Below are 137,194 nucleotides of genomic sequence, written 5' to 3'. Positions count from 1 at the left end.
AGAGCCCCCCGAGCCCCACCAGGAGTGATCCCTGAGTGCAGGGCCAGGAGGAAGCTCGGAAGCAAAGAGAACCCCACTGTGCTGACCTCATGCCTCAGAGTCAACCCCATAGAGGGGGGCCAGGGCCAGGCCAGCTGGGCGGGCGGGGCTGAGACCCCCACGCCTGACACCCATGACTCAAGCCCCAGCTGCAGAAGAAGGGCCCCCCAGCACCAGGCTCCCCCCTCCCCCCGTCTCCGCCCCCCGAGGGTCCCTGTCAGCCCCGGGGTTATGAGGGGCTGGCCCCGGGGAGTCCCCTCCCTGCCTCTGTCAGGCTCGGGGCGGGGGTTCCGGGGGGAGGAGCGGGGGGCCCCCAGTGCCCGGGCTCGCGGGCTAAATTTAGGAGCTGGGCTCGGGAGGGAAGGAGGGTAATTAGGGGTGCCATGTGCTTCCAGCTGCCTCTCACTCACTTCCCCTGTGTCACACGCCACACAGGGAGGCGGGGAGGGGGGAGGCGGGGAGGGCGGCTCGGACGGCGGAGGGGGAGGAGTGGATGGATGGACGGTTGGGGCTGGAGGGGATGGGGAGCCCACGGCTGACACCCCAGACTCGCCCCTGCGGTCCTGGGCCCCTGCGGGCGGGGTTCGGAGGTTCCCGGCTCCCCCCAGCACCGTGCGGCCGGGAAAGGTGGGCCCCGGAACCGTCCCCTGGTCCCCAAGGCACCACCGCGGACACCCACCAATCGCTCAGGCGCTCCGAAACTAAACTGAACCAAAACCCAAAGTCCGGTGCTGTCCTCTCGGGTTGGAGGGCCCGCGGGTCCTTCCTACAACTCACCCCTGCAGGCGGGTCCAGCCCCGTCCAACGGGAGGGGACGCGCAGAGGCCAGCTGAGGCCTGGGGACTCTGAGGACAGGTAGACTGAGGCCGGCACCGCTGACCTGGCACTGCCCAGGTGCTGGGTTGGATGGAGGTGATGGTGTGTGCCGGGAACTGAGCCGCCAGGGTCAGAGGTGAGCCCGCCCGCCCCTCCTGGCGCGTGCCAGCTGCTGGGGGTTGCTGCGTCCCCCTCAGGATGAGAACCGAACCTGGGTCACCCGTTAAAAAGTGGACGAGATGGGGCTGGAGCGATAGCACAGCGGGTAGGGCGTTTGCCTTGCACGCGGCCGACCCGGGTTCGATTCCCAGCATCCCATATGGTCCCCTGAGCACCGCCAGGGGTAATTCCTGAGTGCAGAGCCAGGATGCACAGACCACTGTGCATCGCCAGGTGTGACCCAAAAACCAAAAAAAAAAAAAAAAAAAGTGGACGAGAGGAGATTTTCGTCCTAGAATGGCGGGGAGGGTGCTGGCCTTGCTTGCAGCCGACCCGGGTTCGATCCCCGTGTCCCATAGGGGATAAGCCCTGCCAGGAGGAAGCCCCGAGCATCGCCCACCCCCCCCCCGTGTGGCCCCTCCTCCAAGACGTGCGTGAGAGATCTTCCCTTCAAGCACAAAGTCATCAACCCGCAGAGCCCCGTGCCCGTCCCGGGGCTGGGTGGGTGTCTGGGATACGGGGCAGGCCAGGGTCCCTCCAGAGATGAGCGGGCCAGGGCGTCGAGGGTAGAGACCCAGACACAGGGGAGCGAGACGGAGCTGCCAGGGAAGGTGAGACCGTGCCAGTCCCGTGGGTGGAGCTGGAGGGGACGGTGTGAAGAGGAACGAGCCGGGCGGGGGAGTCTCGGGCCGTCACTGTCACCTGTGGAGTCGACACAGCGCACGAGGGACCAGGCAGCGCTTTGTACACGCCCGAAACTCTAGACGCTGATTTACAGGTTGTTCATGAGGGGGCTGGACGATAGCACAGCGGGGAGGGCGCTTGCCTTGCACCGGGCAGACCAGGGTTCAATCCCCAGCATCCCACAGGGTCCCCCGAGCACCGCCAGGAGTAATTCCTGAGTGCAGAGCCAGGAGGAACCCCTGTGCATCGCTCAGTGTGACCCAAAAAGCAAAGCAAAACAAACAAACAAACAAAACCAAAAAAATAAGGGACCGGAGCAATAGCACAGCAGGTAGGGCATTTGCCTTGCACGCAGCCGACCTGGGTTCGATCCCTGGCATCCCATATGGTCCCCCAAGCACCGCCAGGAGTGATTCCTGAGTGCAAAACCAGGACTAACCCCTGAGCATCGCTGGGTGTGACCCAAAAAGCAAAAAAAAAAAAAAAAAAAACCCCAAAAAAACACCAAAAAAATAAGGGGCCGGAGTGATAGCACAGCGGGTAGGGCATTTGCCTTGCAAGTGGCAGACCCGGGTTCGATTCCCAGCATCCCATAGGGTCCCCTGAGCCCCACCAGGAGCAATTCCTGAGTGCAGAGCCAGGAGTAACCCCTGAGCATCGCCGGTGTGTGACCTAAACAACACCAACGCCACCACTACCAATAATAGTAATAATAAACAAAGTTGTTCATAAGACAGTCGTGACAGGCAGTCAGTGTTTCAACATTGATGTCACCACAGAGTGACCTTCCGTCCACCCACCTCCCCAGTGACCGCAGCCTCGCAGCCTGGCCCCTGAGCAGGGACAACATCATTCCTTAGATATTGCTTATGACGGCGTCGGTCTCTGGGCGTCACCAGCGCATTCTCGGGGCTCTGGGCTGTTTGGGGGCTGGCTGGGATCTCTGCTGGGGTCTCGCCCTGGAGGCTGGCGGGGGTCTCTGCCCCTGCTGGGCTCTCGGGCCGTGGGACATGGAGGAATCACGTGGCCAGGAGCTGTGGAACTGGGGAGGCTTAGCAGGGGGTGGCTCAGGCATGGAGCGAGGCCTGCCGGGCCTTTAAGCAAGGCAGGCACTCGGCCTCACCCCTCCCCAAGAAGGTTCTGGAGGACTGGCCCTGAGACCCGGTCCCCCGCAGGACTAGAGAGTTTTTTGTTTTTTTTTTTTTCTTTTTGGGTCACACCCGGCAATGCACAAGGGTTATTCCTGGCTCATGCACTCAGGAATTACCCCTGGTGGTGCTCAGGGGACCATATGGGATGCTGGGATTCGAACCCGGGTCGGCCGCGTGCAAGGCAAACGCCCTACTCGCTGTGCTATCACTCAGCCCCAGGAGTAGAGAGTATTGAACAATGATGAGCCCTTGGCCTTACGTTACAAAACTGATTAACAAGTGAGGCGCGGACGAGGGCAGAAATGAAGGTGGACATGGGGCTGGGCGGGGTCACGGACACTTTGGTGGTGGGCGAGGCACTTAGCGCATCAGCACCATAAACGTTAACAGTCTCAGAACCGCAGCACTGTCGTCCCGTTGTTCATCGATTTGCTTGAGCGGGCACCAGTCACGTCTCCATGGTGAGACTTGTTGTTACTGGTTTTAGCATATCAAATACGCCACGGGGAGCTTGCCAGGCTCTGCCGTGCAGCCGGGATACTCTCAGTAGCTTGCCGGGCTCTCCGAGAGGGGCGGAGGAGTCGAACCCAGGTCGTCCACGTGCAAGGCAAACGCCCTACCCGCTGTGCTATAACTACATTACATAAACCTCTACCTGGTTCATATCGCAGACGCGTGCACAGAGCACCTGACTGAAGCACAGAGGGGGCCAAGGCTCGGAAGAGGAATTTCTCCAGATATCCGCAGCTGGCCATCAGGCCTGACTTTATTTTTTTATTTAAAAAAATATATATATATTTTGCTTTTTGGGTCACACCCGGCGATGCACAGGGGTTACTCCTGGCTCTGTGCTCAGGAATTACTCCTCGTGGAGCTCGGGGGACCCTATGGAATGCTGGGAATCAAACCCAGGTTGGCTGCGTGCAAGACAAACGCCCTCCCCGCTGTGCTATCACTCCACCTCCCAGGCCTGACTTTAGTCTCAGGGAATGACAGGCAGGCCAGTTAGTGTCAGGCCTGACTTTAGTGTCTGAGCCCTCTGGGAGACGGACAATCCTGGGCGTTGGCAGGGGCGGGAGGTCTGAGGCCTCTGGCAGTGCCGGTGGGGACCTGAGCTGGGCAGCCCCCATGGCTCACGGGAGCGAGGTTCCTCCCCAGGCTGACACGGGGTCACCCTGCGGCCCGGCTGTTCTACATCCACAGCCGTGGGACTTGAAAACAGGTCCCCCAGTTACCTGTCAGAGACAGGGGGAGGGCGGGCAAGGGGGGGAGATCTTGGGGACACAGGTGGTGGGGAATGTGCCCTCGTGCAGGGGTGGGTGTTCGGTCATGGTCTGACTGAAACTCAAACATGAAAGGTTTTATAACTGCATCTCACAGTGATTCAATTTTTTAAAATGGGGGGAAAAACAGTTCCCCCAAATAAATGCACACAAATGTTCCAGGTCAGGGAAGGGTGAGGAGCATATATTTTGATTGATTGATTGATCGATTGATTGACTGGTCGACTGATGTCTGGGCCACACCCAGCAATGCTCAGGGCTTGCTCTTAGCTCTCGGCTCAAGGATTACTACTGGGGGGGGCTCGGGGGACCCTACGGCACACCAGGGACTGAACTAGTGGTGACCCAGCACCTTCCCACGAAGCCCCCCCGAACTCCACCGGAGCTAAGCACCACTCAGTGACCAGCCCGGGCTGGAGGGAGATGGTACGGCAGGGAGAGCGCTTGCCTTTCAAAGTGTCAACCCAGGTTCGAGCCCTGCTACCCCCTGGGGTCTCTCGAGCCCGCCAGGAGTGAGCCCTGAGCACTGCTGGGTGTGGCCCCCAAATAAACCAAAAAAAAAAGACCAGCCCAAGAAGTGGATATTATGGGCTGGAGTGATAGCACAGTGGGTAGGGCGTTTGCCTTGCACGCGGCCGACCCAGGTTCGATTCCCAGCATCCCTGAGTGCAGAGCCAGGAGTAACCCCTGTGCATCGCCGGGTGTGACCCAAAAAAGCAAAAAAAAAAAAAAAAGAAGTGGATGTTGCGTCCCAGTTTGTGGAGGCTGGCTGGCAGCTGTGACCACGCCCCCGCCTCCCCATCACATCCCCCCAAAAATGAGCATCGAGCTATGAAGTTCGGAGCTGGCTGGGTGACACATCCCCGGAAGAGGAACGTAAGCGACAGGAAGTGGATTTGTGACTTTCAGGGGCTGTGAGAACGTGTGGGTGGACACGATCCCCCATGGTGTTCTGGTGAGGGGTGGGGGACAAGGGCGTGAATGTCGGGGGTCCCAGCACCATCTGATGAATGAACAGGGAGTGGCCGAATTGCCCGCTTTTGAGAGGCTGAGCTCGGGGCCGCAGATTATATATATCAATAAAACTGCTATTAAAGCAACCGACCAGCCTCTAATATTTGCAAGAGTATAAATGGAGACCCACATACCATATGCCTAAATATTTAAAAATCAAGCAAACAAGCTGTTAAATAAAATATGTTCTCTTCTCTTACCTTGACAAATAGACTGTCCATAGAGGCGAGAAGGAAAGAGTATATATACAGCAGCGGGGTTGGCGGCTGGAGAGCGGCGTGTTTGGGTATTCTGTTGATGGACCGGCTGTGTTTGGACAAGTGATAAAATAAAGACATACATAATTCATAAATTATTATAGTTTTATTCCATAAAAATGTTCCAACGCTGCCTGTCTCCCAAACTCTTAATTTGTGTTCTAGTAACAGACACGATCTAAAAGACCAAAGGAATCAAATGAATTCTCGTCAAAAAAAAAAAAATGATAGTTGGTGCGAAGATGGAAAAAAAAAATGAGGGGGCAGGTTAATTATCAAGAAGACTCCCGTTGGGGCTGGAGCGATAGCGTAGCGGGTAAGGCGTTTGCCTTGCACGAGGCCGACCCGGGTTCGATTCCCAGCATCCCATGTGGTCCCCTGAGCACCGCCAGGGGTAATTCCTGAGTGCAGAGCCAGGAGTAACCCCTGGCATTGCCGGGTGTGACCCAAAAAGCAAAAAAAAAAAAAAAGACTCCCGTTGGTTTTGGGGCAGGAGGGAGTGCTCCTCAGAGCTTGCTCCTGGCTCTGTGCTCAGGGCTGTGTCCTGGCGGGCTCAGGCGGGCCATGCTTGGTGCTGGGGACTGGGTCTGAGTCAGACACTTCCAAGGCGGGCTCCTTACCCCCTGCACTACCTCTCCAGCCCCCAATTGGTCATTGTTGCTGCTGAGGAAAGGCAAAAAGGCAAACAAGAATGAATCTGGAAAAGGCACATCCTGATTTTCTTCCCTTTTGCCCACTTGAACCACCTGGAGTGAGAGAGGCGGTCCTTGAAGCACAGCCTCCTGGAAGCCCCCCCCGGATTCCTCCCCTCCTCCTGGGGCTGGCCCGGCGTGGCTGCTGGTACCTTCTGTGGTTGGAGATTGATCTATACAAACGCGAGAGTGCTGCGGGCTATTCAAACATCTGAGTGGAACGTCTCGGCCCCGCCGAGGGCGTCTCTGTGGATATTGCATTCATCCCCGGGCCCTCTGGAACCAAGAGTAAGTTCATGAAAAACAAAATAATAAAGGGGCTGGAGTGATAGTACAGCGGGTAGGGCGTTTGCCTTGCACTCGGCCAACCCGGGTTTGATTCCCAGCATCCCATATGGTCCCCTGAGCACTGCCAGGGGTAATTCCTGAGTGAAGAGCCAGGAGTAACCCCTGTGCATCGCCGGGTGTGACCCAAAAAGCAAAAAAATAAAAAAAATTTTAAAAATATATAAATAGGGGCTGGAGCGATTGCACAGTGGGTAGGGCGTTTGCCTTGCACGCGGCCGACCCGGGTTCGATCCCCGGCATCCCATATGGTCCCCCAAGCACCGCCAGGAGTAATTCCTGAGTGCAAAGCCAGGAGTAACCCCTGAGCATCGCTGGGTGTGACCCAAAAAGAATAAATAAATAAATAAATAAATAAATAAATAAATAAATAAATAAATAAATAAAGAGCCAGAAAAATAAAGAGCCGTTCCCCACCTCTTGCTGACATCAGGGTGGCCTCGAGTGGCAGCTGCTCCCCTGCAAGAGGGGGTCGGGGAGAGGGGGGGCTTCATTCCCAGGGACGAGTGCGAGGAGTTTCCGTTCATTTCACAGAGCGCGTTTTGCTTGCTGGCTTGTTCGTTTGGGGGCCACACCAGCGATGCTCAGGGCTAACTCCTGGCCCCGTGCTCAGGGGTCGCTCTTGGCGGTGCTCCAGAAACCCTACGCAGTGCTGGGGATTGAACCCTGGTCTGCCGTGTGCAAGGCAAGGCTCTTCCCTGCTGCCAGTGCCCCCTGACCCCGGCTTGTTGCTTCTGTAGGGGTGCGGGGGGGGGGGGGGGAGGATGGGGCCACACCTGGAGACACTCAGGGCTTCCTCCCTGCTCTGCACTCAGGGGTCACTCAGGGGTCACTCCTGGGAGGGCTCAGGGGACCCGGAAACCCAGAGAGGCCGGTTGGCCCAGTGCACGCCCCCCCACCCCACTGCCGGCTCCCTCTGGTCTCACCGGCTGTTCGCTCCTCCCCAAGCCCCCCTCACCTCCAGGGAGCAGGAAGTGGCAACACGGGTCCCCGTGTTCCACGGTCCTTGTGCAATCCCCCTCCCCACCCCTTCCCCAAACCGTCCGCCCTGTTCTCTGCGTGGCCCTCATGCCCCCCGCCCACCTCCCCTGGGTGAGGGGCCTCCCAGGGCTCCCCTGGCTGGGAGACAGCCGCGCTGCCTTGCTCCCTCCTCGTGACGTCTCTGGGGTGCCAGCAAGTTTTTCCTGGAGAACAGTCAGGCACCATGGGGTTCCCGACACCAACAGCCGAGGACCAGGGCGGCGGGGGGGGGGGGGGGCGGACAGTGCACTTGCCCTTCGTTATTCACCCAGCCTGCGGCAGCCAGTGGGGCTGCAAAGACCGTCGTGGTCTGGGCCCCACCTTCTAGGGGCCACTGTATGTGAGTTCGGTGGCCGGCCACAGGAAACCCAGAAATGGTGGTTTCGGGGCTCCTTCCCACACAAGCAGGCGTGTGGAGGCTCGAGGCCCCTTCGCCGTGTCTCGCCTCCTGGTGCCAGCGTGGCTGCCACAGCTCCAGGCATCACAGCTAGGCTCCTGGGAAGGGAAGGGGAGGCGGGAGGCCCAAGGAACCCCAGCAGCTCCGTCTACCCCTGTCTTAAAACAGCCAAAAGACTCTCCCGAAATCTCCCCCATCATCATCATCAGCTTCTGCGTCTGGTCTCTTTGGTCAGCCGAAGACTCAGGAAGGGCCCGGAAACTAGGGCGCACAATTCGCGCAGGTGACTCCCCACTCTATCCACCAGGCTGGGGGGCAGGGAGCCCCCCAAGTAAACAAAATGGGACTGTGGTTAGGAAGGACGGGCAGTCATGCGTGTTTGCTCACCCCGTTCGGGGGGCTGGGAGGCGGAAGGGGGGGCATCTGTTCTCCTCTTTGTATGCCGGAGTACAGAGAGGGTAAGTGACTTGTCAATGTCACACAGCAAAGCAGGGAGTACTGGAATCCGAGTCTTCTAAGGACACAGGCCCGATTCTTTCCATCTGTCTTCTAGGTTCACAGGGGTCCCTTTAGAGGTCTCAGAGTCCGGGGACCCCCCTCCCAAAGGCTCCAGCCCCTTGATTCCTTGACCAGAGGAGACACTAGAGAGGAGACACAGGTCAGAGGGCGTGTGAAGGGCGCCTTCCGGACAGCCCCCACCCCAGGGCTCAGCTGGCCCCGGGCGACTGGCGGGCAGCTAATTACCCTCCTCGCCCAGGCCTGGGAGAGACAGCTGTGTAATCTGCCTGTCAGCCGGGCAGAGGGCAGGGTGCCCTCCACCCTGGTGAGCTGACATTCGGGGAGGGGCCCCCCCGCAGGGCAGTGGGGGAAGGGAGGCACTGGCCAGGAGGAAGCTGGACCAGGGCCAGAGCAGGGGCACGGGGGCCGCAGCACTGTTGGGTGGGTAAACTGAGGCCAGGCAGGGGTCAGAGGCCTGTGGCAGAGATGGGGGCTCCGGCAGACAACTTTTGTGGGTGTGGGTATCCAGGATCCCTGGGGCCCTCTGAGGGGGGACCCTCGATGGTGACCCAGGGCAGGGCAGGGCAGGGGGCTTCAGCATAGCGTCCATGAAGGAGGGTCGGAAATGGCAGAATCTCCTGCCCCCCGCGCCAGCCAGGCTGTCTTCACTGGGCCCCCTCGGAGGGGGGCAGGTTGAGTTTCCCTCCCAGCCCAGAATTTTTTTTTTTCTTTTTGGGTCACACCTGGCGATGCACAGGGGTTACTCCTGGCTCATGCACTCAGGAATCACCCCTGGCGGTGCTCAGAGGACCATATGGGATGCTGGGATTCGAACCTGGGTCGGCCGCGTGCAAGGCAAATGCCCTACCCGCTGTGCTATCGCTCCAGCTCCCCTCCCCGCCCAGAGCAGAGCCCCGGCAGCGGAAAACTTCCGGAACCCAGCCACAGCCATGCTCAAGGCCCCTCTCCACACGGTCGGACGAGCCTCACGCGTGAAGGAATCCGCAGAGGAACCCAGGTGTGCGGGACCCGGGGCTGAGACCTCCAAGCCTGCTTGGATGGGGACTGGGCCTCCTCCACCCATATCCCCCGTTTTCCAGCAGCTAGGCGGTCACACCCAGAAACTGCCCCCTGCACCGTGTAACCCCGTCAACAGCCAAGATCCAGAGACTATAAAACCAAGCTCCCGAAGAGAGCGACGCAGTATTTCCTGGAGTGGCTGCGCGACCTCTTCTACTCCAGCCCACTGATGTACCCAAAGCAGCACACGTGTGTTTGGTTTCAACATACTTGCTTGTATTCTCTTATATACGAGCTTAAATAGAGAGAGCACAGCAGGGCGTCTTGCACGACCCGGGTTCAATCCTGGTATCCCGCGAGGTCCCCCGAGCACCGCTGGGAGTGATCCCCGAGCACCACCAGGAGTGATCCCTGAGCACCACCAGGAGTGATCCCTGAGTACTGCCGGGAGTGATCCCTGAGCACCACCAGAAATGATCTCCGAGCACCACCGGGAGTGATCCCTGAGCATCATCAGGAGTGATCCCAGGAGTGATCCCCGAGCACCGCCGGGAGTGATCCCTGAGCACTGCCAGGAGCGGCCCAAAGCCTCCTCTCCCCAAACTGAAGACTCGGTCTCCCTGGGACGTGTGAGCCCCTCCCCTCCCCCATCCCCTGGTTCCTGGGACGAGAGTGGGGCTTGCTCTCCTGGGGGGGGTTGCTCAGGGCTGGATTCTAATTTTATTTGTTTGCTTTTGCCTCTGTGCCACACCCTGCGGTGCTCAGGGGTCACTCCTGGCAGGGCTTAGGGGACCTGATGGAGTGCCAGGCAGGGTTCGAACCCGGGTTGGCCGCATGCAAGGCCAGCGCCGTTCCCCGCCCCGCTCTCTCTAGCCTCTGGCTCTTCGTCCTGGAGGCCTTCCGGGGAGTCGCCGCGGCCAGCGGCAGACCCAGCCACCCGTGACAGGACTCCCCGGGGTGGGGGGGCGGGAGGCTGACAGCCTGGCGCAGAGGCGCCACCAGCCCGCTCCTGAGCTGCCAATCAGCGCCACTGGGGCAATCCCGGGAGACGGGGCGGGGGCGGGGGCGGCACGGCTGCTCCGGGCCCCTGAGTCAGGCGGTGACTTGCCGTGGGGGGGTGGGAGGAGGGGATCCTGCTTGACGGGGGGAGGGAGCCATTGGCGCTGAGTCAGGGGAGCCTGGCGGGGCGGGCGGGCCTGGGCCCAGCCCCCTTCCTGCTGCTGTCCAGCCGTGCCGGGCGCTGTAAAGAGCAGCAGCCCCGGGGGAGCAGGGCCAGGGAAGATGCAAATGTGGAATTTACACTCGCGCGTGCCCGCTGGCCGGCCTGCCAGCCGGGAGGCAGCGCCCGGAGCTCAGAGACCTCCCGGCACAGCCGGGGTTGGGGGGGTCTCCGCTGCACCCCGAGTGTGGCCGGGGACTCCCACCTCGGCTCTTGGACCCGGACGGGAGAGACGCAGCTGGCCCCGCGCTGACCGGACTGCCCGCCTGGCTCCTGGGTGGGGGGTGGGGGGAGCCTGGGGGCGGGGGCTCCTCCCAGGTCCTCCCCCCCACCCGCGGTTTTCTCCTGCGGCCCAGAAGAGGAAGCAGAGGCTCCAGGAAGACCCCGCAAGCCTCAGAGCACAGGCCGGCGGGGTTTCCTCATGCACAGAGCAGGCCACTGAGCTACACTGCCTGCACAGCGGGCGGGGGGCTGTGGCTGAGCGCACACACACACACACACACACACACACACACACAGCACAGCACTGTCCTGTTCCCTGGTGAGGTGGAGCACTGGGCTGGGAGTCCACTCTCAGGACCCTGCACACACTAGGTCAGAGGCCTGGGGCACCGATCCAGGTGGCCCCTGCCCGCTCCCCGCTCCCCCCTGCCCCCCCACCCCCACCTCTGCTCTTCCAGCTCCCAAGTGGCCTCCAGCACCCGGCGCTGACACTCCATGGGTGACACTCCAGCGGCTCATCCCTGCCTGAGTGACAGACCTGCCATTCCCAGACCCTGGGGACACGTCCCGGCCGCCTCGCAGGCGCCCAGACCTCCATCTTCATTTGCCAACTTCCTCCCTCACTCCCCGCCCCTCCCTGCCACAGACTCACAAGCACACGGCCACACACTCACACTCATGCGCTCACACACAGGGACACACATGCACACACACACAGACACTCATGTTCACACATACATACACTCACACACACATTCGCACACACTCATATGCAGATACTCAAACACACTCATATACACAGAAACTCATACACACACTCATAAACACAGACATTCACACATACACACTCATACACACAGGCACTCACATGCAAATACACATATACACAATCATACACATATACAAATACACTCATACACACACTCGCACATATACACAATCACAAACATACACACGCTCATATGTACACGTATTCACATTCACATGCACACTAACATAATCATATACACAGTCACATTCAGATGCACACACATATGCACAACACTCATATACACGGACACTCACATTCATATACACACCATCACACTCACTCTCACATACACACATACACTCACCCCACTCTCCCCACATGTACACTCACACCTGCAACTCACTCACACATACTCATACACACACTCACCCATAGATGCCCACTTGCATACTCGCATATATACACATACATATTCACACACATAGACACAGACACACCCAGTCACAAACATTCACACACTCACACAGACTCACACTCAGCCACACTCACGCCCTCTCTCACATACACATTCACAAACACACTCACACCCTCTCTCACACACACACTCACACTCACACCCTTTCTCTCTCACACACACACTCACACCCTCTCACACACACCCTCTCTCACATACTCACACACACTCACACCCTCTCTCACACACACTCACACCCTTTCTCTCTCACACACACACTCACACTCACACCCTTTCTCTCTCACACACACACTCACACCCTCTCACACACACCCTCTCTCACACACTCACACACACTCACACACACACTCACACTCACACCCTTTCTCTCTCACACACACTCACACCCTCTCACACACACCCTCTCTCACACACACTCACATACACTCACACCCTTTCTCTCTCACACACACTCACACCCTCTCACACACACCCTCTCTCACACACATTCACACACACTCACAGACACTCACACACACACTCTCTCACACACACTCACATACACTCACACCCTCTCTCTTACACACTCACACCCTCTCACACACACCCTCTCTCTCACACACTCATAAACACTCACACCCTCTCTCTCACACACTCACATACACTCACACCCTCTCTCTCACACACTCACATACACTCACACTCTCTCTCACACACACTCACACCCTCTCTCACACACACACTCACACACTTTCACACACACACTCACATACACTCACACCCTCTCTCCTCTCTCTTTCTCATACACACATTCACACTCTCTCACACACACACTCACATCCTCTCACACACACAAACACTCTCTTTCTCACACACAGGCACACTCACATACACTCACGCACTCTCTCCTCTCTCTGTCTCTGTCTCTGTCTCTCTCTCTCTCTCTCTCTCACACACACACACACACACACACACACACACACTCCCTGGCTCGCTGCCCCAGGAAGCCGGTCCGCAGCCCAGGGCCCGCCGTGGCCACCGGGGCCTTTCCCCTGTTGACATTCTGCTGAGGAGCTAATGCCACTGTTGACAGAGGCTCCCGCCCCGCCTGCGGACAGGCCGGGTCAGAGTTCAGAGCTGCCGTGGGGGGGCGGCGTGGGGAGGGGATCAGACGGGCGCCACCAGGGCCGGAGGGTCTCGCAGAGGGGCCCGTTGGAGCCCCTCCTCGTCGCTGGCCCCTGGGGCCTTCCTGGGGGCTGCGGGCAGGGAGATGCCCGCCCCTGACTGGGCTGAAGGCCGGGACATAGCAAGTCTGTGTCGGGGTAGCCGGGGTCCCCGAGGGTCCCCTCCCGGGCCCAAACACACCAGCGTCGTGGGGAGAGGGGACCAGAGACCCCGGGCCCCAGCTGGAGCTGAGGGGCCGGCTGGGAGGGGCCTCGGGTCCACTTCCTCGGTCCCTCCTTCCCGTGGCAGCTTCCACAGGTGGCCAGAGCTGGGCGGGGCGTGGGGGGCGCCAGGGGGAGCTGGCCCGTGCCCGAGCCAGGGGCTCCAGTTCCAGGTGGACCGGGGCGGGGGGTCCCCCCTCCCCCGCTCCTTGCCTGGCCTCCGCGGGGCCGTGGGGCGGGCCGGCCCGGCTCCATCTGCCTCCCGGGCGTGTCGCGGGCGAGCGGGAACCTCGCGTCACGTGGGGCGCGAGCTTGGCACGGTTCCTTCCTGCTCAGGCAACAGCCACAGATATAATTGCTGTTTTAAACTTTCCAACCACAGGGACACGCCATTATTCAAATATCAGATTGGCAAGGCTCCCCCGGCCGGCCGGCTCACACGGCGGCACCGCGGGGCCACGGGGCGGGAGAGTTAGTACAGCGGGGCGGCTGCCGTGCACGTGGCCGGCCCGGGGCGGGGTCCCCACCCAGCGGCCCACAGGGTTCCCCCCCCCAAACCAACCCACCCGGGCCCTGCGCCAGGAGTGATTCCTGAGCATCACTGGGTGTGGCCCCGACACAGGAAAAAGTACCCCCCAAATGTGGGGAGAACAGAAGAAGGAGCGGCCTGAGAGGCCAGAGGCAGGGCGGGGGGGGGGGCCCCGTTGGAGCTGAGGGGCCGGCTGGGAGGGGCGGCCCGTCCAGCCAGCCAGGACGCTCACTCGGGGGACTTTCTCCGACGGCCCGTGAGGAACGACAAGGCTCGGGGTTATTTTTTTAATTTTTATTGTTTTTCTTTTTGGGTCACACCTGGCGATGCACAGGGGTAACTCCTGGCTCTGCACTCAGGAATTACTCCTGGCGGTGCTCAGGGGACCATATGGGGGGCTGGGAATCGAACCCGGGTCGGCCACGTGCAAGGCAAACGCCCTACCCACTGTGCTATTGCTCCAGCCCCCAAGGCTCGGGGTTATTTATTGCACCGTTTGTCACGACTGCCAGCGGCCAGGAGCCGGGGCAGCGAGCACCAGTTGGGGGTCCGTTTCCCAATCCTCGGTCCCCGCACACGGCGAGTGATGGACAGTCCTAAAATGCCTTTGAGGACCTGCTTTTCAACTGACACCAAACAATAACGGAGACAGATTTTTCTTCAGGGACGAAGACCAGGTCCAAACCGGATGCGTTTGCACTTCCAGCAGGGTGACAAGCCAGAGGGGTGACAAGCCAGAGGGGGGTGAAGGTCATGCCCCCCCCACCTCCATCGTGGGAAGGTCAAGGAAGGACTCACACCGTGGGTCACGGCGCTTCTCTGGGGCATGGGGGGGGGTCTGGGCCACTGGACAGAGAGGGGGGTGGGGGTGGGGGGAGGGGGAACGCGCTGTTCCCAGGGACCCTTCTGGAGTTTGGCCCTGGGGAAGGAGGCCTTGGCTCCCACGTGACAGGAGGACAGGGAGTGACGCGTGAGTTGACATCTGGAAAGGTTTCCCAACTGGCCATTTCTCATTCGACCGTCTTGGTGGAGATGTGGGGGTTGGGGAAGGGACTGGCCGTGAGGACATTTCAAGATCCCTGGGGTCTGGGCAGTGAGTGTGTGTGTGTGTGTGCGGGGAGGGGGGGGTTAGGGACATCCAAGAGCAGGGGTGGCCCGTCTGGGACCCAGAGCGCGCCCCAAAGTCCAGGAAAGTACGAGCCTGAGCAGGCCCATTACCACCGGCCCCACTGGACACTCCCAGAGGCTGGCCAGCCCTCGGTTCGTTCCGATGGTGAGGCTGGCTGAGTGGGTGGTCCAGAAGGTGGGGGCCAGGCCGGTGTCAGCTCTGCCGCCCCCAGCGGGGAATCCATCCAACGTTCTACACACACACACACACACACACACACACACACACACACACACACACACACACGCCTCCTACTGGCCACGTCCACTGCCCACGCTGGCCCCGGGGGATTGCAGTCCTGCTGGCCCCCACAGGGCTCCGAGGGCCACCGGGGGCAGGGACCCCTTCCTGAGGACCTGCCCCTGCTCGCCGGGGCCCTGTCCCACCTGCCCACACCCCCTAGGAGGTGGGCCACATGGGCACCTAGGGCTGACCTGCCTCTTGCCGCCCAGACCACGGCACCCCCCTTCCCACCCCCCGCCCCCGCCACCTCCCTGCCCTACCCAGGGCTGAGTCAGGCCCGGCCTGACAAGGGCAGTCACTCAGACACGGGGGCGGGCGGCCAGCAGGCTCGGGGCTGCCAGGTGACAGTCTCCCAGGAGGCGGTGACGGGTGGGAGGAGCCCACCCCCTCGCAGAGTGGGGACCGGGGCCGATGGGCCCCCCTCCAGAACTAGGCGTGGACGGACACAGCTCCCTGGAGCCCAGAGCCTGTGCACGGCTGAGACGGCCCCCAAAGGACAATGGCTCGTCGGCACTGGAGGAGGCTTGACCACAGAGGCGGGGGTTCCCCGACAGCCCGAGCCCTGGGCCCAGCCTCAGAGAAACTGCTGGCCTGGCCACCTCCACTTGACTCCAACTGTCCGGCGGACCCCCGGCCACGTGATACTGGAGCCACATAGGACTCTCAGGGGTCCCTTTTGGCACGTGGACAAGAAGGGAGACAAACAAGTGAAAAAAAGTCAAAATTTGGGGGCAGAGAGATAGGACAGGGCTAAGGCCGACCTCTGGCACTGCTCAGGGTCCCCTGAGCGGAGAGCCGGGGACGGGCCACCGGGCACTGCGGGGTGTCACTCTGAATCTCCCATCAAATTAACACGACATGTTGCTTTCACTCATTTCTTGGGGGGGGGGGGTGGGGAGGCCACACCCAGGGATGCTCGGGGGTTACTCCTGTCTCTGCTCTCAGGAATCACTCCTGGTGGGCTCGGGGGACCCTAGGGGATGCCGGGGACCAAACCCAGGCTGGCTGCATGAAAGCTGAACGCCCTCCCCACTGGACGGTTGCTCCAGTCCCTAAAACTAAGTTTTTTTTGGTTTTTTTTTTTGGTTTTTGGGTCACACCTGGCGATGCACAGGGGTTACTCCTGGCCCTGCACTCAGGAATTACTCCTGGCGGTGCTCAGGGGACCATATGGGATGCTGGGATTTGAACCCGGGTCGGCCGCGTGCAAGGCAAACGCCCTACCCGCTGTGCTATCGCTCCAGCCCCCTAAAACTACGTTTAAAATAAAACCGGTTCGATGTCCAGTGTCCCATCTGACCCCCGAGGCCACTAGGAGTAGTTCCTCAGCGCAGAGCCAGCAGTGAGCCCTGAGCACAGCCGGGTGCGCCCTCACCGCTAATAATAATAAAATAAAATAAACTGGGGGTGACGCTAACACAGCCCCCAGGGGTCCGGGAGCACTGCCCCACCTCTGATCCGGGGGGCATCGGTGAGGTCGGACAGGGTCACCCACAGTCACCACTGCCTGGGGCTCAGCCCCAGCCTGTAGCCTGGGGCCAGAAGGCTGGACTCCGAGGGGGCCGTGGCCAGGGGCCGGCAGAAAAGGGTCTTCCACGGCCCCAGGTGCAGACCACTGCAAGCTGGCGCTGGCACCCGGCTTCCTGGCCTGCCCGGGGGCTCCGGGGGTGCGGGAGGGTTTTACCTGGGGGGCTGGGGCGGGCCAGGAGCTGGGCAGCTGGGCTGTGGGCACACCCAGGAGGATGTAATGAGGCGTGAAGGACACAGCAGGGCGGGCGCCCGGTGGGAGGGCAGGGCCCGGGCTGCCTGGCGGTTGCTCGGGAGAGTGGGCGGGCGCGTGGCGAGTGGCCTGGGGCACGCTAATCCGCTCATTACCCCGGTGGGGCTGCCGGTGACTCAGGCCCCGGCCCGCAACCACCACCACCACCGCGCCTCCTGCTCACAGCTGTGCAACAGCTGGGCGGGCGACCATCTGTCGCCGCCGCCACCGCCGGTGTGCGTGTGTGGGTGTGCCCAGACCGGGGGGGGGGGGGGGGGCAGAGCCTGGGCACACCCGGAGTTTCGGGTCCATCCAGGTGTGTGTGTAGGGGGCACTCAGGGGTCTCTCCCCGCCTCCTACCTGCGCTCCAGGCTCTGCCCTGTGCCACGGGCGGCACCTGCAGGCACGCCTGAGGCTATGGGGTGCAGCAGTGGGGGGTTCCCCAGTGATTTATTTGGGGGAGACAGGAGGGGTGCGGCGGCGGGGATACTCCTTAGGAGCGTCTACACCCACCGGACAGTTTGGGGTCCTCGGCCCCTGTCTGGATGACGGGGACCCAGATTCTCAACGACCCTGATGGCGGGATGCAGGAGCTCCCCCCCTGCCACGAGTGACCCCGTGGGTGGCCCTGGGGGTGTCCCAGACCCGAAGGCACGGTCTCAGCTGGGACACTGCTCTGGAATGGGTTTGTGGGGGGGGGTTGTGGTGCAGGGGAGAGGCTGTCCCCGTGTTGTCCCGCCCAGCCCAGCCCTGTCAGACCCTCCCCAGCTGTCGTGGGGAGCCCAGGATAAGCAGCGGGAGCAGCCTGGGGGTCCCTGGGGAGCTACCCCCGTGCTCCGTCCCTTCTCTGGCCCCTTTCAGAGCGTGGACCTGACGCCAAGGGGCGGAGCCCCAGCTCCCCCCCCCCCAGGGACGGGGTACAGGGCTGCCCCAGAGCACAGAGCCGTGAGCAGCGCCCCTCCAGCCGGCCCGGCCCGGTCCGCTGCTGAGCTCTGGGGTGCAGGCTGGGGGCTGGGGATGCTCGGGGCGGGGCGGGGCTGGGGGGACACCTCCTCCCCCCACTGCTGACACACCCGACCCCGACTGCCGGCTCCTTCCCTGGGCAAACACCGGGCAGCGCCCTCATTGGCGGGCGCCGCTCCTTCCCTAAACACTGTCCTGGGCCCAGCCCACACCCTGCCCAGCCCTGGCCCCGCAGGCAGCCGGGCTGGGGGGGCCTCTGCGATCTCCTAAGTGCAGCTGCCCACCCACCCTCCGTGTCCCCTGAGCTCAGCCGGACCCTCCACCTTCCCAGACGCACCACGCCGGGGGGGGGGGGGCAGGCCAAGGGTCACAGGCTGTAGCTGGGCAGTGTCAGCTGCCTCCGTGTCCTTTTCTTTCCCTTTTTGGGCCACCCCCGGGGATGCTCAGGGGTGGCTCCCGGCTCTGCACTCAGGAATTACTCCTGGCGGTGCTTTGCGGGGGGGGGGGGGGGAGGCCCTAGGGGATGCCGGGGATTGAACCCGGGTCAGCTGCGTGTAAGGCAAGTGTGCGCTACCCGCTGTGCTATCCCTCCAGCCTCTCAGCCTCTCTTCCGGGCCAGAAAAAAACCCCCGCATCTCCCTGCCTCCCCCGCCGGGGCCCAGAGCCCTCCCGCTCCCTTCTCTAGCCCTGACAGACGGACGCTGAGTCCTGGCGGCCTGGGGGCTCCCCGAGCACCCTGCTCGGGCACCCCGACTGCGACTGCAGCAGGAATGAACCCAAGGCCTGAGCCCAGGCGAGGTCTCCGGGCCACCAGCTTCCTCCCCCAGCCCGTGCTGGTGGCCCTGGGCCCGGCCGGGTGGACCCGGGAGGCCTCCCAGAGCGCGTGGCCATCCCTCTGCCACCCCCCCTGCGGCCGAGGTCTGGGGCCCCAGGGGGCCGTGGAGACCACCCCTGTCCCCCGAGCTGGGCTGGGCAGAGCCTCCCCGGGCTGCGGGGGGTGAGTCACGGGCAGGCAGCGCCAGTAAACAGTTCTCCGGAGCACTGGTTGTACCACCGAGGCCCTGGCGCGGGTCCGAGCCGTGCCCGGGGAGCTAAAAGCAGCCGCAGCTCCCACGCGACCGGGAAGGCGAGCAGGAGGCGCGGAGCGGGCGGCTTCCACATTTGCACCTCGCACGCACGTGTGCCTGGCTCGGCGGGGGGCGGGGGGGTGGTCTGCAAGACGGGCCCGCCTGGGGGCGGCTCAGGGGGCGGGCTGGGGGAGGGGAAGGGGCTTAAAAAGCACCCGTGGGCTGGAGCGGTAGCACAGCGGGTCGGGAGTTGGCCTGTGGTCAAGCTGGGTTCCAGTCCCGGCATCCCAGAGGGTCCCCCGAGCAGCGGCGGCGCCAGGAGTCATTCCTGAGTGCAGAGCCAGGAGTCACCCCTGTGCATCGCTGAATGTGACCCCAAAAAGCATCCTTGTTTGGGGCTTGCTACCCCCCAGCACTGGATAATCTCCAGAGCACTGAGCTGGGAGTAGCCCCTGAGCACTGGGGAGTGTGACTCCAGAAGAACGCAGAGCCAGCCGTATTGATCGAGCATGTCCTGAGTACGGGGACAGGAGGGGACAGGGTGTGTGTGTGGGGGGGGCGGTGCGTAGGGGGCCCGGGGCCCGGCCTTGGTTCTCCTGTGCAGGATATCGTCGAAGGAAGAATATTCGCAGAATATTCCAGGTGCCCCCCAGCTAGGAAACAGCCCCCGAGAGGCCCCTGATTGCGCGGGACAGAGATCAGCCCCCGGGCCCCGTGTGTGTGTGTGTGTGTGTGTGTATGTGTGTGTGTGTGTGTGTGTGTGGTGGGGGAGCTCAGAGGTGAAGGGGACCCTCACCAGGACCCCGTTCATGGGGGACTCAGTGGACAGAGCCCTGCGGGCCAGCCTCCTCCACTCCCCCTCGGAAAGGGTGTGTCCCGGTCCCCAAATGGCTGCTCTGGTCCCCTGGGGGCCACAGCTGGCCGGGGGTGGGAGTGGGGGGGCAGGGGGGCGGCCTCTGCAGGCTCTCCCTGCCGTCCTGCTCCGCCACGGCCCGGGCCTGAGCTCCAGGAGCTCGGTCGGCTGCGTGTCCCCCCTCACACACACACACACACACACACACACACACACACACCGTGCACGCGGCAGGGTCGGGCCGTGGGCGCTGACATTTGCCACGCTCCTGCTCTGCTAAGTGAACATTAGACGCAGATTACTCAGCCGCCGAGGGCCGCAGCTGCCTCCAGCCTGCTCCTGATAAGTTTTTACAGCCGCCTCCCTCTGGGGGAGGCCGAGGGCCCGGGGCCGAGCACTCAGCGGGAGCCTGGAGGCCTTGGGGTGGTGCCAAGGCCCGGACGGAACCCCGCCGTGCAGTGCATGTGTGTGTGTGATCCTGAGAAACACACCTGACCTCTCTGGTCGTACCTGCAGAGGACTCCGTCCCAGGACCCCCCTGCCCTGTCCAGTCCTGGTGCAGCTGCTCCTGAGTGGGGGGCTGGGAGCCCCGTGCCCGGCCCGGGGACACACTGGGTGCCTCACAGTCACCTGCTCACTCTGCAGACAGCTCTGGGAGCAAACTCTGTGCCCGGGCCCAGGCTGGGCAACGGGGAGGTGGAAGCCAGCAGGGCACAGCCTTGGCCCCCAGAACGTCCCCATCTGGCAGACAGACACACGAGCACTCGGCAGGGAAGACCCAGGAGCAGCGGCGGCTCAACTCTGGGCTCCCCTGAGCAGGGGGAGGGCAGGGGAGGGCGGGAACCAGGGAAGGCTTCTCGGAGGAGGCAGCAGCTGGACTTTGACTTGAAGGAGTCCCAGGCCTTGGCCAGGGGGAACCAGAGAGTGCCAGGAAGAGACGGGAGCCCAGACAGAGGTGAGGCGAGGCAAGGAAGCAGCACCCCAGGGTGCTCGGCTGAGGGGCTGGCCTCTTGCCCCACAATTTCATTTCTTGTTATTGTTGTCTTGGAGCCACACCCGGCAATGCTCAGGCCTGACTCCTGGCTCTGTGCTCAAGGATCAGTCCTGGTGTCCTGGGGGGCCCTGGGGGATGCCGGGGATGGAACCTGGGTCGGCCGTGTGCAAGACAGGCGCCCACCCCCGTGGGACTGCCGCTTGGGGGGCCCCCCACCACCCCTGCTTCTGTCTCAGCCCTCGGAAAGCTCAGGGGAATGGCCAACCCCCATCCCTGCCTAGGAACTGCACAGAGGGGAGGCTGCACTGGCCCCAGGGCCCAGCATTGCGCCCCTTCTTCTCCACCCTGGGTCTCTTGAGTGGGGGGCAGATACCCCGGGGTCCCTGTCCTGAGCGGGAGGGAAGGGCGAGCCCAGCCCTGCGGATACAGCCTGGACAAGACTCAGGCACAGCAGTGGGTGGGGGCCCCCCCGGGGGCTCAGGCTGACAGCGGGAGGCCCCGCCTCAGGGCCCCTCCCTCCCAGCCACTCTGGAAGGGGCTACACCTCCCCACAGCCCTCCCCGTTCCACCCTCCCAGCTACTCACACCTCGGTGCTCTCAGCCCCCAGACTTCGGGGGATGGGGTGCCGGTGCAGGCGTCCTCCCTGTGGGGTGAGGGGACGGGTTCCCGCCCGAGAGGGGCGTGCGGGGTGGGGCCTGGGCCTCTGGACGCCGTGGGCCTGTCGTCAGCGAGTGGGGTCTGCCGGGCCGGGCCGAGACGGGGCCTGCAGCACTCAGAGAGGACAGACAGGCTGCTCTGAGGGAGGGAGGGAGGGAGGGAGGGAGGGAGGGAGGGAGGGAGGGAGGGTCTGTCCCCTGCATGAAGCAGACACAGTGAGCGACACCAGCCAGCCGGTGCCAGGGCGGGACCCCAGAGCCTGACAACCCCCCCTCCTCGCCCCAGGCTGCAGGGTCGGCCCCCTGCTGGGGTGATGAGCAGGTTGCAGGGGGGAGGGGGGCAGAGCCTGACCTCTAGGTGCCTGTCTGCCGGAAGGAAGCGTCTCGACCCCCAGGGGGAGCCCAGACTGGGGGAGCCCCACCCCTGGGGAGGGGCCCCTGTGGCTCTCCCGTGTCCCCCAGGGAACTGAGGCTTGGCTGGAGGAGTTCCCCCTCCCGCCTGGTTTCGGGGGCACGCCCTCGAGCCTCTGTGCTCCCCTCTGCAGAGCGGGGCAGGGACGGCGTCGGGGGCTGGGGGGTCCCTCCTTCCATTCCAGAGTCCCCCCCCCACGCAAGGCAGTTCCATCCCAGGAACTGTGCTGTGCAGTGCCAGGGAGGAGGCACAGCCTCTCTGTTTCTGGTCCCCGCCCCCTCCCACCCAGGGCACAGGCCTCTGCTCCTGCACTTGGGACCGCCCCGATATTCAGAGCCTTGTGGGGGGTCTCGATACAGGAGGGAGGGTTGCTGGCTCTGGGGCTGGCCTCGGCTTCCCTGGGGCTGGGCTGTGCCTTTCACCCCTCCCCCTCCACACCCCCCAAGTGCGGCCTGACCCCACCTGGCACTTAGCGGCGCTGGCCGGCCCCAGCAGCCCTCACTAGCGCGGTTCCTCCCATTAAATCCGGCTCCTTGGGCCCCCAGGGACCCCTTGGAGCTGCCTCCAGCTGGGGGGGCGGGGGAGAGTGAAGTGCCGGCGGGAGGGAGTGCCCGGCTGGGCATCCAGGCCAGGACGAGCCCCTCCCAGAGGTGCCAGCCGCCTCCCCTCGGTGTCTCCCTGCGGGGGCCGGCCAGGAGGACCACCGACACCGACCCCGACCCCGACCCTGACCCCGACCCCGTGCTCCCTCATGGCTCCTCCTGGGCTGGGGAAGGGAAGGCAGGGCCGGCCTGGAGGAAATGGCCCGGAAAGCCCAGCGCCACGGGGAGGGAGACAGGAAGGGCCAGGCGGGAGGAGGGGACGGGCCTGGGGGAGGGGACAGGGCAGCTCCACACCCCACCCCTCCCCTGCCCCGGGCTGGGGGTGAGGGGTGCTGGACGGAGGCCCTGGAGAGGGTCCCAGCCTCGCTGAGTGTGGGCGTGTGGGGGTGTCGCCCACCCTGGGCTGACACTGCCCCTCTGATTGCTAAGGCCGGGAGACAGGGGGGAGGGGGCAAGCCCCTCCCGCCTGAAGTTCGGCCCTTAGCGGCCTTCTGCGCCCCTGCACGGACTCTCAGACAGGACCTGGAAGGACGGGCCTGAGGCTCAGAGAATCCTCCAGAAGCTTTGCTGCGGGCAGAGGCCAAGGGGACGGAGGGAGGGAGGGAGGGTCTGTCCCCTGCATGAAGCAGACATGCGGGGGAGGCAGGGAGCCCCGAGGAGGAGCAGAGACCCCGGGACACCCTGCCCGGCCCCTTCTGAACCGCCCCCCTTGCCACGCCCCTGCTGGGCCTTTGGTCTGTCCCCCCACAGACACCCCAACGTGTCAGAGGGCCCCCAGACCCGCAGGAGCACCGCGCCCACGCCAGCACCAGCCCCAGCACCCCGCCCCCTGGGGCTGGCTCAGGAACAGTGCTCAGTGCTCAGTGCTCAGTGCTCGGCAAGTAGTGTGCTCGCTCCCCCACCTCCCACCCCTCCTCCACACTCTCCCTCCTCCCGCCCCTCCCCTGCGCAGCTCCTCCCGCTCCCTGCGGCCCTATCTCTACCCGGCTATCTAGCTGTCCATCCTGGCCGCCTGGTCCTCCGCCCGCCCCCGCCCGTCTGTAAACAGACACGCTGTTCCTCCTGCAGGGCACACTCGAGCCTGTCAGCACCCGCGTCCCCTGGGGCATCCACCCATTTCCCCGGCCCTCCTCGGCCCCCGCCTCATCTGCTCCTGCACCCTGCTGTCCCGGTGCCCCGGGTGGGGCCCCACTGACCGCTCACTGACCACTGACCCCAGCAGGAGCCCCCGCGTCCGCCCTGGGCTCAGCGCCCACAGGCAACCCACAGGCAAATCCTGCCCACTGCCCCGCCCGCCTCGCCACCCCCCTCCCCCGCCGCCGTGAGCCGCCCTGGGCCCCTCCTGGATGGTCACGGCAGCAGGTCCCCACCGGCTTCCCGCCCAGCCTGGGGGCACAGGGGGCCCCGTGGGTGGCCTTTTGGGATGATCTGTTTCACCTCTGCCCAGAACACTCGGAAGCGGCCCTTAACCCCATATCTTTTTGTTGCTGCTTTTATTTTGTTTGGGGGCCACACTTGGCGGTGCTCAGGGCTTACTCCTAACTCTGTGCTCACGAATCACTCCCAGTGGGGCTCAGGGGACCACATGGAGTACCGGGAACCAAACCAGGGCCAGCGTGTGCAAGACAAGCGCCCGGTCCCCTGTGCCATCTCTCTGTCCCCCTAAAGCTCTGACCAGCAGCTCCGAGGCCTCCTCTCCCCTGCTTCTCCCCACCCCTGTTCCCGCCCCTCCCCTCCCCCGCCCTGACCCCAGGGTCCTTAGCCCAGACCCTCCGTCCCCACTCGGTTACCTAGACCACAGGGCTGCGCCCCTCTCCCGCCTCACACAGCTGCCTGATCTCCAGGTCTTTTCTTTTTTTGTTTTTGTTTTTGTTTTGTGTGTTTGCTTTTTGCTCACACCCAGCGATGCACAGGGGTCACTCCTGGCTCTGCACTCAGGAATTACTCCTGACGGTGCTCAGGGGACGATATGGGATGCCGGGGATTGATCCCCGGTCAGCTGCGTGCAAGACAAACGCCCTCCCCGCTGTGCTGTCGTTCCAGCCCCATCCAGGTCTTTTCTTATTTTTATTTATTGTTTTGGTTTTAGGGGGATCACACCCAAAATCAGGGTGCCCCGGGCCCACTCCTAAGCTCAGAGCTGGGGCTAAACCCATACCAAGCATTTTGGAAACCCCCACATCTCCCTATCTTTTATCATTATTATTATTATTATTATTCGTCAAAACCCTGAATGAACAGTTTGAGGCTCTTCCTGTCCCTGGAGCGAGCAGATATCACTGGGCTACACTAGCACGCGTCAGGGACACATGGAGACGTTACTAGAGCCCGCTCGAGCAAGTCAAAGATCAATGGGATGACAAGTGATATAAGTGATCATTATTATTATTATTATTATATTGGTCTTTGGGCCACACCCAGCTGTGCTCAGGGATCCGCCCTGGCGGGACCCAGGGGACCACATGCATTGCGGGGGCTGGAACCAGGGGCTGCCTCGGGCCGGGCCTTAGCCCCCGCGCTCTCTCCCCTACGTTTTCTCCTTCCGCATCACCCAGACCTGCAGCCGACAGTGTGTGTCTTCAGCCGTGACACCCGTCCCTCCTTGCCTTGCTCATTGCCTCTGGCTAGGCAGCTGGGCCCCTCCATGTCCCCAGCAGGTGGGACACCCGCTCCCTGTCCCATCAGCTGCCCGCCCGCACCCCTGCCCTCTCCCGCCTGTGCACCGCTGCTCCCCGGCTCCAACTACGCCCCCTGCACCGGCCTGTAACAGCCGGGACCCAGGAGGGAGCAGCTGCAAGCTCCCCGCCAAGCCCTGACACCGCCGGGGACTGGGGGGGGGGGGCATGCAGAGGGACAACCCGAGCCGGGTCTGGGCTCTCCGGGGGCCTGGGGCAGGGGGATGCCAAGAGGCCTGCAGAGCTGGGAGGGACCCGGCCAGCACTGTCAGCGCCAACGGAGTGGGCCAGGGCGGCAGCACGGAGGGCTGGAACCAGGATGTGGCAGGCGGGGGCCAAGGGCCAGGGCACGCGGCCTGAACATGCTCCTCCGTCCGGAAACTTCTTCGTCCCCTGCCACAGGTTCCTTTTCCGGGGGAGGAGGGGGGAATGTCTGATGTACCTCCCCCCTGCTGACCACAGGGGAGAAGACGCAGGGGCTGGAGGGATGGGGCGGGAGGTGGGGCCCTCCCAGGGGAGCCTGGGTCGGGGCTCTGGGGCCTACCGGAGGACCAGGCTCTCGGCCCCCCCCCCCCCACCGTCTGCAGGGGCCCTGACTCAGCGCGCCACCCGCCGCCTGGTCTGCGAGGCCTTGTTTGACCAGAAAGACAAACAGGACACAGGCGTGTTCTTTGTGACGTCCCGGGAGCACCAGGGAGCGAGGCCCCGGGTGTGGTGGCCGGGACAGGACAGGACAGGGCGGCTCCTGGGACGGGGCCAGTTCCAGCTGCCCCAGCACGCAGCTGCCTGATGGCACCGTGTCCTCCCCCGGGGCCGGGAGGGAAACTGAGCCCCCACCCCCGCCCAACCCACAGCAGAGCAGAGTGTTGTCATAGCGGCCATCAGATTCCCTCGGGGGGCGGGGCGGGGGGACGGGGCCTCCCGGGGAGAAGGGCTAAGGGGCCTGGAGGGGATAGACTAAGAATACCGCCACGGTTATATATAGCGAGACGCGCTCTGCTTGGCTTCCCTGGTTCAGAGCGCGGCCCCAGCCGCTCCTCCCCAGGGCTCCCCTGGGTCACGGGTGCAGATGCGTGCAGCCGAGCAGCCTGGGCAGCCCCCCCTGCCTCCCCGCCCGCCTCCCCTTTCTTCTTCCGTCTCCATAAGGGCTCCTTTCTTCTCCCACCCTATTTAACTCGCAGCGGCCGGAGGCGCCCAGCCGGTGCACAGGACCAGGCTATTATTGCAAAGGCGTCTGGACTCCCGAGGCGGGAGGTGGCGTCAGTCATGCCGTCCCTCGGTCTCCGAGCGCTGCGGTGCCCACCTGCGGGCACCGGGCCTGGCTGCTTTCACTCGACACCCCCTCGGGCTGAGTCGAGCTGGCATGCCCTGTGGGCACGCGCACACACACACACACACAGGGTGGGCTGAGCACCCCTTTGTGAAGTAGCCTGTCCACTGTGTGCCCACTGCCCACTGCCCGGCGGAAGAGCCCCGAGTGGGAACTCAGCGCCCCGTGGATGGTGGGCACTTGGTACTGCGGATGGACAGGGGGAAGAGGTGGCGGGAGAAGGGCCGGAGGGAGAGTGCAGGGGTTAGGGCTGCTGCTTGCTTTCCCTGCCACCCGGCTCGACCCCGGGCACCACCCGGGAGTCTCCTGGGCTGAACCAGGCTCGATCCCCGGCTTCCCTACAGTACCCCAAGCACCTCCAGGGGTGATTCCTGAGCACAGCGCCAGGAATGAGCCCCCATCACCAGGTGCACCCCCCACCAAAAACAAGAAGATGTAGGGCATTGAGCAGACCAGGAATTCCCCTCTGTGTGGGTGTGGGTCCCCCTCTGGAGAGGTCCTCGTTTCAGACAAAGGCTGTGAGTGACAGGCAGGCTGTGTGTGTGTGTGTGTGCCTTTGTGTGCACATGTGTGTGCCTGTATGTGCTTGTGTAAGTTCATCTGTGTGTGCCTGTGTCTGTGTGTGTGCATGTGTGAGTACTTGTGTGCATGCATATGTGTGCATATGTGCATGCTTGTGTGCTTGCATGTGTGTGCTTGTGTGCATGCATGTGAGTGCCTGTGCGTCTGTGTGCCTGCATGTGTGCGTGCTTGTGTGCATGCATGTGCGTGCATGTGTGTGCTTGTGTGTGAGCTTGTGTGTATGCATGAGTATGTGCCTGTGTCTGTGTGCGTGCATGTGTGTGTGTGCTTGTGTGCATGCTTATGTGCATGCATGTGTGTGCATCTGTGTGTGCCTATGTGCGTGCACGTGTGTGACTGTGTGTGCATGTGTGCCTGTATGTGCCTGTGTGTCTGTGTGCGTGCATGTTTGTGCATGTATGTGTGCACTTGTGTGTGCATCTGTTTGTGCCTCTGTGTATGCATGTGTAGGTGCATGTGTGTGTGTGCATGTGTGTGAGCCTATGTGCGTGCATGTATGTGTGTGTGCTTAGATCAGGCAGCTGGACAATCAGGTCTTGTCTCAGAACCCCCAGCAAGGGAAGACAGTGGGTCCGAGTGGCAGAGACCGTGAAGGGTGAACTCAGGGCGGCAGGTCCAAGCCTGGGGGCGGGGGTGATGTCAGGGCCCCCTGCCACTCAGCTGGGAGCTGGACAGAAGCAAAAATGTGGGCGAGAGGGGCCGAGGTTAAGCGGGAGAGGTGTGGGGCAGAGGGAGGCAGCAAGACAGAGCCTGGCGTGGGGGCGGGAGCAGGAAGGGGCTTCCAGGAGGAGGGAGAACGTCAGCCCCGTCCACCCCGCCCACCCCTCGTCCACTGCGGCCTCACCTCTCACCTCTCCTCTCCCTGTGAGCTGGGCCCACCCAGCCGAAGGCCCCCCACCCCCACCCTCAAAGATGCCCCCGCTTGGGGTCTCCCACAGGTGGGAGCTGGGCGGGGCTCGGAGCTCAGAGAGGCACCAGCCACGCCTCCTCTCGGTGTGCAGGGCACCGCCCCCCTGGGACCACGCCGCAGCTGGGACTGGTGCCCCGGACGCTCAGTGGGTGGCTGGCTAAGGGACCCCACCCCAGACCCCCAGGGGCCGGATCCAGGGAGGCGCCTTCGGGATCTGGACTCACCCCTCGGGCAGAGTCTGTGCCCCGCCACCCCATCCCCCTGCCAAGAGTAAGACAGGTGTCCTGGACAGGGGGCAACTGACTGGGAAATGGGACGCCCCCCCAACCGCCACCGTGCTCTTCCAACTCCAGCAGACAGGGGGCTGGGGTCTCGGTCCCCGGGTGCCCAGAACTCCTTGGCTCCTGGGGCCGGAGTGACAGGACAGCGGGGAGGGCGCCTCCCGGGCAGGCGGTAGACCCAGGGTCGGTCCCCGGCACCCCCTAGGATGCCCCCCGCACCGCCAGGAGGGATTCCTGAGCACAGAGCCAGGAGGAACCCCTGAGCATCGCCAGGCGCGCCCCCCACGCAAACCAAGAAAAGTCTTTAGCTCTCCCCCGGCCCGGTTCCAGCCGCTCTCTCTCCCCACGTGCGCCCACCCTGGTCTGCGAAACTCGCTGGGGGTGGGAGGGTCCCTGTTCGAGGGCGCTGGGCTCGCGAGGACCCTCTGCGCACGCGCATTCCCGCCCCATCGGGGCCACGCCCCGCTCCGAGCTGCAGGTGGGAGGTGGGGTGGGCTGAGCCCTAAGCCCCCCCCTCCTGCTGGCACGGAGACGGGCACGCTGTGGGTGTCAGTTCCTGTCCCCCCACAGCCCAGGGTTGGTTCCCCCGGCTCATGCATTGGACCCCCTCCCCCTCCCCCCACCAATGGTCCTCTGGGTCCTGTGCCCATCTCTGCAGTTCAGCTGGAGCAGGACCCTCTCTGGGACCCTTAGACTCCGGTCCCGGAGCCCCCCCAGTGAGCAGCGGGCTGGACGGCGCCTGTCTGGGGCCGCACCCTCCAGGCGGGAACTGACCAGCCCAGTAACTAGGCCACGGGCTCGGGCTGGGCCGTGGTGGCCGGAGCTGACCGGCTGGGAGGAGGTGGCCGCGCGGGGCCAGAGCTTTGAACAAATCCCAGCAGATCTCTTCAATATCAAAAGAGCTCTTAGGCCCCGATACGGGAGGGCGGGGGGCCGGCGGCAGAGCGCACAGGCTCGCTCCCCCGTCAGCCGAGGATCAAAAAGCATTTGGTCAAAGAACCTTTAAATACCTTGAAAGGCAGGTGAAGCCTGTTCAATAGCTCCACCAGCGACTGGAAACAGAGGCTCCAGCCGCAGGCTGAGCTGGCGACGGGCCACCGAGGCTGGAGAGAGGCCGCAGGAATAGATTCCCTCCCCCCCCCCCACTCCCCCATGGCAAGCGGCGCTGTGGGCAGGGCAAGACGACGGGGCTCAGATGGTCAGAGCTGAAGGCCACCTTCCCGCCGGCCTCTGGCGGGGGGGGGGCGGAGGGGGTGCTACGCCCAGCGGTGCTAGGGAGCTATTCCTGGCTCTGCCCGAGGACGGAGCCATGTCTAGAAGCAGACTTGGGGCTCCTGTGTGCCCGAAGCCCCTGAGTCCGCCCTCAAGGCCCTGGGCAGGGATTTTTATCACTTCCGGCCGGTGTGTGATCAGGGTTGAATGTGTGTTTCTTTTCTTTCTTTCTTTTTAAATTTTTTTTAGTGTTTTTATTATTTCTTTTTAATTCAATTAAATTTGCTTCTTGGGGGAGGGGGATCATACCCGGTGATGCTCAGGAGTTCCTCCTGGCTCTGCACTCAGGAATTATTCCTGGCAGTGCCCAGGGGACTGTATGGGATGCCAAGGATCGAACCTGGGTTGGCTGCGCGCAAGGCCAACGTCCTACCTGCAGTATTATCTATCGTTCTGGCCCTGAGTATGTGTTTCTGAGCAGAAGACAAGTCCCCTGAGATCCTTGGCTCTGGAAGGAGTCCAAGGCCAAATCAAGATTCAAGACTGAGGGGCCGGAGCGATAGCACAGCGGGTAGGGCGTTTGCCTTGCATGCGGCTGACCCGGGTTCGATCCCCGGCATCCCATATGGTCCCCCAAGCACCGCCAGGAGTAATTCCTGAGTGCAAAGCCAGGAGTAACCCCTGAGCATCGCTGGGTTGTGACCCAAAAAGCAAAAAAAAAAAATTAAATTAAAAAAAAATAAAGATTCAAATCTGACATCCTGGTGGTACAGACAGATAAACTGAGGCTCAGAAAGATGGAGTGATAGGGGCTGGAGCGACAGCACAGTGGGGAGGGCGTTTGCCTTGCACGCGGCTGACCCGGGTTCAATTCCCAGCATCCATATGGTCCCCTGAGCACCGCCAGGAGTAATTCCTGAGTGCAGAGCCAGGAGTAACCCCTGTGCATTGCCGGGTGTGACCCAAAAAGAAAAAAGATGAAAGGAAAGATCGCGTGATAGGCCACAAGTCACCCTGTCTGTAACCTGAAAGCCGAGGTAATGCCACGGGACAGACTGATATGGGGGAGGTTGTCTCTCAGTCAATCTCAGGGTCCCCAAGATGCCACAGGCAAGAGAGAAAAGGGTGCTCTTAGACTAGAGACTGGGTCCAGAATTGGACGCAGGGCTTGGAGAAACTGCAGAGCAGTAGGGCACTGGTCTTGCGTGCAGCTGGCCCGGGTCGCTCCCTGAGCACAGACAGAGCCAGGAGTAAGCCCTGGGCACCACCATCTGTGCAACCCCCAAACCACATATGAACAAAAAAAAGAATTTGGCTTCAGGGACTGGAGTGATAGCACAGCGGGGAGGGCGTTTGCCTTGCTCGCGACCAACCCACGTTCGATTCCCAGCATCCCATACGGTCCCCCAAGCACTGCCAGGAGTAATTCCTGAGTGCATGAGCCAGGAGAAACCCCTGAGCATCGCCGGGTGTGGCCCAAAAAGGAAAAAGAAAAGAATGTGGCTGCAGCTAGGGCCGTCCTAGGCAGAGACCCGCCAACAGGGAGGGGCGTCCTGCTTCCATCTCAGGGGCTTCGGAAACTAGACCAAGGGCAAGCAGGAGGGGGGTCAAGGCGCCAAGATGACCAACGAACGAGAGAGAGAAAAGCTCAGGATTGAACCTGGATTATGGCGAGAGGGTGGGGGTCAAGGGGCTGGACTAACCGTATTTGCCTTGCATGCCGCCTACCCTGGCTGACCACCATGGGGTGTAGCCCTGATTCCCACCTCCCCCCCCCCGAAAAATACCTGGGGCTTGGGGAGAGGGCGAGGGAGGGGTTTCTGGCTGGAGGGTGCGTCTGGCCCTGCAGCCTGGTCTTTGGACTGCCCCGGGGACACAATGATGAAGAGGCAGCTGGGGGCTGGGTCCTTGGTGTCAGGGGCCCACGCCAGTCCCTGCCGTCTCCCTCACGCTTCCTCCCAGTCCGTGTGGTGCCCTGATTGGCCCCGTGTCCCTGTGTCCCAGAGGCAGCAGTGACCATGGTCACACGGTCAGAGAGAGTGAGAGAGTGAGCAAGACCAGATTCTTCCTTTTTTTTTTTTTTGCTTTTGGGGTCACACCCGGCAATTACTCCTGGCTCTACACTCAGGAATTACTCCCGGGGGTGCTCAGGGGACCCTATGGGATGCCAGGGATAGAACCCGGGTCGGCCGCGTACAAGGCAAACGCCCTCCCCGCTGTGCTATCGCTCCAGCCCCCGGACCAGGTTCTTCCTTGGCTGCTACCGGCCAGGCCTGATGTCTTGGTGCCTGGACCACCCCGCACACACACCCAGGGCGCAGCCACGGGGCTCAGCAGACACATATACACACGGTGGGTCTCCATGGACCCCCGATTTCTCTCCCCAGCCAGTGGCAGGTGGGCCGAGGCGGTGACCACAGCTGCCTGCGTGGCCGGGGCTTCTGCCTCTGCTTCCCCTTCCCCGAGCTCAGGGCCTCTGCAGGGGAGGGAGGGGAAGGGCCATGGGCGAGGGCTGGCACGTGAAACCCTGCCTTCCGCTGTGCGTGCCAGCCGGCCCGCCGTTGCCCTGCACAGCAGCAGCCCAGAGGCAGATGGGTTGGTGAGTGCCCGCCTGCGTCCCCCTGCATACGGACGGTGGCGGGGAGAGGGGTGTGTCCATTCTGCCTCCAGAGCACGATCGGCTTTCTCAGCATTTTTATTAATAATTCAGCCCCTGGCCCAGGGAGAGCGGGAGTGTGTGTTTGTGTGTGCAGACAGCGGGCCAGGTAGGGGCCGGGGAGCGCCTCGCCTTCCGCCGTGACCTAGCAACGGAGCCCGGAGGCCTCAGGGGCCCTGTTGAGGAGCGCGCAGGCCACTGAGGGACGGGAGCATCCCTCCCGCTCGCGGCCAGCCGGCCCAGGGCACCAGATCGGAAACAGGCCTGAGGGGTCCGCCGCAGGCCCCGGGGCGGTCCGAGGGGAACCGGGTGCTGCCAGCAGTTCCTGCCACCTCATGGAACCTGCCACCTCATGGAACCTGCCACCTCATGGAACCCGGGACGCGAACCTGCCACGTCATGGAAGATCACGCATGCGCGCACACACACAAGCGCGTGCACACATGGGGCACACATGTGCATGCACACGCACACAGACGCGCACACACGTGCATGCACACACACACACACACACACGGGGCGGGGCACACACCTCCCCCACCCTGGTCTTCCTCCAGGGACCCACCTGCTCATCCATAGATTTCATCTGCACACCAGGCGCTGCAGCCTGCAGGAGAGGGGAACCAGGTGTGGCCGAGATGTCTCTGAGCGGCCAGCGGGATGGTTCCCAGTGAGACGTCTGGGAGAACCAGGGAGCGTGTGCCCTCTCTGCTGAGCACAAACAAAGAACCGCAGAGGCACCCCGGGCCCATCCAGACCAAGTTCCCTGCTCCCAGCACCATTTTCCACGCTTCCACCCTCTCCACTCATTAAACCTTTATGACCCAGAGGTCCAGCTGTGAGCAGTCCCTGCCGGAGCGGAGAGGAAGCGGAGGCCAGAGCGGGCAAGGAAAACACGGCTTTGGACCGGCCACACAGCTCCATCCGGGCCTGCGTTTTCCGCCGGGGACTGCACCCCGACAAAGTGACGGAGGCCCAGAGGGGACCTCACAGCTTTCTGGGGGAAATCAAAGATGCAGCGAGAACTCGGTGAGGGTGAGGCGAGAGGGGAGAGTCGGCAGTGCCGAGGGGCTCCTCCTGGTCCTGGGCCCACCCCCGGCAGCTGACGGGACTCCATACGTGGTACTGGGGGTGCCAGCCAGCCTGTGGGGGGGGCTCAGGCAAGCGCCTTCAGCCAGGTCCCCCCTCTCTGGCGCCCCGGCGAGGAAGCGCTGGAGACCACTTGCGAATCCTGACGCCACGGGGCTCTCGGTGTCCAAACTTCATCCCTGGGGTTCAGCTAGGGTGTCCGAGGGCCTGTGGACTCTCCCCGGCTGCCCTCGCTCAGGTCACTGGGCCCCTGCCCTCTGCTCTGGAGGCCTGGCCTCCACCATCTGTCACCCGAGGGGTGGCCTGGTCCCCACCTGGAGTCCCCACTCTGAAACGCGCTGACGCAGCCCTGCGGAGTTGCAGAGATGAGCCCGTGGTCGGCCCCTCTGTCCTCTCAGGGGCCGGGCAGGGAGCTTGCTGACCTGGGACCCTTTCCGGGGGGGTCCATGGACGGGATGATAGGGCCTGGGTCGCCCCCCTCCCCGAGGGTCACCATGATGAGCAGGACAGATTGGGAGGGATACATCATTTGCTTTGGAAAGGGAACGGCCGGGGGGGTTGGGGTGGGCTCCCGGCCTGCTGACTTGGTTTGGGGGGGAGGCCGCTGAGAGGGGGAGTAGGGGTCATGCCTGGGCCTCAGTCCTGTGGCGGTGAGGGTGGCTGCCGGGCAGGGGGACGGAACCAAGACCTGAATGGGAGCATGAGGGCTGAGATTCCCCACCCGCCGAGGAATCGGCGCCTGAAACTACAGCTGCTTCTTTCCCTTCCATTTTTAATTAGAACATTCAATCCAAGGAAATCTGTTCTTCCCAGAACGGTATTCATGGCGCTTTGCTTAGGGGAATTTCTTTATCTGTTTCTCCACCGGAAAGGCTGTGGGTGGAGGTGTGTGTGTGTGTGTGTGTGTGTGTGTGTGTGTGTAAAAGAGGCTTCGTGTCAGTTCAAGGGGACGTGGGGAGGGGGGTGTTTCGTGTGTGCATGTGCATGTGTATGCGCTGGGGGACACCTGAGACAGATATTTGTCCCTATGGGCGCTGCCCCCCTCCCCCACTGCACCGTGACCAGGTGAGCGAGTGGCTGCGGCCAGCTGCCCTGTATAAAGTCAGGTGAGTGGGGTTTGGTTGGCTGGGTGCGTCCTTAGCTCTGGGACCCCAGCTTCTCTCCCCATCACAGTCAGGAAGGGGGAAGAGCAGGGTGCTGGCAGCGTGGATGCAGGGTGTGAGTGTGTGTGTGTGTGTGTGGGGGGCTGGTCTTGCCTCCTGCCTACCCACTCAGGACAGGACAAGGGCAGGGCAGGTGGGGGCTGTGGAGTTGTGTTTGAGTCTGTGGGTGTGTCGGTGGGGTGCAGCTGAATAGGTCTGCGGGGGGAGAAGGACCCCAGGAGCAAACTGGGCAGGAAAGGGAGAAGGGACTCTGGCAGGGGCCCCAGATTTGGACTAGGCAGAGCTCAGAGCAGACCCCTCACGCGAGCTCGCTCGGAGGGTCCCCCCAGGAGGATCTCCGTCCAAGCCCCCGAAGCTCAGACACCGGAAAAGGGGCGGGCGCGGTGCCGGCGCCGACGCCCAGCGCTTTTCTGCTCTTTCGTGGGGGAGGGAGCGTGGCGGGGCCCGTCTCCCGGGCGCGGGTGGAGCTCGCGCCGGGCTCCGCGCCGCTCGTCGAATCCGCTCCTGGCTTTCGCGCGCACCGGCCCGTCCCCCTCTCCCCCGCCCCCCTCCGCCCCTGGCCCGCGCTGCCCGGCCGAGCCCCGAACCGACGCCCCGGAGCCTCGGCGGCGCGCAAAACCCGGCGCGGAGCCGCGCGGGCGCGGGCGCGGGGCGGCGGGCCCGGCGGGGCGTCCCGGGCCGGGGCGGCGCGCAGTGCGGCGGGGCCCCGCGGGGCGGCTCCGGGCTGCAGTGCGGCGCGCGGCCGGCAGCGGGCAGCAGCGCGGCGGGCACGGGCGCGGGCGCGGGCGGGGGCCGCGGCGCTCGGCGGCGGCGGCGGCGGCGGCAGCGGGCGGCGCCGGCGGTGCCCCGGGCGCGCTCACACACGCGCTCACACACGCACACACGCGGCCTCGTACACACACACGCACGCACGCACACACACACACACACACACGGGCGCGCGCGCACACTCGCGCGCACACACACACTCACGCGCACACACACACTCACGCGCACACTCGCGCGCGCGCACACGGGCCGCGCAGGCCGGAGGGAGGCGGCTCGGCGCTGGCGGGCGGCCCCCGCTCCCCGCAGCCCGGCTCGGTGCCCTCGGACCCGCCCCCGGGGGTCGCCCGGCCCCATGCCCTGCGGCGGCGGCGGAGCGGCGCGCCGCGGGCGGCTCTGAGCAGCCCGGAGCCGGCCGGCGACCAGGGGGACCATGTACCGGGACCCGGAGGCGGCCAGCCCAGGTAAGCGCGGCCCGCGCCGGGGGGCTGCTGGCCGCTGCCCCCCGCCCGCCCGCCCCGGGTCGGACCCCGCCGGAGCGGCCGCGGCTCGGACCCGGCGCCGGCTTCGCAGTGTCCCCTCCGGGGCCTCACCCCCCACACACACACCCCGCCGCCCCCCGCAGCCCAAGGACAACGTGTGTGGCGGAGCGCGGAGCCGCGGGCCCCCGCGGGAGCGGGGCAGTGCCCCGAGGGGCGCCCCGCGGGGTCCGCAGCGCCAGTGTCGCCGGGGCTCCGGCGCTGGGGGGACCCCCAGGACCAGAACACGGGCAGCCCCGGGGCCAAGGTTGTGGGCACCAGGGAGCGGAGTGGCGGCGGCGGTGCCAACTGTGAATTCAGAGGGTGCCAGGGGGCAAGTGCGAATCCGGGGCGGGGGGCGGGAGGGGGGGCTGCGGGGCGCGGCCGGGGGGGCGCCGCAGGAGCTGGAGGGGGGGATGGAAGCAGGGGTACCTGAAGAGAAAGGGGGCAGGGATGAGGGGTGAGGGGGCGAGAGGAGTGCCAGGAGGACCTCCTCCAGGCTTGGGGAGGGGGGATGCGTAGAACCCCAAACTCACTCCAGCCCCGTCGGGGAGGGGGGAGGGGTCGCGCTCCTAGCAGCGATGCCCCCTGCACTCCCCCCTGGGAGTGGCCCGCGCCTGGGCGGCTCTGCCGGGTCCTGGCAGCCAAGCCTCCAAGTGTTTCCTCCTTCCTGGGGAAATGGCTCTGCCATTTCCTCCCCGGCACCGCCGCCGCCTCCCCACGCAGTGCCCACCTGTAGGCTGGTCCCCTGCAGCTGCTGCCCAGGCTGTCTCTGCGCCCACCCGGGACCCCCGCCCGCTGCCAGCCTCTCCTACCCCCCCATCCACTCTCTGCCAGTTCTGGCTCGGGAGGGGGGGGGCGGCCCCTCTTGGGGCTTTCTCTCTTTGCCCAGGAAGCCCAGCTCCCGCCTCCTGGCTGAGCCCCCTGCTCCCTGCCACCTCCTTCCTGGGGCTGGGGGTGCTGGGGGGACACTCTAAGACCCCCGAGAAGTGCAGTCAGCCTCTTTCCTTGCAGTGCCAGGGATCCCGGGCACGGCCCCCTCCTAGCTTTGGGCTTAAGGGGCAAAGAGCTTGTCTTGGAGCCTTGCGCCCGTCCATGGCCCTGCAGGGGATGGCTGCTTTGGGGGGCCCCTTCATCTCTGATCCCAGCCCTGCCCGCTCCCAGCCCTCGGACCCGCTCCTCCTCCCAGCCATCACTTGCTGAGCCCACACCCCACATCTGGGGGACAGCGGGCCCCCTCTGGCTCGCAGCCACCACCCCCCGCCCCCAGTCAGACCACAGCCAGGCCCCTTGACGTCCCTCCCCAAGGCACCTGGCCCCTCTCCCCAGGTGCCAGCCCCACCCATAGGGCACAGGGCCAGGAAGCAGCACCCCCAGACCATCCCTCGCCCTCCTGGCTGGGGCGGGGGTCGGGGGGAGCAGTGTCCCGAGTAGGCACCCCTCCAACTCCCAGCTGGGCCGTCTGGAAACTTCTCCCTGAGTGGGCCGGGGGGCTGGGTCAGAAGCCTGCCGCAGAGCGGAGTGTGGCTGAGACCCTGCACCCCTGGGGCTTCTGAGGGGCCCGGGACACCCCCGCCCCCACCCCCCGCCCCGTGCTCTCTCCTCCTGTTAGCTAGACTCGCCTCCCCGAGCCCAGCTCACTGCCTGGGCCGGCCCTCAGGCGCCCTGGACTCCCGTTTCTCTGTGCCCGTTTCCCCGCCGGCTGGCAGCGGTGGGAGTTAGGGGCGCCCCCGGGGCCCGATCTCTTCCCTCGGGACCCTCTCGCCCCCCTCGGGGGAACACCTGTGGCCCCATCCCTGGTGGCGACTGTCATCTCCTGTCCTCGCAGCCTGGTCCCCGTGCCCGGGCTGGTTCCCTAGGGCCCCTGGAGCGCCCCCTGCCTGCTGGTTCCTTGCTGGTCACATCACTGCTTCCACACCGGGGGCCCCGGCCCCCCCACCCCGCTCTCTCCTCTCCCTGGTCCTTGTCAGCTGGGGCCAGTGGGGAAAAGGCCAGCCCCTTCCCACACTAGCCCACGGGCTTTGGCTCCAAACTCTAGCCAGCACCCCCCCCCTCGTCCCTCCGCCTGCGCCCCTCCCCCCAGGCTTGTAGTGACCCCAGCTCCTGCCCTGCAGGCTGGGCTAGACGGGGCACCCCCCCACCCCCGGGCACCCGGCCTTCAGCCTGCCCTGGGCCCCGGGCCTGGCCAGGCCTCCTGGTGTCCCGCCAGCCTGTGCCCAGGCGGGCAGGGCCTCAGCAGGCCTGCAGGGGTCAGCGTTGCAGTGGGCAGGCGGTGGCGGCAGCAGGCGGCTGGGAGGGAGAGGTGACCTTGTGGGGAGCGCCGAGCTAGGCCGGACTCCCGAGTCCCGAGTCCCGGGGCAGCGACTCTGGGGGCGCTCCGGACCCGCCAGCCCTCCCAGCAGCTCCGTCCCTGTCCCCCCCCACCCAGGGGCAGTGCGGGCAGCCTCCGGGGCTGCGTGTCCTGTCAGGGGGCCGTCCTGGGGAGCATCCCTGGGGACCGTGTGCAGGAAGGGGGGTCTCCCCTGCCTGGGCCCCCAAAAGACCCGACACCTCCTGCGGGTCTCGTGTTCCGGGCAAAGGCCCCGGGGCCATCTGTGATGCAGGGATTGGGGGGGACAGTGGAGTGGACAGGCAAGGGGGGGGTGCTAGGAGGGCCCACAGGCTTAGGGGTCAGGACGAGGTGGGGAGGTCTCACCGTGACCATTTCAGCCACAGCCTCGCCCGCCCTGGCCGGCAGCCCAGGGGTTTGGGAGGGGTCTAGACAGAGCACCCTGCCCAGGAGAGGCTGGGCCCGGGTGGGGGGCTGGCCCGCGGCCCCCTCCCCCAGCCCAGGGAGGTGTTACGCGGGTGGCAGGACCCCCCCGTGCTGTGAGCACTCAGCCTTGCCACGCACGTCTGACCCGAGTGCGCCAGCAGGTGACACCGGAGGGACAGTGAACAGGTGGGGGTCAAGTGAGCACGGACAGACCCCCGGGCTCCTGCCAGGGGCCCACCAGGCTGTTCTGTCTCCCTAATCCGGCCCCCCTGCCCCCCTCCCTCGCAGCCCTGCTGGGCCAGGAGATCTGGAGGAAAATGGGGCTGAGCTGGGGGAGGGGAGTGGTGGGAGTTTCCCCTCCCCTCCGCCCCCTCCTCCCCCCCACCCCTGCTCTCCTGGGGACTCTGAATCCTTATTGAATCCGATGGACCGTTTTCAATAACTGCTTACCCAGGGGGCTGGGGTCCGGAGGAGCCGGGGAGAGGAGCGGGAAGGGGGGCTGGGGGTGGGCACAGCTGGGGACCAGCTCAGGTGGGGGCTCCTGGCTGCAAGGGGCACCCCCTGGCCGGACAGACCCCATCAGAGGCACCGGGTCACTCCAGGTGGGCCAAGCAGCCCGGCCCGGAGCCGAGTGCCCGGCTGTGGGGGCATGGCCGGCAGCTGACCCATGCGGCTGGCCGGGTCACCCCCATCTGCTGGGACGGTCACTGGTCTGGTGCCTGGGCCACCTCACGCCAGCCCCGGCCCCGGTGCCCGCCGGCCTTGCCAGGGAAGCCGGCCAGCGGTGCCAAGGGGACGGTGCCAGTTCCCTAGGCATGGGTGTCCCTGACCCTCCGGGCGGCCGGTCAGCCCGGCTAGGCCCCGTCCAGCTCGCGTCCGTGGGGCCAGAGCCTCTCACCCAGCAGAATTCCCCAAGGCTGGCGGAGTTGGCAGCCGGCGTGAGACCTGTGGATGGGGCTGGATGGCGCCCAGAGTGCGCCCGGGCGTCTGGGAGGGGTGGGCTGGCACACGGGGTCGGCCGGCCAGCTGCCCCCCGGGGGGAGCCGGGCAGCGGGAGGGGCTGGGGCCAGAGCCAGCTTAGCTGGTGGGGGGCTGGGGGGACTGAGACATCTGCGCCTTCGAGTGTGCGTGCGTGCGTGTGCGCGTGTGTGTGTGTGTGCTTGTGTGTGTGTGCGTGCGTGTGCTTGTGTGTGTGTGTGTGTGTGGCAGGGGTGGGATGGGAGGGCCGCGAGCGGGCTGGCCAGTCCTGTGCGTGCGCCGGGCAGCTGGCCGGCCGGCCGGTCTCGCTGGCTCCTGCGCGCGCCGGGCCACGGTAAACAGCGGCTAATGAGTGTGTTTGTAGTGAGGTGCCTCGAGGTGCCCCGGGAGCCACCGTGCTGCGGAAAGCACTGGGGGAGGGGCGGTCCCTGGGGCCCCCAAGCCTCCCGGCCCCCCCCCCCCCCCGCCTGGCCCTGCCACACCCTCCCACCTGCCGCTGGCCGCCTCCCTGCGCCCTGCCGCTCTGCTGTCTCAGCGAGTGGGGGCGGCGCGGTGGGGGCTGGCGGGCGCGAGTGTGCGTGTGCTTGCCTGTGTGTGTGTGTGTGCGCGCGCGCGCGCGTGCGTCTTGGCGGGCCCCTGCCCTTCCTCCCCCACCCCGCCCAGATCCCTGACAGGGTGCCCCCTCCCCCCGCCCCCTCCCGGGCTGGTCTTGGGAGCAGCCTGTTCTCTTTGGCTGCTGGAGCTGGCGTTGGGGGGTCCCGCGGGCAGGGTGGTCCCTCCGCCCGGCACGGGACCCGGCACGGGAAGGGCGGGTCTGTGCCCCGGTCGCGGGGCTCCCCCCACCATGAGGCAGAGGGGAGAGGAGGCCAGGGGTCTCTGGGAGGACAGGAGGGCCTCGGAGGGGGGTGGGGGCGGGGTGCAGGAGGGGGGCAGGGTGCAGGAGGGGGGCGGGGGGTGCGGAGGGGCGCGGGAGCCGGGCGGGCCGGGGCCTGAGCGGGAGCCCTGGCCGGCGTTGCCGAGGAGAGAGCGGTGTGGCTAATGTGTCCAATTAAATTACTTCAGCCCGGCCGCAGCGGCAGCTCCCGGCGGGGCCCTGGGTACAAATTGGATCCGTCTCATTACCACATGGTGGTGGCCGCGGGGGCCAGGGAGCAGCGGCCAGCCCCGCCCGCGGCCCCCGCTGGCCTCTCCCGCCCAGGCCCAGCCCGGGGTCTCCTCCCTCCCGCCCGCCCGCCCGCCCGCATCCCCGGCCACCCCGGGTGCCCTGTGTGCCCTCCCTGCCGGCCCCACGGGCAAGGGGTGCTCCTGCTTTAGAGAGGCCCCCGCCCAGACCAGGACACCCTCCCCCTCCCCCCACAGCATCTTGCCTCCTCGCCTCCTTCGCCACCCCGGTCAAGGCTCTGAAGGTTTGCTGAGTGCTTGGTGGGGACTGAGCATTTGGTGGTGCTGAGTGCTTGGTGGATGCTGAGCATTTGATAGGTGCTGAGTGCTTGGTGGATGCTGAGCATTTGGTAGGTGCTGAGTGCTTGGTGGATGCTGAGGGTTTGATAGGTGCTGAGTGCTTGGTGGGTGCTGAGGGCTTGATAGGTGCTGAGTGGTGGGTGCTGAGTACTTGGTGGATGCTGAGGGTTTGGTAGGTGCTGAGTGCTTGGTGGGTGCTGAGTGCTTGGTGGATGCTGAGCATTTGGTAGGTGCTGAGTGCTTGGTGGATGCTGAGTGTTTGATAGGTGCTGAGTGCTTGGTGGATGCTGAGGTTTTGATAGGTGCTGAGTGTTTGGTGGGTGCTGAGGGTTTGATAGGTGCTGAGTGGTGGGTGCTGAGTGCTTGGTGGGTGCTGAGCGTTTGATGGGTGCTGAGTGCTTGGTGGATGCCGAGGGTTTGGTAGGTGCTGAGTGCTTGGTGGTTGCTGAGTGCTTGATGGTTGCTGAGTGCTTGGTGGATGATGAGCGTGTCCTAGGCTGCCCGCCATGAGCTCCAGCCACCAACTGACTCCTGGCAGCCTGGTCCCTACTGCCAGGATGCAGGTGTGGGTCCCTCCAGCCTCGGCCTCTGCCTCTGTGAAATGGGTACGTGGAGCGTGCCTCCCTCCCGGGGGGCCGGAGGACAAGGCGTGCCGCGAGGGGAAACGCCTCCAGCAGCCGCCCGGCACGTAGTAAACACTCAGCAATGGCAGCTGTTCTCAACGTTGCGGGCCCTGAGTGATTGATGTGTGGGATGAGGGTTCCGGAAGCTCTGAGGACATGCCTGTTTCAGCCCTGCTGGAGGAGGAGCCAGGAGGGCCTCCCTGAGGTGGTGTCCACGCTCCCTTGCCCACGGGAGGGATGTCTTCTGTGCTCTGGGCATCCCCGCCAGTGTGCCTTGGCTGACCCATGCTCAGCCCCCCACCCCCGCGGCCCCGGAAGGGGAAGTGTGTCCTTACGAGTCAGTTTGGGATTCTAGCCACGCTCCAGACCCAGAGCGCGAGTGTGGGGCCAGAGCCTAGGGCTTTGGAGGATGAATAAGAGTTTGGGGTGAGTAGTGTTAGGGACTGCGAGGTGTGCTCGGCCGGTCGAGGCATCGGCGGGGCTGGGCCATGGTGGAAGGGGCCTGTGGGGACAGTCGCAGGGGCGAGGAAAGGGAGGCTGGACGGACCCTGAAGTGGGAAAACTGGTTTGTTTGGGCGTTTCGCACGTTTGTGTGTTTGTTTTACTCTCTGGGCGAGTCACATCCGCCAGTGCTCGGGACTCTTCCGGTCATGTCAGGGGATCGTGATTGGGGCCAAGGGTCAATCAAACCAGGGTCCACTGCGTGCAAGGCAAGTGCCCTGACCTTGGACTCAGTCTCCAGACCCTGGTTTGCCTGTTCTCAGAGGTGCCCCCTCACAGTGCTCACGGCCCCGGCACAGGGCCCTGTTCCTAGCAGGGACTGGGCATCTCCTCCCACTTGTGTGGGCAGTAGGGGCTGGGGGTCATGTCCCGGCAGATGCCCTCGCACCCGGACACCGGCAGCTCACGTGCACGTGTGTCTGAGTGTCTCTGGGTCTGTGTGTCTCTGGGTCTGTGTGTCTCTGGGTCCGTGGGTCTGTGGGCCCGTGGGGCTGTGGGTCCGTGGGTCTGTGGGTCCGTGGGTCCTTGTGTGAGCAGGGAGCCAGGAGGTGGGGTGGGCCTTGTAGCCCCCAGACCTTCGCTAGGGTCATGCCATCCTGGGGCAGAGGGTCAAGCGGGCAGCCTGGTCTGGAGGCACAAGCACGGGACGGGGCGGTCAGCAGCCTGCAGGGGGAGGGCAGGGGTGAGGAAAAACTCCCGGCTGCACCTGCGGGGGTCCACAGACCCCCCCTGACTCCTGACAGCTGCCCTGCATTTCCGCTTCGCCGAGGCAGCATTCCGGGGAAACCGAGGCCCAAGCACTGGCCCCTGGCCGGCTCCCTCGGCACGGCAGGGCTGAGATCTCCAGCGCAACGCGAGCCCGGGCCTGGGTGCCAACCGCCGGCGAGGCGAGCGGCACTGCCCGGCACCGCCCTCAGCCCACTGGGCGCCCAGCCAGCCCGTCTCTCGGCCCATCTCGCGGGAGGAGGCCCTGGCGGGCGGGCGGCGGCGGCGCTGGCCTCCGAGGGGTCCCCCCAGCTCCCTGTCCTCGAGCTCCGGAGCACGGCAGCGCCTCTCCCCCACCGCGCTGTCCCCTTGGGAGGAGGCTCCCGGGCGGGCGCAGGGACCCCCGCACTCCCGCGTGGCCCCTCTCTCGTCCCGGAGGAGCCCGGTGAATTGGCTGTGTGTGCCCCCGCCCCCCTCCCTCCCTCCCGGCCCCCGCCTGGTTGGGGAGGTGTGAAGAGAGTGATTTCACAGCCTGTCAGCTGAGGCCTAAAAATACCCAGAACTCAGAGTCGCTTGGGCAGGGGGAGGAGAGAGCAGGGACCAGGGACGGGCAGGGGGGCGGGGGGCGGCACCACTGTTCTGCCCGGAAGTCGCCGGCAGACCCCCTGCCCGGACCCGCGGGGTGTGGGGGGGGGAATCTGCAGGGGGACAGGCCGCAGCAGATCGCCCACCTCTGGACGCACACCCCAGGGGCGGGCCCGCCCGAGCCTGGACCCCAGCGCCCCGGAACCCCTCTCCGCCGCCGCCCCCGCGCCTGGCTGGCGTCTCTGGGCCCCGGGCCCGCGGTGGATGGGGCCCCGGCAGGTGTGAGCGGTGACGTCAGGGGGGCCAGGAGAAGGGGTGTGGTGGCACACGTCACGGCCACGTGGCCGGGTGCTGGAGCGCCGAGCACCCGCCCACGAGCCCGCCGGCTCCCCTGGGGGGGCTGTGTGTGCGCGCGCCCCTGCGGATCTGCCGGCGCCCGCCGGCCGCTCCCCGACTCCTGCCGGTGCGCGCGCACCTGGGCACAGGTTGGCCCACGTGGGGCCGGGTGGAGGCGCGGTGCCCCGGGACCCATTCAGACAGGCCCAGGACACTCCGTGGGTGCCTTCACCTCTGGGTTCCTCATCCGCTGCCCCTGCTCCAGGCTGCGGGGGGCCCCGACGTGTGACTGCGGGTCGGCTGCTCATAACCGTGCCCACCCCAGAGTTAGCACCGGTGGGTCGCAGATGGGCCCTGAGGCTCTGAGCATGATGCCACAGGCCAGAGAGGGCGGCCCACCTGCCCAGAGACACACACAGTGCGTGGCTGGCAGGGCCAGGGCCACAGCCCCTGCTCCAGGGGCAGAAACTCTTGAACACGCCCACAGCGCCCCCTCTCGGTGGCGGGAGCCCCCCAGCACACACAGGGCTGTAGTCAAGGTCCAGAATCTTGTGTGGTTGTGGGCAGTGGGGGAACTTGTGTCAGGAAGCTGTGGGTCTGAGTACCGCCTGTGCAGACCGGGGCTGTGGCCAGCCGTGGCCAGCCTCCCGACACCCCAGCCACGCGTGCCCAGCTGTGGCCAGCCTCCTGAGACCCCAGCCACGCGTGCCCAGCCGTGGCCAGACTCCCGAGACCTCAGCCACGCGTGCCCAGCCGTGTCCTGCCTCCTGAGACCCCAGCCACGTGTGACCAGCCGTGGCCCCCTCCCGAGACTTCAGCCACGCGTGCCCAGCCGTGGCCAGCCTCCCGACACCCCAGCCACGCGTGCCCAGCCGTGGCCAGCCTCCCGACACCCCAGCCACGCGTGCCCAGCCGTGTCCTGCCTCCTGAGACCCCAGCCACGTGTGACCAGCCGTGGCCCCCTCCCGAGACTTCAGCCACTCGTGGCCAGCCATGGCCAGACTCCCGAGACTTCAGCCATGTGTGGCCAGCCGTGGCCCGCCTCCTGAGACCCAGCAACACATGCAGCCGATTGTCAAGGCTCCCTGTGGGGGCTTGACTCCTTCTCTCTCCACACGTGCTTTCCAGGGCCGTCACGGGGCGGGGGTCCCCCAGGGCCAGTCCTCATGCCTAGTAAATGCTCTTCAGGGTTTTGGCTCTACAGGCCCCCGAGTGCTTGCCCGTGTGCGCCCTCCCTCGCCGTCACCCCACCCCACCCCGTAGGGCCTGGGCTGCTCGTCCCGTGGCCCCTGGTTCCTGAAGCCCCGGGGGACCCCCCTCAGCGGTCACTGCTGTATGACCTTGGCCAGGCGACCCCTGCCGGGGCCGGGAGCGTCCCTCAGCATCCAGTGCTGCCCGCCTGGCACCGTGGGCCGAGCTGCTGTGCCCCCCCAGGGCTGGCGGGCGGGGGGGCGCCCGGGGAGGGTGGGGGCCGGGCTGCCTGGAGGCTCGGTGCCCGCCGCCCGCACCTGTAGCTGCGTAGGAGGGCATGCCGCCGGGCACTGACATTGGGGGAGGCTCAAGGACAGTGACGTGGAGAGAACCCTTCTCCGGGCCCGGGAGCTGCCGCTCCAGCCGTCCCCCCCTCCCCGGGGCTCCCTCCTTCCTGCCACCCCCCCACCCCTGCTGGCTTCCTTGCTCCTTCCCCTTCCTGGAGCCTCCTGCATTCTCCGGGGTGCGTCCTGCCCCCTCCATCCGCAGAGAGGGGATCTCTGCCCCCTCTTCCCTCTCCTGCTTCCCGACCTTCCTCCTCCCTTTCCCTGCCTTCTGTGGCGTTTCTCGGCAACTTCCTGTTCCCGAGGCTGCTCCCCCCACCCCCCCGGGGCCGGTCCCTCTCCCATCCTGGGGGCCTGCCCGGCCCGGGCTCCTGCTGGGGTCCCAGGGCCTGCCTCCCACACCCCACATCCCACCTTCTTTATTTGTTTTTTAAATTCCGTTTTGGTTTTGGATTTTTTTGGGGGGGCACACCCGGCGGTGCTCGGGCCGACTCCTGGCTCCGTTGCTCACGGATCATTCCTGGCAGGGCTCGGGGTGCCGGGGATGGGAACCAGGCTGGCCGCGGGCACAGCGTGGCCCCGTGACCCCGGTGCTGTTTCTCGGACCCAGACAACTCCCTGCCGGCTCCCCACCTCCAGATTTCCTCCCCCACACCCAGAAGGCACCTCAGACCCCAGATCTCAGCACACTGCCCCTCCCCGTGCTGACCCCTGCGGGCTGGGAAAGGGGGTCAGCCCAGGGCCCTGGGACCAGCAGTCGGGCCTCCTAATTAGCAGGAGGTAATTGCCTGGGAAAAGAATTTCATTCCCACCGAGGCCCCGGGGCTCTGGCTTAGCTCTTAGCCGCCTTCGGCAGCCCGAGGAGGCGGAGAAGGAACGCCATGGGGGGGGGGAGAGTCCCCGGACCTCTCCTTCCATGAGGAACAGGGGGGCCGGCTGTGTATCAGGAGACCCCCACCTTCTCCCGAGCGCTGGCTCTGCTTCTCGGACTTTCCCTAGCCCCGGCATCTTCTCTGCCCTGCGGGGAGACGGGGCCGCGCTGACCCTCTCACCCCTCTGCCTGCTGGGTCCCTCTGGGTGGGGGGCTGCGCGTCACGTGACTGTGTCCCGTTGCGGGTGGGCGGCTGAGCCTGGGGGGGCTCCGGGCCCCCTCTCAGGGCGGGAAGACTGAGGTCAGGTGACTGGATTCCCAGCACCAGGGAACCTCGCACCCGGGTGTTTTCAGTCCCAACGTTGGTTTAAAACCTTTTCCGGGAGCCTCGCCTCGGGGCTGCACCCCGGTATTTCTGCGCCCCAAACTTGGCTTAAGATCTGCAAAGGTCCTGTGGTGAAGTGCGGTCAGGGTAGATGAAGCTGGTTTCCACGATGCTCCAGACCTGCTGCTGGCCTCTCCTCTCTGAACCTCACTTTCCCCATCTTTTCTTTTTTTTTTTGGTACCGGGGGTGGGGGCGACACCTGGCAGTGCTCAGGGATCACTCCCGGCAGGGCTGCAGTGCTCAGGGGACCCTAGGGGGTGCCGGGGATCGAACCCAGGTCGGCCGTGTGAAAGGCCAGTGCCCGACCTGCCGTGCTGTGGCTCTGGCCCCCCTTTCCCCATCTTCAGGGTGCTGACTTGCCTTTCCTCCGAGTGGGGGGTCTGGGGGGCTGGCGGGCCACAGGAGATCGTGTTTGCAGAGCTCTTAGCGGAGGGCTCGGCCTGAGCAGATGCTGTTCGCGCCGGTTACTACCAGGGAAACCTTTCCCCGCTCCCCGTCAGGGCTCAGAGACGCTGCGACTAGGGCTTGGCTTTATGAGGTGTTTCGGTCTGTGTGTTTGGGGCTTGGGGGCCACGCTTGACAGTGCTCAGAGGCCACTCCTGGCTCGGTGCTTCAGGGTCACTCCTGACAGTGCTCTGGGGACCGGATGTGGTTCCAGGGTCAGTGGTGAGCAGGGCAAGTGCCTTCACCCCTGTACTGTCTCTCCAGCCTGCTTTTACATGGTCTCACAATTTGTTTTTGGGTCTATTTCCCCTCCTTGGGACCCAGGATCAAACCCAGGGCCTCTCACACAAGGCATGCCCTCCGCCTCCGAGTCACATCCTTGATGATGATGATGATGATGATGATTATTATTATTATTACTATTATTATTTGCTTTTTGGGTCACACCCAAAAAGGGGTTACTCCTGGCTCTGCACTCAGGAATCACTCCTGGCGGTGCTCAGGGAACCATATGGGATGCCGAGGATCGGAGGATCCGGGTCGGCCACATGCAAGGCAAACGCTTCCCCGCTGTGCTATTGCTCCAGCCCCCACATCCTTGATCTTGTTACTGGTTTGTGATCAGTTTCCGGTCTTGTCTTTGCTGTTTGGGTCACACTCAGCGATGCTGCTCAGTAGTTACCCCTGGCTCTGCACTCAGGAATCACTCCCGGCGGTGCTCAGGGGACCCTATGGGATACCGGGGATTGCACCCGGGCCAGCTGCTTGCAAGGCAGGCAGGCACCCTCCCGGGGGTGCCATCGCTCCCACCCAACTCCTGGTTATTGGAAGGAAGGGAATGTCCGTGCTGGGCAACGTGACGATCAAGCAGTCCCCGGAAACACCCAGAAGAGGTGCTCCTCCAGGAGCACTCTCTGCCGGCTGAGGGTCCTGAGGGCCAGTGGCTCAAGCTGTTGCTTTTCCCGCCGGGACCGGCTGGGGTCAAAGTTTGTGTGTGTGCGCGCGCGCGTGCGCATGTGCCTCTGCAGCCAGGGAGCGGAGGTGCGCTACACAGACGCAAGTCCATCTGGGCAGGACTGGGTGGCGCTGGTGTGAACACAGTGCCACCCCCTTGGGGGAGGGGCAGGACACTTCCCTGTGCCCCCCCCCCAGGCCCCTGGGTTTCGTCCTCGGGGCGAAGCAGGCGGCAGAGCACAGCCTGGAGGGAGCGATGCCGGCCGCCTCACACGCCCGGAGCTGTCGGCAGATTGTCCTGGGAGGGCTGAGGGGGCGGCGGGGGCCGGGCCGTCTGGCGCGCACAGAGCCGTCCTGGGCCTTCTGTGTTCCTGCCCCCGGGCCAGCCGCCAGGAGGCACTGTGCCCGCCGCTGGGGTGGGGGTGGGGGCAGGGGGGACTTTTACACTAACTGGGAGACTTTAATTTTTTTTTTTTGATTTTTGGGTCACACCTGGCGATGCACAGGGGTTCCTCCTGGCTCTGCACTCAGGAATCACTCCTGGCAGTGCTCGGGGGAACCTATGGGATGCTGGGAATTGAACCCGGGTTGGCCACGTGCACGGCAAACGCCCTACCCGCTGTGCTATCGCTCCAGCCCCTATTTTCTCTCTCTCTCTCTCTCTCTCTCCCTCTCTCTCCCTCTCTCTCCCCCCTCCCTCCTGAGTGTGGTGGCCCCTGAGCATCTGAGGACCTCACCTAGAGAAAGAAGTTCCTTTCCCAAAACAAATTCCGTGGGGCAACTGGAGAGAGAGTAAGGTGGGAAAAGCACTTGCCTTGCATGTGACCGACCCAGGTTCGATCCCCAGCACCCCATATGCTCCCCTGAGTTTTCCAGGGAGTAACCCCTGCGCACAGAGCCAGGAGTAACTCCTGGTGTGACCCAAAAAACAGAACCAAAAATTATTATTTCGGACTGATGAGATAGTAGAGTGGGGAGAGTGTTTGCCTTGCGCATAGCCAACTCGGGTTTGATCCCCGGCATCCCGAGTGGTCCCACAAGCCCCACCAGGAGTAATCCCTGAGCACAGAGCTCAGGAGTAACCCCTGAGCATGGCTGAGTGTAGCCCCAAACCCAAAGAATGTTTGGTTTTTTCCCCCCATTATTTTCCTGCTGTGAGTCTTTATTTCACAGGAGTCTCAACGGCGGTGCTGGGGGCTGGGGAGATCCCGGCCAGCAGAGCAGGCCTGCCCGTCCACTGCTGGCACCCTGCCTGGGGGCCACCAGCGTTCCCGGGGTCACGCACCCAGAATGGTGGGGGGGGCTCTGCACCAAGGCGCATCTCCGCAGCCCTGGAAAGGGGGTTCTCAGGTCGTCAGCTCAGGCACAACCAGGGGGACAAAACGTGGGACCATGTGCCGGAGCCATAGCACAGCGGGGAGGGCGTTTGCCTTGCACGCGGCCGACCCAGATTCAATTCCCAGCATCCCATAGGGTCCCCCGAGCACCTCCAGGAGTGATTCCTGAGTGCAGAGTCAGGGGTCACCCCTGAGCATTGCCGGGTGTGACCCAAAATGCAAAAAAAAAAAAGTGGGACCAGCTCACCAGTGACTGCAGGAAGGAGGGCACGGCACCCAGGGCCGGTTTGCTTCAGCACCACGGACAGGGCCAGCCGCTCTTGCTCCAGCACCCTGGACAGGGCACTGTGGGTCTGTCCTGTTAGTGGTGGCACCAAGGAGACCCGAGGAAAGAGCATTTGAAAGGGCCTCGCAGGGAACGCTGTGACCGTCCACGCCAGTCAGAGGCCTCGGGAGCTGAGGCCTGAGCCGGCCACGGCCCTGCAACTGCAGAAACGGGTTCAGTGGTTTCTCTTTTTTGTTTGTTTGCTTTTGGGGTCACACCCGGCGATGCACATGGGTTCCTCCTGGCTCTGCACTCAGGAATCACTCTTGGCAGTGCTCGGGGGACCCTATGGGATGTTGGGAATTGAACCCGGGTCGGCCGCATGCAAGGCAAACTCTCTACCCGCCATGCTGTCTCTCGATCCCGCTTCTCCCGCTGGCTCGCTCGTCTCCCTTCCCCTCTGCACCTCTGGGTGGAAGCTTGAATGGGGGTGGGGGGGAAGGGGGGCCTACTCGGCTCCCACCGGAAGCTCGGGGGAGTCGCTGGGAACATCAGGATGGAAGATTCTGGACCTTGGCGGTGGCTTTCAAGCCTCCCAGTCTCAGGTGGGAGGGTCGCTCGGGGCCGGCCGGGGGAGTCGGCGTTGAGTCGTGGGCGGGAGGAGTGCTCCGGGTTCCAGCAGCGGCCCTGGGCAGCCGTGTATTATTAATAACAATAAGATGCTGATTTAGGCCAAGGCACAACAATGCATTATTCATAGGAGGAATGGTGGTCAGGACCCACACTTAATCATCACACGTCCCCGATCCACACTCCTGGCGGAGAGCGTGGCCAGCCCCCCCCAGCCCCTCCTTTCCTGGGGCCCCCACCCCCACCCCCTGCTCTGTAGGATGAATGAACCTTTGGGGTGCTGTGACGGCTCCTCCACCTGGGGGCTGAGCGGGTGGGGAGAGCCTCAGCCTCAGGGTCCCGCTAACTCCCCACTGGACAGCCAGCAGCCTGGCCGCGCTGATGGTTCCCGGGACTCTGGGGTCTGCAGATGACCTGCCCTCCCCCCACCCCCTGCTTTGGAGACAGAAGGTCGGAACCAAACGTACCAGGCTCCCAGGGAACCGGGGCCCCGGGGTCGGCCAGATCTAGGGGCGCGGGCGCCGGGCAGAAGGCGCGCCCCCCGCCCTCCCACCGAGAGACGGGGCTCCGCTCCAGCGCGCCCCGGGCGCGCGCGGCGGGAGGCCGGGCGGGAGCCAGCTCTCCGTGCCCTGCCGCCCCGGGACGGGCCGCGGGGCTGGTGGCTGCTGCCACGTCCCCGTCCAGCTTCTTGCTGGAATGGCGCCTGGCCCGTCCGGATAATCCTTCATTCGCTGCTCACTCACTTGGCATCTCCCCTGAATTCTAAAGCGTCTGCATGCGGCCGGCCGCCGCGGGCCCTGGCGGCGCGCGCCCCGCGCACTCTCGCAGGATCTGTTTCTATTACAGTCAAGGTCGAGGCGCCGGCTCGCGCGAAGCCCCTGGTTCCCGCGACTTGCGACCTTCCGGAAGCGGTCTCTCCCGTTCCCCGACCCCCCTCAGTCTCTCCTTTTGCTAGCCTAGTTGCTTACCCCCCGGGGGGAGGCCTGCAAGGGGTCTGGACACTCACTGGGCTGTCCAGAAGGCATGGGGGCGGGGCCCCGCTCCCCAGGAAATGGGTGCTGCCGCCCTTCCCCTCCGCCTCTCTCTCCCTCCTCATTTGCCTTCTCCTGGGACAAGGAACGAGCCACCCCACGTCCCCCAGGGTGGGTGGCCCGGAGTGAGAGTTTCTGAGTGAAGTGGGGTGGGGGGGGGGTCAAGAATTCAGCACCCGGGGCTGGAGCCATAGTACAGCGGAGAGGGTGTTTGCCTTGCATGTGGCTGACCCGGGTTCCATCCCCAGCATTCCAAGGGGTCTCCCAAACACCGCCAGGAGTAATTCCTGAGTGCAGACCAGGAGTAACCCCTGAGCATCGCCAGTGTGGCCCCCCTCCCCACCCCCCAAAATAAAAGAATTCAACACCCCACCATGCTATTTTTGAGCTCAGAGAGCTTTTTTAGTGATTGGGTCATACCCAGCAGTGCTCAGGAACTACTCCTGGCTCCGTGCTCAGGAGTAGTCAGGCTCCGGGGTACCAGGGATCAAATCCGGATTGGCTCGCAGCTGCTGTGCGACCTCTCCAGCCACGCCCTCCCCACCCCAGAATCATTTTCTGTTGCTTCCCGCCCCCCCCCCCACGACTCTGCCCCTCCTCTCTGCCTTTCTGTGGGCGTTAGGTCGGGAGGCGGCAAGCCGGTGGGGCTGGCACCCCCGATGCTCGGATCACACCAGGCCTGGTAGGCGCCACACTTGTAAGCGCGCTGCCTCTCCACCCCCCCCTGCCCCGCCCCACCCCCCGTTTCCATCTGCTCTGCAGCACAAGGAGCTTCCTGTGGAACCCCGCGCGTCCAGCTTTCCCCCTGCACCTTGTACGTCATCCCGAAGCCACAGAAGGGGTGGGGGCCGCGGGGAGCAGAACCCGGTGGGAGGAGGCAGCCCGGTCCCCGGGCGGGCGCAGCCGCCAGAGGTAGCCCCAGCCGCCCCCCCCGCCCCCACCCCCTGCCGCCCTCCACTCAGGCTCCTGAGTCAGCAGCAGGTGGGGTGGGGGGGCTCAGACCACCCCCTCCTCCTCCTCCTCCTCCTCCTCGTCCTCGTCCTCCTCCTCCTCCTCGCCCCCTCCCCGCCCCACCCCAGCCTGGGCCTCTTTCCGGAGGGTCCCCCTGGCCTCAGGAGAGTGTGTGTGATTGGGGGAGGGGCCCGTGTGGCTCCGGGTTCTTCCCTCCAGCCTCCTCCTCCCGGGGACTTGTTCCTGAGCCCTGCGGCGGGGTCGCTCCTCTCAGGCTCTGGTTCCGGGGCGAGGAGGGCACCACTCTGCGCCCGTGTTCCTGATGTGCATTTCCCCGTGTGCTTACGTGAGGGGGTGCCCGGGCAGGGTGCCGGGGCCGTTCAAGACCCCTGACGGGGCTTGGGACACCCACCGGGGACCGGAAGTGCCTCAACGCCTGGACCCTCTTCCGGCCCCTCCGTTTCCTTCTTTGTAAGACGGAGCATCCTGGACCTCAGGAGCCACTGGGTGACTCCGTGAAAGGCCCCCAGCACATCAGGAGATGGCGAGACACTTGGACCCACCAGGTGTGCGGGGTGTGGCCGTCCGACCGTGACGTCGGTGGGTTCTGTGGGCAGAGCACCTGCCTGATCACAATTTCCCGGCTTCCCCCCGCCCCCGCCGCGGGCTTCTCTGCGTGGCTTCTGGGGCTAGAGGCTTCGGGGTACCCCGAGCAGTGGGGGACAGGGTCCTCCACCATTGGAAGTGACTTCCCACTCACATCAGGGGGGGCTTCCTGGAGGTGGTGGGCTTCCCAGAGCCCTAGACTACTTTCCATCGCTCTCCAGCCCTTACTGATGTACTTGGCCTTGGGCGGCAGAGGCAGGATTTGGAGGTCTCAACCTCCACCACGCTCCCAGTCAGGGGCAGATACAAAAAGTGCTCATGAATCGCCCCGGTAGCTACACAGGGCCTAGCTACAGGGCAGATCGGACGCTGGGTGGTGCAGAGGAGGCGGGGAGCATTTCCGCCTGCCCGGACTCTGGAAGGATCTGGAAGGATCTGGAAGGCAGAGAATAGAGGAAGGGGCATGGCCTTGGGTCTGAAGGGGCTGGCCCTGCAGGAGGAGGAGGGGGTGGGCCTAGGCGTGCCGGCCTCGCCCTCACACAGGGGGGTGGGGCAGACCCGGGCCTGGTGTGGGGAGTGGCGTGTCCTGAAGCCCCCTCCGGCAGGAACCGGTGTTGGCGCGGGACGACCCCGGTGTGGACCATGGCACTCTCCTCGCTCGGAAGCGCTGAGGTTTATTATTCTTTTAATTAAACCTGTTTGTAGAAAGACGTGCGGGGAGGGGGCGGTGCTGGCGCCAGAAGGCCTCTGCAGAGCGTGAGGATGAGCAGGGACACCAGGGAGCCAGCCGGCAGGGGTCTCCGCAGGCCCCGGGTCACCGCTGAGCCCGGGTCCCCCAGGTCTGCCCCCCACCAGGCCCTGCCTCAGAGCAGCAGGAGCCGCCTGCAGGCCAGCCCCGAGCAAGGGCACGGACACCGGGCGGGCGCTGAACCGGGCCTGACCTGAGTGTCTGAGTGGGAACCTGGGCTCCAGGCACGGGGCAGTCTCTGTGGCTCATATGTGTGCGCGTGTTGTGCTCATGCCGGGGACACGTGTGCCCATGTCTGGGGGACATGTGTGCACATGCCCAAGGGGGTGTATGGCACATGCCAGACGATGTGTATATGCTGGGTGGGTAGCACATGTGTGCATATGCAGGGAAGACACATGTGCATTGATGAAGTGTGTATACATGTGCTAGAGAATATGTGTGTATAGGTGCATGCTGGGGGACGTGTGTATGTGCTGGTGACATATGTGTGTACTGGGGCTGGAGCAATAGCACAGCGGGTAGGGCGTTTGCTTTGCACGCGGCCGACCCGGGTTCAAATCCCAGCATCCCATATGGTCCCCCGAGCATCGCCAGGGTTAATTCCTTAGTGCAGAACCAGGAGTAACCCCTGTGCATCGCTGGGTGTGACCCAAAAAGAAAAAGAAAAACAAAAACAACATATGTGTGTACTAAGGACATGTGCACATCCTGGGAACACGTGTGTATGTTCTGGGTGACACATGTGTACTGGGGACATACATATGTGTGCTGGAGAAATATGTATATTCTGGGGAACAGCACATATACATGCTGGGGAACACGTGTGTATGTGTTGGAGGACATATATGTTCTGGGGACATGTATGTATGTGGTAAGGACACGTGTGTGTGCAGGAGGAGGCCACCTATATGTGTTGGGGAACACATGTGTATATACTAGAGGACATGTATGTGTTGGGGAACGTGTCAGCTGGGGGACATGGGTGCATGTGCTGGGGACACATGCATGTGCTGGAGGACACATGCATGTGCTGGGGGACACGTGTGCACATTCAGGGGACACGTGTTTGCACTGCTGGGGGCGTGTGCATGTTGTGCGTGCGGGGCGGGCTGGCGCCTGGGTGTCTGTGCCAGGACAGAGCTTCTGTGCCCTGCGTCTGTGCCAGCTCCCCCCGCGGCCCCCCTGCTGGTGCGCTCTCCTCAGAAGTCCCTTCCTTGCCCGACGGCTCCCCGGGGCGCCCAAGCCGCCCGCGGCCCTGTTTGATTCTGCTCATCCATAAATCATGGCATGCCGGGGAGGCCGGGGCAGGGTCGGATCTGCTGCCCCCTCACACACAACCCCCCCGGCTTCCTGCTGTGCCGCCTGAACCCTGCCCACCCCCCGCCTGGGGCAGTCCTGAGGCCGCGGGCCAGGCCAGGGTGCGGGGCACGGGGGCAGGCCCCGGGGTCTCCACAGCCCTGAGGGAAGCTGGCGTGCAGGAAGGGCTCATCTCCCACGCCGCCGGCGAGTACCCGCTCATCTCTGAGAGGCGCCACGGGGTGAAGGCCCTGTCCACACCGAGGTCAGCCCGCCCCAGGTAGTCCTCGGTGGCCAGTGCTCGTACTAGCCCCATTTATAGACGAGAAGCCGAGGCAGGTAGAGATCACGTCATGTGGCCTGAGAGGAGGCAGAGCCCCGGCACCAGGACAGGCCTGAACCCTTAAAGGGCACAGGCCGAAGAAATCCCTTCCCACCAGGGGAATGTATGGAAGGCTTCCCGGAGGAGGATTTTTCTGGACCCAGAAAAATCAGGTGTTTTTCAGGCATATGCAGGAAGAATGGAAGACACCCTGGAGTGTGTGTGTGTGTGTGTGTTAGTGTGTGTGTGTGTGTGTGTGTGAGAGAGAGAGAGAGAGAGAGAGAGAGAGAGAGAGAGAGGAGAAAGACATGAGACTCAAGCTCCATTGCTATGTCTCTCAGCCCCGTTTGAATGGCAAGAAGAGAACTCTGAACATTCACCCGATGTTTGCTGCCACAGACAGCACCAGACTGAGTCAGAATGAGCCCAGCGGGCCCCTGTGCTCTGGAACACAGTAGGTGCTTAGTAAACAGGGACTTCTGGAGGGCTGAGGTGCCGTCTCTTTCATCTCTCTTCTCTCAGGTTGTTTCTGTTTGGGGGCAACAGCCAGCGATGCTCAGGGGTTCCTCCTGGCTCTGCATTCAGGAATATCGCTCCTGGCTCTGCGCTCAGGGGACCCTATGGGATGCCGGGGCTCAAACCCAGGTCAGCTGCGTGCAAGGCAAGCGCCCTCCCCGCCGTGCTGTTGCTCCAGCCCCCCGACTCTTCCTCTTCCAGCCAGCGTGTCTGAGCGGCTGCTGTTCAGGGCTTTGGCGCTGCTGCCGGGAGGCCAGTACTGGGCAGGGACACGAGCCGAGCCTTCCGGGGGCCTGCCTGGGCATCCGGGCTGCCCCCGGGAGCACACACACTCCCCCCTCACCCCCCGCTCCCTGACCCCCCGGGACTGGACCAGGAGCCCTGCCCCCCACCCCCCTCACGGCCGGCCTGCCCCGGCTCCTGATGTCATCCGTCTGCCCTTGTCTGTGTCTTCCCCCTGGGGACCCAGGACGTCTCTTCTGCCCAAGGACAGGCCATGGGCAGAAACTTTCTCCGGCTGCCATCTTTCCTCTCCCCCTCCCCCTCCCCTTCCCCCTCCCTGCTTCCCCCCCTCCCCCCGCCAATGTGCTGACGCTCGGAGGACTTGAAACCATGCCTGTCACTGGACGCAGCAGCGTGGCCAGGCCGCGTGGCCCTGCCTGGGGAAGCCTGGGAGGGACTGGAGTGCTGTTGCCGGAGATTTGGAGGCCTGTCACGCGGCAGAGGGAGCCGGCGTGTCCCCGCGGCCCCCAGAGGGCACGCTGAGGATGGAGTGGGGAGTTCTAAGGAGACAGGCCGAGCTTGGCGGAGGGCACGGCCGCCCTTCCCTGCAGCTGGCCCGCCTGTCTGTCTGTCTGTCTGTTTGTGCTTGTGGCTTCCCGTCCCCGAGCCAGCCCCCCCACCCCCGACCTGCCCTCCCGCCCGCGCCCCGGGGAATGGTTCTGCTCCTGCCCCGCGCCACGGTCCGGGACGTGTGTGTTTTGTGTTTGCAACAGCGATGGTGCCGCTTGCCGCGATTTCTGGGACGGGGACGTGAGGGTCTGCCGTGGGCAGGTGGGGTGGCACCCAGAAGGCCGCCCGGAAGACAGATCGCTCACCCAGGGGTCTCCGCTTTCCCTCCTTGGCCCTTTCTGCAAGCGGGGTTCCTGCAGAAGGCCGCGTGGTGAGACGTGGAGACGGGGGACGAGGGAGACAGCCTGGGGCCAAGGGTGCGGGCACCTCGGGGTGCAGCCCCGGCCGTGGCCCCAAGCAGCGGCAGATCAACCCTTTGACCTGATTGGCCAAGTCTCAGCTGGGGTGATGCTCCCCACCCCGGTTGGAGGCCCTCCCCTCACACCCTCCAAAAAAGAGCCAGAGAGAACCAAGGTTGACGGAAGAGGGTTTGAGGCCCCACAGCCTCATGGACCCAGCGTCCACTGCTGATCCCCAGAGAAATTCCTGGAAATCCTGTGGATTCTCAAACACACGCTTTGCAAGCCACCTCCGCCCAGTGCACGCCTGTCCCTTCGAGGCAAACGTCCGGGCAGAGGTGCGGCCTCAAAACTCCAGTGCCTTGATTTGAACCCCAAGGCCCTATAGCAGCTAAATAGCCTTGGGTCATGGACTTAAAATAATAATAATAATAATTGTTATTATTATTATTATTATAATCTGAGGGCCAGAGAGAGTACAGCAGGGAGGGCGTTTGCCTTGCAAGCAGCTGACCTGGGTTCAATCCCTGCCATCCCATATGGTCCTCCAAGGCCAGCCATGAGTGATTCCTGAGTGCAGAGCCAGGAGTAACCCCTGAGTGTCACTGGGTGTGGCCCCACAAAATGAAAAGATCCCCCTGTGCCTCAGTTTCCCCATCTGTACAAACGGGATCGTCACTGTGCGTTAGCTGGGTCGTGAGGTGGGGCACCCAGGGCCAGCAGCAGCTCCCCGGGAAGAAGGTGCTGAGCCCTGGGCCTGTGCCCACAGGGCGTCTGCGTGGCAGCTGGGGCTGGCTCGGGGCCTGGACTCCAGCCCAGTGCCCGTTTCGCAGCCTCAGACTGCTCGGCACTCCCTGGGGTCCATGCGCCCACTGCCACCTGGGCTGCTCGGTCTCTGTCCTCTGGTCAGCTGTGCTGGAGAAGGGCCCTGTGTGGCACGGGAGGGTCTCCGCGAACGTTTCAGACAGTCGCTCTGGGCCAGAGGTATGGAGCGAGGCACAGGGCAGAGGATCCCATATACACACAGACACTCCACATATACATGCATGCGCGTGCACGTACACAGGAACCCCACACGTGCACACGCATGCATATACACACACACAGGAACACCCCGCCCACAGGCACACATGCACACATACACACACAGAGGAACTACACACACACACAGGAATCCCACATGTGCACCCGCGTGCATACACATACACACACACAGGAACTACACACACATACACACACAGGAACCCCACATGTGCATGCATATGCATACACACACACACAGGAACACCCTGCCCACAGGCACACATACACACACACAGAGGAACTACACACACACACACATACACACACAGGAATCCCACACGTGCATATCCACACACACAGGAACAACCCCCCCACATGCACACACATATGCACATGCACACACAAAGGAACCACACATACACAAGAGGAACCCTACATATGCACACACGTGCATATACACACACAGACACAGGAACACCTCACACAGGTATAAACACATGCACACACACAAAAAGACCACGTAGGAACCCATACACACACGCAAGCACACACACACATACACAGGTACCCCACACGTGCATGCACACGCGTGTATGTGCAGACACACACAGAGAACCCTCCACAGGGGCGTGCTTACATACACATGTGCACACACAGACCAGAGGAAACCCCCCACAGGCACATGCACACACACAGAGGCGAGCGCACACACACAGGAACCCCACACATGCACTTGCACATACACACATGCTCCCCGTCCCTGACACCAGCTCCTCACACAGCATGCTGACCCTTTTTTTTCCCTTTTGTGTCACACCCGGCGATGCACAGGGGTTACTCCTGGCTCTGCACTCAGGAATCACTCCTGGCGGTGCTCGGGGGACCCTATGGGATGCTGGGAATCAAACCCGGGTCGTCTGCGTGCAAGGCAGACGCCCTCCCCGCTGTGCTGTCACTCCAGCCCCACAGCATGCTGACTCTTGCGGCCCCAGTATCTGCCTTAGTTCTTACTCATCTCTCTGCCACAACTTCCCACCCTCACCTCACACCAACCCCCAGACCATGGTTTTTCCTTTTCTCAAAAAAAAAAAAAGAGCAAAACAGAACAAAAAACTACCTCTTCCACGGAGCCTTCCAGCAGCTCCCCAGTCAAGCCATCACCCCACTGGTGTTCCCTGGCCCTGCTGCTTACATGGAGAGAAAATTAACACCCTAATTATAGTAACTGCTAACAACCACTCCTGGGGCTGGCGAGAGGACGGAGCTAAGACACCTGCAGGGCTGTTCGTCCTCGCTCAGTCCTGCACACTGCCAGGCTCACTCCTGAGCACTGAGGCAGGAACAGCCGCTGGGCACCTCTGCGTGTGGCCCACCCCCCCACCACCACCATATACACACACACAATAGCCATGGGCGGGGGCCACGCCCTCCAGTTTATAAAGGAGCAGATGCAGACCAGGTAGTTAAGACACTTGGTCCAGGCCCGCTGGACGGCGGAGGCGTCCCTCAGCCGTGGGTCTTTCCTCTGGCATTCTGGGTGTCCTGTCCTGCCTGGGGCCCCCACCCTGAGTGCTCTGCTGCTGGCGGGCCCCTCCCTGGCTCTGGGGCACGGGTGTGGCGCCACGGGCAGCGAGCCGGGTGCTTTCCCGTTAGAGGCTGTTGGCGTGCGGGCAGGGCCATCTGCAGGGAGAGGCGCCCAGGCCCCCGCGCGCAGCGGGGCAGGGACAGCTCTGCAGAAAGTGCCGGAAGAAGCGCAGCCTCGTTCCCAGAAAGCACATTTGCTCTGTTTCTGCTTGTGTGGGGGCCACACCCGGTAGCGCTCAGGGGCTGTTCCTGCCCCCACAGGGGAAGGCGGGTCACTCCTGGCAGAGACCGTTTGTGTGCGGGTCGGAGATCGACGCCAAGCAGGAGGCCCAGCCCGTTCCCCCAGCGGGCACGCGTGCCCGTCTCGGGCCTGTCTTAGAGGCTTGTATCACGCTCTGTCACTCCGTCCCCTCAGCCTGGGGGCTCGGGCACAGGCGGTTCTCGCAGCCTTCTGCGGCCCGTTCCCTGCTAGCCGCAGGCTGGCCGGGTCAGCGGGGTCAGTGCGGGACTTCCTGGGGGGCTGCAGACTTGGGACAGGAGGTGGCTTAGCCGACCAACAGGTGGACAAGGTGGAGTTGGCGGGTCCCGGCGAGGCAGTGGGGATTCTTGGGGAGCAGCGGTGAGATTGGAGGGAGAGCAGGTAGGGACGGCTGTGCAAGGGCACTGTGGTTGGGGGTGGGAGGGAGCCCACCTCGCTTTCCCCTCGCTTGCTCAGGTAGGTCTGCCCCCTGAGCGGGCCTGAGGTCACCTTTGCAGATGCACCCACCCAGCCCCGCCAAAGGCAAGAGGAGGTGGGAGCTGAGGCAGAGGTGGAGTGGTCAGGTGACTGGGCCACAGAGATAGCCAGAGGCAGCGTGTACCAAAAGCCAGGATTGTGCCCCCGGGAGAGGGCCCTGGGCGGGTGTATGGGCTTCACGCTGTCAGTCTCCATGACAGTGTGGTTCATCTGCGTGACCCAGCTCAGCACCCGTCAGCCCCGGGGGTCAGGCACCCCGGACACTCCCCCAACACTGCCAGGTATAGTCATAATGGCCCCCAGCAGTACTCCCAGCCCAGGCCCTAGCACTGAACTCCGCTTCAGTGGCTGAGAGGCACCAGAAGTGATCTGGAGCCCTCTGAGCACTTTTTTGGGAGCATCCCCCCAAATGATCTCAACTCTTAGTTCTTGGAATAAAAGCTACTTGGCACAGGGCCAGCTTCTGTGGGAGCTTGATGGTGGTGGTGGGGGGGGGGCTTCCAACCCAAGGTGGGGGTGGAGAGACCACACCGCCTGATGTTCTGAGAAAGCCCCCTGACTACCTGATACTGCTTAGGAGGGTCTGGTCATGCCCAGGGGGACTAAAATGACCCAGTGGGCACATCCGGTTGGAGGGGGCTCAGAATGAGACAAGTGGGGGGTGAGGGTGAGGCAGTGGGCAGGGGCCTGAGGAATCAGCAGTTTTGGGGGAGTCGCTAGGGCACATGAGACCCTGGCAGGGCAGGCTGTCACCAAGGTGTCACCCCGGTTTCTCCCTGTGTGTGTATCACTCTGACATAATGCAGATCTCGCCTAAGGACTGACAAAGTGTCTACCTGCATGAATGACCCCATCTCACAGATGAGGAAACTGAGGCACAAAGAGCCTCCAAGGTCACCCAGCAGGACAGTGCTGAAGTAGAGTTGGGGGTGGAGGGCCTCCAGGGTAGGGGGCCCAGGACGGAAGGGGGGGTGGCACTGGGCTGAGGGTGGGTTGCTGGCCCTGGCCAGTGAGGCTCTGACCTGTGCATGTCCTTCCCAGGGGCGCCCACCCGCGATGTCCTGCTGGTCTCTGCCATCATCACCGTCAGCCTTAGCGTCACTGTCGTCCTCTGCGGCCTCTGCCACTGGTGTCAACGCAAACTGGTGAGGCTTCCCCGGGGGTCCGGGGGCGGGCCTGGCTCTGCACCCTGAACCCCGGCTCTGAAGAGCTCCCGCAGATGGCCCCTCGGCACCCTCCCCGCACACGCAGGCATTGCAGTTTGCCAGTCTGTGCAGACACCCAGAGCCATGCTGGGTCTCAGTCGTGGCCACCCACCTTGGCCACGCCCCCACGCCGCTGCCCTCCCTTCCCGCCTAGCCACGCCCCACCCACCAGCCTTGGCCAGGCCACGCCACGCCCAGCAGCCTCGGCCACGCCCCCAGCATTCCACCCGCCTCGGCCACGCCCCCACACTCTTACCCGCCTCAGGCCCTCCCTACTCACCTTGGTCACGCCCCGCCCTCCAGCCTTTACCACGCCCCCTACCTGAGGTGGGCGGGGCCTACCGGGACTCCAGGCCAATGAGGAGACAGTTCCTGCTCCACTCCGCCCCCTTCCGCGCCCGTACATTCATCCTGGTTCCCAGGGTTTGTACAAGCACAAACGGCTTCTTTTCATTTTTAACGAGGGCTGGGAAATTAACGAGCGGGATTAGGGCATCAATAAGTAACGAGAACGCCAGGAGAGACATTCATCACCGAAGGCGCCGGGAAGCGGGAGCAGGGCTGAGGCTCCTGGGACCGGCCCGCCCCGCCCCTTATTCCTGCCGCCCCAGCACGGAAGGGCGGTGGGGACTGGGGACTGCAAAGGGCCACCACCGAAGGTGGTCCCAGGTGTGGGGCTTTGCTCCGGGGTTCGTGAAGGGTGGTCCGCGGCAGGAACCTTCCATGCGGCAGAATAAGGGCAAGGTGGGAGTGGGGAGCAGGAGCCCCTTCTGAGAACCCCTTCTCTCCCTGTCAGCCACGGGGCGTCATGGGGGGGAGCTTACCAAGGACGAGGGAGGGCTCTGGAGGTGGGAGGCTTCATGCCTCCCTCCAAGGGATGCTGACAGGCAAATAGATGCCTCTGGGCCAGGGTTCGGGGGTCTTTGAGAGATGTTCCGGGGGCCCCCCCAGAGATAGTGAAGAACTCAGCGTGTAGGAAACTCAGATTCCGCCCAAGGATGTTTCGACTCAGGCAGCTTCTGCCCCTGGGTCCAACCCAGCGTTTGCATACGGTGGGGTGAGGGGGTGGGGGGGCGGGAAGGCGTGTGTACCCTGGCGTGGGAGCTGCGGGGCTCCTCCCGGCCCCGCATTGTTCCCGGAGCGCCTGTGTCTGCGGCTGGCTCAGAATTTGCAGGGGAGGGGAGGGGGCTTGGCCACGTGCCTGCGTGTGTGTCCTCGGAGGCCGAGCCCGCACTGCAGTCTCGTTGCAGGCAGAGCCCCTTCGGCTGTGTGTCTGGGTGTCAGTCTGCATGGGGAGGCGGAGCTGGCGCTGCGAGTGATCTGGGGGCGGAGGGGGTCCTTCGTGTTGAGTCCGTCAACTTTGAGGGTATTGCTGCCGTACGTGTGTGCTGTGTGTGTGTGCGCGATGTGTGTTCACCCCTAGTGGGGTGAGAAGTGTCGTCAGCTTCGCTTGGCCCCTCCGTCCCAACCTCTCTAAAGCGCTGCAGTGCGCATGCGGCGGGCTGTGCACGTGCGTGGCGAGCGCGGGCCCCACCCCGATCACCTGGGGACCGGGCTTCTGGGGACCCAGGCGGAGCTGCGGAGAAGGGGCCCCGCCCCTCCTTTCTCCAGCCCTGGGGGCGGAGCCCACCGCTTTCTCCCCCGAGCTGCGGTAGCCAGGGTTCCAGCCCTGCCGCCACCCCTCCCCGTGGTCAGGGAGCTCTTAGGCTGCTGTCCCTGGGCCCGCCAGGGACTTTCAGGTGCCCCCGCGCTGTCGTGGCGCCACTCATCCGCCCCGGTGATCTGATACCTGACGGCGTAGATCCCGTTTCCAAACATTAATAACTTCCCTAATCTCCGGGCTGGCTTCCCGGATCAGCCTCCCGGCTCCGCCCCCGGGGGAGGGGGCCCCGCCCATCCTCCGGAGCTGCCTGGGGTTTGCTCTCTGGCCTCACGCAGCCCGCACCAGAGCACCCCACCCGCGGGAAGGAAGGGTGGGCCGAGCTGGGGGCAGGAGGCCACTGACCAGGGCGAGCTCCAGGCATGACTGGGAAGAAAGAGGGGAGGGGGTGCAGGGGCTGGGAGCCTTGGGCGGGCTGCGCTCTGATCCCCCACAGTTGCTGAGATGCTGGGGAATAGTGGGGGTTGGGCTCCTGCCCCAAAGGGTCCCTGCCAACCCATCCCCCCCCCCCCCCGCAGAGAGCCCCTCCTCTCTTCCCAATGGGTCCTGAGCGTTGTTGGACCATCTGACAGGGGGCAGCCTTGATGACTCCTCAGGATCCAGCAACCCACTTTGAACTCTGGGACCCCAGTAGGCGGGGGTGGGGGGATAGGGGGGTTGGGGGGAGGTGGACAAGGAAGACCCCCTCCCCACGGGGGTTACAGTGGGGCCGGGGTAAGGGAAGCGGAGAAAAACCTTTGTGAGCCAAGTCAGTGTCGATCAGATGAAAGGCCGACCAGGGAGACACCAGGAATGTGGGGGCACGGCCGGGACCAGAACCCTGGTATGCTTTGAGGCCCAGGGGTGCCGGAGGAAGTGCCCTTCCCCTCTCCGGGGCACCTCGGCACCCCAGGCTCCCTAAGACACCCCGTGCCCAGCCGGGCCTGCGGCAGCTCCATTGTCCCTTGAGAACCTGGACTCGTGCGCTGTTGTGGTGGGGGGGGGTGTATATAGGACAGACATGGGGGAACCGTGTGTGCACACATGTGACTGTACGTGTGTGTGTGTGTGTGTGTGTGTGTGTGTGTGTCTCCTCTCGCAGGCCAGGCCAGGTGGCCCGTGGGAGGGCTGGTGTGGGAGACAAGCCACCGTCCTGGACGCCCATCCCTCCTCGACCCCCCCCCCCCCCCCCCGCCCCAGAAGCCCTGGGCCCCTGCATGCGCCAAGCCAGGACACTTGGTGGCAGCCAGGAATGTTAATGGTCCCGGGCTCTGCAGGAGCTAAATTTAGAAACCCAAACCGAGAAGGTGAACTGGTGCTCACCTTCCCCGGGCCGCGCGGCGCCAGCGCTCGCTTCCCTTCCTGCAGGGGCCGGCCCTGCCCGCCTGCCCGCCTGCCCGTCTGCGTGTCTGGCCTCCTCCACCTCCACCTCTGGGGAGCACCTGGGGGTGCAGGCACCTCTGCCTATAGCTGCCTGGTGACGGGCAGGGTGCTGGGGGTGGGGGCTGGACACCGGGGCCCTCGGGAACCCCCAGACAGCCGCTGACCCAGTCCCCCCCCTCCCCCCGCGCTGGGCGCAGGGCCCTCTCCCCGCCCCCGCAGCTCACGTCACTGGCCGCTGCCAACCTTGCCCCGCAGGATGCCACCCCCACCATCTGGGGGTGGTGACGTGGCCGCGTGACGTGGCCGGGTGCCTGCGAGCCGTGTGTCCGGGGAAAGAGAGAGAATCTGTGTTTCCGGGAGCCGGGCCAGAACCCCGGGAGACAGGCAGACGGGCGGGGCTGGCTCCTGGGGGCCGGGGAGGAAGGGCAGGCCGGGTGGGGGGGGCAGGACCGGGGAGCACCCACCAACCAAGGCGGGGAGGGGCCCGGCTGACCCTGTGCTGTCCCCACAGGGCAAACGCTACAAGAACTCTCTGGAGACCGTGAGCACGCCAGACTCGGGCCGTGGGCGCAGCGAGAAGAAGGCCATCAAGTAGGTGTCCGGCGGCGAGCGGGGGCGGGTCTACAGGCGGCCCCTGTGGAGGGCGCCCCCCTCTCGTCCCCACAGTGGCGGCCGTGCCCCCGCCTCGGGTGGCCCCCGACTCCACCGTGGCCCCTCGCCCGTCCGCTCCGGCTGCCCCCACGTGCAGAGCCTCCCACCGGCAGCGGGCCCACCCCTCCAGGGAGCCCTCCAGTCACACGCACTGCCCAGCCCCTCTCCGTGCTGCCCTCATTCCTTGGACTGGGACCCCTCCCCCAGGAGGACTGGGGGTCTCTCCCCCAGCCCCCCACCTCCAGTGTTCTGCCTGTGAAGAGAGCTCCTCTTCCTGCCACCCCCAGGCCCCCAGACCCACCACATGTCTGTCCAGCCCCCCAGTTCATGTCCTGCACGGCCCCCAGCCTCCTCCCCATCCCCCAGTCCCATCACATGTCCCTGCCCAGCCCCCAAAGTTGTATCACATGTCCCTGATAGTCCCCAATCTCTACCTAGTACCCCCGCCCCCATGTAGCAGTGTATGTCCACATGTCCCTCTCCTGCTGCCTCTGACCCCCTTTGGAGCTGACAGTCCCACCTTCACCCCCTACACCCCCCACACACACAGATACACACAACACACACTCACACACATACCCTCACTCACACACATACCCTCACTCACACACATTCATTCAAACACACACATTCACTCATACACCACACACTCACACACACCCTCATGTACACACATGCACACAAACCCTCATGCACACACACATACATATGCACACCCTCACATGCACACATACCACACACACACACCCTCACGCATGCACTCACACACATACTGCTCACACCCTCACTCACATGTACTCACACACCGTACATGCACTCAGATACACACACACCCTCATGCACACACACGCACAACTCACATCCTCGCTCACATGCACTCACACACTCAGATATACATATTCACTCACACCCTCTCTCACACACACACAAGCACAGCCTCATGCACACATTCACTCACACACACGCACACACCACACACACGCACACACACACACTCACACCTACACTCATACACCCCAAAGACCATCTGGCAATCATCTCTGGGGTGTACAGGAGAGGCCCCCTGCGTGCCTGGGGGTGCCCAGACCCTGTGCCTCTGGCCAGCGGCCCCTTCCTTCCAGTGGCCAGGCGCTCTCTGGCGGTGCTCAGGCCATCCCCCACCTCCTCTGCAGCCCTCTCCTCCCCACACACCCCACATCAACTCTGGCCGTTTGGGGCCTGCATGGAAGCTGTGGGTATGGCGGGGAGGGAAACAGGCTGGGGGGGGCGGGGTGGTGAGGGGGCTGGGAGGGAGGAGCCAGCATCTTGGGGAGCCTGGGAAGGCGTCTGGCGGCCAGGTGGCCCAGTGGGCAGAGCCCAGCCTTCTGAAGGTGGGAGGAGTGCCCACGTGGGGGACACACGTGTGCCCGCAGCCCAGGCCCCTCTGCAGCGAGCACCAGGATGGGGGTGCAGGGTCAGGAACTCTGGCAAGGGCCCACACGAGGAGAGGGGATCCCCAACTGGGGAGGGGTGGCTGAGGGCTCTGCAAGCTCAGACAGTACTCGTAGGGGCACTCAGGACAAGGTGAGGGGGATGGAGACCCCTGTCCACCTCCCGGCCACCATAGCACTCAGGGCAAAACCCTTACCCAGAGGCTGCGGCTGGCGGGAACAGGGCACGCCCTGTCCACTCCGCCCACACAGAGGGCTCCTCCAAAGGGCCAGTCCCCCAGGCCCCAACTTAGCAGCACTCGCAAACTGGGTGCCTCTGGGCACACGCCCCCATCTCTGCTTAACCCCCCCACACCCACCTCCACAGTCATTACTAGTTGCTCTGGAAATTGAGAGTTCTCTGAGCACTGAGAATGAGAAGTGCCAGATCGCTGTCTCTTGGGATTGCCTGGCCCGGGGAAGGTCCTGCTGGGTCCAGCAGCACGGCGGGGCCAGAATGGTTTCCCAGCCCAGTTCATGGAACCCTGGAACCCAGCGGGGAGGCCCGCCCACAGAGCTGCCCCAGCAGAGGGTCCCCCGACCCCCCATCTCCGGCCCCTGCCCACCACGTGCTGGCTTACAGCTGGCGCTAATCACAATGCCCGGTGCCTGTGGCTAAGGGGACCCTCCACCCGGGGCCGTGGGGGCTGGAGGGCCACACCCTGAGCCCTTGGCAGGATCCTGGCTTCTCGACCTTTCTATCCTTCAGCCCCATCTGAGGGTAGAATTGAGGCCAGGCGGCCAGCCTCCAGGTGGAGGCCAGCAAGTCCGCCTACTCCCTCACTTGGCTCGGCTCTCCCTGGGGTCCCTCGCCCAGCACCGTGGCGCCCGCGGCTGGCCCAAACACTCTCCTGGGCCCCTTCCCTCAGACTCATGGCACAGGCTGGCCCCCTTCCGAATGCTCCAGGGACCCCTGAGCTGCTGCCTCTCCCTTCCGCAGGTTCCCGGTTTTGCTGAGACAGGAAGCCCTTGTCCTGCCCCCACATTCCCCGGGCTTCTGGCAACTCGGCTTTTCCAGAGCAGAGCAGGAGGTGGGGACTAAGCGTCCACCGGGCCCTCCAGGCCCAGCAGCTCCACTTTAGAAGGGCCCAGGCCCAGGTCGCCCCACGGGTGTCAAGGACCAGACTGGGTCTGCTCTCCCTACGCCCCTCCCCCAAAGAAGATAAGCTCCATCCCCTGGAAGGGGGGTTCCATCCCATAGGATAGGCTCCACCTGTGGAAGGGAGGCTCCGCCCCTAGAAAGTAGGCCCCACCCACAGAAGGTAGGCTCCACCCTTGGGGTATAGGCTCCGCCCCCAGAGGGAGGCCCTACCCACATCCAGAGTAGGCTCCGCCCACATCCAGGGTAGACCCCGCCCAGAGTGTAGGCTCCACCCACAGAGGGTCAGTGCCTGCCACACGGGCCCCTGAAAGGTACCACGAGCAAAGCTGAAGATGCTTCCCTTTCGGCTGGTGACTCTGCAGGGAACAGAAGTGCTTCCGCCCAGCTCACCGCCTGCTGGGCTCCTCCCGCCCCCCAAGTGTGCACCTCCTGCTTCCCCGAGGGGAGCAGAGAACAGACAGGACTTGGGGGGACCAGAGGCCGAGGAAAGAGAGAGTGGACAGCTGGGCCTGTCCCAAGAGCAGCCCAGTGGAGGTGGACGGACGATCAGAAGTGGGGTGTCGACTACTCGCCGCCACCCCAGGGAGCGCATGGCCCAAGGGTTATCCGGGAGCTGGGGCGGGCCCCCTTTCAGCCCTTGACCGCCAGCAGCCCGCGCCCCCCTGCTCTCACTGTCTTTCTCTCTCCCACCAGCTGCCCAGGTGCGAGGCCCCGGCCCGCCGGCTACTGCCTCCACCCCGCCCGCGAGTGTGCGTGTGCCCGTGTGTGCTTGTGCGCGCGTGTGCCCGGCGTGGCCGGCCTCTTCCTCCCGCAGGCGCAGACCCCGGCCCGCCCCGCCCCGCCCCCACCTGCGCCCCCCACCCCCCAGGACTTGCAGCTCTGGTTTCTTCCTGTATCTCCCTGTTTTTCTCCCCTCTCTCTCTGCCCCTCCAGCGATCTAGACAGAGACTTTTGGAATAACAATGAGAGCACAGTGCAGCAGAAATGGAGCTCCTACCCTCCCAAGGAGTTTATTCTAAACATTTCACCCTACGCCCCTTATGGCGACCCACGACTGTCCCTCAAGTGAGTGACTTTACCTGGTTTGATCCTCTGTTCCTCCGAGTACCCGCGTACGCCCCTCCTTCTCCCCCTCTGGACCCTCCCACTCCTCCTACTCCTCTTCCTCCTCCTCCTCCTCCTCCTCCTCCTGCTCCTGCTCCTCTGCCCCCCACTTGCCCCATCCATGCACCCCCATGGGCAGGCTGACCATGGAGACGAGCAACCCCTCCTGCCCCCCTCCACGCCCCGCCCCGCCCCCCGCCCCGTCCCCCAGGACCAGCCACCAGTAGGAACACCACTCCCCGGCCCCCCACAGCCACTGGGGGACCCGCAGCTGGTCCCTGCCCGGCCCCGCCCCGCACCCCGCCCCGCGCCGTGCAGTCAGGACGGGGTTGCCCGTTTTGGTCCCTCCCTCTGGCGTGGCTCGCTCTTTCCTCCCTGCTGTCTGCGCTGCCGCGCGCTGTCTGCTGCTGGTGGTGGTGGTCGGTGGTCGGTGGTCGTGGCGTGGCGTGGCGGCGGTGGTGAATGGACTCTGACTAACTCGGCTTTCTCTCTCTCCCTGCCTGGGGGCCTCCTGGCCTGGACAGCCCGCTCTTCCTCCGTCGTTAACCCTTCGTTGTCCTGTGGGATAGAGTTGGAGGCGGCTGCCCTCCCCCCACCCCGCCGCCCCTGCCCCAGGCGGTGGGGAGGGGCCCCCCTCCGTTGTCGTGGTGCGTTGTTCTCCAGCCCCCCCAGCCCCTCCCCGCCCCCCCTCTCTCCTCTCTGCAGGCGCCCGCTGTTTTTAAAAGCCATTTGCAGTGCTGATGTGTCTCTCTCTCTCTCTGTCTGTCTGTCTGTCTGTCTCTCCTCCTCTCGCTGTCTCTTTCTTCCTTTTATCTGTCGTTTTTTCCTCCTTCCTCTCCCGCCCCACCCCCACCCCCACGTGTGGCCCGCCCTCTCTCCCCCACCGGGCTGCCCCCCGCGGCTGCGCCCGTCCAGTGGCTCGCTCCTGTCGAGCGCCAAGGTGGCCGCCGCCGCGGGGCTGGCGGTGGGGCGGGAAGGCCGGCTGGGGGAGAAGCCGGTGCCAGCGCCGCCACGCGGAGAGGACGCGCCCAGCGAGCCGGGCAGCGGCGCCAAGGCGGGGAGAGGCCGCTGGCGGACGGTACAGAGCCACCTGGCCGCGGGGAAGCTCAACCTGTCCAAGTGAGTGATGGCCCCACGGCCGCCGGGGCGCCGAGCTCAGGCCTGCCCCCGCCGCCGGGGCGCACAGCGGGACCCCTGGCATGCCCGCTGCCGCCCTTCCAGTGGAGCCGTCCTCGGCCCCTGGGCATCCCGTGCCACCGCCCCAGCCCGCCGCCGGGCACAGCCAGTCTCCCATGCCTCTCTTTCTCTCTCTCTGCCAGCGAACCGGGTCATTCCATTGCCTGCCCGCCGGGCAGCTCCACTGCCGTGCGGGCTCATCCCATCCTGTCTGGCTGGCCGCCCCATCTCAGCCGTCCATGGCAGCGGGGATGTGGGGGACGCAGCCGCTGGACCCGCTACCCTTGCCTTAGGCCGCCACCTGCCTTCCCTCTCCCCACCAGCAGGGGCGCTAGACCAGAGCCAGGCTGATTCATGTGTTGGCCATTGGGCAACCCCTGCGGTTTACACCGTGACCCCATCATGAGTGGCCGGCTGGCCCTGCTAGTCCACCCCTCACATCACCCCACCCCCCACGGGCTGCACCAGGCCTGGTCGGCGAGCCCTCCCCTGCCCTGACACTCCCCCGCATCCAGCTGTGGGGATGGTGTATGATCTTGAGGGTCGAGCCATTGGCACCAACTCACCTCTCCTTTCTGACCAGACAGTTCTTGGCCCTGTTCCCCTGAAGAACTGACCAGCCTGCCAAGGGCCAGTTCCGCCAGGAGATGGCCCTAGAGCTGGGCCCTGGCCCCTCACACTCACTCCCGCCCCAGGGCAGCCTGACGCCCTCCTTGGCTTCTAGAACTTTCTGTTTCCCCACAATTGAGCTCCTTGAGGAATGTGAGCGCTTTGAACACTGACCGTCGCCACCCCCAGGGACACTGGGTCCCTCATCGGCCCCTAGAGCTACCTCGTTTCTGCCAGCAAAGCTGCTCGGCCCTGAAGGCACAGCCCCGACCCCTTCTCGGTCACTTCAGTGTGGCCCCTCACGCTGCTGTCCAGCCAGGAGGCCCACCAGGGCCACCCGAGGTGTGAGCCCGAGGAGATGACAGGCCCGTTACTCCCCAACAGGGGCTTCCAGGAGGGTCCCCTCGGGAAGCCTCGTGCCCGCCCCTCCCCCCCGCCACCCACCCTGGGCTGGCCGAGACCTCCACGCCCTCCGCCAGCTCTGGGGCCAAAGGAACCAATTTTAGTTCCCTGTGACTGAGAGGTAAATTGGACTAATTTTGGATGTGACAGGAAACCAGAACGAGGTCAGTGAGGAGGAGGCGGCCGTCTAGTGCTGTCCCTCCTGTCCCACCCCCGGCTGCCCCCAGGGACCTATGGGCCCACCTGGCCAGCTGGCCGCCCCCACTGCAGGCCTGAGCCAGGCAAGGCTGCTCCCCTCCATACCCATGTTTTGCTTTCTTCTCTCATTCTCTTACTATCCTCTCTCTCTCTCTCTCTCACTCTCTCTCACTCTCTCTCTCTCTCTCTCCCTCTCTCTCTCCCTCTCTCTCTCTCTCTCTCTCTCTCTCTCTCTCTCTCTCTCTTTCTCTCTCTCTCTGCCCACAGGGGCAGTCTAACTGTTGTCCTTTGGTCCCAGGTAGGCTCAGGGGTCTGGCTGCGGTGGTGTCAGCGGTGGCCCTATGGCCCCGGTGGGGGGGAGGGGGGTACCCACCGGGGACGCCTTAGGCGCTGTCCCCCCTACTCTCTGCTGTTCCCTGCCTGGTCCCAGACTTTTTGGACTGGAGCGACACAGAGAAGATAGCTGGGATGGAGGGGTCCGAACCCCCGGGTCTTGCCCCTGCTGGGGGGAAGGGGCGTGGGGTGGCGGGACAGGGGTCGATGTCACCTTCAGCCTCCCTCTCTGGCCCACTCTGCATGGCCCCAGGTGCGGCCTCACTGGGCCCTCGGGACAGGCGGGTGACACTCTCACTCCCCTGTGCAGAGGAGGGAAGGGGCGGGGGTCTCCCCATGGTTGGGAACGCAGGAGAGGCGGGGTCTGCACCCCGTGTTCCCCGCCCCTGTCTCTCACCCCACTCGGCCTCTTTCTTCCTGGCCACCCTGGCCCCCACCGCCGCTGACCGTGACCGCTGGCCACCCCACCAGCCACACGTCCCTTGCCAGTGTCCAGAGGACCCGGCGGCCAGCCTGTTCTCAGCAGGACCCTGGCAAAGTGACCAGACGAGTGGGCGCTGGGGCCCCTGCTCCTCTGCGCCCTTCCTCCACCCGGGCTGTCACCCCCTGTGTGACTGGGGCTGGACAGGGGTCCCGGGGGGAAAGCGACGGTGTGGCCCAGGATGGAGGTCTGAGAGCCAGGGACCCCCCCACACCCCTAGAGCCTGAGGGTCCCTGCGATGCAGCACCCGCTTTCTTGGCCGGCTCAGCCCTGGCCTGGATTTTCTCGTGTCCCCGAAGGCCAGTGGCACTTAGAAGGCAGGCACTGTCCCTGCCTTCACCCCCGGACTCAGCCTCAGCCTCCAGCACCACCGAGCCAGGGCCCGCGGAAGTGGGGGGGTGGGGGGGTCCGGGTGGCCGGCCGGCCGGGTGCGGCGGTGGTGGCGGTGGTGGCCGTGACTTTTGGCGCCGGCTCCGACGAGGCCCGCCCCTGCCCCCCACCCCCCACCCCCCACCCCACGAGGGCCGCTGCCGGGGCAGAGTGCGCCCCGCCCCGGGGCCTCCCCCTCCTCCACGGGCTCTTCACCGGCTTCTCCTTTCTCTCCTCTCCTCCCCCCCGACCCCAAGTTTCGAGGACTCCACCCTGTCCACGGCCACTACCCTTGAGTCTATCCCCAGCTCCACGGGAGAGCCGCGATGCCAGCGACCCCACACCCTGATGCGGCAACAGAGCCTGCAGCAGCCGCTGAGCCAGCAGCCGCGGGCGCGGCCGCCCAGCCAGCCCACCACCAGCCAGAGCCTGGGCCAGCTGCAGGCCCACGCGGCCGCGGCGCCCGGCCCCAACCCCCGGGCCGCCTCTGCTGGCCGGGGCCAGGCCCGCCCGGGCTCAGCGGCGGCTGGTTCCAAGTACCGGCCGGCCGGCGGCCACAGCCGCTCCAATCCGGGCAGCTGGGACCACATGGTGGGGCAGATTCGAAACCGAGGCTTGGACATGAAATCCTTCCTGTAAGTCCCCCCTTTGAGCCGGCCCCTCCCCCCACGCCACCCCCCACCCACCCCGGCCTTTCCCCTCCCCCATCTCCCGGGCAGGGCGCACAGCAGCCTGGTTCCCTCCCTCCCCCCCCAAATCGTGTCTGGGGCGGGGGCAGGGGCCTGAGGCGCCCCCACCCCACGGAAGGATTCGAATCCCGGCCCCCCTTCGGAAGACTCTAGGCCCCCCTGTCTCGGCACCTTTGGGGTTCAGGAGGCCCCCCGAAAGTCAGTGGCACAGAGAGGCTGCACTAGAGGACCCCCCAACTGTCTCTCAAGGCCACCTGCGCCCCCCCACCCCCCTGCTCTGCTTCCTGTGCCTCATCCCTCCTTCCTGTCTCCTGTCCTGGGGACCTTCTCCAGCTCAGAGTGACCCGTCCCCCCTGAAGCCCCTCAGCCAGACCTCCACGGTGACGACAGCGAATGACCCTAACCGACCCTGACCGCCCACTCTCCGGGCACCTGAGCCCCAGGCGACAGCCTGGCCAGCACCACCTCCTGCGGCCTGATGCCACCTTCCTCCCGGGAGCCGAGAGCAGCCTGAGTCCGGGAGAGGAAGGAGAAGGCCCGGGCCGAGGTCGTCAGCAAGATGAGGGGCTGCAGGCCAGCGAGTTCCTCCCCGGAAAGACCCAGGCTGGGGTCCCCGGGGACGAGGGAGCACTGTCCTGGGAGACGAACCCCGAAGAAGTGGCCCCAGCTGGCCAGCTTCCCACCGCCCTGCACGGGGCCTGCGGCTGACCTGGCAAGACAAGCTGCCCATGGGCAAGACCCCCTGTGATCGCCCCAGGACCCTCAGGAGCTCGCTGAGAGTGGACGCAGGACACCCGTACCCATCCCTGTCCATCCACGCTGCTCCTGCCCACGGAGGCCTCAGTGCCCCTGGTGGGCCTGGCCGGCCACTTCAGAGCCCCCCCACCCCCCAACCCCTGCCCCCTCCACTTGGGTGGTCAGACAAGCGTTTTTTTGCCAGTGGCCAGACAACAATCTCATAGGCCCGCGGGGCCAGAGTGATAGCTCAGCGGGAAGGGCGTTGGCCGTAGCACATGGTCGACCCCGGGTTCGATCCCCGGCATCCCATAGGGTCCCCCGAGCTCCGCGAGTGATTCCTGAGTGCAGAGGCAGGAGTCCGCCCTGAGCACCACCCGTGTGACCCCAGTCTCACCCACTGGCCTGGCAGAACCCACGTGGTCCTGGTCCCACTTGAAAAACGTACCAGCCGCTCCTGGCTGGTGGGCGGCCCCCTTCCCGGCCCCCAGAGCAGGAGGCCCAGGCGCACAGCTGGGGAGTCGGGAGGCAAGGCCTGGCCTGGGCCGGCCCTCCGTGCCCGCTCCTCCCCCTCGAGGGGAGCATGGCGTTCCTCCGACCTTGGGGCTGCCGTTCCCAGCACCACCAGCCCCACACCCCACACCCCATACCCTGACTCGACTCCTCGCCGCTCCTGGCCTCCCCGCCTCGCCCCCTCGTAGCCTGAGAGCTGAAGAGAACAGCGACCAGCCAGCCACCAGCGCCCCGGCTGCGGGCTCCCGAGTTGCTTTTGTGTGCGTCTGAGAAGAGCGAAGAGAGAGAGGATCAGCCGGGGAAAAAACATGTTGTTTTCCTCGGGTTCGCCTTCCCCCGGCTCCACCGGCCCCCAAGCAGCCAAGTGGAATTTTCCCAACCCCAAAGCAGTGCCAGTGGGCAGGCAACGCGGCAGAGGAGGCCGCCCCTGAAGGATGGGGGCGGGGGGCCTCGTGACCCCCAGGGTCCGGTGCCCGCGCCAGAGGCAGAGACAGCGCCTGCCGGGGAGGTGCCAGCCAGGTGGAGGCCCATGGCCCCCCTCAACCGCAGCTTCCTGCACCGGAGCCACGGTCTTCCGCACCCCTCACCTCCAGAACATTCCCTCCCGGGCACCCTCTCTCCTCCGGCCCCGCTCAGGCCAGCAAGTATCAGTTCTCGCTCCACAGCTGGACGGGTCGACCCAGCACCAGATGAGCTCCGAAGAGGCCCATGGATTTGCAGAGCACCGGGCCCCTGCCCTTCCCGGGACAGCAGGGCCATGGCCTGTGGGCAGGGGGTCCACCCAGCATCGCTCATCAGCTCCCGGAGGCCCTGCCTCCTCCAGTCTGCCCCGGAACACTCTGGCGTGTCCCGCTGCCCGCTCAGTGCCCGGCACCTCGGCCCGCACCGCAGGGCCTTCTCCAAGGAAATGGGCCTCGATGGGCCTTATCCCCCGGACTCCAGCAAGGAACACATTCTGGCCAAAAAAGCGCCCCCTACCTCCTTGGGAGCACCCCGCGCCCCCGGGGGAGGAGCCTCGGGCATTGAGGACTCCCGGCTGACCAAGACCCAAGGTCACAGGCACACGGGCCGAGCTTGAGCACAGGAAGCTGCGCCTTTTGGTCCTCAGGGGGCCTCCTGCAGGGCCTCTGGACCTGCCCGCACAGGCCCAGAGCAGAGCGTTGGACAAAGCGCCCCCTCCCTCCCCAACCCCCCAGCTTTTCCCAGGCAAACAGAAGGCGTCAGCTCTGGAGACAGGCCAGGTCCCCGGGCGGGGGGCCGTGTGCCCCCACCCCCCTCCCGCAAGCACATCCCTCCCCCTCCCCCCGGGGGGGCCCTCGCTGTCCTGCCCACCCGCCCGCACCCCTGCTCCTCTCCCCTCTGCTCTCCACCTGTTGGCAGTGCTGAGGTTTGGCTTCTCTCCTGCAGGTCCCCGATTCTCACGCTGTTTTCTTCTCTCTCTCTGTCTCTGTCTCTCTGTCTCTCCCTCCTTCCTTCCCCTCCCGCCCCGGCTGGCGGGCGGCCGCGGTGGGCAGGGAAGGCCGGATGGTGGTGCTATCCTTGGTCTTAGGGCTTTCGGAGCAGGACGATTTTGCCAATATCCCTGACCTACAAAACCCAGGAACCCAGCAGAACCCGGCCCAGGGGGACAAGAGGTACGCGCACGGGCGAGGACGGCGGCAGCGGCGGCGGCGAAGGAGCAGGAGCAGGAGAAGGCGGCCCCGGGCCCCCCCACGCCCGCCCGGCTGCTGGACCTAAGGCGGCCTCGCCTCCCGCCCCCCCTCCCCGAAGGCTGGAGGGGCCGGACACAGCGTCCTCGCCGGGCCGCGGGCACGGCCGCCGCGGTGGGTGGTGCCCCCCGGACCATTGTGGATCACGCCTGCTCCCCGCCCGGAGCAAGCCCGCCTCTGCCCGCATCTCCCGCTTGGCTCCCCGCCCCCGCTACCCTCATCTTCCATCTCGGCCCCCCGAAATCCCCGTTTCTCTGGGGGGTTGGTGGGCGGGGGGGATGTCAGGGAAGGGGGCGCCAGCCCCGCTCTCCCTCATCCCTGCCACCGCAACCTCCCGCCCGCCTGGAGGTCCCGGGGTGAGGGGGCGGGATGGGGCGGGGGGGGGGGGAGGGCGGGGGTTAGGGGATGTGGGACTGGGGAGGCCCCAGGAGGAGGGGACCGGTCAGGGGTCAGGTCAGGCTTTTGGAGCTGGGAGACCAGGCCAGGCCTGGCGGCGCTCAGGAGTGACCCCTGGTGACCGCTCGCAGCGCGGGGAGGGGGGTCTGAACCGGGGCCGTCCAGCCCCTCGGGCCGGGTTGCTGTTTAGCCGCAGCACTGTTCAGTGATGCCCACAGAACCCGGGGCTTCACCCGTGCGAGGCCCGCGCGGCCCTGCAGAGAACGGTCATGAGACGCCCGTGGGCTTAGCCGTCTCCCCAGGAGTGGGTGGGGGGCCCGGCTGGAAGGGAACAAACGGGCGGGCAGTGCCCAGGCCTGAGACGGGGGTCTGTGGGCTTTAGACTGCTGCCTCCTCTCGCTGGCCAGGGGTGGCCTGTGGCAGGGTGGGGGTCGTGGGAGGGGGGGAGCAGGCTCCAGGAGGGCTCCGAGGCCAGGACACTCCGTGCAGGGTCTGCTGGCCGCGCCCGCCAGTGGCCCTTCCAGCCCCCACATATTCCCCTGGCAGGAATCGGCCCTGTGCGGGCGCTGGCGCAGACCTCGGGGTCAGGAGGGGGCCGACCGTCCTGGGGGCGCAGGGCAGAGAGGGCGAGGCCGAGATCACGGGCAGTGGGTTTGCCGTGTTGGTGGGGGGGGGGGGTCTTCCGGAAACGGGCTCTGTTCCCTGCCCAGGATGACAGAGGGCATGTGACCCCCAAGCACCTGACCTGTGGCCCGGTGCCTCGGAAGCTGCTTCCTGCTCCCCGGGCTACCGGGCGGGCAGGTCAGGCCCGAGAGAGCGGGCGGGGCTCTCGGGAGGGCAGGTGTGAAGCGTGAAGGAGCAGACGCAGGCTGAAACGAGATTTCCCATCACCCATGTGTTAATGAGCCGGCTCCATCTCACCCTCTCGCCTATTTTTACCTCCTTGCCACCGAGGTCTCGCTCCATATTTTAACATGCCCATCCCTCCTGATCATGACATCAGCTGGCCCCAGCCTGCCTGGGAAAGGCTCAGGGCAGGCCGGAGGCCCTGGCCCCCGGCCCGCCGGCCTCTCCGAGTGGACACCCGCCGTTCCTACCCTCCTGCCAACTCACAGCTCATGACCGCTGGGCTGTTTCCTGGGTGACCGGCCATGGCCCCTGGGCTGTTTCCTGGGTGACCGGCCATGGCCCCTGGGCTGTTCCCTGGGCGACTAACCACTTCAGGGGGCAGGGGCCAGCATGTGACTCGTCTTTCCACCCCCAGGAAGGGCACTAGCTTTTCCCAGTGGGTCACCAGCTTGGCCCGCTGCCCTCCAGGCCCCCCTGGACACTGACCGCTGGACACTGAGCTCCTTAGGATGCTTCCTCCCCCACGGTGGCCTGAGCTCAGGCCTTCTCTGGCCTCAGGGTCTGCCCCTCTGTCCTAGTGTCCCCCCCATCCCCACTGTACCCCAGCTTGACAAGACCAGAGGGCCCCCAGACCAGAGGTGTGTTGAAGTGGACATCAGCTCCCCCAGGGTGGGGGCTGTAGGGCCCCAGAGCTCCCCAAAGAACAGGCGGTCACTCTGAGTCCCATGCTCTGGGGTGGGGGGGGTGGCTGGTCACTGCCCTTCACCACTCCCGAGACGCCCCGAATGCCACGGCGCCTGGCGTGAGTGGCCTTCCAAGGGTCAGCGTGCTGCTCGGGCCCTGGGGCGGGGCGGGGGGCGGGGCTCAGCCTGGCACCCCGCAGCCTGCACACACCCATCTCACCTCGCGTTCATCCACATTCGCTCCTCGGGATCCAAATGGTTTCCACTGTGGCCCCACCCACATTGTCCTCCCAGCCCCCCCGAAGCCTCCTCTGCCCCCCCACCGTGTGTGCCCCTCGCCTCCTCTCGGCCGCCTGCGTCCCCCTCCGCCGCCTCCTTCACTCGCCTCCGACTAACGCCAAAGCCTCTCTCCCCTCCTTCGTCCCCTCTGCTCCTCACAGGGCCGCCCCGGGCCAGGGACGGCCCCCACGCCCGTCCGGCCGTCCCCTGGCCTCTCTTATCTCTCTGTCCCGGGACCTCGAGAGGGCTGCAGTGCCGCTGACCAGCTTTCCCCCGGCTGCCCGGCTGCCCGCTGGGCCCGGGGTCCGACTCTCATGCCTGCGGCTCGGTCTATTTTAACCTGACTTTACCTCTCCAGCTGTTTCAGGCTCCTCTTCCTCCCCGGGCCCGTCTGCGTGAGCCCGTGTCCGTGTGTGGCGCGTGCGTGTGGTGCGTGCGTGCGTGTGTGTGCGCGTGCACTGCGGGCCAGGCCGGGTGCTGGGCGGGTGCTCAGGCCCGCTTTGACCATTTCAGTGCGTGGGGATGCCCCGCCTTGCCCGCCCTCGCACTTCCCGGCCCCCCTGAATGCGTCTCGTCCCGGGACCCAGGGGCCGTGGGCGTGGTCTGTGGCGTGGTGTGGCGTGGTGTGGCGTGGCGTCTCGCTGGGCCCCTGCTCCCGCCCGGGGCATGCACGTGACCCTGCTGCCTGCCAGGTCGTGCCACCACACCTTCCGTGCATGCGTCCGTGCCCGCTGGGGTCAGCTCTGCGCGGGCGCCCTTTCGGGTCCATCCCGAGCGCTGTGGCCGGTGGCCGCCCGTCCGTGTGTCTCTGTCCTGATGTCATAGCTGACCTGATGTCGCTGGCCCTGATCGCCCCCACCCCTGCTGCCTGCCTCCCCCTCCAGCCTGGCCTCCAGCAGGCTCCTCGTGCCCCCCTCTGGGTGGAGCTGGGGTTCACCCCCTCCCCCACACCCCAACTCCCCTGCACCAGCTTGCAGGACCCGAAAGGGCAGCTTCCCAGGAGGCGGGTGGAGTCGGGCTGGCTTGCAAGGGGGCTTCCTGGCGGCGCCCCCCCCCACCTCCAGGCTGGGTGAGTGGGACAGAGGTCGGGTCCAGGGGCAAGAGGGCGCAGACACTTCTCGGAGCTCGGAGCTTTGCGCAAATGGACGTTAACGGTTCGGCGCTCGGGTGCTGCCCTTGGTGGCCTCTCCCGGGCAGCATAGCTGCCGGACGCCCGGTCCTTGGAGGAGGCCAGGCCCTGGGCTCAGCCGTGTGAACCGTGGCCCTGACCTCCCACCGGGCAGCCTCGGGTCTGGAGGGCCCCTGAGCGCACACAGGTGGGGCCTCGGCTGAGTTTGCAGGGGCCGAGGACGCCCAGGGGTGGCCGGACACGCATCTGCTCTGCTGGGGGCAGGGGGCGGGGGGCGGGGTAGGCAGGATGGAAGGGGCTGGGGGCAGGCGGCTGTGCTTCGAGGCCAGCGAGCAGCAAGTGGCGGCTGGAGGCAGGGAGGGGTGCTCTGGGCAGGAGGTGGCATGGACGAACACAGGCAGTGGAGCTCGGTCCCTGCCGGGCCGTGGGGGCGTGGTGGGGGAGGGGAGCACGTCACCGGCGGGGGGGGGGGGGGGCGCCAGGCTCCCGGAGGGGACGGCCACTCAGGGTCTCAGGGAAGGTCCTGCCACCGGCCGGGCGGGTGGCGTCACCCCGGACCTCCCGCTCACTTGGCCTCTGCACCCCCTCCCCCCGCCCCCAGGTTGCCCCCAGGAGGGAAGGCGGTGAACACAGCCCCCGTGCCGGGCCAGACGCCTCACGATGAGTCCGACCGCAGGACCGAGCCTCGCTCCTCCGTCTCCGACCTCGTCAACTCCCTCACCAGCGAGATGCTCATGGTAAGGCCGGGGGGCGGGGAGGGCCGGGCTCTGGGCGCGGGGGTGGGGCACCCCGGGGTCTCATTCCGGCCACTTTGGGGATTTGGATGCGGCTGGGTCCGTAACTTTGGCTCTGCACTCCGGGGTCACTCCACTGGGCAGGAAGGAAGCACGCACCTTCCGCGCTCTGCTATCGCTCCGGCCCCGTTTTCCAGCTCTTTCACCCAAACGCCCTCCCTTGTGCCTCAGTTTCCCAGTGGGGAGTGGCGCGCGGGATCCGTGCCATCCAGCACTTCCTCCTTGGGCAAAGGGGGGCACCTGTTATGTGAGAGGGTTTGGGGTGCTCAGAAGACAGGCAGGGGAGTGATGGCCTCCCCCCGTCCCGCCCCTGCAGGGGCAGGAACAGCCCCCGGGCCTGATTCCTAGGAGGGGACAGCGGGGGCCTTGGGGTCCTCTTGTCCACACCCACTGCACCTCTCCCGTCCCTGGCCGGTGGTTCAGGGGCGTTTCCCACCTACACGGAGCTGGGTGGGCAGGGAGAGGCGCCCCCTGGTGGCAGCAGCGAGTCACGGCCCTTTGCCCCTTCTGTGCCTGGCTGGGACAGTTCCCAGTCCCGCAGACCCTGGAAAGGTTTGGTCAGACAGAGACCGGGCAGCGAGCCAGCGTCCACTGTGCTCCTGATGGACACGGTCTGCGACACGTCACCTCCTCGGCCTCAGCCCTTTTGTCTGCCCCCGCAACCTCCCAGAGCCTGGGCAGTGGGCCGGGCGGACTCTGCCCGCTGCCTTGCCACGGACCCCCCGCCCGTCCCCTTGGGGGGTTACCACCACACACCCCCTCACGAGGGCCTGGGGTCCTGTTTAAAATTCAGATTCCGGGCCAGAGCAGCAGTGGCCTGGGTTTGATTCCCGGCATCCCACACGGTCTCCGGAGCCCACGGGGAGTGAGTCCTGAGCACAGAGCCAGGAGTCAGCCCTGAGCACCACCTAGGGCCCAGAGCCTGCATTTCTGGGGGATGCAGATTTGAGCCCCTGTCCTCTGTCCACCTTCAGGACTCCCTCGGGCTCCCACCACCCACCCTCCCATGGAGATGGGCCCTGGTCAGCCTCTCCGGTCAGCTAGTATGTGGCCACCACCCATCCTGCCTGCCCACCCTGCCCTCAGCCTCCTGACTGGGCAGTTCCTGGGAACTGCTTCTGAGCAGGGCCGGGCGGGACGTGGGCTGCCGGCCCTGGGATGGGGGGCGGGGCAGGCTGCCGGCCCCCCGCTCTCGGGCACGGGCAGGAAGATGCAGGCCCTGAGCCTGGCATCCTCTCCCAGCTCAGCCTCTGAAGACGCTCCAGCAGACAGGCCCGAGGTCAGCACTGGCCACTGGCCCCTCTGCCAGGCCCCAGAATGTCAGAAGACAGGCCAGCCACAGCGGGTCGGAGGGCGGGGTGGGCAGGAGTGGCCTTGGAGAGGACCTCAGGGAGTGTCCCCTCTGTGTCCCCACCCAGCATGGCCCGGCTCCCCCCCACACCCTGCACCTCCCCAGGGCCAAGGGGCAGCGGAGACCCCCCGGTTACCGTGGAAACAGTGCGCCAGCTGTCCTGGCTGCTTAGGGCCGCCCACCCCAGACCACCCCATGCGGGGGCCCAAGAAGCCCTCCAATGGGATTGAGAGCCCCTGGGCTCTGGTCAGTGGGGGGATGCACCCCAACTTTGGAGGAAGGGGTTGGGGCGGGGGTCTTTGTGGGCAAGGCCTGCTCTGCACAGCCCACCCCCCGGCCCGTGGGGGGGGGCGGGGCCACAGAGGATTGTGGGAGGCCAGAAACTCCAGGCAGCCCTGGAGATCTGGCTCTTGGGGGCCCCCCCCCAAGGATGATGGGGGCTTCGGGGCGGGGCACACACCCGGAGAGGGGACTCAGCCGGCCCTGCAGGGGCGTGGGTGATGGAACACAGCCTTCAGCGCCAGGCTGATGTTTCCTCCAGCACTGTACTTTGTTGCAGTTAATCCCATTCAGGTCTGAGCCCAGGTGGTCCATGGTGGGTGGGGGCGTCATCCCTGTCTCCTGCGGGCTCCTGCAGGGGGGGCCTTTTAGAGACCCTGGTACTGGGGCCTCCTGTATTCCCTGAGGGTTTGGGGGGGGCCATGGGGGCTGGTGGGAGCCCCCCACTCCGTTGGCAGGGGGCAGGGGAGTCTGCTTCCCCGCCCCGCCTCCCCCCCCAAGCCTGCCACCCCGAGACTCCCCTTCCTGAGAAGCGCCTGGGGGGTCTCTTGGCCTTTGTGGCGGCTTCTGTGTCGGTGGATTTCACAGTGGGCCTGCGGGGTGCAGAGACGGGGGCAGGAGGGAGCTGGGGGTGTAGGGAACATTGGGGGGCAGGGGGGTGCGTGCACCGGTTAGGGCTGGAGGAACCTCCCCTTGACCCCCCCTTTCCACCCCCCCCACCCTGGGCCAGCCCTCCCTGCGCGGAACTGAAGGGCCCGCCCGCCAACCTCTCCCCTGCCCGCCCAGCTCTCCCCAGGCTCCGAGGAGGACGAGGCCCACGAGGCCTGCAGCCGCGAGAACCTGGGCCGGATCCAGTTCAGCGTGGGCTACAACTTCCAGGAGTCCACGCTCACTGTCAAGATCATGAAGGCCCAGGAGCTGCCGGCCAAGGACTTCAGCGGCACCAGCGACCCCTTCGTCAAGATCTACCTGCTGCCCGACAAGAAGCACAAGCTGGAGACCAAGGTGAAGAGGAAGAACCTGAACCCCCACTGGAACGAGACCTTCCTCTTTGAAGGTGAGGCGGCCGCGCCCCGCCCTCCCCGGGGGAGGGGGGGTGCTGCCTGGCCCTCTGCACCCCGCGCCCCGCAGAGCCAGGAGGCAGGCGGGGCCACTGCCTGGGGACACCGGCCTCCTTCTGAGAGGGGCACCCACAGGTGGGCCCCCCACACACACACACAGCCAGGCGCCTGGACTGGCTGAGGGCGCCTCTTCCTGGCTGTGTGACCCACGGCGGGTCCCTGACCCTCTCTGGATTCTGTTACCGTGGGCTTGGGCTGCAGGTGGCCACGGTGAGGCTGAAACATCATACCAGCCCTCTGAGAGGCGTTTACAGGGGCCAGAGCCATAGTACAGCAGGGAGGGGAGGGCGTTTGCCTGGTGCACAGCCGACCTGGGTTCCATCCCCAGTTCCATCCCCCAGGGTCCCCCAAGCCCCGCCAGGAGTGATCCCGGGTGCAGAGCCAGGGGAAAGCCCTGTGGCGCCCAAAAACCGAATTTCAAAAACAATAATGATAGGGACTGGAGCGATAGCACAGCGGGGAGGGCATTTGCCTTGCACACGGCCGACCCGGGTTCGATTCCCAGCATCCCATATGGTCCCCCAGCACCGCCAGGAGTGATTCCTGAGTGCAGAGCCAGGAGGAACCCCTGTGCACTGCTGGGTGTGACCCAAAAAGCAAAACTAATAATAATAGTAATAATAATAATGATAAATAATAATGATTTTTTAAAAACAGCTTTCTGGGGGCCAGAGAGGGAGTGCAGAGGTGGGGCACGCGCAGTGCACAAGCCCACCTGGATTTGGCCCCCGGCACCTCATGTGTCCCCCGAGCCCTGCCAGGAGTGATCCCTGAGCGCAGTGCCAGGAGTCAGCCCTGAGCAGCACCGGGTGTGCCCCCCCACAAAAAAAAGGCAAGAAAAAACCCTTTCTGCTGGTTTCTTAAGCACAGTCCACCTGTTCCCATTCTGACCAGCTCTCCCCCGCCCCCACACACACTATCCAAGACGCACAGAAGCCAGACAGTCAGTCTTCCCTCTGGCCCCTGAAGATTCAAGGTCATAAGGATGGGGGGTGTGTGTGTGTGTGTGTGTGTGTGTGTGTGTGTGTGTGTGTGTGTGTGCATGCATGCACGCATGTGTCTGTGTCTGTGTGTCTATGTATATGTCTATGTGTGTGTCTGTGTCTGTGTGTAGTGTGTATGTGTGTCTATGTATATGTCTGTGTGTCTGTGTTTGTGTGTGGTGTGTGTGTCTTCGTGTGTCTATGTGTATGCTGTGTGTCTGTGTATGTCTGTGTGCATCCATTTCTCTGTCTCTGTGTGTGCATGTGTCTGTGTGTATGTGTTTGTGTGTATTTGTTTGTCTCTGTGTCTGTGTGTGTGTCTGTGTCTGTGTGTGTGTCTGTGTCTGTGTGTCTCTGTGTCTGTGAGTATGTATGTCTGTGTGTCTGTGTGTGTCTCTTTGTGTGTTTGTGTGTGTGTGTGTCTGTGTGTATGATCAGTAAGTGAATCCGCCCCAAGGGACTTGCGTTTCTGGACCCCCTTAAAGAAGTCTGAACAGTTTCAGTCAGTGAGAAGAAATCCCCATGATTCTCACTGCCCTGGCTTCCAGAACCTCCCGGAAGGTTCTGGACTGCATTTCAAGGCCTCCTTCCGGCCCATCCCTTCTGGAAAAGGACCCTCTGTTCCCCTTCACTGAATAGGTGGTTGAGAGGAAACGGGGGGAGCTTGTGTGTTTCTGGGCCGTCATCACCCCCAGGTCTGTGGGGCCAGTTGGCGTGTCCAGAAGCAGGCTCCGCTCGGGGCTGTGGGGACAGGGGGTGTCCTAGCTGGTGGGACAAAGACTCTGGGCAGGGCCCGAACCCACGGGTCCCTTCCGTGAACACTTGCCCAGCATTTCCAAAGAGTGAGCACTGCCCTGGGTAGCACAGTGGCCCAGAGCCCCTGGTCTGATGGAGGACACAGAGGTGAGGCCCACTCAGCAGCAGCCCACCTGGCCGTGCGGAGGGAGCCCGGTGTCCATCCTGCTGGTGGTGCCGCAGAACACGTCTCCGCAGAGGGCCCTTCCAGAATTTTTTTTTTCTTTTTGGGTCACACCTGGCGATGCACAGGGGTTACTCTGCACTCGGGAATCACTCCTGGCAGTGCTCCGGGGACCATATGGGATTCTGGGAATCGAACCCGGGTCTGCTGTGTGCAAGGCAAACGCCCTACCCGTTGTGCTATCGCTCCAGCCCCAGAATTCTTCTTCATCCTCTCCCCCTCCCCCTCCCGGCCAACACCCTCAGGCCTGCTTGCACCCCCTACCACCCCCCCGTGGCCCCCAAGCTGCCCCTCCTCCCACTCAGCCTTCCAGAGTACCATGGTGCTGGCTGTAGGACCCCACCCCAGCCCCTGCCGCGCCCCCTCTGCCGAGCTCTGCTTCTCCGGCATTTCCTCTGGGTGCTGGGTACTGGGTTCGGGTGAAGAAGGCTGGGAGGGAGGCCGGCCCAATGCCTTGACCACAGCCCCCAGGCTGGGGGGGGGGCCAGGAATCCCGGAGCGGCAGCTGGAGCGGGGCGGGGGGTGCGGACCGAGGCTGTGTCCATCACTCTGATGCCAGGTGCGCCAGGTAGTGCTGAAGAGATACAAGCGGGCGCCAGTGGCGATGTGATTTCTGTCTCTACCTGGTCGCTGGTGGCCCTGTGGGGGACGAGCCACAGCAGAGCGCCCCTGCGGGCTGGACGCCTGGGGACTGTCCAGGGAGAGGGGCCAGTGGCCCAGAGGAGGCGGCTGACAGGGCCGGCTGAGGTCTGTCGGGAAGGAGGGAGAAATGGGCCAGTGCACGGGGTCCCGGCCTGTGTCCCCTCCTTCCCCTCTGCCTCTGGCCTCAGCCTCCCAGATGCGCTCTCTGTAGCTGTGGCCGCTCAGGCTGGACTCCACGGCCAGCAGCGGTGTGTGGCCAAGCGCAGGGTCTGGTCCTGCTGTCTCTCGGCCTCTGTCTCCCCATCTGTAAAATGGACGCAAGGCCGGCACTCTGCGGGAGTTGAGGGTGGTACAGGAGGTCTGGGCCGAGCTTCCTCCCCACGGGAGGGTCAGAAGGCAGTGGGGGTGGGGGATGCGAGAAATAGCAGCGGCCAGAAAAAGAGTTCAGCAGTTGGGGCACTTGCTTTGCTCTTGGTTGACCCGGGTTCGAGCCCCTGCTCACCCTCCCTCTCCCTCCAGGCTTCCCCTACGAGAAGGTGGTGCAGAGGATCCTCTACCTCCAGGTCCTGGACTACGACCGCTTCAGCCGCAATGACCCCATTGGGGAGGTGTCCATCCCCCTCAACAAGGTGGACCTGACCCAGATGCAGACCTTCTGGAAGGATCTGAAGCCATGCAGTGATGGGAGTGTAAGGCCCCAGCCGGAGCTCAGGGCAGGGGCGGGGGCGACTGGACGGGGGCACTGAGGTCAAGGCTCCCTGCCGACACTCAGCAGAGCTGTGATGAGACCTGGGGGCCGGAGAGATAGTCCAGTGGGTAGCGCCCTTGCCTGGCTTCGATCCCCGTAGGGCCCCCTGAGCCACCGCCAGGAGGGATCCCTGGGTGCAGAGCCAGGAGGAATAAGCTCTGAGCACCGCCGGTGCGGCCCCCCCCAAAAAAAAGAAACCCGGCAGGGGGCGGGGCAGGGCGTCCACAGACATGCCAGAGAGTGGAGACACAGGGCAGTGACAAGCGGGGCGGGGCGGGCAGCGCTGGCCAGAGCCCCCCTTCCGTGCCCCACGCCCGCCCCGCTCTGTCCCTGCAGGGGAGCCGCGGGGAGCTGCTCCTGTCCCTCTGCTACAACCCCTCTGCCAACTCCATCATCGTCAACATCATCAAGGCCCGGAACCTCAAAGCCATGGACATCGGGGGCACCTCAGGTGCGGCTGGCTCCGGGCTCAGGCAGCGTCCACACGGCAGCCCCCCACTCCTGCGCCGGCCCCGTTCCTCCTCCCTCGGGGACCCTTGCTGCAGGCTGGGGTCGAGACCCCCTCGGGGCTGCTGGACGTGGGATGGCGGGGAGGACCCTGCATTCAGCACCCCGCCAGGAATGAGCCCCGAGTGCTGCCGGGTGTGGCCAAAGGAAAGTTCCCTTGGGTGACTCCGAAAGCTGGTCAGAGGGGAGCACTGTGGTGGGGAGCAGGATTCCAGCTGCCACTGCCACTCAGGGGGCTCCAAGTCTCCTTGGGCGGGGAGGGGTTCCCTAGGGGATAAGGAACTTTCCAGTCTTCCCCCTTAGGTCGCCCAGCCCTGCTCCTCCCCAGCCTCCCCTCTGCCAGGGACAGGCCCCATCTGACCCCCCATGCCCCCACTCACCCTCCCCTTGCGCCCTCACATCTCCTTCCCCCTGTACCCCTATCTGACCCTCCCTCTGAACCCCCATCTGACCCTCCCCCTGCACCCCTATCTGACTCTCCTCCTGTGCCCCCATCTGACCCTCCCCCTGCACCCTTATCTGACCCTCCCCCTGCACCCCTATCTGACCCTCCTCCTGTGCCCCCATCTGACCCTCCCCCTGTACCTCCATCTGATCTGAACCCCCTTGTGCCCCGTCTCACCCTCCCCCTGCACCCCCATCTCACCCTCCCCCTGCGCCCTCGTCTCCTTCCCCCTGTACCCCTATCTGACCCTCCTCCTGCGCCCCCATCTGACCCTCCCCCTGCACCCCCATCTGATCTGACCCTCCCCTTGTGCCCCATCTGACCCTCCCCCTGCTCCCCCATCTGACCCCTCCCCCTGCACCCCCATCTGATCTGACCCTCCCCTTGTGCCCCGTCTCACCCTCCCCCTGCGCCCCCAGACCCCTACGTGAAGGTGTGGCTCATGTACAAAGACAAGCGGGTGGAGAAGAAGAAGACGGTGACGATGAAGCGGAACCTGAACCCCATCTTCAACGAGTCCTTTGCCTTCGACATCCCCACGGAGAAGCTGAGGGAGACCACCATCGTCATCACCGTCATGGACAAGGACAAGCTCAGCCGCAATGACGTCATCGGCAAGGTAGGGGGGAGGCGGGCCGGCGTCTGACACCGTCCACCTGACGCAACAAACAAAAACAGCGGGGGTCCCCCGGGGACAGGACGCGGGGCTGGACGGCAAGAGAGCGAGCGAGCGGTCAGGCCCTCCTCTCTCTGAGCTGCTGTTTCTGGGGCTGCGGGCAGAGTGGACAAACGCCTCCCTGAGTCCACCTGGGCCGGTGGGCAGGGCCCAGCCCTGGGAAGAGCAGGGCGGGGGCGGGGAGAGGCCCAGAGAGTACACAGGAGGTGAGGTGCTGGCCCTGCTCACAGCTGACCCCCCCGGGTCCATCTCCTGAACCCCACCAGGCGTGATCCCTGAGCACAGAGCCAGGAGTAAGCCCTGAGCACTGCCAGGTGAGGCCCGCCCTCCCCCCCGCCCGCCCCCCACAGAAGCGAAGGAGCTGAGAGAAAAGAGGGCCGGACCCCCAGGAGAGGCCTTTCGGGCAAGGAGCATGGCCGAGGCCAAGTTTTGGGGGTGTCTGGGGGTACAGCTGCGGGTCCCCTGACCTCAGGCTGCACTTCAGGCCACTCCTGCTGTGTGACCTCAGGCCGCTCACTCGCCTCTCTGAGCGCCCACTGGCAGGATGAGCTGCTAGGAGCACCCCTACAGCACCGGGCCGCGGGACGGTCCAGGAAAAGTGGGGGTGCTCTCCGCCCAGAAAGCGGCCTCTCGTCTGCAGGAATCGACCCAGGCTCCAGGCTCTGCTCTGAGCTCTCCAACAGAAGCCCGCTCGGTTTTTCTCCTTTGAGATCCCTGACCGCATTGGTTCAGGGCTGAGCACGTGGGTAGGGAGGGGTGAGCCTGCCCAGGGTCCGGACCCCAGCAGGGATCCGCTGTAACCACCCGGAGCCTCAATTCCTCCTGAAATGGGGGTGACAGAGCCGAGCTCACGTCATGCTGGCCCAGAACACTGGTGGGCCAGAGAGATGGCCTAGTGGGTAGGGCACTTGCTTTGCTTTGCATGTGGCCGACCCAGATTCATCCCCGGCACTCTATAGGGTCCTCCAAGCACTGCCAGGAGGGAGCCCTGAGCACTGAGCAGCCAGGAGTAAGCCCTGAGCTGCTGGCTGCAGGGGCGGGGAGAGAGAGAGAGGGAGAGAGGGGGGGGAGAGAAAGAGGGAGAGAGGGAACAAGAGAAAGAGAGAGGGAGAAAAGATGTGAGGGGAAAGAAAGGGAGAGGGAGAGGGGCCGGAGTGATAGCACAGCGGGTAGGGCGTTTGTCTTGCACGCAGCCGACCCGGGTTTGATCCCCGGCATCCCATATGGTCCCCCAAGCACTGCCAGGAGTAATTCCTGAGTGCAGAGCCAGGAGTAACCCCCTGAGCATCGCTGGGTGTGACCCAAAAAGAAAAAAAAAAAAACAAAGGGAGAGGGAGAGAGAGAGAAGGGGAAGAAGAGAGGGAGACAGGGAGAGAGGAGGAAGGGAGGGAGGGAGGGAGGGGGAGGAGGGAGGGAGAGGGAGAGAGCAAGCACGCACAGTCCTTTGCACTTGACTGTGTCATAGCACCACTATTAGGGAAAAGGAGCCCATGTCCATCGGGCAGGGAGGGCTGAGGAGGGCGAGTCAGGGGCGGGGCATCTGATTCCACTGGACACAAAGTAGTGAAGAGAAGAGTCAGGTAGCAGCCAGGAGCAAGTGAGGTCGTGCCTGGGTGCTCCAGAGACCCACAGACCAGGGTCCCGGGGACCGGAAATCACCCTCGAGACAGGCGGGCAGGAAAGGCTCAGCTGTGGGGGTGAGAGAAACAGCCAGCCCCGGGGGCGCCCCCAGCTGGCCAGCCCCGCAGGGTGCACCAGGGAACCCAGCGGCTCCGCATCTGCTGAGCCCCTTCCTTCATCAGCCCCTCCACGGGCCCACTGGGGAACCTGCGGTGGGGCTCTCTGGAGGCCCTCGGGAGTGGGTGCTTTCTGCCGTCCCTCAGGGCTCCTGGACGCGTCCGACCTGCTCTTGGCCATGGTTGGCGGGGCCTGGGGGGCCAGTGGTCTCAGCTAGTCACAGCAAGACTGAGCCCAGCACTTTTAATTAATTAATTAATTAATTAATTAATTTTTTGCCTTTTGGGTCACACCTGGCGATGCTCAGGGGTTACTCCCGGTTCATGCACTCAGGAATTACTCCTGGCGGTGCTCAGGGGACCCTATGGGATCCCGGGGACTGAACCCAGGTCGGCCACATGCAAGGCCTACCCGCTGTGCTATCGCTCTGGCTGGTCACTCGTCTTTTGGGGAGAGTAAAGCGCCAGCCTCAGGGGGGGGGGGCTTCCGCTCCCAAAGCAGCAGGATTCAGGGGCATGGGCAGGACAACTGTCCAGTCCCCACCCGCCGGTGGAGGGGGGACACAGGACCGGCAGGGGCGGGGAGGGGCTGCAGCTCACTCCACCCTCCGCCCTCTCGCTCTCTCCCCAGATCTACCTGTCCTGGAAGAGTGGGCCCGGGGAGGTAAAGCACTGGAAGGACATGATCGCCCGCCCCCGGCAGCCCGTGGCCCAGTGGCACCAGCTGAAGGCCTGAGTGGACGCGGCGGGAGGCCAGGGGAGGGGGCCGCGGGCCCAGGTCCCCTGTCACCACTTTATGCACAATGCCCGGCCTGGCCCCCCTGCCGTGGGGGAGGGGAGGGCCCTGCGTCAGGGCCCGGAAGCCGCTGGACCCCCGTGGTTTTTTTTTTTTAGGAAGCACCAGCCCCGCCCCCCCCAGGGCTCCAGCGCTGGGGGCGGGGCCCGCGGAGCCATTTCCTGCTTTGCCCCTTTCCCTCGGGACTTTGCCGATGCCAGGCGGGGCGCTCCCTCCAGAGGCCCGCCAGGGGGGTGCAGCCCCCCGTTTTCTTTAAGGTGGTGCCTGGAGTGGAAAGAAGCCACCCCCTGCCTAGCCTTCCCGCTGCCCCCACCTCCCCCACCAGGGCCAGGGGTGTAACCTGGGAGAAAAGGGGGACCGAGGCGTTTGGCCCCGGCCCAGCCCCGGGCACATCTGGGGGCAGGTTCAGGTGCCGGCTGGGCCCTGACCCCGGGGACATAGCATCCAGCCCGCTCCGGGCCCCGCGTCCTGTCCACTGTGCGTGTGTATTGGGGGAGGGGGGTACCACCTGCTTCCTGTCCCTTCGGGGTCTCCAGACGGGACACGGGGCTGCAGGCCTGGGGAGTCGGTGCCCAGAGACGGGGCGGGGTGTGTGGGGCAGCGGTGGCTGAGAACTGGGTGACACCGCGACCCCCACCCAGCCCTCTGCGTGCGCGCGCCGGCCCCCTGCCCCCGATGACCCCCCCAGCCATCCTGGCCAGTGATTTTGACCCTGGAACACGGTTCTGCACTCTCAAAGGCTCCACCAGGATTCGCCCGCCCCCTTCCTTCTCAGGGGTCCCAAGCCCCCACTCGCTCCCCTCCCCCTCCAGAGACCCCCCCCTCGGCCCACCCCAAGCGCAAATCCCAACCACATTGGCAATACTGTCCCACCGTCCGCGCCCCGGGCTGTGCCCACCTCTCTGCCCTCGTGCCTCCGTGTCATCGCCCTGGTGTGCTTTTCTGGTCTTCTGGCACCTTCCGCGCCCACCCGCCGCCTCGGGGCAGCCCCTGGGCCCCTGCCACACAGAGGATAATCCTCGTTTCAATTGTTAGAAGTTGTGAGGCCGCCCCAGCCACAAAATCGGGGTGGATCCGCTCTGGCGGCTGCAGAGGCTAGAGGGAGTCTGCCCCCGGGAGCGCAGGGCTTTCGGGGTGTGCCCTGGAAGGCCGCACAGGCCCACGCGGGTACCAGGTGACAGCCAGGGGTACCAGGTGACAGCCCCGGCCGGGGCTTGCGGGCGGCTCTGACATCCCCACACCTGCCGCCAGGTGGCGCCAGACCGCCGCCGGCTCCAAGGCCCGTGGCTGGGTTCCCTTCCCGACCCCCTGCGGGGGTCTGACAGCCAGAGGGGCAGACTGTGGACGGGGTCTCCGCTTGCAGAGCTCGGCCAAAGCAGAGGCTCTGGGGAACTATTTAAGTTCATGTAAACGGCTTCTCGAGCCTTCTGCCCTGTGCCGCAGGCGGGTCTCGATTTGGCCCAAAGCCAAGTTTTCTTAAATTGCTAAATAATCTCTCCCTCCCTCCCATTCTCTGCCTGTCTCTTCTCTGTGTCGCTCCCTCTGTCTCTCTCTATCTCTGTCTCCCTCTGTCTCTCTCCCTTCTCCCTCCCATCCTATCTGTCTCTCTCTCTCCCTCCCTCCCATTCTCTATCTCTGTCTCTGTCTCTCTCTCTTTCCCTCCCATTCTATCTCTGTCTCTCTGTCTCTCTCTCTCTTTCCCTCCCATTCTGTCTGTCTCTCTGTCTCTCCCTCTCTCTGTGTCTCTCTGTGTCTCCCTCCCTATTTCTTCCTCCCTCCCCCCTTCCCTCCCTCCCCCGCCCTCCCCCCCCAGGAACTGCATTCCAAATAGGCCAATCATTTCCTTAGAGTGAAGAATGCTCGTGTAAAGCAAACAGCCACCCACATTCCTTGTAAACCCACATTTTTCTCTCTAGTGTAGCTTTGCTTTAAGTGGGGGTCGACCCCCACCGGCCGGTCCCCTCTGCCGGGGCACCCAACTCTGGAGGCCGTGCGCAAGCGGGAGCGGGTGTAGACCTGTGCGCCTCCTTCCCGGCCCCGGATCCGCCCAGCTGCCCTGCGCGCCCCCGCCGCGAGCTGCCGCCGGTCCCGGTGGGGCCGGGGAGCGGGGGTCCTCCAGATCCCCAGCGCGCCCAGAACCGTTTTTTTTTTTTTTTCTGTACCGTGTGGGCGGGGCGGACACCGGCCATTGGCCCCACCCACGACGTTTGGAGCCAATCATTTTGCAGAGCGCATCTCCGGGGGCGTGTCTGCTCCCGGTCCTCCGCGCTCGCCCCGCGACTTGCGGCCCCGCACAGCCGGGATTCCCTGGAGCGGGCGGCCAAGTGGGGGGCCGAGGGGTCGGGCAGGCCGGTATGGGCGGGGTGGGGGGGCAGACGGGGCGGGGGCGGTCTAGGGCTCGAGGAGAAGAGAAAATTGGGGGAACTTGAGGGGTGGGGGAGGGCACCGGAGCCAACCAGCCCAGGGCCTTGGGCAAATCACCCACACTCCCGGGGCCTCAGTTTCCCCGTCTGTAAAATGATGGTAATAATGCTTCACCTACCTCATGGGGGAGGTTGCAAGGCCGCCGTCACCTGATGTGGGAGGGTCGAAGGAAGAGGATCTGGAGGTGCTACCTGCAAGCAAAGTATTATTACCGTTGTCTGCCAGGGAAAGCAAGCCCCCCTCCCCAAGCCCCAGCCGCCCCCCACCCCGCCTCCGGGGATAGCCGAGGCCTGCCTGCGCCCCTCTATCTCTTCTCCACTGTGTCCCCCCCATAAGCGTTGTCTGCCGTCTTTGTGGGCGCCCTAGATTTAGTAGTTCTGTTGTTCAGGTACCTTTCTTGTGACCACCGCCCCCCCCCCAACGTGACTGCTGTACAAACTCCACCCGCCCAGAACCCCTGAACCTGCCCACCGGCATTAGTCGCCTGGAAAGGGACAAGGAAAATAGCCACCAAAAAAAAAAAAAAACAATCAAACAAACAAAAACAGGGGTTTGGGGGTGTGCCCAGACCCCCCCCAGCCAGCCGAGGCCCCAGGGGTGGGGGTTGGTGGCCACTTGTTTGTACTGTGTTTGAGTCTTCTGAGCGCAAGTGTTTTCTAAAAAATAAAGCCCACTGTCACAAAAAAAGAAAAAAAAAAGTGAAGAGAAGCAAGGAGGTGGGGAACTACAAGCTGGGAGAAGATAAGGGGGAAGGAGCGAACGTAGCAACTTTCCAACACTTGCACCCGCTCAGCCAGCAGGAGCAACTCTGCAAAACCCTATTTTTTGTGGGGATGGGCCTTGCTTTTTGCGGCAAGGCCCGTTCTGATTAATAAAGGATCGTGAAAAAGTAGGGCCTTGGCTCTTTTCCTCCGTGGGTCCCAGCCCCGCCTCGCCCACCAGGCGGCGGGGGGAGGGGCCGGGCCGGGGAGCCGGGGTGGGTTCCTCCGGCTGTTCCCTAGGGATCTGGCTGCGCTGGTGCTAGGCCCCCTCTAAATGCCACCCCCCCCATTCGCACCCAGGACAAGGGGCAGCCTTGCTGGGAGTGTAGGGGGGTGGGGTGGGGTCCCTCTAGCCCCGCCAGGCTCACATCCCGAGGGCCCCCTCACCAGGTTAGAGGAACCCAGGGCAGACGCCCCTTGCCCCGCCCACGCCTTCCTGCCCTCTGCTGGGACCCCCGCCCCAGCCTGGCCTCCCCACCCCCTCCCGTACCCCAGACAGAAAAGCTGGACAGAGTTCTAGCCTCCTCCCCCCCCCCCGAATTAACAACCAGGACCTGGATTGGACCCTTGGCGGGCGCCTGTCCCAACAGGGGGCCCTAGAAATGAGGAGACCCTCCGACCCTCTTCCAAGCCACTGTGACCCCCCCGAGACAAGCCATTCCTTCTTAGACCTGTCACCTGTGTCCTCCGGCCACCAGAGCAATAACTGTCCCCCATCCTTCCCGTCCCGCCCCTCGCACCCAGGGGAACCAACGGGGACCCTGCGCACTCAGGGTCCTTCGGAAGGAAGGTGCTACTCTGTTACAGGCACATAAGGGATTCACACACACCCCCAGCGCCAAGAGTCCCCCCTCCCTGTCCCCCCACCCCCCTGTAGACTGCTGGGGGCAGAGGGGGGGCGCAGACCCCTGGCTTCCCAGGCCCCTTTAGCATCTGGCAAACCCAATTTAATGTCCCCGGGGGAAAAGTGATGCTCAGGGCTGCTGATCTCTGTGCCCCAAGCACCTCAGGGTCAGGTAAGTAGCCCCCACCCCCGAAACCCCACCTCGTCAAAGCTTCTGTTCGGGCTCTCTCTGGGAAACGGGGTCCAGAAACAGCCCGACGCCTGACCCCAGGGCTGAGTGAGGGAACCCCAGACTCAGAGCACCCTGGGGGACTTTGGCTCCTTCGCTGCCCTCGCCCTCTCTGCTGCCGCTGAGCGCTGGGCCCAGCCCACCCCCGCCGGGACCCTCTGCCCTCTGCTGCCCTCTGTCCCCCACACGCTGCCCCGGCTTCCCGCAAGGCCGTCGTGGCCTGCTGTCCTGGGACCCCGCCCCCCAAGGCACCCTTGCGCCCCCGGGGCTCTCCTCTCCGCCTGTACCCCTCGCCCCCCGCAGGTGCCCCACTCTGTCTGTGCGTCCTGTGCTGTGTCTCGTTTAGCCTGTGAGCCCCTCCCCGGGCAGGGCACCCCCCCCCCCCCGCCTCGTCTGAGCACGTGTCCTGTGTGGCACCCCGGGTGTGCTAATAAACGTCCATCCGCACTCAGAGATGCAGGTGTCTTCAGGGAACTTTGGGGCAGGGGGCGGAGCCAGGTCATGGGGAGGGGGGTGGGGCATGGCAGCCGGGGAGGGTGTCCCGGGCACCCCGCCCCCACCCCCGTCCCCCAGCCCCACCCCCCCTCTGCTGCCCAGAAGCTCCAAAAGAGGAGAGGGGGTGGGAGGGGACAAAATGAGGAGGGGGCTCCAGCCGCCCCCCTGCGCTGTGGCTTTGTGAAAGGACCAAGGGCAGCCCCCACCCCCATGTTCTTTGTTTTTTTCTTTTTGGGTCACACCCAGCGATGCTCAGGGGTTACTCCTGGCTTTTCACTCAGGAATTACTCCTGGCGGTGCTTGGGGGACCATATGGGATGCTGGGGATTGAACCCGGGTCGGCCACGTGCAAAGCAAACGCCCTACCTGCTGTGCTATCGCTCCAGCCCCCCACCCCCATGTTCTACGCCTTGGCCTGTCTGCCAGCCAGAACAGAGGGACCCCCTGAAGTTGGCGATCTAGCACTGGAGAGATTCTGAGGCTTGTCACCTTTTTTTTTTCCTTTTTGGGTCACACCCGGCGATGCTCAGGGGTTCCTCCTGGCTCATGCACTCAGGAATTACTCCTGGTGGTGCTCGGGGAACCCTATGGGATGCTGGGAATCGAACCCGGGTCGGCCGCATGCAAGGCAAAGCCTTCCCCGCTGTGCTGTCGCTCCAGCCCCTTCACACCCATTTTCAAGTGCATCTCTTCCCTCCCAGGCTCTTCCCGCTCTCTCTTCTTGCAGCCCCCACCCAAACTGCTCCCCATACTGACCTGTCCACTGCCTTTGACCTCTGACCTGAACCCCAGACACAAGCATGACTCTTCCCGGGATTTTTGCCGTTTCCCCCAAATGACTCCCTTTGGGCAATATGGGAACGGTAGGCCTGGCCCTTGTTACCAGTATCCCCCCCCCAAAGTCTACCCCAGGGCCAAGAGAGGACTCAGGGGGCACATGTCTTGCATACAGGAGGGGTTCCGTCTGGGTTCTTCACAGTTCCCTGAGCACTAAGCTGGGAGTAGCCCCTGAGCACCACCGGGTGTGGCCCAAACACCAAAAGCAGACCAAAACCAAAGCCATCACCTCCCTCTGCTCCCCTCCAAAGGTTGGGAGTTAGGTGAATGGTCACACAGGCAGTTAGGAGAAGGCCAGGACTCCAAAGACAGTGCTCCCGGAGCATCTACTGTCCAGCCGTCTCTGGCAGTAGGCCCCATGACACCCCGGTCTCCCCCACTTCCACCTGGAGGCAGGGATTCTCAATAGTACCCTCAGTCAGGCACCGGCCGGAGCTTCCCAGGAGGGGCCACAGGGGTCCTGGAGGGGGCGAGGGAGGGAGGCCCAGAGCCTGGATGGGGCCTCAGGGTGGCAGGAAGGGGCACCCGCCACCCCGCCCAGGCTCGGGCCGGGAGAGGAAGGGAAGCCAGGGCAAGCTTGAGCCCTCAGCACCCACCTGGGGCCGGGGAGGACGACACACGCCCAGCCAGGCGGACGACTGCGCTGTGGCCACCATGAGGCCCGGCTTCCTGTGAGCCCACAGCTGCCATCACAGCGCCCCGCGCCGCCTGGCCCCAAGGGCCACTGGGAGTGACCCCGAGTACCAGGCCGGGAGCACCAGCCTGAAACATGGGGTTCATCCCCCCCATAAAAGACTATTTCATGGGCTGGAGCGATAGCACAGCGGGGAGGGCATTTGCCTTGCACACGGCCGACCCGGGTTCGATTCCCAGCATCCCATAGGGAGGGATTACCCCGAGCACCGCCAGGGGTAATTCCTGAGTGCATGAGCCAGGAATAACCCCTAAGCATCACCGGGTGTGACCCAAAAAGAAAAAAAAACAAGACCATTTCAGGGTCCTGAGAGCTAGTGTGGGGACTAAAGCACTTGCCCTGCCCGAGGCTGACCCGGGTTTTATCCCCAGCACCCCGGATGGTGCCCCTGGATCTGTGAATCACTCCATGAGCTTCGCCAGGAGTGATTTCTGAATGCATAGCCAGGGGTGAACCCTGAGGGGGCTGCAGCAATAGCACAGCGGGGAGGGCGTTTGCCTTGCATGCGGTCCACCTAGGTTCGATTACCAGCATCCCATAGGGTCCCCTGAGCACCACCAGGAGTAATTAATTCCTGAGTGTAGAGCCAGGAGTAACCCCTGAGCATCACCAGGTGTGACCCAAAAAGAAGAAAAAAAAATGCTGGGTATGCTGTCATCTAGCTGCTGCCAAATAAAGAGATGACATTTTGGAGCTGGAGCGATAGCACAGCGGGTAGGGCGTTTGCCTTGCACGCGGCCGGCCCGGGTTCGATTTCAAGCATCCTATATGGTCCCCCGAGCACCTCCACGGGTAATTCCTGAGTGCATGAGCCAGGAATAACGCTTGTGCATCACCGGGTGTGACCAAAAAAAAAAAGACGTTTTAAAAAAAATTTATGGGGTTGGGGGGCTCTGGACAGATACTACAGTACGTAGGGCACTTGCCTCTTGCACACAGCCAACCCAAGTTTGGTCCCTGGCATCCTATCTGGCCCTCCGAGCGTGCTGGAAGTAATTCCTGAGTGCAGAGCCAGGAGGAACCCCTGAGCATCACCAGATGTGGCCCCAGGGGCAAAAAGAAAAAAAAAAAGAAAAGGGCGGAGGAGGAACAGCAGCACGTTAGGAGTGATGCCTGAGCACAGAGACAGGAGTAAGCCATGAGCACTGTTGAATGTGCCCCCTCCCCCCCATTTGTTTTTTTTTTCTTTTTGGGTCACACCCAGCGATGCTCAGGGGTTACTCCTGGCTTTGCGGATGCTCAGGGGTTACTCCTGGCTTTGCACTCAGGAATTACTCCTGGCAGAGCTTGGGGGACCATATGGGATGCCGGGGATCGAACCCGGGTCGGCCGCGTGCAAGGCAAATGCCCTACCCGCTGTGCTATCGCTCCGGCCCCTCCCCCCCCATTTGTTTTTAAGGGCAGTCTACTCAAGGCCAAGCCGGGGCCTCCTAACCCAGGCCTCAGCCAGCAGGCAGGCAGCGGAACCAGCCGGGCAGGGCCTGACCTTTTGGCCCTGCATGACATCAGTCCTGTTGCCATGGTGACGGAGGCTCGCAGGATCTTCCCCTGGGAGATGGGTCTTGAGACAAGTTTGACAATTTTCTTTTTAAATCTTTTTTTTTTTTCCCCTGAACCAGGAGCGGAGAAAGTACCACGCGATGAATAATAAGGATTCGGAGGAGGAGGAGAGAGGAGAGGGCAGGGCGGGGAGGTAGCTAGAGGAGGAAGCTGAGGGCCCAGGGGGAGGGGTCGGGAACGGGTCCCAGTGGAAGCAGAGAGGAAGGTCAGCGCAGCTGGAGGGAGATTCAAAAACAGCTCCCCGGGCGCCTGAGGATTAGGCTAGGAGAGAAACAGGAGGGGGTGGGGCTGGTGGAGGTGGTCGCCTGGAGCCTGCACCAGCGCTTGCTCTCCACGGGGGCCTGAGCGCTGGGCTGTGGCACCGCCAGGGCACCCCGGAGCAGAGGGCGGGACTACAGGACCCTGAGGCCCGGGGCCTGGGTGCTCCCAGGGCTTATAAATAAACAGGCATGTGGGAAGCACATTCTTTCTCCACGAAATATAATTTATGTTTACAGCCAGTTGAGTTGGTTTTTTGTTTTTTTTTTTTTGCTTTTCTTCTTCCTAAAGAAAACAGACAGTGCAGGGCCCCTGCCCCGGCCGTGTCCCTGAGTGGCCCCAGCCCGACCCCCTCTTCCGGTTATTGCTCAGACAGACGGGAACTCTCTGGCCCTGGGACTCGCAGAGCCGGGGTTGGGGGGGGAGGGAGCCCCCAGCACGCGGGCCGTGACGCTGCCCCTGGCCAGGGAGTGGAGGCACCGCGCCTCTCCGTGCCAGCCGCCCCGCCGGTGCCCATGTAAGGGAAAGGAGAGTGCAGGAGGTGGGAAGCGGCTGGGACGGCCGCCCGCCGCCCAGAGCAGAGGACAGGAGGCACTATGGCTTCTTTTCAAACTTGACAGCTGGAAGGCTCAGGCTGGCCGTGGGCAGGGAGTGCTCCGGGCAGGACTCCAGGCGCCGGCTGGGAGAAGGGAAGCGAAAAGCGGGCAGGGCGAGAGACCCCTGCCTTCCTGTGCCCCCTTGCCCGCTTCAGGTCTTAGGGGGACCTGGGGAGGGAGGTATGTGCTAAAGGCCCCGGAGGGCCAAGGGCAGCTGCGGTGTTAGGGCCGTCCGACCCCAGATCCCGGCCACCTCTCAACCCCCACCCAGAACCCATCGGGCTCCCCCCACCCCCCACCCCACGCAGGTACGCGGGTCACCTCCGTGGGAGGCTGGACGCGGGCATCTGCACCGGCAAAGGCAGGCTTAGGGGGACCCGGTTTCCCACTCGGGGCGGCGGGAGGCTGGTGGGGTCCCTGAGCATCCAGATTCAGGGGATGCTGCGGAGGACACTGGGGTACTCTGACCCTCCCGGAGCGAAGGGGTCTGCCGAGCTGGGGCTCCGTGCCGTGCCGTGCAGGCTGCCCCCCAATCTAGTTCGTCCTGGGGTGGAGGTGGGCGTCCCTCCCCCTCCACCACTCCCGGGCTGCCTTCCCGGGGTCCCCGCCCCGCGCGCCTCCCGGAGGAGCCCAAGTAATCAGTGGCCGCCGCCGCGCTCAGGTGCCCAGTCCCGGGGCGGCTTCCAGGGCGCGCAGGCTGCCGCCGGGGCCCCCCAGAGCCCGGGAACCGCCGCCCCCCAGGAGCAGGTCTTCCTCGTCGTCGTCGTCGAAGGCGCGGGCGGGGCGGCGGGGCGGCGGCCGGGCCGTGGGCTCGTCGCGCTCGGCCATGCGCTCGACGGCGCCCTCGCCCACGAGGAAGACGGTGTCGGCGACGCGCGGGGGCCCGGTGACGGGGTTGTGGTCGTAGGAGAAGACGCGCAGGGCGCGCAGCGGGTGCAGGTCGGGGAAGCCGCCCAGGCGGTTGCGGTCCAGGTCGAGGATGTGCAGGCGGCCCATGCGCAGCAGCGCGGGCGGGAACTCCTCGAAGCGGTTGCCGTAGAGCCAGAGGCCGCGCAGGCCCGTCATGCGCGGCAGCTCGGCGGGCAGCGCGCGCAGCCGGTTGTCGCCCATCTGCAGCGACTGCAGCGCCACCAGGCGCAGCAGCGGCCGCGGGAAGCGCCGCAGCAGGTTGCCCTCGATCCAGAGGCAGCGCAGGCTCTGCAGCTGCGCGAAGTCGGCGGGCAGCGCCAGCAGGCGGTTGCCGCCCAGGTAGAGGCGCGTGAGGCGCGGCAGGCGGCACAGGCCGTCGGGCAGGCGCTCGAGCTTGTTGAAGTCGAGCGCCAGGATGCGCAGCTCGCGCAGCTCCTCGATCTCCTCCGGCAGCTCGCGCAGCCCCGTGCCGCTCACGTAGAGCTTCTGCAGGCGGCTCAGCGCGCACACGGCGCCGGGCAGCCGCCGCAGCCGCCGCCCGCTCAGCTCCAGCTGCTGCTCGCCGCTGCGCAGCTGCTCCTCCGCATCCGACGGCAGCTCGTCCGGCGTGGACTCGGCGATGCCCATGGTCACGGGCCCCGGCCGGGGCCGCCGGCGCCCGGCATCGCCCTGCCCTGGCCGCCCCCGGGGCTCCCCGACGGGGCCGAGGCCGCGCCGGCCCCGGGGCCCCCCGCCCCGGCCGGTCCCGGCGCCGGGAGGGGGGCCGTGCCGCGCCGGGAGGAGGCGCCCGCTCGGAGCCCCGCCGCCGCGCGCCGCGCCCGGCCGCCCGCCCTGCGGCCTCCCCCGCTCCCTCCGCCGGAGGCCGACTGACTCCGCTGGGCGCTGACTTCGCCGCTTAGCGACCCGTCGCCCTGGCAACCCCCGACGCGCGCGCGGCTGCCAATGAGGCGGAGGGAGGGCGGGGCGGGGCGGGGCCGCGGGGCCACCCTCGCGGGGTCCCTGCGCCCCGGCGCGTCCCCCGCGCCCGCGCAGCGACCCGCCCCGGGGCCGCGCGGGCGGGGGCACTCGCGCTCGGCTGGCCGCCGGGGCCCACCCGGACCCGACGTCCAGCGCCCGCGACCCCTCCAGCTGCGCCCCGGTGCACTCCAGACTGGCGGGTCCCAGAGGGGGCCGAGGGGCCGAAGGCCGGCCGGCGCGCGCCCCGGGACACTGGGGCACGGGACTCACGCGGAGACGGAGAGGCGCGGTCACTGGCGGTCATGCGTGTCCAGCGGTCTGCCACCGGCGGCCACTTTAGCAGAGTGACTCGGAGCACTGTTGCTTTGGGGCCCTTCCCCGGGGCTCGCGCGGAGCCGGGCTCCTCCTTCCTCTCCTCCCCCAGCGGCCGCGTTGCCCGGCGCCTTCCCGCACCCCACACCCCATCTCCCGCCCGGCCCCTCCACCGAGGCTCCGAAGTCTGTGTGAGGCTGCGGGGGGCCGGGGAGGAGGACACGCGAGCGCCTCTGCGCGCCCCGGGGTGCCCACCGGTTCCGGAACGCTTCCTCTTGCGCGTGCTCCCACCCGAAGCCGGGGCCCCCCCGCCTCCCCGCCTCGCGTTCCGAGCCCTCCTGGCAGAAACACTCGCTTTGCTAGATTGCCATGTGCCCGGCATCATGCAAAGAGCATTGCGTTGAATCCTTGCCACGCGCCTACGAGCTAGGGACGTCTCCAGAAGCCCGCGGCCTTGAGCTGGGCGGCCGGGCTGATGAGCAGCTGAGATCTGCAACCGGTGGGTCTGACTCTCCAGTCAGTGCTCCTCGCCCGGTTCCACTCCGGGACACAGGAAAGACCTTGGTCAGACTATGGTCGCATCTCTGGCTGTGACCTTGTTCCCTGCGCTGCCTGGAACTCTCCTCGGGACACATCCTTAATCCCAAAGGGGGATCGGGAAGTGGGGGGACATGACCCCCGGAGGGATGAGCCATCATAATATCAGGTCACATGGGGCGAAGCGGTTCCTCCAGCCCGTCCTTGAAGTTGGATTATGGGACAGTTCCCTGGCCCCTCTGCGGGCGGGGAGGGAGGTCTGCACGAAGGCGGGACGAGGGACAGCTCTACCTGGGCACCCCAGACCCTCCCCCGCCCCGCCCCGCCCCCTTCCCTCGCCCTGTAACCTGATCTCCTTCCCACCGGGTCCCGCACAGGTGAACCTTGTTAAGGCTTTTGAACACGGAGGCAAACTTTGCCTCCAGCGACAAAGCCTGCTTCCTCTGGGTTCCGACAAATGTCAACTTCCCTGTAGAGTTTCGGCGCTGGCAGAGTCCCGGGGGGGCCTCCCGCAGCCAATCCCCGGCGCCCAGCGGCCACCGTGGCCCTGACCTCTACCGATGGCTTGGATGTGCCAGTTATTGCTTTGCAGAGAAACAAAATTGCTTCGCGTGTACTTCGGGTTGTTGTTGTTTTTTTTTTCTTTCCCACTCCTGGCGTCCTTTGCAATATCTGTGTGTGTGTGTGTGTGTGTGTGTGTGTGTGTGTGTGTGTGTGTTATGGGGAAAGACAGAGCAGTTGAAGTTGTAGCGGGCACGGGGTGTCAGAGGCGGGCAGCCCAAGGGTCAGGCATTGCTCTGATCCCTAGACCCCTTGGTCCTGGGTAAGAGGGTCCTGGAGCATTCTGAACGCCCCCCCCCCCCAAGCCCCCTGGCAGAGGAGATACAAACTCCTTTCTGACCTCAGGACACCCACCCCCGCCCCAACTCCGTCCCTTCCACTCATTTGGGAGGACTTCCTGGAAGAGGTGCGTCCTCTAAGACCCCAAAGTCAGCGGGACTGTGGAGAACAGGGTGAGCCTCCCCCCCAGGCCGCCCTCCCGCCGTGCCCCCGCCCCCACCCCAGCAGTTTTCCCAGGGAACAGTCGCTGTGGAGGAGGAAGCCCAGTCCCCCCCGCCCCACCCCACCCCCCCGCACCACCTGCTCGAGCTGTACTCCAGCACCACGCAGCCCTCCCGGGCTGGCAGGGGCTGGGTGGGGGGGCGGGGGGAGTGGCGTCGCTCCGCGGCCCCGCCCACCCCGCGACCCCGGCCAGGCTAGGGGGGAGTGTCCCCCCGGGGGGCCGCTCGGGGTGCGCCCGAGCAAGCCCGCTTCCTCCTCCTCCTCCTCCTCCTCCTCCTCCTCCTCCTCCTCGGAGTCTTTCTCTCTCGCTCTGGGTAGATCCTGTACCTCTGCCTCCCACCGTGCCCCTCGCAGTGGGGAAAGGTAAAATGTGCTGGCGTTCCGGGCCCACGCAGGCTGGCAGCGGGGCAATCGTGCTCGATGAATCACACTGGCACGGCAGGCGCCCGGGCCTTGTCGAGGCTGCACTAATGAATTAGCTGCACCTCAGCACGGGGCCGCTCCGCCTTTCCCCACGCCGCCCGGCCGGCAGGAAACGGAGCTCGGCGGCCCGCGGGGAGCCGCCAAGGAGAGGGCCCCCCCACCTGCGGCACCGGGCGGGACCCCGAGCCCAGCCAGCCCAGGGCCCTTCGGGTCCCCAGAAACAGCCTCCGGACTCCAGCGCGCGCCCTGCACCCCGCCCACCGCCACCCCAAGCCCTGCTGCTCCCGATGGCTTTTGAAATGCAGAATCTCCGCCGTTAACCACCCCGGTGCCCAGCAGCTGGCTCGACAATTGTTCACCCCAGGTCGCCCTTGCTTCACATCTTTTTGCTTCTAAATAAACAAAAGGAAACAGAAGTCTCAGTCTCCCCCCTTCAGCCGCCTCCTGCGTCCCGCGGACACCTGCGCACACACACACACACACACACACACACACACACACACACACACACACACACACACACTGCCCATCCAGGTCCCCTGCGGTTCCCACACCCTCCCCACCCCAGGCTAGGATCCCCGTTGGCAGCTGAGCCCTCCTCAAGAATGTGAGCACTGGGGCCGGAGCGATAGCACAGCAGGTAGGGCGTTTGCCTTGCACGCGGCCAACCCGGGTTCGATCCCCGGCATCCCATATGGTCCCCCAAGCACCACCAGGAGTAATTTCTGAGTGCAAAGCCAGGAGTAACCCCTGAGCATCGCTGGGTGTGACCCAAAAAGCAAAAAAAAAAAAAAAAAAGAATGTGAGTACTGGGGGGGGCCAGAGAAATAGCCCAATGGGTGGGGTGCTTGCCTGGCCCGTGGCCAACTCAGGTTTGGTCCCAGCATCCTACATGATCCCTCCAGCATGGCCAGGATTCCTGAGTGCAGAGCCAGGAGCAACCCCTGAGCACTGCTGGGTGTGGCCCCAAAACAAAACAGAATTGTGAGCACAGTGGGTTCTTGGAAGGCAAGATGCCGTTCCCTGGAGAGCCGGCGATGTGGGGGGGAGGTAGAGGGGGGACAGGCGCTACCAGGGGCTGTTTGTTACTGGTCAGCCAGAAGGTATGGGAGGGCCGGAGCAATAGCGCAGCGGGTATTCACCTTGCATGTGGCCGACACGGGTTCGATCCCCGATCCTCGTCATCCCATATGCTCCCCCAAGCACCTAGGAGTAATTACTGAGTGCAGAGCCAGGAGTAATTCCTGAGCATCACCAGGTGTGACCCCAAACCCCCCCCCCAAAAAAAATAAAAACAAGTGGGGGAGGGGAACTAGGGCAGATTAAGGGGCTGCAGAGCCTGGCTCGAACCCTCCCCGTACCACATACGGCCTCCTGACCCCCACTCGGGAGGACTCCTGAGCACAGAGCCAGGAGTGAGCCCTGAGCACCGTCGGGTACGGGCCCAAACACAACAAGGAGAAGAGCGGAAGGTCGGGAACCTCCCCCAGTGGGAGAAAGTCACGAAAGCAGGCGCTCCCCCAACTTGCAGCAATTCCAGCCGGGCTGTGGTTTCCGGGGGTGGGGGGGCTCGTCCCACCCCTCATCTGATAAAGGACGACGACAATCCAGGGCCCTCGCTGACCCGCACTCCAGAACTGAATCTGGACCCCCAGAGAGACAGCCATTAGTCAGCATTTACGACAGCCGGAGCAGCAGGACCGCGGGGAAGGCGCTAGCCTTGCACGTGACTGACCCAGGTTTGGTCCCCGGCACCCCCTAGGGTTCCCTGAGCACCACCTGGAGTGATCCCTGAGTGCAGAGCCCCTGAGCGTCATGGGGTGTGGCCCAAAAACAAAACCAAAACAAAACCATAAGCATTTCACCCCAGTGTCTGGGCCCCGAGCTGGGGCACGAATGTCACAGGCACAGACGGAGCCAAGCCCCCTCCTTAGGAGGGAGACAGGCGGGTGTAGAGCACGAGGCCCCGCGAGTGGCGTGGGGAAGACGAGGAAGAACCAGGGGCTCAGGCACCCGCCTTCCTGCCTCCGAGGCCAGTGTAACTGACAGGACAGGTTGAAGCTTCTGGTGGCCGCAGAGAGAGAACATAGTTTCCTCTCTCTGGCCTGCGAAAGGGCGGCCACGATCCATCTGATTACCATGCATTGGCGCAAATCATTTATTTATTTATTTATTTATTTCTCTATCTATTTATTTATTTATTATTTTTATTATTTTTTAATTTTTTAAATTTTGCTTTTTGGGTCACACCCGGCAATGCTCAGAGGTTACTCCTGGCTCATGGACTCAGGAATTACCCTGGCGGTGCTCCGGGGTACCCTATGGGATGCTGGGAATCGAACCTGGGTCGGCCGCGTGCAAGGCAAACACCCTCCCGGCTGTGCTATCGCCCCAGCATGCAAATAATTGTTTTGAGGGGGGAGCTGAAGGCTTTTCAGATCTGCCTTCTGAGCTGCTCTCCAGTGACCAACACTGAGTGGGGGAGGGAAGGCCTGTGTGGGGGAGGGGGGACAGTCCCAGGACTGTGTCCCGGGGGCCTCCTGGGCAGGTTGGCATCTGTGTGAGGACCGGAAGGAACCGAGGCGCCCGCCTCTCAGACAGACGTTGGAGGAAGCGTGCCCGGCAGAAGGGCCGGCAGGGGTGTGCTGGGGCGGCCCCAGAACAGCCAGGAGGGGTGGGTGGCAACAGAGGGAGTGGGGGGGGCAGGGGGAGGCTCTTGCTTCGCCTGCGGAGGAGGCAGTGACACGCCCTCACTCGTTTATGCCTTTATGGGTTTAGGTCCTGGGCCACACTAGGCCAGGCTCAAGGCCCTGCTCCTGGTTCTGCGCTCAGGGGTCACTCTGGGAGGCGCCCAGGGGGACCACCTGGGGCTCGGGGACCTCACTGGGGTTAGTGCATGCAAGGCAAGTGCCTTCCCCGTTGTACTATGGCTCCAGGCCCTCGCCTGACTCACTTACCAAGTGCATTCGGCCACAGCTGCAAGAAGTGGGGTGTGCGTGTGTGTGCGTGTGCATGCGTGCATGTGTGTGTGTGTGTGTGTGTGTGTATGTGTATGTGTGTAAGGAAGGAATCCCCACCCCTCTTCCTTTCTGGTGGGAGTGTGGGGTGCCAGGACTGGAACTCGGGGCTCTACCACTGAACTTTCTCCCTGGCCCTGTTCCTCTCTCCTCTTCACCCTCTAAGAGCACCCAAAGGGGTCTCATCACTGCCCTTTCCCCCACGGGCCGCCTTTTTTATAGACTCAGAGAGGTGGAGTAGGGCACCGGAGCAATAGTACAATGCACAGGGCACTTGCCTTGCAAGCCGTCAGCCTGAGTTTGATCCCCAGCATCCCTTATGGTCCCCCAAGCATCACCAGGAGTGATTCCTGGGTACCGAGTCGAGTAACCCCTGAGCACTGCCAGGTGTGGCCTGAGGGGGGTAGAGGGAGAGAGAGAGAGGGAATGAGAGAGAGAGGGGAGAGAGAGAGAGAGAGAGGAAAGAGAGAGGAAGAGGAAGAGAGAGAGAAGGAAAAAAGGAGAGAGGGAGAGAGAAAGGGAGAGAAAGAGAGGGAGAGAGAAGGAGGGAGGGATGGAGGGAGAGAGGGAAGGAGAGAGGGAGGGAGATGGAGTATTTTTTTTTTTTGGTTTTTGGGTCACACCTGGCGGTGCACAGGGGTTACTCCTGGCTCTGCACTCAGGAATTACTCCTGGCGGTGCTCGGGGGACCCTATGGGATGCTGGGATTTGAACCCGGGTCGGCCGTGTGCAAGGCAAACGTCCTACCGGCTATGCTATCACTCCAACCCCCGAGATGGAGTATTTCGATTCTGGCCCGTAGCTCTGAAGGTCCAAGCCAGGTTTCCGCGCTCTCCTCACAAAGCCCGTTGCCTTCTCTCTAGCCGGGAGAAATTCTAGATGCACGTGTCCGTGTCCGTGCTGGCCTTTACCCTGCAAGCAGCACAGCTGGGCTCCCCGACTAGGAGGTTTGCTCCCCAGAACCCCAGGCCCAGGGAATCTGCCACGGGGAGGGCAGCCCAGAACCCCCCCCCCACCACCACCAGGGTGAGTATCGGAGCCTCAGACAGACGGGCTGGAGAGGGCGGGAGGAAGGAAGGCCTGAGCCGGAGAGCAGAGTGGGTAGGGCCGTGGCCTTGCACAGCTCTGACCGGTTCCGTCGCCGGCCCTGCGTGTGTCCCCTGCACACCACCAGGAGGGATCCCTGAGCTGGAGCCTGAGGTAAGCCCCGAGCAGTGCCGGCTGAGACCCCAAAACTAAAGTGCCCGCCTTGCGAGGATGAGTTTGACCCCCAGTGCTGAGGGTGGTGCCGGGCGCCCAAGAAAGCGCCCTAGAGTGGGAACTCAGGGACCAGCAGGCTCTTCACTTCCCCGAATTCACAGTGCAAAGGGCCTGATTCCCTGGACCCGCCCCCCCTTGAGACGCGCTCCCTGACCCCAGTGGACTGGGAAGTGAAAGAGAAATTGACGTTTAATTCACTGAGCCACTAAACACAAGGTAGCTTAATCACAGACTATGCCATAAGTGTGGGCTAAACACATTTCCAGTCAGCTTCTCAAAAGCACCAATTTCTAGGGGCCGGAGCGATAGCACAGCGGGGTAGGGCATTTGCCTTGCACGTGGCTGACCTGGGTTCGATCCCTGGCATCCCATATGGTCCCCCAAGCACTGCCAGGAGTAATTCCTGAGTGCAAAGCCAGGAGTAACCCCTGAGCATCGCTGGGTGTGACCCAAAAAGAAAAAAAGAAAAAGCACCAATTTCTTTCCACCCCAGGACCTTTGCACAGGCTGCTCCCGCCTCTTCCCAAATTCCCTGGGCCCACATTGCCTGTCCTCACCCCTTCTGTTCCTTTGCTGCAGTGCCCTGCCCTAGGTGCTCCAGCTCACAGTCTTGGGCTTGGCTTAACCCCTTGCCAACCTGCTCCTCCTCCTCGGGGTCCTGGAAGCTGGAATGGACACTGAGACAGGAGATCCTATTTCCTGGAACCGGAGATCTGCACGCTACCCCCAGTTCTGTTGAAAGCCGAGAACCTAGTTCCTCCCCCCAACCCGCCCCCCCCCCCCCCCCCCCCGCCAGGACGCAGACAGACACACAGTGACTGCAGCCAAGGGAGGAATGGAGAGGGAGGGTGGGCGCCCACCCACACCAGGCCCTCAACAGCAAGCTGACCTCCAAAGGGGCTCTGGTTGCAAGCTAGCTCCGGGCACCTCCTGGGGCTGTGTTGGGAAGGTCAGAGGTCACATACACTTGGCTCGGGGCTTGAGGTGGGGGTCATGCCCTGGAACTGCAGGTTCACCCTGCTCTGTTGTGGGCAGGGGAGGGGTGGCTAGAGGGGGGTCCTGGAGGACCCAGCACGACGCCCGCCCGTGGCCCCAGCAGAGGGTCAAACTCACGCCCTTGTGTTTGCAGAATGGGCGCTTTGAAGCCCTGAGCCCTCCCCGCCTCTCACCTGCTTTGCTCTCGGGACTTGGGCTGGGACGTGCCCCGCTCAGAGAAGCCTTCAGCTCCTCCCGCCTGCCCCCACACCCCAGCTCCCTCGCCCGCCGCCCACATTTCTCCTTCAAGGAACCGTTGCAACAATAGGGAAGGGGATGCTTCAGGGTGGCTCCCTTGCCACCGGGAGCCAGGTGCCCGCCCGCCCGAGTTTAGGGTTCCGCTCACTCAGCGCGGCACCCCAGGCCCCAGCAGCCTCCCCAGAGCCCCTCCTGGGGGTTTCCTGGGGTCACCCACTCCACAAGAGCCTCCCCAGCCCCCCGCCCACTGAACTTCGGGTCTCGAGTCTGGAGAATGAATCACGAAGGGTGTAGGGGCTGGAGAGGCCCAAGGTCATGTCAGGGTGAGTGGCAGAGCGGGCGGGGTCGCAGGCTTGAGTCAGAGGAAGGCAGGGTCCCCGGCTAGTCCTGGTCCAAAAGGCTGGCGGCTGCACACACAGGAACTCACGTTCGGGCTGGCGCAGTAGCACAGCGGGGAGGGCGTTTGCCTCGCATGAGGCCATCCCAGGTCCGATTCCCAGCATCCCCTTGGGCCCCTGAGCACCGCCAGGGGTGATTCCTGAGTGCAAGGTCCTGCACCTTGGGGGGTGGGTGGGGGAATAAGTGCACGCACCGTGCACCGTGCCCCACGCCAAGGCCGCCCCGAGTGTGTGCGTGCGTGCGTGCGTGCGTGTGCGTGTTCGCTGTGCGGGCAGGGAGCGGACACCGCCCGCAGCCCACGTTTTCTTTCTCTCCAGCCTGCTGGGTTCAGAGAGCCGAGGAAAGTTGGCTTCCGCGCTCGCCGGCTCTCCAAGGGGGACTCAGAACAAAGAGCCCAGTCCGTGGCTTTGAGTTGCAAAAGAGGCTTTGAAATGCCAGGCTGAGCCGCCTCTGTCAGGGCCCGGTTTGGAGAGGGCTCGTTGGCGTAGGACTGAGAAAGCTGCCTTTGAACTCGAGCACTGGACTAACCCCGCGTGGGGAGCTGGCGTCATCCCTCAGGCTCAGTCCCACCCAAAAAGAGGCCAAGAGTCAGCCGTGGGGGTGGGGGGAGAAGGGGCAGTGCAGTACACTCCCCCCGGACATGGAGGGAGGGGGCAGGCACTGCCGACTGGGGCTGAGCCCGAGGCTGCCTTGGGGGGGAAACAGATGCCTGGTGGGGCTGGAGAGATAGAAGAGTGATCAAACGCTCATCCTGCACGCGGCCGACCAGGGTTCAATCCCTGGCGCCCCATAAGGTCCCTTGAGCCCCCCCCTCCCCGCCAGGCATACAGAACCAGGGGTAAACCCTGAGCGTTGCTGGGTGTGGCCCCCAAATAAAACAAACAAAAAACTACATGGGGGGGGCCTGGAGCAATAGCACAGCGGGGAGGGCGTTTGCCTTGCACGCGGCCGACCCGGGTTCGATCCCCGGCATCCCATATGGTCCCCCAAGTACTGCCAGGAGTAATTCCAGAGTGCAAAGCCAGGAGGAACCCCTGAGCATCGCTGGGTGTGACCCAAAAAGGAAAAAAAAAACTACATGGGGCTGGGGGGACACGAGGGCAGGGGGCACCCGTGTGCCCCTTGTCATACGTGGCCTGAAACATGGACAGCCTCCTGCACTCCCGGTGCCACACCTGAATGCAGCTGCCCCGGGGATAGGGGACCCGGTGGAAGCTAGTCCCTCCCTGAGTCTTTCTCTTGTCCTGCTCCCAGAAGTTTCTGCATCACCTAGAGACGTGTGCTGTCGCTGGAAGGCCACGGAAGCCACTGAGGGGTGAGCACAGGGTGAGCGTGTACATTGGGCGGGCGTTGTAAGGTGTGCGCAGGGCCGATGGCGGCCGGCGGGTGCAACAGTCAAGAGTGACGGAAAGGGATATTCCTGAGAAGCTTCCAGTACCCGTATTGCCACTTGCCAACCACAATGTCCAAAAAGGGAGGGGGGGAGAGAGAGAGAGAGAGAGAGAGAGAGATGGGAGGGAACCTGGGGACACCGGTGCTGGTTGGAACACTGTACGATTGATTGAATATTGTTGAAACCTAATCATGAACAGCTTTGTAAGGGTCTATCTCACCGTGATTCAATTTAAAAAAATATATTTTCTAAATTGAATCACTGGGTGATACAGTTACAAAGCTTTCATGTTTGAGTTTCAGTCATCACTTGTATCACTTGTCATCCCCTTGATCTTCCATTTACTCGAGCAGGTGCCAGTAACGTCTCCGTTTGTCCCTGTCGTGTGCTAAGTGTAGCCCAGTGGTATCTGCTCGCTCCTGGGACAGGAAGAGTCTCAAACCGTTCATTCAGGGATTTGACGAAGAAGTCTGACCATCTCGCTGGTGGGCGGCCACGTGGTCTTTTGACGTCCCGTGGAATCTAACAAGTTTCAGTCATACAATGATCGAACTCCCATCCCTCCACCAGTGCACATTCCCCACCACCAATGTCCCCAGTATTAACCCCTCCAATTAAAAAATTAAAAAAAAAAAGAAAGAAATAGTGACATTCCCAGAATCAAAGACCACCCTGCCCCCCAGCACGAAAGATAGGCCCTACAGTGGCCAGCAGGCTGCATCACGTGCCCCTCACACCCGGCCCCTAGAGATAACAAGAAGACCAGACCAGCGGCCCCGAACCCCCAAGCTCTGTTCCCTTTTCCCACCCAAGACAACTTCAGATCCCGCTTAGCCTCTCCCAGCGGGCGTCTCTGCCCCAGCCTTCCCGGGAGCCCACCCCAAGCAACGTCTATTTCTTCCTTTCACTGTCCCTCTCCCTCCCTCTGCACCTCCACTGGCGATCTGCCCGGTCCGTGGTCCTCGAGGCGCCTTGGGGGGGGATCAGGGTGTCCTGTGGGCAACCTGAGATCAGAGCATCCCTCTGCCTTCTGGCCAGGTACCCGGAGGGCAGGTGTGGGCGGCTGACCCCGGCAGAGGGGGCATTGTCGGGAGCAGTGGCCGCACAGGGAGAGGCCCGCATGCAAAGCCCCTCCAGGACCAGGCCCTGACAGGGGCGGGCACTGGGCATGAGCCGGCCAGCGGTGGCGTGGGGCCCGCTGGACAGGCTTCACCTGCGCCGGTGCCTGTGAAATCAACCGCCGGGGCTGGGCCTGGCTTGCCCCCAGGGCCTCCGAGGGCAAGGGCGAGCCCCTCACTGTCCTGTGTCCGGGCAGTGGCCGGTCGCTGCTCACGCAGGACGCCTAGGGCCGCTCCCCGGACAGAAGCCAGTGTGGCCCCCTGTGGCCCGTGCAAGCTGACAGAGCCAGGGACTCGCCGGGGCAGCGGGAGTGAGGGTGGCAGGGCGGAAGGGACCTCCCCATGGGGCTGGAGCCATAGCACAGCGAGTAGGGCGTTTCCCTTGCATGCAGCCGACCTGGGTTCGACTCCCAGCATCCCATAGGGTCCCCTGAGCACCACCGGGAGTAATTCCTGAGTGCAGAGCCAGGAATAATAACCCTTGTGCATCGCCGGGTGTGACCCAAAAAGCAAAAAAAGAAAAAACAAAGGGACGTCCCCATGTGTATCCCCTGAGGAAAGTGGAGACAGTGGCCAGGGGTCAGGCAGAGGGGGAGGCCGCCGTGTCCCGTCATGCTCCGCGCTGATCAGCCTCTCTGCTGCTTTATTCTCGGCTCCTTCCTCCAGCCCTTTTCTGCCCCAGGAACCCCTGCAGGGAGTTAAGACCCTCGCCTTACTCTCAGCCCAGCCCAGTGAGCTTCCCGGCTCCTACGGGGGTGATCCCGGAGACTGATCCCCGAGATGGAGCCAGGGGTCAGCCCTGGGAATCACCGGGTGTGAGGCCGGAACACCAAACACACACACACACACACACACACACACACACACACACACACACACACACACACACACACCCCAAAACACCCTAGTGGGTTCTGCTGCGTGCAGGGAGCCCTCACCGCAGCCAGTATGGCCAGCCCGGGGCTGGTGGCCACTCAGGGGTGACGGGGTGACAGTAGCCCGTGTCCCCGGGGCTGTCACCCAGGGCAGATTCTCGGGAATGTCTGTCCGTGTTCTCCCATCCGGCCATCTGGCGCCGCTCTCTCCTCTGGGAGCTAAGCGGGCCCTTCTTTAGCGGAACAAACATGTTTGTCGTTTTTAAGTTTACACATTGCAGGGGTGGAGTGACAGTCACACTGTGGGCAGGGCACTTGATCCCGGCACCCCACACGGTCCCTGGGGCCCCGTGGGGAGTGATCCCAGGCCTCAGAGCCAGGAGTCGGCCCTGAGCCCTGGCAGGTGTGCGCCCCAAACAAAACGTTTTATTTTGAATTTTGCTGTGCTGTTGGATCACTCCGTCTGTCTTTTTTTTTTTTTCTTTTTGGGTCACACCCGGCAATACACAGGGGTTACTCCTGGCTCATGCACTCAGGAATTACTCCTGTGGTGCTCGGGGGACCATATGGGATGCTGGGATTCGAACCCGGGTCAGCCGCGTGCAAGGCAAACGCCCTACCTGCTGTGCTATCACTCTAGCCCCACACTCCGTCTGTCTTGCTGTAGTTCTTTTGCAATGCCCTCAGTCCCGTGCTCATCCCCGGCCCTAGGCCTGGCAAGCTTGCTCTTGCAGGAAGCTTCCGGTGTCCCGCCCCCAACTCTGCCCGGGGAGACCCCCAGGGACTCAGTGCAGTGAGCAGGAGGGGCTGATCTCTGAGCAGAGCCCCCCAGACCCGCTTACTGAGCAGAGCTGCTTCAGGGGGGGTTTCGCCCCTCAGGAGGGCCTGTGTGGGGGAGAGTTTCCCAGGCAAGCAGCTGCCTTGGTGAGGCGACTCCCTGACTCCTGGGCCGCCTGCGGGGCCTTCTCTGACCCTGCACAGGCTCCAGCCACACACACACACACACACACACACACACACACACACTCTGCTCTGTCCCTCCTCCCTTCTCATGCACTGGATTCTTTTGTTTGCTTCTTTTGCGGGGGGCCACACGTGGCGCTGCTCAGGGCTCTGCACTCAGGAATCACTCCTGGCAGGGCTGGGGGTGGGGAGCCCTATGGGATGTCAGGGATCGAACCCGGGTTGGCTGCGGGCCAGGCAAGCGCCCTTGCCCTTGTGCCCGCTCTCTCTCTAGCCCCGAGCACTGGATGGATTCTGGTAGGAGCCTTTCCCGTGGGGAAGGGGACGGTCTTTCCAGGTGGTCAGAGAGAAAGTCAGGGGTCTGACTGCGATCTCAGGCGCCCCGTGCATCTGCAGGGAGGGAGTGACCCCACCCCTACCCCCGAGGACCCACCCCGGACTCGCCACCCCTGGGGGCACGCTCCTTTTTATTCCCCCAGCGGCCAGTCGCCCAGGCTCCGAGTGGCCGCCTTGTGACCTGGGCCAGATGGTGCCTGTCACCGTCAGAGGCCACGTGACGGGCAGCAGCCTCACCCGTCCTTGTGCGTCAGAGGGGCCCCCTGGCGGCGTGGCCCCCGCACCTGTCCCCATCCTGCTCCTCGCCCCCACGTCAGTCACGGCTGACAGTCAGCACGGCTCCCACCTGTGTCCCCGAACCTGCCCCCGGGGGAGCCGAGGAGGAAGGCCATGGAACATTCCCGGCACCCGCAGGGCTGTGGGGGCTGCGGGAGGTTAATCATCGCCCTGCGCCAGAACTGACGGCTCCTGAGATCTCCGCGGGGCGCGGGCTGGGCTGGGCGCCGGCCCCCCACCTCCTAGCGCCTGCGCTTCTAGGAATGGGCGGATGGGAGGACGGTTCTCCCCGTGTGGGCCCGGTAGGAGGCGAAAAGACCCCACCCGGAGACCCCACCTGGGGAGCCCGGCCCCAGGGCTCCCCTCACCGCCCCCATGTCCGGGCGGCTGCTGCCCGGTTGGGTGAGAGTGGGGGGTTTGGACTCCCCTGACTGGGCTCTCTCCTGGGCAGGAGAGGAGGGGACGCCGGGCTGATGCTGGCCAGGCCAGGAGACAGGAGTGGGAGGTGGGGCTTAGGAATGCACCTGCCTTGCACACAGCCGACCCGGGTTCGATCCCCAGCATCCCATAGGGTCCCCCGGGCACCGGCAGGAGTAATTCCTGAGTGCAGAGCCAGGAGAGACCCCTGAGCATCGCCGGGTGTGACCCAAAAAGAAAAAAAAAAAGAAATGCATCTGCCGCATCAGCGCCCACACTTAACCTGGCAGTACCCAACCGAGACGCCCCCGCGCCCGGGCTGAGACTTCAGCTCCCCAAGGAGCGGGCAGGGGCAGAAGCGTGTGACCCTTCTGCCTGGCCACGGGGAGCTGGGGCTCTGATGGGGTCAGGGCTGGGGTGTGGGCGCTCTCGGGCCGCTGCAGGAGCCGCGTGGGGGGTGGTCAGGCAGCATCTGGCCAGGACAGAGCAGAGGGCTGCTGGAGGGAGAAGAGGCCAGAGCAGAGCCTCAGACCACACGGGGCGTCGGGCACACGGGGACCACTCTGCTCCCTGCACGAGGCCTAGAGCCTAGTGGTTGGCATCACGGCGCCAGGGAGGGGAGGCCCAGTGTCCACATCTGGGCCCCCAATGGGCAGAGTTCACTCATTCCTTCCTCCAGTCCAGCGGGCCTGTTGGTGCCCTTGGGGAACTGCATCGTTCAGTTGGGGAACTGCATCATTCGGTAGGGGAACTGCATCATTCGGTAGGGGAACTGCATCATTCCGTAGGGGAACTGCATCATTTGGTAGGGGAACTGCATCATTCAGTAGGGGAACTGCATCATTCAGTAGGGGAACTGCATCATTCGGTAGGGGAACTGCATCATTCGGTTGGGGACCCACACACAGTGAAGGGCTCTGAGGCACAGCCCTGGGGCACCCTGAAATCTGACCAACCCTCCTCCTCCCTGGGGATGCTGTCTCACAGCTTGGCCGCTGGCCCTGGAACTCGCAGGCTGGCCCCCCACCTCTCCTTCCACGGGGACCCTTGAGGGGCGGGCAGTCACTGGTCCCCAGGTGCCGCTGCCACACCGGGCTCCCCCAACACCCCTTCCTAGTAGGTCTCCCCAAGGCCCTTGCTGGCTATGTGACCTGGACAAGGGTGCCCCCTGGGGATTCTCACCCTGGGCCGGGCAGGAGCCCCTGAAGCAGCCCTTTCCTGCCACCTGTCTGAAGTCCAGAACCACCTGGGCAGGCAGAATGGGCCCTCCCCCCCAGAGGCTGCGGGCAGAGTGGGCAGTGGCTTACAGGGGCGGGGCACGGGCACCCACTCTGGTGCCTTGGCCAGAGCTTGGGTGAGTCCAGAGCCCCAGCTCAGGAAACAGACCCAGGCGACCCCGGCTCAGATGTCCTGGAAACAGGGTGTAGGGTGGCGGGTGCGGGAGGCAATGAGCAGGTGTGATCAGGCCGACACCGGATGCTGGGAGACAGATCAGGTGAGCGGGAGCCGCAGCTGCCAGCAGCGGGGTGCGCGGGGGCGGGCACGGTGGATCACCCGCCTGGCTCTCCTGGTGTGTCTGCACGTGTGCGCGCGCGTGTGTATGGCTGTGTATAGTCAGCCTCTGTGTGTGTGTGGATGTATATAGTCAGCCTGTGTGGATGGATGGATGTGCAGTCAGCATGTGTGTGTGTGTGTGTGTATACAGATGGATGTGTATAATCAGCCCGTGTGTGTATGAATGTGTAGTCAGCCTATGTGTGTATGGATTGTATAGTCAGCCTTTGTGTATGTATGTGCGCGCACAGCTGTGGTCTGCCTGTACGGATGTGTGTGTGTGTGTGTGGTGTCTGTCCATGGGAATGTGTATGTGGGTAGTCTGTGTCGTGTGTGTGCATCTGCATGCATGTATGGATGTATGTAGTCAGCCTGTGTGGTATGTATGTGTATAGTCAGCCTTTGTGTATGTATGTGCATGCACAGCTGTGGTCTGACTGTGTGTGTGCCTGTGCCTGCACAATAGTCTTCGGTGTTGTGTGCGGGTCTCTGGGCCTGTTTGTCATCTGTCCATCTGTGTGTGACCGTGGTGCGTCTCTGTGCCTCCTCGGGGGCCCATGTGTGCCGCCCTTGTACCAGGTGGCTTCTGTGCTGAGTCCACGTGTGTAAGGTGGGCAGGCATGGCTGGTTAAGCCCAGCTCTCCCTGCCACTGGACAGCCCTGTCCCGAAGTCTTGGAGTGGGGACTCTTCTGTTGAAGACCCCCCACCCAGATACAGTCTGTGGGGCTCACCGGCCCCCGTCTGTGGGGTCACCAGGGCCTGAGTCTGTGGGGTTCATGGAGCCCCCGTCTGCAGGGTCACCAGGGCCTGAGTCTGTGGGGTTCATGGGGTCCCGTCTGCAGGGTCACCAGGCCTGAGTCTGTGGGGCTCACTGGGCCCCCGTCTGCGGGGCCACCAGGGCCTGAGTCTGTGGGGTTCTTGGCTGTGTCCCCTTTTCTCCCTCCATGCCACAGCCAGTCGATGCCACCCACATGCCGCCTGGGACCCCAGACCAGACTGGGCATCCCCAGACCTGCCGCTCCAGACTGCTGGGTGTAGCCAGGCCGCAGGGCCCAAAGACCCTAAGATGCTGAGCCCCGACAAAGGGCCATGTGGAGGGCAGGGGGGGCCGGGGGGCGCAGCTGAAGCTCTGAGTGCCAAGTGGGGCTGCGGCACTCGGGGGCCCTTCCCAGCCGGGCCACTGCCACCTCGGCCCTCTGCAGGTGAGGAGCTGGGGCTGGCAGCGTACAGGGGTGCGAGTCGTGCCCTGCACAAGCGCCTGCTGTGCGGAGTAAGCTGCCCACAGGTGACCAGCCGCTGCCTGGCAGCTGAGCGTCCTGCAGGCAAGATCCTCCCGGGCCGTGGCTCCGGTTGCCCCTCAGGACCTGTGCTCCGGCAGGAATGGGGTGCCAGTGCTCACGGGGGCTGCCCCTCCCTGGACACGGGTCACCGTCCATGTGTCCAGCCAGATGAAGCCTTCTCAGTCTCTGGGGAGAGATCTCTGTGACCTTCCCTGTTTCCCCAGCCCCGCCCTCTCTCCTTTAAACTCTCCTGTCTGGGGCCGGAGCGATAATACAGCGGGGAGGGCGTTTGCCTCGCACGCGGCTGACCCGGGTTCGATTCCCGGCATCCCATATGGTTCCCCGAGCACTGCCAGGCGTGATTCTTGAGTGCAGAGCCAGGAGGAACCCCTGAGCATCGTCGAGTGTGGCCCAAAAAGCAAAAAACAAACACAAACAAAAACTCTCCTGTCTGAGTCTTAGGAAGAGCCTAGTCCAGAGTCCCCAGGCGTCCATCCAGGTCCCCCTGCTCCGCATCCGGCCACCCCAGCTCCCCACGATGGGCACACGACACCAGCTGGGTTCCACTGCTCTTTATTCCGTGAGGGGGAGAGCCAGTGGGGACGGGGACAGTAGGAACATAGCCGGCTCCTGACCCCTGGGCTCGGCGGACCTACGGGAAACAGACAGGAGAGGTGAGGGACTCTGGGCTATCCTGGGCCTTCCCCACCCCTCAGCCTGCCCCCCACGGCCCCCACCCCAGATGTGGGCGGGGCGTCCCCCAGCTCCTTACCCAGGTCGCAGGCTCAGTTGGGGGCAGTGAAGTGGTTGCTGTGGGGTGGGTTTCGGTAGAAGGGGTCTGTGGCGATCAGGGTTCTGCAGGGAGGCGGGGAGGCGGGGAGGCGGGTAGAGGGGGTAGGAGTGCTCAGCCAGGCCGCCAAGCACAGGTGATCCTGCCCATGGTTGGGGGGGTCGGGCAGGTGGGGCCCAGGGCTGTGTTGGAGGAGGAGAAGGATGGAGCAGGAAGGACAGAGGGAGCTGGGCAGCAGTCGGGAAGAGGTACGCCTCTCGGACGGACAGACAGACACACAGGGAGGGAGCAGCCTACCTTCCCACGTGGGGGTGCAGGCGCCTCAAGTTTTCCTCCGGGTTGGGGACGCCCTCCAGACGGGTGACCGGCTGGTTGAGGGCATAGCCCCCGGGCTTCTGGGGCTGGACGCCCCCTCGGGTCCAGCCTTCCCGGTCTAGCCCCTTGGGTGTGTTGTCAAAGTACCTGCAGCACCAAGAGGCTGGTCCCCGCTGCCCCCTGCAGGCACCCTGCCTTCCGCCTGGGGGGGTGCGGGTGCCCCCAGCCTTCTCTCCGAGGCCCCAGGAAGCCGGCGCCTGCTCGCCCTGGCCCTGAGGGTCACTCCTGGGCCCTCCCCACCCCACCTGGCTCTGGCCTGTGAACACCTCAGGGATGGGGGACGCCCCTTCCAGCTCCCACCACTTCTCTCTGGGCACTCCGCCTTTCTTACACTGGGCCAGTGTTCCCTGGGCCAAGGGCTGGGCTCTGCGGATGCTGAGGAAAATGAGGGCCTGGTCCCCCCCCCTTCTTGCCTCCCCCCCCGTCCTAAAAGGCTGTAAAAACAGAAACTGCGAGGGGGGGGCGCATCCCCGGGAAGGAGCAGCCGTGTGCGGGACACCTGGCATGAAGGTGGGTAGAGGACGGGCCCACCCGGGAGGATGGCAGGTGCGGGGCGAGGCCCAGCGGGACCCTGCGTGGGGCGAGAAGGCGCCCCCGGGCAGGAGGGGGAAGATGCTCGAGGAGGAGGGGGAGGAGGAGGCGGCAGGGGCACCCTGGGAGACAGAGGAGCGGGTGGGTGGGAGAGGACAAGGAGGATGCTCGTGGCATATGCTGACACAGATGGCAGCTGCTGTCAGGGGCGGCTTTTGCCTGAGTCCCCCCTCCCGCGCTCCGTTCCCTAACTCCCCGCCCCCGGTCCTGCCCCTGCTCCGGGCCTTGGCCCCGCCCCCACTGGCCCCGCCCCCAGCTCTTGGCCCCGCCTCCCAGCGCTCTCTCCACTTCCTGGGCGGGCCCCGCCTCCCGCTGCTGGCTCCTCTTCCCAGTGCCGGCTCCTGCCGCTCTCTCCTTGGCACTGGGCTTTCTGCACTTGGCACTGGGCTTCCTCCCCGAAGCCCTCCCAGAGGCCCAGGATGGTCACTCCTTGATGCAAAGCCGAGGGAACGTGGAGCCCCTCTGGCACAGAATGGCCCGAGCATCTTAGCAGCCGCCTTGCGGGGCCACCTAGCCGCGCTTACAGCCCCCTCGCTGGTCCCAGGCCCACTGCTCCCTGGGAAGGCGGCTTGGCCTCGGCAAGGAGGCGTCTGGGGGTTAATATCAGCCCTGGGGACAGGGACTCACACTGCCCCGTAGGTGCCGGGGTGCATAGCCCCTGGCTGGGGTAGCTGCGTCATGGATTGCTGTCTCTGCTCCTCCCTCTCACATACTAGCTCAGAGACCTACTCATGATCTGCCGCCCCTTGCGCCCCCCTTTCCTGCTCTCCCCATAGCCCTCCTGGTCAAATGCCCCTTGCACTCAAATTCTTAGCCCGGGGGCCCGAGCGATAGTAGGGGGGGGGGGGGCGTGTGCCTTGCACGTGGCCGACCCGAGCTCAATCCCCGGCATCCCATAGGGTCCCCCGAGCACCGCCAGGAGTAATTCCTGAGTGCAGAGCCTTGAGGAACCCCCGAGCATCGCTGGGTAAGACCCAAAACGAAAAAAAAATTTTTTTCTTGGCCCTTGGGGTCTGCTGCGAGGGGCTCCCGTGCTCCTACCAAGGCTGTACGCTCCCCACTGTCCGCCTCTGCGTGCCCAGCTCAGACCTCCTGGGGGACCAGGCGGGGGGTCTCACCCTTGGTTGTAGGTGGTCAGGTAGTGATTATCCACGGCAGGGTCCTGGGTGCTCCGGACATAGCTGGGGTTGTTCAGGGTGTACCCTGAGGGTTCCTGTGCCGGCGGGAGGAAGGACGGATCGGTGAGGTCAGGGGGCGCTGGGGATTCGGGGCAGAGGGTGGGGGGGGCGCGGGGTCCAGGCCTCACCTTGTTGCCCGTGGACTGGCGGCCCAGCAGGCCCAGGTTGGTCTGCTGCAGCCGCTGGGGCGACTGGAACTGTCGGAGGCTCATGGTGCAGGGCTCGGGCGGCGGGGCAGGCACCTGCAGGGGGCGGGGGGCGAGCACAGGTCCCCACAGGCCCCTGGGGACCCCGCCCCGCCCGCCAGCTGCGCCCCAGACTCCAGCGGCTCACCCTGGGGTTGATGTTCCGCTCGCTGGGCCGGCTGAAGCCCGACTCACGGTCCGTCCCTCTGGCCAGCACGGGCAGGAACTCGTTCCCCTGCGGTGGCAACCCAGCTGCTGGCATAGAGCGCCCCCCTCCGCCCGGCCGCGCCCCCCACCCACCAGGACCCCGCCCACGGACACGAGCACCAGGACCACGGACACAGGCACCAGGACCCCGGACACGGGCACCAGACCCCGCCCACGGGCACACCCACCAGGACCCCCACTCACGGACACGCCCACCAGGACCCCGCCCACAACACGCCCACCAGGACTCCGCCCGCAGACACACCCACCAGGACCTCGCCCGTTGACACGCCCACCAGGACCCGCCCACGGACACGCCCACCAGCCACCTGCCCATGACTCGGCTTACACGAGGGTAGTTTACAGGAACAAAGTCCGACTTGGTGACACTACGGTTGGGGACAAGGACCTGGGGAGAGGCCGGAGGACCATCAGCCCCACAGATCAGCTGCGTCCTTCTGGGTGACACTGACCTTTCCCCGCTGCCACATCCGGCCACCACCCCCCACCCCGCCCTGAAGGACATGATATCAAACTGGTGGGTCACAGTTGTCCCGTGGTGAGTCCCTCCTTGGAACCTCAGTCTTCGCATCCATACAATGGGGGACCTCCAGGGATGGCGTGATAGTGCAATGGGGAGGGCTGGCCTTGCATGTGGCCAACCTGGGTTCGATCCCCGGCATCGCACACGGCCCCCCAAGCCCACCAAACACAGAGCCAGGAGTAAGTCAGACCAAAAGAAGAAAAAAATAAATCAATGGGAAAAGTTGAACCAACACCAACGTTTTCTCCCGGGTGTGTCCATCTTGTATTCGAGCGAGGCTGCTCAGACGTTTGGAATGTGCTAGAAACCCCCAGCGAGAAGGGGTTTGTTTCCCCCTGGGGGATCCTGCCACAGGCGCCAGGACTCACCGGGTCCCCGGGCAGGGCCTGGGAAGGCGGCAGAAAGGCAATGGGGTTCTTGGTCGACTCTTCGGTGAAGCCGCTCTCCTCCCGGGGGCCGATGCATTTCTTCTGCAACAGATCTGCCAAGACCTCTGTTGGGGGGGGGGTCGACCCCACCCACGCGGTGTCCTGAAGCCCAGGGCCTCATGGGGTAGAGAAGCCGCTGGTCCCAGGGACCCGAAGGTGGGCCGGGGCCAGAATGACAGCACAGCAGGGGGGGTGCTTTGCCTTGTGCGCGTGGCCGACCCGGGTTCGATTCCCGGCATCCCACAGGGTGCCCCCGAGCCCTGCCGGGTGTGATCCCTGAGCGCAAAGCCGGGAGTATAAGCCCCGAGCATCGCCAGGCATGGCCCAGACACAAAAGCCGAACCCTGAGAACAAGGGCTTGGAGACCTGGAGCCACTGTCAGGGTGCGTGGCGGGAGGAGGAGGACTCGGGTCCAGAGACGCGGCGGGGGAGGTGACAGGTGTCAGGGTCCTCAGGCAAACGCCGCCGTGTGCTTTGGGGCGGGCAGGCAAGGGCAGGCGCCGCCATCAGCTGGGCTGGGGTCCCCGGAGTCGCCTCTTTGTCCTCTGCTTTCCACTGGCGGCTCCTCACTTGGTTGGGCCCACCCCGGGCTCCCCTATCCCACCCCCTCCCCGGGGTCTCTGCCGGGTGGGGGGGGGCAGCCGCGCGGGAGGGAGGCCTGAGCTCAGACAGACGCGTGCCCACCTGGCTGGCTCAGAGGCTCCCTGTACTTGGAGTTATACTCGGTCACCATGGAACGCGGGCCCTGGAACACAGACGGCCCAGGCTGCGGGTGTGGGCCGGAGGGGCGGGGGTGGGGGGCTCTGTGTGTGCCGAGAGCCGCACCCCGAGCCCAGTCCCCCTCCGACGACCCCCGGGGAGCAGGCCTGCCCGGGACGCTGCACACCAAGTGCCGTCCCACCCTGGGTGTAACCAACAGCAGCGCCCAGAGCCCCCGATGGTGGCGGGGGAGGCAACCCGATTTACCCTCCACTGGGGCTGGCCGGCCCTGGCCCCTCGCCCTGCCGGCGTAGCCCACTCACGTGCCGGCTGTTCTCCCACTCCAGGGAGCCCTTGCCCTGCTGCTGGTGGAGCAGGGGCACCTCCTTGGGCTCCAGCCCCGTGATGCTCTGTGCCCCGTAGTCCTGAGTGTCGAAATGGACCTTCCTGACCTGCGGGGGATGGAGCAGCTGGATGTGTCCACCACATTCATCCGTCCTCGCTCCTCACAGTGCCCGCCCCGCCCCGCCAACTTGCCTCCTTGGAGCTGTCCCTCTTCACACCACACTCGGCTGCCTCCGGGCCTTTGCACATGCCGTCTACACAGCCCGGGACACCCCCTTGCCCGGCCACATCGAGGGGGTCGCTAAGCCCTTTTGCGTCTTGGTCCAGGGTCTCCCCCAGGGGCACGTTCTCCGCCTTCTCTTTCTCCTCCTCCTCCTCCTCCTCCTCTTCCTTACTCCTGCTGCCCCGGCCCTTCTCTTTCTCTCTCTGGTCCCCTTCCGGGACTAAGCGTTCGGAGCAGATGGGAGAGATGAAGGGGTGTCTGTTCCGGTGGTGGTGGTGGCAAGGGTGGTGAGGGGCATAGTGGCGGTGGAAGTGGCGGTGGGGGAGGTGGTGGCACAGATGGAGGTGACCCGGCCCGTGGGGCCTCAGAGATGGCACGGGGGACGCCATGCTGCGTGGCAGGGTTGTGGTGTCTGTGCTCAGCACGAGGGCGGGGGGGGGGAGTGGGGCGGGGGGGCAGGGGCAGAGGGGGGCGGGGAAGTGGTGGAGGAGGAGGAGGAGGAGGAGGAGGAGGAGGAGGAGGAGTGAAGCTCGGGCGGAGGGGAGTGGCGGTGGCGGCTCACCAGAGGTGGAGGTGAGGGGAAGGGGCAGCAGTGGAGGGGGAGGTGGAGGCGGGGGTGGGTGGGGGGAGGGCCAAGGTGACAAAGGCGGGTGGACCCCCACCCCAAACTCTGGCTCCCCACGCCCACTCACCTCAGCCAGGGCCCTCAGTGATGTAAGCGCCCCCAGCTGGGGGTCCCGCCCGCCCGCGGCCCTGGCCAGGGGGCAGCGGGGCGCTCACCTCCTTGAGCGGGGCGGCCGAGCGGACGGCTTCCCGTGAGAAGCCGGACAGCGTCTGGTGCAGAGCCCGCGGCAGCGGGGCCTTGCCGTCCGGCACCTCCAGGGCCCGGTAGTGCTGGCTACTCAGGGTCTGGAAACCACCGTCCCGCTGCTTCTCCCTGGCAGGGGGGAGGCAGGGTGGGGCGCTGCTGGGACCGCCAGGGCCTCCCCTGGGGACAGTGCTCCGAAGCCTCCCGCCCGCCCGCCTTGGGGTCCCGTGAGGCGGGTTGTTCTGGGGCGCAGCCCCGACCCCCACCCCGTGGCCATCCCGAGTCAGGGGCCCGCAGGGTGGTGGGGAGACGGGGGGGGCAGCCCCTACCCGCTGGCGGGGCTGTCCAGGGAGGTGACCAAGGGCCGCAGATTGCGCTCGTAGCCGGTGCCCCTGTGACTGCCCATGCGGGGCTGAAAGTCCTCCCGGCCTGTGGGGGGGGGCAAGAGGGGGACAGTGCTCAGCATCCCGGAGGGGGGGCGCGTCGGGGGGCCCTACAGGGGCTAGTGTGACAGTGCTCCGAGGAGCTCGGCCTTGGCGGGGCAGAGGCAGGACGGGAACTTGTCGGTGTGGCAGCGTCGCGGGGGATGGAGGGGGCCTGTGGACAGGGCGGCCACACACGTAGGGACAGGGGGGTGAGCTGGGGGGCTGGGGGTTCCTCTCGCCCTTCCGGGCCAGACCAGACTGGGGCAGCTCTGGCACTCAGGAAGACCCGAACTCCCTCCCGTCTCCCTTCCCGAAAGTGGGGGAGGGGGGTGGTCCTGCGCTTACCGTAGGCCGTGCAGTAGCTGGTGGCATAGAATTTCAGGGGGTCCGTACAGCCCCCTGAACTCATTTTCACATACGGAGACACAACCCCGAGGGGCAGTTTCCCCATCATGACGCTCTGGGGCAGGGCCCCAGGGGACCTCGGGAGGAAGGAAGGGAACACCGTCAGTCGGGCTCCCCGGGGTGGGGGTCCACCAGGCACAAACACAGGGCGACGCCCCCGTGGGAGAGGCTGAGCTCACAATAGGGGCGGAAGGGGGTGCCCTAGGGGGGAGCTTAACGGCCACCTCACCCCTGTCCTGGCAACACCCCTGGGGGCTCAGAGGGGTCCCAGCCCCAGGCCCCGGGCCAGTCTGCTCACTCCCCAGGGCCTGGTCTGCGTCCTGCGGGTGCCGGCCCCCCTCCCCCCTCACCTGCCCTCCACGCCGAGGCTCTGGGGCGGGCAGGGCTGGGCAGGCAGAGGCGGCAGGCGGGAGACCGAGCGGCCCCTGAGAAGCTGGGGGCCCTCGGGAGGGAGGCGGCCAGGACACAGAGCGCTGCTTAGCAACGGCCGCCTAGCAACCGCGTCCCGCCTCTGAGGCCCTTCTAGGGCCAGGGGAGGGCGCGGGGGTGGGGGGTGGGGGGGCTCCCCTGGCCCAGAGGGTGGGAGGCAGCAGCAGGCGGGCACTGGGGGCTGCCCCTAGAGCACAGCCCTGCTCCCCCCCACCCCAGACCCCCTGACCCCCCCCCCCTGCAGCTGAGTCCTCAGGGCAGGCGACATAGGATCTGGGCTGAGCCCCCCCCCCCCCCGCCCGGCACCCTTGACTGACCGAGGGCCCACGGTCAGACACTCCTTCCGCCCAGAGCCTCTTGCGGGTCGCTATTTTTATCCCTATTTTCACGCGGGGAGAAGAATGAGGCTTAACTCCCGTCCAAGATCTCATCAGGAAAGAGCCCGGCAGAGATTTGGCCCCGGCCGGCCGCGGCGCTTTCCTTAAGCCTCTCGGTAAATTAATGTTTACTATGTGCTGCGGGGCTGAGCACGGGGGGCCGAGCCCTCTCACTCAACACACGTTCCCTAGGCTAATCCCCCGGGCCCCCGAGGGACGAGGGACACGGGGCTGTGTCATTACCCAGCCCCGAAGCGTCCAGAGCTGACGCGGGCGGAGACGCTTCCAAGTGGACTCTGCCCCGCGCCTCCTGCCTCAGAGCCTGCTGGGGGGGGCGGGGGGGCGCCCCCTTTTAGAAGGCGGCTGCTCCTCGCCCCGGTTTGCAGATGGACCAGGGAGCTCACTCATGGAGCTTAGACTCATCCCCACCCCTGGGGTCACTGTTCTGTGCTCTGGGGAGACATTCACTGCCGGTGGGCTCGGACACGTTTGGGCGGGGGGGCTTTCTGGGCTACTCCTGACTCAGTGCTCAGGGGTCACCGGGGATTGAACCAGTGTCAGTGGTGTGCAAGAAGGCGCCTCGTCCCGACTGTGCCCTGGGCACTGGGGAGCCCGGGGGGTGGGGGTGGGGTTCTGGTTTGTAGAGTCTCCTGAGGTGCCTGACTGGTCCCCTGTCACACTCTCCATCGCTGTCGCTGCACAGGAAGCAGGATGGACCCTCCGCTTGCCGTCGAGTCCCCACTTGGCTCCCAGATTAATGACATCAACGGAGACTGATTTAACCAGAGGCCAAGCGGCTTCAGTGAGAGTTGGGGACGGGGGGGGGCTGTAGAGACAGGACGGCAGGCAGGGCACTTGCCTTGCACGCAGCTGACCCAGGTTCAATGCCCGGCACCCAATGCCAGAAATAATTCCTGAGTGCAGAACCAGGCCTAACCCCTGGGCACCACCGAGTGTGCCCCGTCCCGTCCCCCCAAAAAAAAAATCTAAAAGGAAAACCAAACAAGTCAAGTTCCTATGGCATACTTCTGGGCACAAAAACATCAACAGATTTCCAAATAAAGACCCCCCCCCCAGCACTTCTTTTGTGGGGGCGGGGACTCCTAAACAGTGCTCCGGGAAACCGAGAGAGGGCAATTCTTGGCTGTCGTGGTCCAGGCACCGCGACCTGGACCCCTCGGTAGTGCTGCTGGGGGCCGGCGGGCACACCTGGCAGTATTTCCGAGGACCAGGTGGTGCCGGGGTCAGGTCAGCGTGGGCTGCATCCAGGGCGGGTGCTTGAGCATCACCGCCGTGTCTCTGGACCAGCACCTTGAATATTAAACCACCGGGGTGGAGACGACAGCACAGCGGGGCAGGGGCTTGCCCTGCACGCGCCTGGCCCGGGTTTGATCCCCGGCATCCCGCAGGGTCTCTGGAGCACACCCCTAGGAGAGATTCCTGAGCCTTTGGGCTTGGGGGGAGGGGCGGGGCGGCTCTCAGGGGAGAGTCAGTGATGACAGGCAGGTGGCCAAACTTAAGCGGGGTTGGGGGGGGTGTTGCCAGCCAGGGGGCTTGGGACTCCATAGTGACAGGCCACACAGAGGCCACACACACACACACACACACACTTCCTACACTGCATTCTCATGCCGGCCCGCAGCATGGGGCATCGGCACCTGAGCTGGGAACCTGAAGTGGGGGTCACGTGTGGCTGGGGGCACCCCAGGACAGAGAGGGGGACCCAGCGACAGGCAGGCGCGCCCTCTGCAGCCAGCAGCGCATGGGCCGAGAAGATGCGACTCGTGGTGCTTATGGCTCCGTTTCCTCTTCTGGAAAAGGGGGGCTGGCGGGACTCCCCTGGGAGGGGCACACGGGGGGCAAGTTCCACAGGGCCCGCCCACGGGCAGCCCACGGCCACTGGTGGGGTGGGGTGGAAGCCCCACTCGGTTCAACTCTTGCTCCCTCCTCCTGCTCTCGGGGTTCGTGGGGGCTCAGGCCTCTCGGTCTGTTTCTGCCCTGGCGGCCAGAGGGCAGAGGCTCAGGAGGGGAGTGGAGTGACTGAAATCCTGTGTGTGTGACAGAGACAGAGACAGAGACAGAGAGTGTGTGTGAATATGAGTGTGTGTGAGTGTATATGAGAGTGTGTGACACTGTGTGTCTTAAGAGTTTGTGAGTGTGAGTGTGTGTGAGTGTGAGAGTGTGCGAGTGTGTATGTGGGTGTGTATGAATGTGAGAGTGTGTATGAGAGTGTGAGTGGGGGTGTGTGTTAGCAGGTGTGAGTGTGTGAGCGTATTAGTGTGTGTGAGAATGTGTGGGCATATGTGAGTATGTGAGACTGAGTGTGTGAGAGGGTGTGTGTGTGATGTATGAGTGCGGGTGTGTTAGTGTGTGTGAAAGTGTGTGGATGTTGGGGGGTGTGAGACTGATGTGTGAGTGTATTAGTGTGAGTGTGAGACTGTGAGAGTGTAATGTATGAATGTGAGTGTACTCATGTGTGTGGGTGTGTCTGTGAGGGTATTCACGTGTGAGTGTGTGAGGGTGTGTGTGTCTGTGAGTGTATTCAGGTGTGTGAGTGTGAGGATGTGTGTGTCTGAGTTGTAAATTTGTGTGTGTTTGCGAGTTTGTGTGGGGGGTGGGTGTTTGTATGTGAATGTATTTGTGAGTGTGTGTGTAAGTGTATTCGTGTATGGGGGGCTTGTGTGTGTAAATGTGTGTGTGTGTGAGTGCGTGTGCACGCGTGTGCATAAATGTGTGTGGGAGTGTGTGGGGTGTGTGAGTGTATTTGTGGGAGTGTGTGAATGTATTCGCATGTGTGTAAATGTGTGTGAGTGTATTTGTGTGTGTGAGTGTATTCGCGTGTGTGTAAATGTGTGTGAGTGTATTTGTGTGTGTGAGTGTATTCGCGTGTGTGTGAATGTGTGTGAGTGTATTTGTGTGTTGTGAGTGTATTCGCGTGTGTGCAAATGAGTGTGAGTGTGTGTTGGGCACAGTGGGGGCAGGTGGGTTTCAGGGACCCAGGTGGGAGGTGCCGGTTGGGCGTGGCTGGAGTGTGGAGGGAGCACTGCGTGAGGAGGAGGGGCAGCTAGCCACCAGGGAGGTCTGTGCTACACTGGGCGGTGGGCAGAGCGCTGGGCCGCGGTCCGGTATCTGCTCTCAGTCCCGGCGGCCCACGGGGACCGCAGGATTCCCAGGCGCGCGCCCACTCCGCGGAGGCCTTCGCCGTTGGTTTTGTTGTCATGTGGCGACACATAGCGGCCACTCCCGGAACTGCAGGATATGCCGCCCTGCTGTGGGGACTTTAGGTGGGCTGGGCTGGGGTCCCGAGGAGGAGGAGGAGGAGGAGGAGGAGGAGGAGGAGGAGGAGGAGGAGGAGGAGGAGGAGGAGGAGGAGGAGGAGGAGGGGGAGGGGGAGGAGGAGGAGGAGGGGGAGGGGGAGGGGGAGGAGGGGGAGGGGGAGGGGGAGGAGGAGGAGGGGGAGGAGGAGGAGGAGGAGGAGGAGGAGGAGGAGGAAGAGGAGGAGGAGGAGGAGGAGGAGGAGGAGGAGGGGGAGGAGGGGGAGGGGGAGGAGGAGGAGGAGGAGGAGGAGGAGGAGGAGGAGGAGGAGGAGGAGGAGGAGGGGGGGGGGGGCCAAGCAGGACTCCAGAGGAGGAGGAGGAGCCCCGTCCTCTTCCCCATCCAGCTCCCCCTCCTCTTTCTCCTCCTCTCCCCTCCTTCATTCTCCTTCATCTTCTCTCCATCTTCTCGTCCTTCGCCTCATTCTACTACTGGTTTTCCTTCTCCTCCACTTCATTCATCTCTCTCCTCTTTCTCCTCATCTTCCTTCTCATCCTCCTCTACCTCTCCCTTCTCCTCCTCCTCCTTTCTCCTTTCTTTTCTCCTCCTTCCCTCTTTCTTCTTCATTTTCACTGGCTTGGTCTTCTCTTTTCTTCTCTTTCCCCTTCCCCTCCTCCTTTTCGTACCGTGTATCAAACCCAGGGCCTCTCACAAATGCTCTACTGCTGGGCTACAACTCTGGACGCTTTGGGGGGTGGGGCGGGGCGGGGTGGGGTTTGGGGGGGGATGGGAAACCACACCCAGTGGCACTGAGAGCTTATCTCAGCGTCTGAGGGTTGTTCCCGGCAGTGCTTGGGGGACCAGGAAGTCCTGGGGACTGAACCTGGGGCTCCAGCAAGCAAAGCAGGTGCTGCGGCCTCTCCCAGACAGCTTGGAGTTTCCAGGCTGCATGGAGTCGGAGCTGGGGTCCCCACACCAGCACGCAGAGAGCAGCCCTGTTGGAGTTTCTGTGTGTCGGGGGCTGGAGCCCTTCCTCCCTGGCACTTCCGTTCAACAGAGGAGATAGAGAGGCAGGGAGGCAGGTCATGGGGTCCCCTAGGGCAAGAAGGCGATGCATCTTTTTTTTTTTTTTTGCTTTTTGGGTCGATGCACAGGGGTTACTCCTGGCTCTGCACTCAGGCATTATATCTGGTGGCGCTTGGGGGACCATATGGGATGCTGGGGTTCAAATCCTGGGTTAGCGAAAAAATGCAAGGCAAACGCCAGACCCCGCTGTACTATCATTCTGCACTACCTCCCTTTCAGTCTCTTTTTTATTTATTTATTTTTTCATTTTTGGATCACACCCAGCGATGCTCAGGGGTTACTCCTGGCTTTGCACTCAGGAATTACTCCTGGCAATGCTTGGGGGACCATATGGGATGCCGGGGATCGAACCCGGGTCGGCCGCATGCAAGGCAAATGCCCTACCCGCTGTGCTATCGCTCCGGCCCCTCAGTCTCTCTTTTTTTTTTTTTTTCCTTTTTGGGTCACACCTGGCGATGCACAGGGGTTACTCCTGGCTCTGCACTCAGGAATTACCCCTGGCCGTGCTCAGGGGACCATATGGGATGCTGGGATTTGAACCCGGGTCGGCTGCATGCAAGGCAAACACCCTACCCGCTGTGCTATCTCTCCAGCCCCTCTCAGTCTCTTTTTTAAAGGATAGTACAGGGGCTGGAGTGATAGCATGGCAGGTTGGGCGTTTGCCTTGCACAGAGCCAACCCGGGTTCGAATCCCAGCATCCCATAGGGTCCCCCAAGCACCACCAGGAGTAATTCCTGAGTGCAGATCCAGGAGTAACCCCTGTGCATCGCTAAAAAGAAAAAGCAAATAAATAAATAAATAAATAAAGGATAGTACAGTGGGTAGAGTGCTTGCCTTAGTGGGTGGCAGACTCGGATTTGATCCCTGGCACTCCATAGGGTCCCCTGGGCCTCACCAGAAGTGATCCCTGAGCACGGAGCTAGGAATAAACCCCAGCACAGCTGGGCATGGATCTAAATAAATTAATAATTAATAAATAACAAAAAATATATTTGTTTTCCCTCTTCCTTCCTTCCCACCAGGGACTCCAAGCTTCCGCCGCTGGGTCTGCACTGGGCAGGGAGGGTGGTAGCAGGGCTCCCACACGTGGACTGGCCAGCACGAGGGGCCCTTAGATCTTCACTCAAAACACACCTCCCCACCACACCCGTCCCCTCATCCCTGCCCCCTTGTCTCTCTTGCACCCAGCTCTTTGGTCTGTGCTCATGTCGCTGGGCCAAAATCCATGGAAGAAAGTTGAATATCCTCCAAGTAGGCCGAGATGATGAAGAAGTGAGAAGCAGGCCCCTGGGACGCGTTAGAGAGAGCCAAGTCTTCCTGGAGCAGGAGACTGGGGGCGGGCGAGGAGAGAGAGCCTCGTTCTACAAAAGCGTTTTCCTGATTGTGGTGAAATCTACAGAGCACGAAATTCAGCAGGAACCAGTGGAGCGTGCAGGGCTGCTGCGCTGCAGTCACGGGGCGCAGCGGGTCCGCTATCCATCTCCAGGAGGGCCTCAGGGTCCCCAAGGGTCCTGCGTGGTCACAGGGCTCTCCTCGCCCAAGGCCACACCCCTGCCACGCCCCCACCCAATTTACACCCCATGAGCCACGCCCCCTACCCGGCCCCGCCCTAGCCGGTATCGGCCCCGCCCCCATCCAGTAACGACCACGCCCTTGTCAAACCAGGCCCCGCCCCCGACCCAGTCAAGGCCACGCCCTCGTCATGCCCAGGCCCCGCCCCTGATACGATCAAGACAAAGCTAGGACACCCCAAGCCGCCTTTTTCTTGTCTCTGCCCCTCCAGGTGTGCCCTCCGTGCTGGAGGGACTTCTCCTGCGTCTTCAGCCTCATCCCTGCAGCAGCAGATGGTGGAGCTTCCTGCCTTTTGCTTTCGTCCCCCTCCATTGTGGTCCGTACAGTTGGGACCCTCCTTCCTTTCCAAGCCTGCAGACTCCCCTTGTGTGGGGCTGGACCGTTGGGGCTGGCGCAGAGGGCTGGAGCACATGCTTTCCGTGCTCGAGATCTGAGTTTGATCTCCAGCACCGCGTGGAACCCACCTGGGCTTCGCGGGGAGTTACCCTCCACCGGCACCGGAATAAGACCCCCCCCCCCCCCATTGTGTGTCTAGAGCTCGTGTCGTTTTTCTGTTCTTCCCTAACTGGACCCCTGGGCTATTTTCGCCCTTAACCATTTCCAATCACCCTGCTATAGCATTGGGGTACAGGTACGACCTTAAAGTCCTTGCTGTGCGTCCTTTTTATTTATTTATTTATTTATTTATTTTCTTTTGGGGTCACACCCGGCCATGCACAGGAATTACTCCTGGGCGGTGCTCGGGGACCAAATGGGATGCTGGGAATCAAACCCAGGTTGGCCACATGCAAGGCAAACGGCCTGCCCGCTGTGCTATTGCTCCAGCCCCATCGTGCGTCCTTTTTGACTTGGGGGAGGCCTCTAATGAGGGCCAAGGGTGGGATTATTACGGGAGTAAAGATCCGGTGCAGGGCGGCAGAGATAACTCAATGGGCTAAGTACAGGCTTTGCAGGCGGGCAACCCAGGTTCAATCCCCCCACACCACACAGCCGCTGAGAGCACCACCAGGAGCAACCCCTGAGCACTGAGCCAGGAGTGGCCTCTGAGCATCCCTGGATGTGGCCCTCCAAATATGGGTGCGGGGAGCCAGTAGAGGAGCACAGCTGACTCAGACCTGCTGCCCACCTTGTTCATCACCAGCATCTCTGGCCAGGACTCACCCCTGCTTTCGTGAGGTGGGACAGTCTCCGGGGCTGAGATTCGAGACTGCACACTTTTCCTTTTTTGGCGGTTAGGCCATCCCTGCTGTGCTCGGGGTCTGCTCCTGGCTCTGTGCTCAGGGATCACTCCTGGCAGTACTCGGGGAACTAAACCTGGTGCCGGAGATTGAACTGGGTGTAGCCACGAGCAAGACAAGTGCCCCAGCACAGCCGGTGAAGGGTCTGCCTTGCCCGTGGCTGACCTGGGTTTGATCCCCGGCGTCCCACAGCACTGCCAGGACTGATTCCTGAGTGCAGAGCCGGGAGTAACCCCTGAGCACTGCTGGGTGTGGCTCCCACCTTCCTCTCCCCCAAAGACAAATTCCTAGCTCTCTGGCTCCCAAACACCCACTGTCCAAAGGTGCCCCGGAGGTTGTGTTCACTGATCCGCCCCAGGAGCCAAGGGGACAGTGTCAGATGGCCCAACGCTCTTTCTCGCTCTCGTCCTCTTTCCTAAAAGGCAATGATTGCCCTGCGGCCCTCCCCCTCCCTGCCCCGACACCCCCAATATGAGCAAAGCCTCTCGGTTCAGCCCCTGTGCTGGAAGGACTCTGGCCTGGCTCCTGATTCCTTGGTGACTGGTCTTTGTCTTCGCTGGGTGAGCTGGTTAGCATCACAGGGAGTTTAAGAACGCCGGCCCTCCCAGGGGAGATGAGCCAACTTCCCACGACCCTAAGGGAGCCAGGCTCTGGACAGCGGGGCACAAACAAACAAACAAACAAATAAAAACGAGCTCTGGGGCCCGGAGCGCGGGTTCTGGGTGGACCCGGTGGCACTTCCAGCCTCGCTTTTATGTGGGGCTTGGATGGCCATGGGTTGGGGGTCGAGATTCAGAGTGGCGTCACGCTGGAGACCCAGAGAGCCAAGGGCTTGAGTTCAAGTGTAAGGCCAAAGGCCAGCCAGCGCCAGGCAGAGGGAAGGAGGGTGATGGTGTCACTCCCACGGGAAGGCAAGCAGAAGTGAGCCCCGAGAGAGAGTTTCTCTTGGACTCTGCCCCCCTCCTCCCAGGAATGTCTGGAGCGGCATCTGGGGGGGGGTCCCCATGCAGGCCCTTTCAGGCAGTTCTGGGATAAATCAGGACAAATGGGGGGATCACGGATCACTTTCAGGGTAAACTCTCTTTTGGGGGTGGTCACGCTTGGTGGCAGGGGTCGAGCTTGGGGCTCCTGCATGCAAAGCTGGCACTTCCGGGTGAGCTCTCAGCTTCCGCCTCTTGCACCTCTGAGCCCTGCAGCGATATATCACCAGGTTCATGCTGGATGTGTGGGTCTTGATCCCTGTCACTATATGGGTCCCCGAGCGTCATTGAAAGAAACTCAGAGCACTGAGCCAGGAGTTGTTCTTGAGCAGTGCCTGGCATAGCCCAAATACAAAACAAAACAAAACCACACACACACACACACACACACACAAAACAAACAAAAAAAAACGGAATGGATGGAGAGAGAGTACAGTGGTTAGGGAGCTTGCCTTGCACATGGCCAGCCCAGGTTGGATCCTCAGAACCCTATACAGAATCTCCAGGGCACCCCCAGAAGTGATTCCTGAGTGCCGAGCTTCAGGACTAACCCCTGAGCATCACTGGGTGTGGCCCAAACCCTACCCTGCTTCCTCCAAAAGCTAATAACAATGGCATTCTCTGGAGCTGCCTTCGGGTCACACCCGGCGATGCACAGGGGTTACTCCTGGCTCATACACTCAGGAATTACCCCTGGCGGTGCTCAGGGGACTGTATGGGATGCTGGGAATCGAACCCGGGTTGGCCGTATGCAAGGCAAACGCCCTACCCGCCCTACCCACTGTGCTATCGCTCCAGCCCCCCTTCTCTTGTTTTTCGACAAGCGATGCCATTGAGAAACTCGCTCCCATTTCTAGTCGTGAGATTTCCTTTAGGCCTGAATTTGCGGGAAGGGTGGGGGCATGCCGAGAGGGGGCTGAGCGGGGGCTTGGCCTGCGAGAGTCACGGGCTGGATCCCTGGTCCCGCGTGGTCCCCTGAGCACCACTGGAAGTCACCTCTGAGTGCGGCCCGAGCCCAGAATAGATAAATCGATCCAGAGACGGAGAAAGAGAGTAAATAAATTATTAGCAGAGATGGATCGGAGAGACAGTGGGGCAGGTAAGGTGCTTGCCTTGCGTGCCTCGGAGCTGGGTTTGAGTCCCAGCACCCCAGGGGGTCCCCCTGAGCCCTGCCGGGTGTGGGTCCCCCACACCGAATCGTTATTCGGAGGCTCTTGGGAGGCGGCCAGTCTCCGAGGCCCAGATGACGGAGGCTGAGAGGGCAGCTGGGCAGAGCCAACGCCTCCTCTCCCGCCGGCATCTCCGCGGTGTCTTGCTGCAGCCCGTTCCCCTGGGGACAGCCTGGTGGGCCTGGGGACTGTCATTCCCTCCCCGCAGAGGAGAGAGGCAGCGATGCAGCCTGGGAAAAGCCGGGAGGACAGGGATGGGGACGTGCCTTCTTTTTTTTTTTTTTTTTTGCTTTTTGGGTCACACCCAGCAATGCACAGGGGTCACTCCTGGCTCCTGGCGGTGCTCAGGGGACCATATGGGATGCTGGGAATCGAACCTGGGTCGGCCGCATGCAAGGCAAACGCCCTCCCCGCTGTGCTATCGCTCCAGCCCCGGGGACGTGCCTTCCTTGCGGGGTCCAAGAAGGGGCGCTGGGACGGAAAGGGTTGTAGAAACAGCACCCCAATACTGGGTACCCCCACTGACCTCACTCCACTCCTGCTTTTAAGCACCCTGAGAGAAATGCAAGGCCCCTGTACTCCCCGTCCGGGAAGGGGGTGTGATTCTGGGGTGCAGGCCGCCCCCTCCCCCGCCCTCGTGATGCACCCCGAAAGCACGCCTAGACTCGGCTCTGGCTGCTGTCACCCCCAGGCGTGCCAGAGGCCTGGGCAGGGAGTCAAGCGCGCCACACTTTCCATCTCGAGAGACACTTCCAATTCATTAACGCTTCTCCCCGGAGCAGGGCGCCAGCACCTGGCGGCCGATGCAATCCTTGCAGAAACTTGGGACTTGGGGGGGGCGGAAGGGGAGATCTCCAGCATGGTGGGGGGGTGCCCTGGAGACCCCACTCTCACAAGGTGGGAAGATTGAACTCTGAGATTGGGTTGACACGGCAACTCGGGGGTGTAGGGGGTGTCTGTGTGGTTGCCCATTTTCCTCTTATGGGGAGCAGGGTGGGATTTGGGCCACCACCACCGGTGCTCAGAGCTTGCTCCTGGCTCTGTATTCAAGGGTCACTCCTGGCAGTGCTCTGGGGACTTTATGGGGTGCCGGGGATTGAACCAGGGTTGGCTGCCTGCACGGGAAGTGCCTCAATCCGTGCACTAACTATCTCTCTGGACGCCTTTGTGTTTGGTATTGCTTTGGGGTCACGATGGAGCACCTCCAACAATTTTCAAGGATTCCCATGTTGGAGGAGAAGCTGTGGGTCATGGACCACTCAATTCTTCGCAGACTTCACCCACTTCTATTTTAGTTGGTTCCAGGAGCCGGTGACTAGGTTCCCGCACACTCTTTTTCCTCCACATCTTTCTTTTCTTCTTTTTTCTTTCTTTTTGGGTCACACCTGACCATGCACAGGGCTTACTCCTGGCTCTACTCCTGGCAGTGCTTGGGGGACCAGATGGGATGCTGGGAATCGAACCCAGGTGGGCCGTGTGCAAGGCAAACGCCCTCCCCGCTGTGCTACTGCTCCAGCCCCTCCACATCTTTCTTTTGTTTGTTGGTTTGTTTCTGGGTCACACCCAGCAATGCTCAGGGGTTACTTCTGGCTCTGCACTCAGAAATCACTTCTGGTGGTGCTTGGGGGACTAAACAGGATGCCAGGGATCGAACCTAGGTGGGCTGTGCGCAAGGCAAATGCCCTCCCCGCTGTACTATTGCTCTGGCCCCTGCTCCACATCATTTTTGAGCCTGACTTGTTCTTTTGCTCACCTCCATCCCTGCCTCTCTCAGTGCTGATCTGGAGATGATTTGGGACAATCAGCAGGGGACCAACCCTTCCTCTGTGCTTGCTAAGGAAAATGTGTCTCTGGGGCTTGGTGGTGGCTCAAAGGAGATTGTATTTCATCCTTTTCTGCTTCTGGAGACGGGGGCCAAAGAGATAGTACAGCGGAGGGGTGTTTTCCTTGCACATATCCAACCCTAGTTCCCTCCCCGGCATCCCATATGATTCCCCAAGCACCACCAGGAGGAATTCCTGAGCACACAGTTGGGAGTAACCCCTGAGCATCTCCAGGTATGGCCCAAAAAACAGCAACAAAAATCTACTTCTGGAGATGGAAGCTTTTCTGAGGATGACCTGGATTTCCGGATTCTCTGTTTTTTCCAGAATGAGTGGGACACCAGAGACCCTCCCTTCCTGAGCTCCTCTCCTGTGCAAATCCTCATCAAATGCAGCCAATCAAAAGTCACCCACCAAGGGGCTGCCAGGAGAGTGCAGAAGGCAAGGCATTTCTTTTCTTTTCTTTTTTTTTCTTTTTGGGTCACACCCGGCGATGCACAGGGGTTACTCCTGTTTCTGCACTCAGGAATTACTCCTGGTGGTGCTCAGGGGACCATATGGGTTGTGGTTTTTTTTTTTTTTTTTTTTTTGGGTCACACCCAACGATGCTCAGAGCTGACTCCTGGCTCTACACTCAGGAATCACTCCTGGCAGTGCTCAGGGGACTATATGGGA

The 137,194-nt window shown here is 64.1% G+C and overlaps 3 protein-coding genes across 10 annotated transcripts; 1 reads left to right on the top strand and 2 right to left on the bottom strand.

The window, feature by feature from the left end:
• Nucleotides 1-35,611: 35,611 nt before the first annotated feature.
• SYT7 (synaptotagmin 7) lies at nucleotides 35,612-93,682 on the top strand. 7 transcript variants are annotated; one of them, XM_055142949.1, is made up of 13 exons: nucleotides 35,612-35,780; nucleotides 61,248-61,351; nucleotides 64,945-65,024; nucleotides 68,589-68,720; nucleotides 69,675-69,878; nucleotides 72,636-72,962; nucleotides 75,779-75,898; nucleotides 79,911-80,046; nucleotides 82,520-82,790; nucleotides 85,978-86,147; nucleotides 86,543-86,657; nucleotides 87,578-87,777; nucleotides 90,202-93,682. In XM_055142949.1, the coding sequence occupies exons 1-13, from the start codon at nucleotides 35,750-35,752 to the stop codon at nucleotides 90,304-90,306; spliced, it is 1,995 nt and encodes a 664-aa protein (XP_054998924.1). In that variant the 5' UTR covers nucleotides 35,612-35,749; the 3' UTR covers nucleotides 90,307-93,682. The 7 variants fall into 7 exon arrangements, with proteins under 7 accessions (XP_054998924.1, XP_054998923.1, XP_054998925.1 ...); XM_055142948.1 differs by having other exon boundaries at nucleotides 72,585-72,962; XM_055142950.1 differs by lacking the exon at nucleotides 68,589-68,720 and having other exon boundaries at nucleotides 72,585-72,962.
• A 5,905-nt stretch (nucleotides 93,683-99,587) lies between these two features.
• Nucleotides 99,588-100,600, bottom strand: LRRC10B (leucine rich repeat containing 10B). Its single transcript, XM_004620830.2, has one exon. It carries the CDS (start codon nucleotides 100,598-100,600, stop codon nucleotides 99,722-99,724), a length of 879 nt encoding a protein of 292 aa, XP_004620887.2. The 3' UTR covers nucleotides 99,588-99,721.
• Nucleotides 100,601-117,907: 17,307 nt separating this feature from the next.
• Nucleotides 117,908-125,043, bottom strand: PPP1R32 (protein phosphatase 1 regulatory subunit 32). Of its 2 annotated transcripts, XM_055142701.1 has the most exons (14): nucleotides 124,940-125,043; nucleotides 124,530-124,666; nucleotides 124,089-124,188; nucleotides 123,732-123,888; nucleotides 122,707-122,835; nucleotides 122,369-122,429; nucleotides 121,625-121,737; nucleotides 121,062-121,121; nucleotides 120,654-120,740; nucleotides 120,449-120,562; nucleotides 120,261-120,355; nucleotides 118,474-118,638; nucleotides 118,159-118,241; nucleotides 117,908-118,038 (listed from the first exon to the last, which is right to left on the bottom strand). In XM_055142701.1, the coding sequence occupies exons 2-13, from the start codon at nucleotides 124,636-124,638 to the stop codon at nucleotides 118,172-118,174; spliced, it is 1,260 nt and encodes a 419-aa protein (XP_054998676.1). In that variant the 5' UTR covers nucleotides 124,639-124,666; nucleotides 124,940-125,043; the 3' UTR covers nucleotides 117,908-118,038; nucleotides 118,159-118,171. The 2 variants fall into 2 exon arrangements, with proteins under 2 accessions (XP_054998676.1, XP_054998677.1); XM_055142702.1 differs by lacking the exon at nucleotides 121,062-121,121.
• Nucleotides 125,044-137,194: the final 12,151 nt, after the last annotated feature.

Source organism: Sorex araneus, chromosome 6 (assembly GCF_027595985.1).
Source record: "Sorex araneus isolate mSorAra2 chromosome 6, mSorAra2.pri, whole genome shotgun sequence".
NCBI classification, from domain to species: Eukaryota; Metazoa; Chordata; class Mammalia; order Eulipotyphla; family Soricidae; genus Sorex; species Sorex araneus.
The sequence above is the reverse complement of the archived record's forward strand: the minus strand, read 5'-3'. Positions and strand labels throughout refer to the sequence as shown.

Coding starts and splice junctions, on each gene's coding strand:
- SYT7 (XM_055142948.1), top strand. CDS start 35,750: ATGTACCGGGACCCGGAGGCGGCCAGCCCAG. Junction 86,148..86,542: donor AGCCATGCAGTGATGGGAGT/GTAAGGCCCCAG, acceptor CTGTCCCTGCAG/GGGAGCCGCGGGGAGCTGCT. Junction 86,658..87,577: donor GGACATCGGGGGCACCTCAG/GTGCGGCTGGCT, acceptor CTGCGCCCCCAG/ACCCCTACGTGAAGGTGTGG.
- LRRC10B (XM_004620830.2), bottom strand. CDS start 100,600: ATGGGCATCGCCGAGTCCACGCCGGACGAGCTGCCGTCGGATGCGGAG.
- PPP1R32 (XM_055142701.1), bottom strand. CDS start 124,638: ATGATGGGGAAACTGCCCCTCGGGGTTGTGTCTCCGTATGTGAAAATG. Junction 124,189..124,529: donor CAGCTACTGCACGGCCTACG/GTAAGCGCAGGA, acceptor CCCCCCCCACAG/GCCGGGAGGACTTTCAGCCC. Junction 122,430..122,706: donor AGTGGGAGAACAGCCGGCAC/GTGAGTGGGCTA, acceptor TCTGTGTTCCAG/GGCCCGCGTTCCATGGTGAC.